Raw genomic sequence first — 144,179 nt, 5'->3', positions numbered from 1 at the left:
CTTGTATACTTGCCAGGCTCCACAATCATGTGAGTCAATTTCTTAGAACTGATCTATTGATCTATCTATCCAGCCTTTCTATTGTATTTGCTTCTCTGGAGAACTGTGACTGATGAAATGTTCCCTAATTTCACGTCACAGATTCCCAGCAACTTCTTCCTTCATTATTCTTACTCCAATTAGGGCTGATGATTAGGGATTCCCATACTTATTCTTCCAAGTCTTAAGAAAAAGAAAAACTCTAGAATTCATTTTTTTTCACATCACAACTGCTACTGACCTAGTTCATATCATCATCATCTCTCTCCTGAACTAATGCAAACTTCTTAACTAGTCTATCTTCCCCTTTCCTCCTTTCATCCAGTGCATTTTATACACTACTACAAAATTGACTTTATAAAATACAGATCTAATGTTGCCAGTCTCAGGCTCAAATATTTTGATGGTTTTCTGTGAATTTCAGGAAAATTTTTGGTGAAAAATGTATAGTTATATCCATTAAAGGCACAAAAGACTTCATGAAAAAAATAGAACCACACTTTGACTTAGGTAAAATTAAAATACACTTAAAATATTCTAATGAATTTTAGAAATTAAAATAGGAATATATCCACACACATTATTACTTTTCATATTCTTTAATCAAGATTGTCTAAGCTAAGATTATTTCACTCCTATTGAAAAGAAATTTTTTTCTTTAGTAGTAAGCTACTACAGATTACTTTTGTCCATAATTAAGATCAAGGTTTTTATGGCCAGAGGTAACAAATAGTTCTATCCTCTCTCAAACGCTTATTGTAGTTTTAGAAACATATTTATATAATCTTCCTGGAAAATAAAAGTACTTCCAAAGTCAAAACTATATTTGCTTGATAAATTTACATATGTATATGTGTGAATATATATATCCATTATTTTTCAGGACAGCTCTTAGAATCCTTAAAATATCATAAAGATTTCCTAAAGCTAACTTATGTGATTTGAAGCCAGCCTGCTTCTAAGCTCCTCACATAAAATCTATATAGATTTATGTTACCTTTTCCTGACAACACACAATATAGTATTTTTAAGTCATGAAGATTATCATCCTAATAATTTCAAATTTTAATTTATATATTTTTAATTTTTGGATAAAATATGACTTAATAAAGGCAGAAAAATACAATCAAATGATCAAGTTTTATTATCAGTTGACATTCAGTATGTCTAGAATCACTAGTTATATATATTGATATTTTATTCTATTCCATTCTAGTATATTTCATTTTATTATAATGCTGATGGCCATCATTTAAATGACAATAACTCACTAATCTGTTTTGATATTTAGTTTGAGTAGCTGTACTTTAAACTACTTTATCTTCCTATTGGCTTTTTGGAGTTATGGTAAGTTTTCTCACATATATAATTGGTTAAAGTTCAAGAACTAAAAAGAGAGAGATTTGAATTGAGAATATAGGTAAGTAAATATTTTCTTTCGCTTCTCAAGTTGAGATTTATAACAAGCACTATTATCATTTTAAGTGTTCAAGTATAAACAGTAATTTGCAAAATCAGTTTATTCATAGGTTTTACGTCTTCTGACTTGAAGCTCACTTTTATATGCAGAAGAATATGGCTATCTCTTCTCTATTAGTAATAATCCACAATTTCCCCAGATAACCCTGCGTTTTCTACCTGGCTTTCCAGAGGCATCCTGGAAATGAAGGTATAAAAGTTTATAAATAAATAAAATATAACAGTGAAGAGAGCTGGGGGTATAATTGGATAAGAGTAAAAAATTAAATATTTCGATGAATTTCTACATTATAGCAAGTAGCTCAGAACACACTGAAGAATGAAATGAGTTTAGAAAGCCTCAGATCAAAAATTTCAGGGGACTGCGGAGATCTGGGAATCAGTCAGCTGGTTAGCGCCTTAGTGAGGCCCTGGTCTCAGTAGAGGGAAAGGATCAACTAGATTTGACCAAGTGCCTTGATTATTAGGGACCTCTTCCCAACCTCCATCTGAAGAAAAAGATATTTTATCCTTTAATCCCAGGCCAAAAAGAAATAAATTAATGCTTCAAAACAAAAAGAAACAAGGTGAAAAAATTTGCAGTTACTCTTCTCTAAAGGTACTAAACAAATTGTTCTCACAATCTGTAGATTTTAAGTCTGGATAATGGTACCCCCAGATCCAAAGTCTTTTGATTCTGGATTTAATATTTATGTTGCAAGAAATAAGGAGACACTTTCAAGCTTAAGTGAAAGAATATTTACAGTTGGGACCTGAGCTAGTCTAGAACTAGAGGAGTGGTAGTTTGACTTTTCTCTCATGAACAACATAGCAGTTCTCTCTCTGGCTCCTCTGCTTCCATTTATGTGTTTACTCATTTCTCCTCTTTCATTTGGTTAGTTGATTTTGCTGGCTAAGTTTTTGCTCCCAACCCTTCATTTTTTTTTTTTTTTCATTCTCTTGTTCTAACTCTACCCATGTCAGTTCAGTCAGTCAGTTCAGTCGCTCAGTCGTGTCCAACTCTTTGCAACCCCATGGACTGCAGCACGCCAGGCCTCCGTGTCCATCACCAACTCCCGGAGTTCACTGAGATTCACATCCATCGAGTTAGTGATGCCATCCAGCCATCTCATCCTCTGTCGTCCCCTTCTCCTCCTGCCCCCAATGCCTCCCAGCATCAGAGTCTTTTCCAATGAATCACCTCTTCGCATGAGGTGGCCAAAGTATTGGAGCTTCAGCTTCAGCATCATTCCTTCCAAAGAACAACCAGGACTGATATCCTTTAGAATGGACTGGTTGGATCTCCTTGCAGTCCAAGGGACTCTCAAGAGTCTTCTCCAACACCACAGTTCAAAAGCATCAGTCCTTCACAGTCCAACTCTCACATCCATACATGACCACTGGAAAAACCATAGCCTTGACTAGACGGACTTTAGTCAGCAAAGTAATGTCTCTGCTTTTGAATATGTTATCTAGGTTGGTCATAACTTTTCTTCCAAGGAATAAGCGTCTTTTAATTTCATGGCTGCAGTCACTATCTGCAGTGTTTTTTTAACCTATTCATCCTTTCTATTTGCTTCCATGACACAGACTAAACAGATTTCTTCACAACAGAATTCCAGAGTGAGAGAGAAATCATCTTAGACCACATCACAGTTATAGCAGTTCTCCAATATGGTTGAGGGATCACAAGATATAAAACATGGTTGTGGTCCCTTGGTTTGATTCTGAGCTGAAGTTTTCCTTAAAAAGGGTAATGATGATGTAAAAATGAAATCCCAAGCACATTTCATTTTTGCCCAGTTAAAGAATTTTATCATTATTGTGCAAATTGATGTTCACTCACTTTAAATTCAATTATATTGATATACAAGTGTGAATAAACAATTTCCTTAACTTTGAATATCTCAATGACTCTCGTCTTATTCATCTTCACTGATATTTATTCCAGCTAGAGAAGAATTGTGCATTATTTCTTAGTCTTATGTTGGTGCTATTTCCCTTTCTTGATTGACCATATACTGGGGAATTTTCATTAAACTTATGCATTAAGTATTTTTTGAGGGATTTATCACTTTGCTAATTCTACCCTTTGGTAGAAAGTAGGCAATGGCACCCCACTCTAGTACTCTTGCCTGGAAAATCCCATGGACACAGGAGCCTGGTAGGCTGCAGCTCATGGGATCACGAAGAGTTGGATATGACTGAGCGACTTCACTTTCACTTTTCACTTTCACGCTTTGGAGAAGGACATGGGAACCCACTCCAGTGTTCTTGCCTGGAGAATCCCAGGGACGGAGGAGCCTGGTGGGCTGCCGTTTATGGGGTCAAACAGAGTAGGACACAACTGAAGTGACTCAGCAGCAGCAGCAGCAGCATATGCAAATTGTTCTCTCTACAAATGTCACTTTTTCTTTCTTCAAATACAAGTATAGCAGTAGTTCACAATTGTGATCTTTTTATATTTTTCATTAAACTTTTCTCCTCCACCTTTATTGAGATATACTTGATAAACAAAATTGCATATATCTAAAGAGTACAACCTAATAATCTGATGTAGATATGCTTTGTGAAATGAAGACTGCAGTCAAATCTGTCACCTCACATAGGTACATTTTGTATATATGTGAGATGAGAATGTTTGGGATTTATTCTCAGCAAATTTAAAGTACAATATAGTATTATTAACTATTGTCATCAAGAAGTACATGGATCTTCAGAACTAATTCATCTTATAACTGAAGCTTTGTACCTACTGATCATCATTTCCCTCACTTCCTCAATCATCCAGCTCCTGGCAATCACCAATCTACTCTCTGTTTCTATGAATTCAACTCTTTTTTTATGTTCTACATATAAATGAGACTATACAGTATTGCCTTTTCTGTTGTTGTTGTCTTATTTCACCTAGCATAATGTTCAAGTTCCTGTAAATGGCAGAATTTCATCTCATGGCTGAATAATGTTTATATATAGTGTATATTTATTATATGATATTGGTACAATAATCATAACACTATATATGCTATTATGATGAATATATATTAATGATATATATTATATAAATAGGTATTGTGGTTAATGCTGCAATAAGCATGGGAGTGCTGATATCTCTGTGAGATACTGATTTCATTTCCCTTTGATATGTACTCAGAAGTTGGCTTGCTGGATCATATGGTAGTTCTATTTTTAATTTTTGAGAACTGTCTATACTGTTTTCCATAATGTCCATACCAATTTATTTCCCTGTCACCCGTGTACGAGGGTTCATTCTTTCCATATCCTCACAGCACACAACTGTGATTCTTAAATGTGAGTGTGGATCAGAATTTCTTGGAGGACTTTCAAAAACACAGATTTCTGTTTTTTTTATTTAGTAAGTCTGAGTTGCTGCTGCTGCTGCTGAGTCGCGTCAGCCCTGTCCGACTCTGTGCGACCCCACAGACGGCAGCCTACTAGGCTCCTCTGTCTCTGGGATTCTCCAGGCAAGAATAATGGAGTGGGTTGCCATTTCCTTCTCCAATGCATGAAAGTGGAAAGCGAAAGTGAAGTCACTCAGTTGGGACCCAAGAATTGTGTTTCTAACAAGTTTTCAGGTAATGCTCATGTTGCGTGTTCAAGAATCACACTTTCAGATCCACTACCTAACACAATTGAGATTTCAATTTTTTTTTTTTTGAGTCATCAAGACCTGAATTCAAACTCGAGCATACTCCCTTTTAAATAAAATAACTGTGGTAAAATGACCTAAATTGTGAGTTTCTGTTTATTCTTCAGTAAAATAGGGATACAACAAGAGTATTACCAATCTTAAATAATAAAATAAATAGAGCCCAACACATGCTAAAAACAGTCAATACACATTACTACAATTTTTTAAAATATAAATTAATAATATTTTTATATCATCAGATATTTAAGTTATCCATGTCTGTTTTCCTAATAGTTTATGCCTGTAGGCAACAGTAGTAGACTAAAATATGAATAGGGGACTCAATTAAAAGTCTCTTACATTTACATTGTGACATTATCTGAGTCTTCCTTGATTTTGCTGACCGATCTGTGCATTAGGGTTAATGTTTTCACATGATGAAACCATTTGAGGAGAACAATAGTCCATAGCGCTTCTCACTTGGCATTTTATGTTTCCAGCATGCTCAGATGTAAATAATTGTTCTTGCCATAATATCCGTTGTGAATTGCTCTCTTGCTGTGGCTTGCCCCTTTTTCAATTTGATAGGGAATCATGGTTTGCTTTTCAGCTGGGGTTATCCACATAAAAGATATCTGAGGAAGTTCTTTAATTAAGAACATCATAACAAAGAGAAACTAATTAAAATTTATTAAATCACTATGTAATATGAATTTGATACATATATATGTATAGAATGATACCCACACATACACATTTGTGACGGATGTATTTATGTCATTTCCAGTTCATGCTTGTTAAGAAAGTGTTAGTAGTACAACTGCCTCTCTATTACGGTCTCATCAGGCTTGTATTCCTCTTCTCTAAGGTCCTAAGACCTCTTCCTTGAGCCACAGGTCTCTAAGCTGGCCAAATTATAAGATTTGAACTTGCAGGCAATGAAAACAGGATGACCAAGTTCTTTAACTGGTTAAAATAAAGCTTCCACTCAACAAGTTGCAAAATGAAAAGTGAATGTGGATGAGATTAACTGACTGAAGAAACAAAATTCTGCATTGAATTGAAAGCCAACTTCTCCAGCCCATTTCCAATCTTCACCTGTCTTTTGCCTATTTTCGCTACATTACTTTATTTACACAGAAGAGTGTTTATGGCCGAAAAGCTTCTATGACTCAGTTCAGTTTCGCAAAGTACTAGCAGTTCTTGAGAGGAAACCTGCTATATTGAGTAAGTGCAAAGTATGATTATTAATCTTAATATAATATTTTTAAACAGCTGACAGATGGTGAACACAATGAAATATTTTGATAACTCCTTGTTATATTTTCAGAGACTTGGAGGCTTATTGAAAATATGAGGTTCTAAATATTTGAACACGTGGATGCTTTTTCGGATGAGCGTGATAAAATCTTTTTTTTTTTGCAAATAACATGCTATAGTTTAAAAATTAAGGTGGCGCTAAAAGAAAAGGAGATAAAAATACATACAAATGAGAGATTCCTGCAAGAATTCTAGGGTAACATCAGGCATTGCACCTTCAGGGCAATCTATGCCTCTTTCAAACAAACTCCTTCAGATGAGCTTGTCTAGGATCTCTAAAAGAACGTGGGCCAAGTATGTCAGCATTAAAAATACTGAATTGGCTGGAAACACTGTTGTGTGTCAACCTTTATTTGTCCTTTAAACCAAGAGAAAAGAATAAAAGTATGCCTGTAGGCAAAATAAAGGTCTGCTCTTTCCTTCCTCTCATTCCATTCCTCATGCTCTCTTCAACTTATATGAGATTTGTAAAATGAATTGTAATAGAAAGTTCATATGACAAAAATTACAGTGGTGTGGCCAAGAAAACACCCAGGGGGCTTTTAGCTTCCGTTGTGCCAGGAATGAACTATCAGATCAGCCTTCTGGACTCAAATGCGACACTGTCAATAAGGATACATCATCTTTTTTGTGGTGTAGAAGAGCTGTCGGTTGTAATTCCCATTATTCCAAAGCCAGGATTTTCCATTAGTACAGCCACCTGCTGGGTTTCTCTACTCAGGTTTAATGGAGTCTGAATTTGAATTTATCACCATCTGTGGGGAGACAGGAAATGAGAGAGCATCACTAATTCCTTTCTTCATTTGCAAAGTGTATGTATAATCTTTATAAGGAAGCAGCAAAAGCAGCTGAGGTTGGGAAATGGATTGGAGAGTATTTTAGCTCACATTGACATCAGAGCTCCCGACCAAGTGGGACACATGCTGTTTGTTCTAAAGCCAATTCCAGCAACAAAAAGAATGTTTTAATTTCCTATGTAATGCAGTATCAAAATCATGCAGATTCAGGATGCTATTTATCTTCAACTTCCAAATAGATCTTAGAAGATTTAATCAGATCTCTAGTAAAGATGAAAGACTTGGATACATATCAAGTTCACAAAAATGAGTTCAGGATTACTAATTACAACATTAACTTATAAATAGAACATTATAGAATATAAGTGTCTATTTTATGTAGTTCTTTTCCCCTAAGATTAAAACAAAAACAAAAAGCTTTGTATAACTCAAGAAGAAAGACCAGAGAACATCAAAACCTTCAGGATGATCTATAGAAATAATGGAATGCCTTAAATTCATATAAACATGTCTCAGTGGTCCTGACTTATATGGAGTCATCAGTGATGTTTATCAACATATTTAATTAAAAAAAATAGGTTTACAGGAAAAGTAAGCAATTTACAATTAAATTCTGGCATTGTCTAGTGGATAAAAACTTTCAAATCTGATCTGCCTAATTTTTTACACTGCTCCATCAGGGCAGAGTGTTGCCTTCTGGAATCTGCTGTCCAGGCAAAGACACGAGGAAAAACTAAACCATTCTGACACACCAGTTGCAATAGGTATTACGGACCACTCCAGCTCAGAACAAGCAGAGGATAATAGCAGTTCAGAAGATGAGAGGAAATATCCTCTCAGGAAAGAGGAAGATTCAAAATCAAAACACACAAACACATATACACACAGACACACACACGCACAGAGCCTCTGAGAAAACACTGCATGCCATTGTCTTTCTTCAGGAACCATGAGTTCATCCCTTTCTCATGAATCTCCCTCCATGTTTATAATCTCGGATTAATGACTCTAAACAGTGAGTCTGTTCTAAAGTCATGGGGGTCAGCTCTGTGGACTTGAGGAGCTTGGATAATTGGAAGGAATGTTACTTATTATAGTGAAGCAACGATTCCAGGGGAGGAGAGGAAGAAGCACAACAAATAACTGCGCTGTTGTTCTTTAAGACTACCAAGAGAGTTCGCGCTCCTATCAGGGAGGTTGTGAAGACTGTATTGTGACAAAGCAAAATACCTCCTGGGTGCCTGCTTCTAGAGGAAAGCGTTTGATGTTTGATCTGTAATGAGATGGAAGAGGAAAATAGTCCCTTGGTTAACTAATATGTACTGGAGATGAACAGATTCAAAGATTTAAGTTTCAGTTCTGGGACAAGATCCCCCATGCCACTAATTTATTATTTAGGAAATTCTGTAAGTTCTTTTCTCTTTTTGTACTGAATGCATGATGGGTTTAACATACATTTGCTTTCAAATCTGGCTTGGATAATAACCCTAATAATTAATATGCTGTATTTCACTTTTGCTAGTTTAGTTCTTTCTCAGTGTGGCTGTGATGTGGCCTTATGTGATTTCCTTTTGGCACATGAGTGATTGGAACCTAGGGCTTTATGCTAGGCCTAAGCACTTTGTACTGGAAAGCAAAGAGGCAGTAACCTAGCGCAAGTGCAAAAGGTTGCATATAATATGGAATTCAGGATAAAGCTAGAATGAAAACAGGAAAGCAACAGCAATAAATAAATAAGCAGTTAATTTTACTCCACATGGCATGCTATGGATGATGTCACACATATGGTGATTCATACCAGGAGCAGCAACTTTAGAGACGAAGTCAAACCCTAGAAAATCTGTCAGTTTGGGTTAACAGAACATTGTTATTACCTCAAGTCAAGCAGATGGAGGGCAAACTTCTCTGCTGGATTCTGCTGCTCTTTAATTAATGTCCACATTTATTATGTCAATATAATGCATCACGTTTGGTCTAAAGGTTGTTTTAGTTTTTTTTTTTTTTTTTAAGGAATGATTATTTCATTAGTTTCAACATTTGAACAGTTGCACAGGATTTTAGAGGCATATGTAGATATCCCAATAATAATGTTTATATCAGTTTATAAAAGAAACAGAAGAGAAGGGACCAAGTTGGCTTTACATATTTCATTCTTGATGTAGAGATGGGTTTGATACTTCTTTTATGAACATTTTCAAATGAGGGCTTTTGAGTACATGCATGTGAACATATAAGAAGAACGGGAATCTCAAATGATAAAGCTATGCAGATCTTATTAATGTTAGTATTTCATAAAGAAATTAAGAGCTGCAGTTAATTTATTCCTGGAAGTAATGCAGTAAATGAAGAAAAGCAAGTAGGAAAATCTCATCTTATCTCAGAAACATCGATTTTCTTAGGTGTGTTCAGAAAGAACAAGGAATCTCTGGCATTGGATATTGTCCACATGAAACTGTGGTATTAAATCTTTAGGCGCAATTCAAAGAATAAGCCTATCATGTAAGAATGAAAGAGTGTGCCATAACTACAAATATACTTTCTTAAATAGATGGCAGGTTTGCATTGTTCATTTTGGGAAAATATTTTTTTTTTCAGTGTTGGCTCTAGCCTTTAATTATTTAAGTAAGTCAAATCCAAAATCGTTAAAATGTGCAAATATTACTTGGAATCACTCCAAGAGGAAACAGTAGGCAGTGATCTGGCCTCTTGGATTGAGCACTCAATTGCTGCTTAGTTTTCTTTCAGATTCTCAAAGAGATATGCTCTTAAACAAAGATCAGTACTCCCACCAATAACTGGTAAAATATTCTTGGTATTAGTACTACCATATAGGGCTTCTGAGTGGCTAGACCACACCACACCCAGTGTAGTCTCTGCTGATTTCTAGATGATGGTAAATGAAACCTTTGATAAACACAGTTTTTCAAGTCAAGAAATCGCTTTGTATACACACACACTTCAGGGTTTCAGCATCCTGGAAAGCAAAGGCTATAAAGATTTCTTTTTTTTTTCTTTCTGTACAACATCCCATTAGATTCCTGTACTTCTTCATAGCAGTAAGATTTTTTTATAAGCTAACAGATTCACTCTAGTGATGGAGAATTGACGAAAAGATTCTAATATTCTACTGTGAACTTCACTTAAAAAAATGATAATTTAGGCCACTGGTTCTCAAACAGAGGCAATTTTGTCCCCCACAGTGTAGACAAGTCTGGCGCTACTGAAATCTAGTGGGTAGAAGCCAGGAATGCTCCTAAATATCCCCAAATTGCACAAGATAGACCCCCAAACACAGACTCATCTGCCTCAAAATGTTAATAATGCTGATTTAGGAAACTCTTGCCTATGTCAATAAGACCACTTTTTCATCTCTAAACATATGAAAAGTCTTCATATGACTGGGGGGAAAGTGTGGTTTACAAAATTTCAGTGAATTTTTTCCATTGTAGGTACTATAAAGAATACAATACCAACTTTGATTGTGTTACTTATCAATGAACTGCATTATATGACAGGAATGTATACAGTAATGAAATAAAAAGTAAGTGAAAAGTTTCATCTTTTATAGGTTCTTTTCCATTCATTATTCTCTCTCTCCCTCTTAGTCTCTCTTATTTTTACATCATTTTCCCTAATTTGTCTTTACATTATTTGGAGGAAAAAAGTCCCCAAAACATATTGAATTGGCATGTTAGCATTTCTGTTTCTGGAATCCTTTTTCATTTTCAGTTCTTCAAAATCTGATGCAAAACACTGCTAGCAGGAAACTTTTTCCTGTTCGTTTTACTAATGGTTTAGAATTTAATTCATCAAGCTTTAACATTCAGATATTTGGTGTTCTTCCAAATATAAATTTCATCTCACAGTATACAGAAAAGCCTGTATTCAAAGAAATAATTTGTAAATGATGGGTTAAACAAAGTTAAATTTTGTTTATTTCATAACTTTTCAATATCTCAAATATGCTGACATTCATTGTAAACATCAAAAGAAAGATTTAGAAACTATTTTTTCTAAACAAATCTATTATATCACAGAACTTTTTTTTACATGAATTTTCTAGCACCATTTGATGGAATTTGTGGTCTGAAAAACATGCCATGGACCTAGCTCATGAGTTGTCTAGAATCTTCTATTTTTGTTGCTAGGAATCTATTATCCATAATTCCACATTCTCACTTTAATTATTCCAAAGTCACTAGGAACCTAAGGATCTGATATCTGCTAGAGAATGGCCACATCCATGGGTCAGAATATAATATAATTCCTTTCTTTTCTTTTTCCTTTGTTGCCCCCTTCTCCTCTAGCCCTCAATCTTTTCCAGCATCAGGGTCTTTTCCAATGAGTTGGCTCTTTGCATCAGATGGCCAAATTATTACTTTTTTATTTTTATTTTTGTTTTGTTTATTTTTTAATTTATTTAATTGGAGGCTAATTATTTTACAATATTGTGGTGGTTTTTGCCATACATTCACATGAATCAGCCATGGGTGTACATGTTTCCTCATCCTGACCCCCCCTCCCTCCTCCCTCTCCATCCCATCCTTCAGGGTCATCCCAGTGCACTAGCCCTGAGAACCCTGTCTCATACATTGAACCTGGACTGGCGATCTCTTTGACATATAGTAATATACATGTTTCAATGCTATGCTCTCAAATCATTCCACCCTTGCCTTCTCCCACAGGGCCCAAAAGTCTGTTCTTTACATCTGTGTCTCTTTTGCTATCTTGCATATAGGGTCATCGTTACCATCTTTCTAAATTCCATATATATGCGATAATATACTGTACTGGTGTTTTTCTTTCTGACTTACTTGCTCTGTATAATAGGCTCCAGTTTCATCCACCTCATTAGAATTGATTCAAATGCATTCTTTCTAATAGCTGAGTAATAATCCATTGTGTATATATACTGCAGCTTTCTTATCCATTCATCTGCTGATGGACATCTAGGTTGCTTCCATGTCCTGGCTATTGTAAACAGTGCTGGGATGAACACTGGGGTACGCGTGTCTCTTTCACTTCTGGCTTCCTTGGTGTGTATGCCCAGCAGTGGGATTGCTGGGTCATATGGCAGTTCTATTTCCAGTTTTTGAAGGAATCTCCACACTGTTCTCCATAGTGGCTGTACTAGTTTGCATTCCCACCAACAGTGTAAGAGGGTTTCTTTTTCTCTGCACCCTCTCCAGCATTTATTGTTTGTAGACTTTTTGGTAGCAGTCATTCTGACAGGTGTGAGATGGTACCTCATTGTGGTTTTGATTCGCATTTCTCTGATCATGAGTGATGTTGAACATCTTTTCATGTGTTTGTTAGCCATCTAATACAGTTCCTTTCTAATCTTGTATTGCTGATAGTCCACTTTTGGTCCAAAGGAAACACTAACATAATGCTTTAGCCAAACAAAATCTGAAAGTGCAGGTCAAGCTGGGTGTAGTTGTGTCTTATATATTTGCACGTTAGACATCAGTCAAACTGTCCCTGGCCACTTAGACTTCTCTGCCTAAGAAAAGCTTTGCTTGCCTCTATCCCTTATACTGCAGAAGATGCAGATTAAATTCTTTCAGGAATCTCATTGAAGATGTTTAGTAAAATTTAGTAAAAAGCAGGTAATCCACTCTAAGTGCTAGGGACTCACAGCACAGCCTCCTCTAATAAAGTCTTTTATGCAGTTTTCTAATTTCCACCCTAGAGTCTATCATAGCTTCAGTACAATTCTTCACTGAAGTATCATACTATCCTTTATTTATTAATTTATTTATTTTCTGTCTATTTTTTGCCAGTCCTATCAGCTAGCCAGTCTCCTAATTCGCCTTGCTTTCTCATATGCTGTAATATGTTGCTTCAGTTTAAAGTTCTAACAAACTGACAGATAGATCTATAAGTTGTACACACGAATCATGTACACTGTCCAGTACTTTATGGATAATTTAGAGAAATTTCAAAGATAATTTCATTTGTACTTGGTTTTCATCAAATATGCTAACATTTGAACCAGACTCCAATTATAACATTTGACTTCTCTCTATAGAAAAGACCAGATAACAGAGTTTGAAATGTTCTATACTTGTGACCAACTTTCTAAGTGAGCTGATTGATTCAGTCTACCTCTTTGATCTATTTCTCACCTGTCCAATATATTAGGTATCTTCATATTTTACTTTTCAATAAATTCAAGAAGTAAAACAACATATGATGACTAAAACATGGTCTCAAATGTAAGATATTCTTAATATACTCATGTTTGTATTAAAGTCAGTTAAACATGCCTCTGAATTCTGAAGTTTTGGTTCATGTTCTATTATATATATATATACACACACACATATATATTTATACATATATACATATTCATCTAGGTTGGTCATAACTTTCCTTCCAAGGAGCAAGTGTCTTTTAATTTCATGGCTGCAGTCACCATCTGCAGTGATTTTGGAGCCCCCAAAAATAAAGTCTGACACTGTTTCCACTGTTTGGCCATCTATTTCCCGTGAAGTGATGGGACCAGATGCCATGATCTTCATTTTCTGAATGTTGAGCTTTAAGCCAACTTTTTCACTCTCCTCTTTCACTTTCATCAAGAGGCTTTTTAGTTCCTCTTCACTTTCTGCCATAAGGGTGGTGTCATCTGCATATCTGAGGTTATTGATATTTCTCCTGGCAATCTTGATTCCAGCTTGTGCTTCATCCAGCCCGGCGTTTCTCATGATATACTCTGCCTACAAGTTAAATAAGCAGGGTGACAATAGTGATTGCAGCCATGAAATTAGAAGACGCTTACTCTTTAGAAGGAAAGTTATGACCAAGCTAGATAGCATATTCAAAAGCAGAGACATTACTTTGGCAACAAAATCCATCTAGTCAAGGCTATGGTTTTTCCAGTAGTCATGTATGGATGTGAGAGTTGGACTGTGAAGAAAGCTGAACACCGAAGAATTGATGCTTTTGAACTGTGGTGTTGGAGAAGACTCCTGAGAGTCCCTTGGACTGCAAGGAGATCCAACCAGTCCATTCTAAAAGAGATCAGTCCTGAGTGTTCTTTGGAAGGAATGATACTAAAGCTGAAACTCCAGTACTTTGGCCACCTCATGTGAAGAGTTGACTCGTTGGAAAAGACTCTGATGTTGGGAGGGGTTGGGGGCAGGAGGAGAAGGGGACGACAGAGAATGAGATGGCTGGATGGCATTACAGACTCGCTGGACATGATTTTGGGTAAACTCTGGGAGTTGGTGATGGGTAGGGAGGCCTGGCGTGCTGCAATTTGTGGGGTCTCAAAGAGTCGGACACGACTGAGTGACTGAACTGAACTGAACTGATAGTCATCATTACTTACTAACACTCTATTAAGCTTCTCAACTAAAAGGTACCCATAAAGCTTATGGATATCATATACTGTTTGTTTTCTAGAAAAGCCTAGATTTTAGTGATTGTGCTTCATGAAAAAATTATGTTATATATGTGTATATATATATATATATATATATATATATATATATATATATGAGAGAGAGAGAGAGATGTTAGGGGAACCACTGACCAAAAGGACCCACCCTGGCCAGGCAAGATAGTGACCTACTTGTATGGGTTATTTTACAACAAGAGATCCTGGTAAGGAATGCAGAACTAAAAAGCTACCACCACCTGGAAGAACTCAGGAAAGATCAAAAGGAGAGTGAAAATGCCAGTCCACATATCTTACCAACCTCACAGAATCCTTCTTGCTAGAATCCATCTTGGCTGAGTGATGTACATACCACCAGAAAGACCCGAGTCAGAATGATTGGCCAGCTATAACCTGGAAACTAACCCTATCACTATAAAACCCAAGACTGCAGTCCACATGGCAGAGTAATTGTCTTGGATTCCCTTACCTGTTGCTCTCCACCTGGGTGCCCCTTCCCCATAAAGTTTCTTGCTTTGTCAGCACATGTGTCTCCTTGGAAAATTTATTTCTGAGTGTGATAGAAGAGCCCACACTTGCAATATATATATTTAAACAATGGAACTTGGGACTAGGCTTTTATTTTCTATATTTTCAATTCTTACCTAACACTTGCCACCAGATAGGCTAATAAATAGGTTTTTTAATGTTTTAATTATTACTCAAAAGTAATAAATAATAAAATAAATAAAAGTTATAAATAAATGCCACCTAAATAAATCACTCAACTATATAACAGTTCTATTGGTTAGCAGCTTCATTTAAAGAAATGAATTAAGTTTCCTTTAGGATATAACCTCAGACCATTAATTCTTAGTTGCTCAAATCTTTTCTGTTTGGTTCTGTGATACTGTGATTATTCAGAATGGCTAAATAATCTTGGAAATTACTGAACCTGATGATAACTTTAATTTCAAGACTTTGAAGTACTCTCCTTGATGCCTCGCTACTTTTATGGTTGTCTTCAAAGTTCATACTGTCTCATTTACAAAAATCTCTATGTAGATCTATTGCAAATTGTATATAATGTTTCTTGTGCTCATCATACCCTCATCAACATATTTTGAGGTTATTAATAGCATGATAATTTTGAAGTGTTATGTAAAAGAAGAAGCCTTTTATGTAAAGGAGATCACATTAATCCAAACTGAAGTTTATGCAATATAAGCTTGAGGGAAAAGAAATTTGAATGCAAATCAAATTGGATTTTTCTGGAAACATCTCTTTAAGTCTGTGAGGAAACCACTGCAGCAATGATTAAAATTTGTTCTTATTCTCTTATATTTGATTTTTTTTAAAAAGTTCTTGTTCTTTTGGAAAAGTGTTTGTTAAAAGGAAACTTTATAACACTTTCCATCCTATTTCATTATCTGTTCAATAGGCATTGACTTTCATCATGGAAATGTGGGTAGAACTGGGAGTGGAACAAACTCATAGAAATTGGTTTCTATAGGACTGAATGAGAGGAGATTATAGAGACAACACGGCAAGACTACTTGCCCTTTTCAGAAGATTTCTTATACAGAAGAGAGGAGAATTGGCCGTATTAAAGGGATACCAAAATCATGGGCCTAAAAATCCCTGGCAGCTTTGGAGATGTCCTTAATGAAGCATGAAAGCAAGGGGAATCCTTTACCTTTTGATAAAAATAGCCTTGGGTTTTTACTTTATCTTTGTGAAAGAGCTCTTCTTTTATTGATATTTTCCTTTTGTTTGCCTTGTTTCTTCCTCAAGAAACGTAGTTTTTGGCATTTGGAAAATGAAGCAGGATAAGGGGATGAAATGATATGGGCAGGAGAGGGGAATGCTATTTTAGATGGTGCTCAGGGCAGAAAGGTTTCTGTGACAGGTGATATTTCAGCAGTGACCACAGTGAAATGAGGGAACAAGTCAAGTAGATGATTAGGTAAGAGATCTCCAGGCCAATGGGAAAACAAAGGTAAAGCTGTTAGGTAAATATGTTCATGGGAATTTTGAAAAACTGTAGAGAAGTTAGTGAGAAAGGGATTAGTAAGATCATGTATCAAGAACCAAGCTCAAGATGACAAGAAAATTTAAGGCTTGATAAGAACTTTGGATTTTATCTAAGTATAGTGGGAAATAGTCTGAGCACTTTGAGAGACACATAGTTATCATGATGTGTCGTGATAAGAACTATATGTTAAAAGGATCATTCTGACCACTGGCTGGTGAATAAACTCTAATATGGGTCATATTATGTAGGGTCTAATAGATCATTTGAAATTTAATACACATGTGATTCAGAACCATTGGAGTTATATAAACAAAGTGTGAAATAAGTTTATTTATGATTTAAAATGATCATTTTAGTTACTATATTGGTGATCATTTTTAGGAAAAGCAAGGAGAATAATTAGGGGGACATTTTTTTAGTGGCTGAAATATTAAAAGCAGCAGTGGTTTGAACTAGATGGAAAGGGGAGTAGTAAGAAGTGGTTGTTTTTGGATATTGTGAAGGCTGAGGTAAAGAAATTTGATGGCAGATTGAATATGTGATTTAAAAGAAAAGAGAAGAGTCAAAAATAACTCTAAGGTTTGGGGCCTGAGTAAACAGGTAAATGACGGTAAATCTTTTGCTGAAACAGGGAAGTTTGGAGGAGGAGTGCTTATAGGCCTACAAAATCAATCATTCTTCTCAGACATGTCAAATTTGAGATGCTCTTAAGCTTTCAATTTAGAATGTGGATTTAGCAGTCAGATACATGCATATTTATTTACACATGCATCCAATTACTGAACACTTACTGAATGTATTGAGCCATCAGGAAGAAAGAGATGCTTTTATAGTCTCCCAAAATATAGGATTTATTTGTTATTGTAGCATAGCCTAGCTCATCCTGAATAATAGAAATAGTTAAATCCATGGGATTTAATGAGATCATATATAGAATAAGTACAAAAAAAGAAAACAAAACAGGTCTAAGGATTGAGCCATAAGGCATTCCAGCATTTACTAATTGGAAAGAGAAAGAGGATAAGGATGAGGATCAAGCAGAGGAAAAGAAAAGCCTCGGGGTTATTTATTTATATTTTAGAAGGCCATTATTACTATTATTGCAGTTGTTTCAAAATTGTCAGAATTTTAATAAAAGCATTTCCCAGCCTGGGAATAGGGGTAAGGGTTGGGGTAGGGTGGGGAACACATCTTTAAACACCAAAAATAAACAACTATAGCACACTCTTGGCTGCATAATTATAAAACATTATTTCTCTGTCAGAATAATTGTGAGTCTAAGCCCTCTTTACCTTTAGTTTATACAAATTCTGAAATAAAATTAACTCTTGGGTCTGGCATAGTCATATGAAAACCCACTGCCCACAGTCTTTGCTTAACTTGATTTCTTCAGTATCTCTGGGATTGTGGTAAAACTTTATGATGTATTTTAGTATGTGGCATAGTCTAGTGTATCATATCCTGTAAAATTTAATAGCATATACCAGGGTTTTGACTATATTTTCTGTTTTGTTAGCTGCAGAGTTATTTTATTTTCCTTAGCTGAATAATATATCCCTGAATTTCAGCTTTATATGAATATTGGATCACTTGGAATGATAGCTATTTTGTGCGTGAGTCTTTGGAAAGATTTTAATAAGGGCCCCCACCCCCATCCACAGCACAAACACATATACACCACAAACCTAACTATCTGAACTCAATAATACTCACAGAGTAATGTGTAAACTTTTCTATCTTAATTTTATTACCTGATATATGATATGTAAAAATGCCAATTTCATGTGTCTTGATAACAAAATGAGACAAAGCTACATCAGTAGCCACCTTCCCTTCTTAGGTTTGAAAGCTTACAACAAATTTGCAAGTGCCCTGTTTCCATCAGTGACAGATACTAGCTTCATTCATAAATGTATGTTTTGAAACTCTGTTCTATTACTCTTATTTTGATAAAGTACATTTCAAGCCTGTCATAATTTAATATTTTGGAAGTCAATTTAAGCTTATGAATTCTGTTAAAAAAGTAACTGCTTGTGATTTACTAACGTAATAGCACTACCGAGGTGATTATTGGATGAACAGATATATTTCTAACATGGCTAAGCACACACAGAGAGATGCTGACAATTATGTCACAACATACTCCTCTTCCTGTCAAGGTGTAAGTTTTCTTTGCAAGTTAATTATAAAATGAGCCACAATTTCAGAAACATTGACACATTTTGAAGGGTTATAAATTTGTTTGAGTACTGCCCAATTATTTCTCTCTTTTCATTGCTAAAAGGATTTCAATTTCCTTTTCCTTGACCCCGTCCAAAATAGATAGTCCTGCTATTGCTAGTTTGATTTTGATTTTTTTTTTTAATGATGCTAAATTGCAAAGAGGGAGGGATACAAGAATAAAAGGGAAGGTGGAAGGACAAGTAGGCTAGGGACAGAAATTTCATGGTTGGAGAGGAACTGGTAACAGAAGGATAGACAGCAGGTGTGATTGAGAATTGGAAATGAGGGGAAAAAGGGTGAAACATTGCCAAATGTCAGAAATTGAATCTCCTTTATAGGTTTCTAGGGATGCAATTGAACAGTGGAGTTCATTTTGACGTATTTGAACTCTGTTCCTTTAAAGACAGCTTGTGGGTTGAAAAAGACTGTTCATTCATTCAATAATCCATTCTCTTAACCAATATTTATTGAGCTCCTACTACCGGCCAAACATTTTTTAAGGTATAGGCAACACAGCAGTAAATAAAGTAGCCCCAAATTCCAGTCTTCAAGAAACTTATGTATAGCAGAGTGTTAATTAAACAAGAAAACAAACCCATAATGATGGAGATTGAATCAGTATGAAAAATCTCTCAAGAAAATTTTAGAATCATGGTTTCATTGGTAAATTCTACCAAACTTTTAAAATTATAAAAATCATTCTTAAGCTCTTCCACAAAAATTGAACTGGAGGATACACTCTCAACAGCTTTTATAAGGCCAGCATTAACCTAATACCTAAGGACACTATGAAAAAACTATAGGCCAACATCCTTGATGAATGTAAATGCAAAAATCCCTAGCAAAATACTAGAAAAATATTTCCAACAGAACATTAAAAAGATTCTACTTCATGATCAAGTGGAGTCTGTTCCAGGCATGCAGAAATGGTTCCCATATGCAAATCAATAAACATGTATCATATTACTAGAATGAAGGATATAAATCAAATGATCATCTCAACAGATGCAGAAAAAGAATTAGATAAAATTCAACATCCTTTCATGAAAAAAACTTATGATAATTTGGGTATAGAGGAATGGATCTCAAAAGAATAAAGGCCACATATGACAAATTCAAAACTAGCATCACACTTAACAGTATGAAGAAAGGCTGAAAGCTTTTCCCCAAAGCCCAGGAACAACACAAGGGTGTCCAGTGTCAACATTTCTATTCAACAAAGTACTGGATGTACTACCAGAACAATCAAGAAAAAGAAATAAAAGGCACCAAATTGGAAAGGCAAAAGTAAAATTTACTTCTCCCAAATGATATGATCATATTTAGAGAAAAACCTATAAGTGCCACTAGAAAACTGTTAACACTCATGAACAAATTTTTAGAGGGGTTCATGTTTGGGAACGCATGTAAGAATTAAAGATTTTAAAATTAAAAAAATTTTTTAAAAAAAGAAAAAAATAAATAAATAAAATAAAATAAAATAAAATTTAACAAGAAATGAAAACCTCTTAAGTGACCTAAACGACCCACTTCACTATAGCAACATATAGTAAGATATTACTCAACTATACATTAGACGAAAATCTTGATATTTGTGACATGGATGCACTTAAGAACATTCATTTCAGTCACTGTCGTGTCCGACTCTTTGCAATCCCATGAATCGCAGCATGCCAGGCCTCCCTGTCCATCACCAACTCCCGGAGGTCACTCAAACTCAACGTCCATCGAGTCCGTGATGCCATTCAGCCATCTCATCCTCTGTCGTCCCCTTCTCCTCCTGGCCCCGATCTCTCCCAGCATCAGTCTTTTCCAATGAGTCAACTCTTCACATGAGGTGACTAAAGTATTGGAGCTTCAGCTTCAGCATCAGTCCCTCCAATGAACACCCAGGACTGATCTCCTATAGGATGGACTGGTTGGATCGCCTTGCAGTACAAGGGACTCTCAAGAGTCTTCTCTGACACGAAAGTTCAAAAGCATCAATTCTTCCGAGCTCTGCTTTCTTTATAATCCAACTTTCCCATCCATACATGACTACTGGAAAAACCATAGCCTTGACTAGACGGACCTTTGTTGGCAAAGTAATGTCTCTGCTTTTGAATATGCTATCTAGGTTGGTCATAACTTTCCTTCCAAGGAGTAAGCGTGTTTTAATTTCCTGGCTGCAATCACCATCTGCAGTGATTTTGGAGCCCAAAAAAATACAGTCTGACACTGTTTCCACTGTTTCCCTATCTGCCATGAAGTGATGGGACCAGATGGCATGATCTTAGTTTTCTGAATGTTGAGCTTTAAGCCAACTTTTTCACTCTCCTCTTTCACTTTCATCAAGAGGCTTTTAGTTCCTCTTCACTTTCTGCCATAATGGTGGTGTCATCTGAATATCTGAGGTTATTGATATTTCTCCCGGAAATTTAGATCCCAGCTTGTGCTTCTTCCAGCCCAGAGTTTCTCATGATGTACTCTGCATAGACCATTATGCTCAGTGAAATAAATGACAGAAAAGATCGATAATGTATGATCTCAATCACATGTGGAATCTAAAAAAAAAAAAAAAAAAACTTATAAAAGCAGAAACTCAGCTGGTGGTTGCCAGGGGCTGGAGGGTTGGTGGTGGAAACGAGCAGTTGTTTGTTAAAGAGCATAAACTTCCACTTAGAAGATGAATAACTCTGGGGTGTAAGGTGCACCACAGTGACTACAGTTAACAATAATGCATTGTGTACATAAAAGCTGGAAAATGTTCTCACTACAACTAGAAAAAGCAAAAAGAATGAAACTAGATCACTTTATAACACCGCACACAAAAATAAACTCAAAATGGATTAAAGATCTAAATGTAAGACCAGAAACTATAAAAGTCCTAGAGGAGAATATAGGCAAAACACTCTCAGACATAAATCACAGCAGGATCCTCTATGATCCACTTCCCAGAATACTGGAAATAAAAGCAAAAATAAACAAATGGGATCTAATTAAAATTAAAAGCTTCTGCACAACAAAGGAAAATATAAGCAAGGTGAAAAGACAGCCTTCTGAATGGGAGAAAATAATAGCAAATGAAGCAACTGACAAACAACTAATCTCAAAAATATACAAGCAACTTATGCAGCTCACCTCCAGAAAAATAAACGACCCAATCAAAAAATGGGCCAAAGAACTAAATAGACATTTCTCCAAAGAAGACATATGGATGGCTAACAAACACATGAAAAGATGCTCAACATCACTCATTATTAGAGAAATGCAAATCAAAACCACAATGAGGTACCACTTCACACCAGTCAGAATGGCTGCGATCCAAAAATCTGCAAGCAATAAATGCTGGAGAGGATGTGGAGAAAAGGGAACCTCCTACACTGTTGGTGGGAATGCAAACTAGTACAGCCACTTTGGAGAACAGTGTGGAGATTCCTTAAAAAATTGCAAATTGAACTACCTTATGACCCAGCAATCCCACTGCTGGGCATACACACTGAGGAAACCAGAATTGAAAGAGACACATGTACTCCAATGTTCATCGCAGCACTGTTTATAATAGCCAGGACATGGAAACAACCTAGATGTCCATCAGCAGATGAATGGATAAGAAAGCCGTGGTACATATACACAATGGAGTATTACTCAGCCGTTAAAAAGAATTCATTTGAATCAGTTCTGATGAGATGGATGAAACTGGAGCCGATTATACAGAGTGAAGTAAGCCAGAAAGAAAAACACCAATACAGTATACTAACACATATCTATGGAATTTAGAAAGATGGCAATGACGACCTTGTATGCAAGACAACAAAAAAGACACAGATGTGTATAACGGACTTTTGGACTCTGAGGGAGAGGGAGAGGGTGGGATGATTTGGGAGAGTGGCATTATAACATGTATACTATCATGTAAGAATCGAATCGCCAGTCTAAGTCCGACGCAGGATACAGCATGCTTGGGGCTGGTGCACAGTGATGACCCAGAGAGATGTTATGAGGAGGGAGGTGGGAGGGGGTTCATGTTTGGGAACGCATATACACCCGTGCTGGATTCATGTCAATGTAAGGCAAAACCAATGCAGTAAATATATATATATATATATATATATAAAATAAAAATAAATAAAATAAATGTTCTACTTTGAAAAAAAAAAAGGAAAAGAAAACTAAGTGAGATGATGTAGGTGTTAACTAATTTTATTGTTGTCATTTAACAATTCATGTATATACTAAATCTTCACATCAGTTCAGTTCAGTTGTCTCTCAGTCATGTCTGATTCCTTGTGACCCCATGAACCGCAGCATGCCAGGCCTCCCTGTCCATCACCAACTCCCGGAGTTTACCCAAATTCATGTCCATTAAATCGGTGATGCCATCTAACCATCTCATCCTCTGTTGTCTCCCTCTCTTCCTGCCCTCAATCTTTCTCAGCATCAGGGTCTTTTCAAGAGTCAGTTCTTCACATCAGGTGGCCAAAGTATCAGAGTTTCAGCTTCAACATCATTCCTTCCAATAAACACCCAGGACTGATCTCCTTTAGGATGGACTGGCTCAATCTCCTTGCAGTCCAAGAGACTCTCAAGAGTCTTCTCCAACATCACAGTTAAAAAGCATCAATTCTTCTCTGCTCAGCTTTCTTTATAGTCCAACTCTCACATTCATACATGACTACTGGAAAAACCATAGCCTTGACTAGGTGGACCTTTATTGACAAACTAATGTCTCTGCTTTTGAATATGCTATCTAGGTTGGTCATAACTTTTCTTCAAAGGAGCAAGTGTCTTTTAATTTCATGGCTGCAATCACCATCTGCAGTGATTTTCGAGTGCAAAAAAATAAAGTCAGCCACTGTTTCCATTGTTTACCCATCTATTTGCTATGAAGTGATGGGACCAGATGCCATGATCTTAGTTTTCTGAATGTTGAGCTTTGAGCCAACTTTTTCACTCTCCTCTTTCACTTTCATCAAGAGGCTCTTCAGTTCTTCACTTTCTGCCATAAGGGTGGTGTCATCTGCATATCTGAGGTTATTGATATTTCTCTGGCAATATTGATTCTAAGTTGTGCTTCTTCCAGCCCAGCTTTTCTCATGATGTACTCTGCATATAAGTTAAATAAGCATGGTGACAATATACAGCCTTGACGCACTCCTGTTCCTATTTGGAACCAGTCTGTGGTTCCATGTCCAGTTCTAACGGTTGCTTCTTGACTGGCATACAGGTTTCTCAAGAGGCAGGTCAGGTGGTCTGGTATTTCCATCTCTTTCAGAATTTTCCACAGTTTATTGTGAGCCACACAGTCAAAGGCTTTGGCATAGTCAATCAAGCAGAAATAGATGTTTTTCTGAAACTCTTCTGCTTTTTTGATGATCCATCAGATGTTGGCAATTTGATCTCTGTCCTCCGCCTTTTTAAAAACCAGCTTGAACATCTGGAAGTTCATGGTTCACGTATTGCTGAAGCCTGGCTTGGAGAATTTTGAGCATTACTTTGCTAGCACGTGAGATGAGTGCAATTGAGTGGTTGTTTGAACATTCTTTGACATTGCCTTTCTCTGGGATTGGAATGAAAGCTGACCTTTTCCAATCCTGTGGCCACTGCTGAGTTGTCAAATTTGCTGACATATTGAGTGTAGCACTTTCACAGCATCATCTTTCAGGATTTGAAAGAGCTCAACTGGAATTCCATAACCTTCACTAGCTTTGTTCATAGTGAAGCCTCCTAATGTCCGGTTGCCTTCACATTCCAGGGTGTCTGACTCTAGGTGAGTGATCACACCATTGTAGTTATCTGGGTCATGAAGATCTTTTTTGTACAGTTCTTCTGGGTACTCTTGCCAACTCTTAATATCTTCCGCTTCTGTTAAGTCTATACCATTTCTGTCTTTTATTGAGCCCATCTTTGCATGAAATGTTCCCTTGGTATCTCTAATTTTTTTGATGAGATCTCTAGTCTTTCCCATTCTAGGGGTTTCCTCTATTTCTTTGCACTGATCTCTGAGGAAGGCTTTCTTATCTCTCTTTGCTATTCTTTGAAACACTGCATTTAAATGGGTATATCTTTCCTTTTCTCCTTTGTTTTTGGCTTCTCTTCTTTTCACAGCTATTTGTAAGACCTCCTCAGATAGCCATTTTGCTCTTTTTCATTTTGTTTTCTTGGAGATTATCTTGCCCTCTGTCTCCTGTACAATGTCATGAACTTCTGTCCATAGTTCATCAGGCACTCTGTCAGATCTAGTCCCTTAAATCTATTTCCCACTTCCACTGTAGAATCATAAAGAATTTTATTTAGGTCATAACAGAATGATCTAGTAGTTTTCCCCACTTTCTTCAATTTACGTCTGAATTTGGCAATAAGGAATTCATGATCTGAGCCATAGTCAGCTTCCGATCTTGTTTTTGCTGTGTGTATAGAACTTCTTCATCTTTGGCCGCAAAGAATATAATCAGTCTGATTTCAGTGTTGGCCATGTGGTGATGTCCATGTGTAGAGTCTTCTCATGTGTTGTTGGAACAGGGTGTTTGCTATGACCAGTGCATTCTCTTGGCACAACTCTATTAGCCTTTGCCCTGCCTCATTCTGTACTCCAAGGACAAATTTTCCTGTTACTTCAGGTGTTTCTTGACTACCTACTTTTGCATTCCAGTCCCCTATAATGAAAAGAACATCTTTTGGGGTGTTAGTTTTAGAAGGTCTTGTAGGTCTTCATGGAACCGTTCAACTTTAGCTTCCTCAGCATTACAGGTCAGGGCATAGACTTGGATTACTGTGATATTGAATGGTTTGCCTTGGAAATGAACAGAGATCATTCTGTCGTTTTTGAGATTGCATCCAAGTACTGTATTTCAGACTCTTCTGTTAACTATGATGGCTACTCCATTACTTCTAAGGAATTCCTGCCCACAGTAGTAGATATAGTGGTCATCTGAGTTAAATTCACCCATTCCAGTCCATCTTAGTTCTCTGATTCCTAGAATGTCGATTTTCAATTTTGCCATCTCCTGTTTGACCACTTCCAATTTGCCTTGATTCATGGACCTAACATCCCAGGTTCCTATGCAATATTGCGCTTTACAGCATTGGACCTTACTTCTATCACCAGTCACATCCACAATTGGGTGTTGTGTTTGCTTTGGCTCCATCCCTTCATTCTTTCTGGAGTTATTTCTCCACTGATCTCCAGTAGCATATCGGACACCTAACGACCTGAGGAGTTCATCTTTCAGTTTCCTATGTTTTTGCCTTTTCATACTGTCCATGGGGTTCTCAAGGCAAGAATACTGAAGTGGTTTGCCATTCCCTTCTCTAGTGGACCACATTCTGTCAGACCTCTCTACCATGTCCCTTCCACCTTGGGTAGCCCTACATGGCATGGCTTAGTTTCATTGAATTAGAGCAGGCTGTGGTCCATGTGATCAGATTGGCTAGTTGTCTGTGATTGTGTTTTCACTCTGTCTGCCCTCTGATGCCCTCTCTCAGCATCTACTGTCTTACTGGGATTTCTCTTACCTTGGACATGGGGTGTCTCCTCACAGCTGCCTGTCCTGACCTTGGTTGTGGGGTATCTCCTCTCGGCCTCTCTGCTCCTACATCGTGCAGCCACTTTGTACATGCTAAATGTATACCTGCTGCTACTGCTAAGTCGCTTCAGTCATGTCCAACTCTGTGCAACCCCATAGATGGCAGCCCACCAGGCTCTGCCATCCCTGGGATTCTCCAGGCAAGAACACTGGAGTGGGTTGCCATTTCCTTCTCCAATGCATGAAAGTGAAAAGTGAAAGTGAAGTCTCTTAGTCATGTCTGACTCTTTGTGACCCCATGGACTGCAGCCCACCAGGCTCCTCTGTCCATGGGATTTCCCAGGCAAGAGTACTGGAGTGGGGTGACATTGCCTTCATGTCAATTATATCTCAGTAAACCTGGAGGAATAAGAGATGTGGGTTTGATCCCTGCGTGGGGAGGATCCCTGGGTGGGGAAGATCTCCTGGAGGAGGAAATGGCAACCCACTCCAGTACTCTTGCCTGGAGAATCCCATGGACAGAGGAACCTGGCAGGCAATAGTCCATGGGGTCACAAAGAGTCTGACATGACTGAAGCAAAACTGGGGAAAAGTCTGACATGACTTAACAAAACTGGGGAAAAGTCAAAGTAGCAAAATTTATGGCAGAGAATGGTAAATTGTCTAAAATGAAATACAAATCAGAAAAGACAGGTAAAAACTGTGGGATTAGGGGGGACACTGAGAGAGTCAATTCCTCAGCAGGTTGATAAAAAGCCCAGGGGTCCCAAAGGAGAGAGGGGTCTGGAACTCTAAAGGAGGAGGAAAGGACAAATGCTTTTTTTCCCTCTATATTCCTTAGTCTTAGTCACATAAAATATTTTTATCTTTAAGCCTGGAACTGATGATTACACAGCAAACAACTCAGTTTAAACTCTGTACTAAGGATTATATAACAACAGTGTATCCTGCTTGAGGACAGTTTCCCCTTCCTGAAAATGTTCTGGCTAATCCTGTTGTCTTAAAATGTAAATTATGGGAGTTGAGTCTTGTAAGCTCTTTACAATCTCCAGACATTCTTTTGATTCACTGTAACAAGTAATTAAAAAGTATATAACTCCATTGCTAACACTAGTGAAGGGGCACTCTCTTTCCCACTTCTGATGTCTGTGTCAGAAGGTTTCTCTATATCTTTTATACTTTTAAAAAAACTTTATTACACACAAAGGGCTTCCCTGGTGGCTCAGAGGGTAAAGCGTCGGCCTGCAATGCAGGAGACCTGGGTTCGATCCTTGGGTTGGGAAGATCCCCTGGAGAAGGAAATGGCAACCCACTCCAGTACTCTTGCCTGGAAAATCCCATGGACAGAGAAGCCTGGTAGACTACAGTCCATGGGATCACAAGCAGTCAGACACGACTGAGTGACCTCGCTTCTTCTTCACACAAAAGCTCTGAGCGATCAAGCCCCCTGGCCCATGATTGAATTCTTCTCCTCTGGAGGCCAAAAATCCAAGTGTCTTTGTTCAACATCATTGTTCAGCAACACCTTTCAATATTATAAATTGGAATGTCAAAAAAACTTCACTTAATAGGTGACATGTATGCAAATGTTCAGTATTATGGGATATCCAGGGAAACTGTTGGAAGAAGAAGCCTCCAGGGAGAAAGCACAGCAAAGGAAAGGCCTTGAGTTATGGAAATTCTTGTCTGTTCCAGAAAGAGCAGAGGACATTGTGGTTGGAGGTGGGGATGTGGGAAAGACTTAGGATGACAGGTGCGGGAGACAACAGAAGCAGCTCTTGGATGTTGTCTGGGGCCATTATGAGAGCAAGTTTTTACTCAAATGAGTTGAGCCTTTGAAAAGTTTGGGGGTTACACATGAAAGAATCAAAGAAAGTGGTTTTACTTACATCAAGGTATTATATATTGTTCTGTGTAGGGTCATCAAATTAAATGTTAGGGCTCAAAACAATTGTTTTTAATTTCAGGCATAAAATTCAAATGTGTTGGATAGAACTATTTATATTAAAAATATGGGTATGATGTTGCTGCTGTGAAATTACCTTCAGACACTATATAAAGTTTTATTTAAACATTTGTTATGTAAAGCTAAAAACTTTGTTGCAAAAGACCCTATCTTTATCAAGTACTAAATAAAAGGGGACTATTATCATTGCTTTCTCCCTCTTCTTGTGAGAACAATCCTGTGGGACTAACACATCAGTTACATAAAAAATAGGCTAAATAATGCTTTATGTGAGAAAATATCCTTTATAACACATTTTTTTCTTGGCTAGTTTTAAGGGAAGTATTTGTATTGTCATAATATTTCCCCTTCAACACAAATTGTTCTCCAGTTGACATGTTACGTAAGAGGAAAAAAGCAAGAGTTAAATGATAACGACTAAAAGTGATGTGTGAGGCAAACTGAAATTGATTTTATATTCCATTAAGCAGGGCTTGTGATGAGGGGTTAAAAGACTTACTCTGAATTTAATGTTAATTGTGTATAGAGAAAACAAAAGTCATACTCTAAAAAGCAAGGATGTGGAAAGTTCTAAATTTTAACAATTTAAAGGGCTATAGATGCAATTCACAAGTTGCTGATTTCTTTTTCTTTCTTTCTTTTTTTTTTTTTTTGCTTCAAACTTTGATTCAGACTTGTCCTCTCCCAGTGTCCACTACATGAAGTAACAGACAGAAACTCTACTCTGGGAAAACTAAGCCAAAACGCCAGTGTCCAGTGTGTCAAAATAGTTACAGATAATGGAAATTAAATGAAGAACTACTGAACAATATTCTCTGGAGGCAAACAATATTCTCTAGTCAATATAAAGCACCAGGACACTGAGCAGACGGCTATTTACAGTCTCTGTGGACGTGTAGAGAAGATTCTCCAAATATAGTACCGGATCTCTGCTTAGCGGGCATTTCAAGGCCACAAGGAAGGTTGTACCTATCATATCCAAATACTCTCCAATTCTTCCTGAAACCTAGACCAAGGTCGGGAGAAAGTTGTTGTAAGGCAGGAGACTCTCCGCAACACAGATGTGCATTACTGACTCCAGCGACATATAAGTAGTACAAAGATATTGAATTCAGGGTCTTAGATTTGAATTCCAGGGTAGTCACTTATAAGAAGTCTGGTCTTGAGCCACGTTTTTACCTTCTCTACTCCATTACTAAAAGGATATAACACTAACATTTTATGGTTAAATAAAATAACATGCAGTGCATGATACATAGCAGGTATGTAATGTAGCACAAATAATGCTATAGTCAGAAGAATATTAATATTATACTTTAGGATTGGCCACAGTCAATCTTAAAGGAAAATCAGTCCTGAATATTCATTGGGAAGACTGATGCTGAAGCTGAAGCCCCAATACTTTGGGCACCTGATGTGAAGAACTAACTCGTTGGAAAAGACCCTGTTTCTGGGAAAGATTGAAGGGAGGAGGAGACAGAGGATGAGATGGTTGCATGGCATCACCGACTCAATGGACATGAGTTTGAGAAAGCTCCTGGAGTTGGTGATGGACAGGGTGGCCTAGCATGCTGCAGTCCATAGAGTCTCAAAGAGTTGGACATGACTGAGCAACTGAACTGAACTGATAAATAATATTAGCTAGCTTCTGTGAGTTGGGATCAATGTATAATGGATATTTGGGACAACTTAATGTTTACAATTATTATCCTTTTATATTCAAATAATTGAAATATTGTGAAATGGTCAATAATAAATCAATCAATTTTACTTTCCTCACCCCACTGAATCAACAAAATCAAATCATCCTTTAAGTAACAACCTGCTTTGGTGACAAACATTATTTTCAATAACTCTCTACCTTTGGAGAAAAGTTAAAAAAAAGAAAATATAAAGAGCACTTACAAACATTATTATATCCCTTACTCTTTTACTTTCCTCCTTCATAATTATCATTTCTATACTTATATTATGCATCAAAAAAGAGAGCCAATTTAACTCTCTTTTTCTCTCTATCTCTTTTTTTTTCCTCTCAGCCTACAAGGTCATTAATTGCTATTGGGACCTTCATAAACCCTAGTCTGCCGGTGGGGTGAGAACTCTATTGTTAAATGTATTATGGCAAGACTGTCTTTGGAGATTGCCTGCTTGATTGCTTTGTAAAGGCCCAATGGCACATAGCAATTAAAATCCATAGACCTCTATAACCCTTCTGATGTTTTATGGGCCTTTTTGTGTCCTTCGGTAGAGTTTACCATTTGTGTATTTCCCACTGGGTCTCTCTTTCAAAACTCTAAGTGGGATTTTTTTTTTTTATCCACTGTGATAAAGCTAGTTATACATCATGTGAAAGGTTAATGAATATTTTCAACAGGAGCATATGTTTTAAGTCAGAGTGTGAATGTTGTAGTAAAGAATGGTTATATAAAAACTAATAGTATTTTCCCAATCTCATCAGAGTTAATTTCTATAAGCCTCATCAATACCTGTGATTTCTAAAGGAAAGCATAGCTTATAAGACTGAAGTGACCCCAAAATTTAAGGAAGTGACTTGAGTGTACATGAAAAGCTACTTTTGAGCTACTGCACAAAACTGCCCTATTCATTTATCAGATTTATACCATATGCAAAATAAATATATCTATTTATTTTCTGTTTCACTGGAATTAGATGTTTCACCTGAAGAGCAGGCTTTGCAAAGATTCCTAGTTTGTGTTCAGATATGAGAAATTTGATAACATAATAACTGGGGAGCAGCCTGAGAAAGACCACCAGAGCCGTGTTAAGGAAAGCAGAACAGCTAAATATGATCTAGTGCTATGAGAAGTCTCCATACCTGGTATCTTTCTACTTTCAGCACCACTATCAAAGCTCTCATAACCCCTCAGATGAAGTCATTAGGCAGTTCATAATGTTTTCAGTCATTTGGAACTGCAATTGCTTTCTTTCTCTCCCTTCTTACCACCCTCCCCCCTCCATATTTTCACTCTTTTTTACTTCTCTATGCTCCCACTCTCATATACTCAAAGAGCATTTAGAAATCTTCATTGGAAAAGTGATTTGTACACTCTGAAAGCAAATTGTTCAGAGCCTGGAGCTCTTTGAAGGAAAAGCATTCTTGGACTTCAAAAAGTGAATACCAAGCCTCAGACTGTACTTTGCGTGAATCTCACATAATTTACTGCTTCACAAACTATTATCTTAGATGTAAATGGTAGATATGAGAAAAGGACACCTCCTTACTTATGAATTTTCTAAACCATGTTCTGAAAAGCATTTTGTGTACTGTAGCTAGGAGGAAAATGCTGACCAAATCACATGTAGGTGGTATGGAAGGAAAGGAGGATGAATGTAATGATAATGCATTATTATTTAATGGAGACAGGACTAGTTCTTAATCCCCATTACCAGATGGTCACACATCAACAGGAATAATTCAGTAACACTTCATCTAGATCCATGAAGTTCTTATCTACTTAAAAACACATATTGCAATGTGCTTTTTAAATATTATATTTTTAAAATTTCTAAGTACTATTTCTTTTAAAATTATGTCAAGAGTCAACTGCTTGAACTCTAAACAATTCACTCTATTAATAACATTTTTTAGGGCTATATTTTCTAAAGTATAGCCCATGCTTTTTATGCATCTAGATGTCCTATTTTACTTGTTTAAGAGATTGATTTCTGGGCTACTCACTTGAATTAGTTTATCTAGGGATATTCACTGAAGGTAATTTTCTCACATGGTTCTTAAGCACACGAAACTGTGAAAAAACTTGTTCTAGAGTTTAAATGTTCAGTATCTTTTATGCAACAAGGAGTTGGTCTTGAAAATAAATGCACATTCTGGACACTATGTAGATGCTTTGCACATATTCATTCATTTAATATTCTTAGTATTCTTGCAAAGTAAGCCCCATTACCTCTAATTAATAGATTACACTTAGTGTTTTTCATTTATTCATTGAAACTACTTTTTGAATACTTAATGCCTTTTAGGCATTGGAAAAAATGATGAATTTGACAGTATCTATTCTAGAGTAGCTTTCAGTTTGTAAGTAATCTGAAGAGGAATAGGAGGAATTAGATCTTCTCTTAATCTCTCAGTTTGCCATTTTAAATGACTCCAAATTTCCAAATGAATATAATGTTAAATGAATTAACATTATATATGTACACATATGTGAATATATGTTTTCTTCTAGAAAATCTCATGCTAACAGAATGGTCTTTTTAGTTATAACAATCATCTCTAAGGACATCACCTGTAAAATAAATATGTGAATAAAATCTTTAACATTCTTTGAGTATTAGAATGTTAACAAAAAAAGCATGGGGACTTTTTCTCTAAAACAGTATGGGAGGAGTTACGTTATACTAGAATGACAAGCTATTCGAGTGGATTCAAATTATAATTGTGAAATCTAATATTCTTGTGACTTTCAGTTCAGTTCAGTTGAGTTGCTCAGTCAGGTCCGACTCTTTGTGACCCCATGAACTGCAGCACGCCAGGTGCCGCTGTCCATCACCAACACCTGTAGTTCACTCAGACTCACGTCCATCGAGTCCGTGATGCCATCCAGCCACCTCATGTTCTGTCGTCCCCTTTTCCTCAAGCCCCTAATCCCTCCCAACATCGGAGTCTTTTCCAATGAGTCAACTCTTCACATGAGGTGGCCAAAGAACTGGAGTTTCAGCTTTAGCATCATTCCTTCCAAAGAACACCCAGGACTGATCTCCTTTAGAAGGACTGGTTGGATCTCCTTGCAGTCCAAGGGACTCTCAAGAGCCTTCTCCAACACCACAGTTCAAAAGCATCAGTTCTTCAGCATTCAGCTTTCTTCACAGTCCAACTCTCATATCCATACATGACTACTGGAAAAACCATAACCTTGAGTAGATGGACCTTAGTCGGCAAAGTAATGTCTCTGCTTTTGAATATGCTGTCTAGGTTGGTCATAACTTTCCTTCCGAGGAGTAAGTGTCTTTTAATTTCATGGCTGCAATATGGAATTCCAGTTGAGCTGTTTCAAATCCTGGAAGATGATGCTGTGAAAGTGCTGCACTCAATATCCCAGCAAATTTGGAAAACTCAGCAGTGGCCACAGGACTGGAAAAGGTCAGTTTTCATCCCAGTTACAAAGAAAGGCAATGCAAAAGAATGCTCAAACTACCGCACAATTGCACTCATCTCACTTGCTAGTAAAGTAATGCTCAAAATTCTCCAAGCCAGGCTTCAGCAATATGTGAACCATGAGCTTCCTGATGTTCAAGCTGGTTTTAGAAAAGGCAGAGGAACCAGAGATCAAATTGCCAGCATCCGCTGGGTCATGGAAAAAGCGAGAGAGTTCCAGAAAAACATCTATTTCGGCTTGATTGACTATGCCAAAGCCTTTGACTGTGTGGATCACAATAAACTGTGGAAAATTCTGAAAGAGATGGAAATACCAGACCACCTGACCTGCCTCTTGAGAAACCTGTATGCAAGTCAGGAAGCAACAGTTAGAACTGGACATGGAACAACAGACTGGTGCCAAATAGGAAAAGAAGTACGTCAAGGCTGTATATTGTCACCCTGCTTATTTAACTTATATGCAGAGTACATAATGAGAAACGCTGGACTGGAAGAAACACAAGCTGAAATCAAGATTGCCGGGAGAAATATCAATAACCTCAGATATGCAGATGACACCACCCTTATGGCAGAAAGTGAAGAGGAACTAAAAAGTCTCTTGATGAAAGTGAAAGAGGAGAGTGAAAAAGTTGGCTTAAAGCTCAACATTCAGAAAACGAAGATCATGGCATCCAGTCCCATCACTTCATGGGAAATAGATGGGGAAACAGTAGAAACAGTGTCAGACTTTATTTTTGGGGGCTCCAAAATCACTGCAGATGGTGACTGCAGCCATGAAATTAAAAGACGTTTACTCCTTTGAAGACAAGTTATGACCAACCTAGATAGCATATCCAAAAGCAGAGACATTACTTTGCCAACTAAGGTCCGTCTAGTCAAGGCTATTGTGTTTCCTGTGGTCATGTATGGATGTGAGAGTTGGACAGTGAAGAAGGCTGAGCGCCGAAGAATTGATGCTTTTGAACTGTGGTGTTGAAGAAGACTCTTGAGAGTCCCTTGGACTTCAAGGAGATCCAAGCAGTACATTCTGAAGGAGATCAACCCTGGGATTTCTTTGGAAGGAATGATGCTAAAGCTGAAGCTTCAGTACTTTGGCCACCTCATGTGAAGAGTTGACTCATTGGAAAAGACTCTGATGCTGGGAGGAATTGGGGGCAGGAGGAGAAGGAGACGACAGAGGATGAGATGGCTGGATGGCATCACGGACTCGATGGACGTGAGTCTGAGTGAACTCTGGGAGATGGTGATGAACAGGGAGGCCTGGCTTGCTGCGATCCATGGGGTCGCAAAGAGTCGGACACGACTGAGCGACTGAACTGAACTGAATCACTATCTGCAGTGGTAAATATAACTCACCAGGTTGAGTTAAACAATTTACCTATTTTAGACATTTGGCAAATTAGTGAACATTTCTGAGCCTCAGTTTCCTTGTATGTAAAGTGGATATAACACTATTATTTTTGAAGAGTAACCTTAAAAAGTAAAAATTAAATATGTAAAAATATGTGGTTCCTAGTAGAAAGTTAAGGTAGTTTAGATAATTAGACTATTTAAGTTGAGTTAGTCATTGTAGCAGTAGCACTAATCACTAGATCCAAGAGCACTTTTACCAATTAAAGACTGTTAATGCATTTCTGTACTTCCTGCGGTGAAGTCAATTGGTTCCATCTTACTGCAGCATTCTTGCCCATGATGTATGGTACAGACTCACCCTTGTTAGATGGCCCTCAATTAATAGACATCTATAGTATAGTTATTGTAGAAAGATAAGACAAAAATATCTGTTTTAGATTAGGCTGCACTTGTATGTTAAGTGGCTAAAAATGAGTATAAGGACAGAAAATATGTGATATTTATACTGTCAATCCTTCTTTCTCATCCTAGGGTAACACTGATAATAAATCATTGTATTTACATGATGGGCTTAACTTACCCTCAAAATACTCATCAATACAGGCAGCCTTTATCAGTAAGTAATAATTGACAACCTGTGCTCATGTGCTTAGTCACTTCAGTCATGTCCAACTCTATGCAACCCCATGGACTGTGTAGCCCACCAGGCTCCTCTTTCCATGGGATTCTCTAGGCAAGAATACTGGGGTGTGTTGCCATTCTTCTTTCAGAGGATCTGACCCAGGGGTTGAACATGCATCTCTTTTGTCCCCTAATTGAAATTAAAAGTTTTTTTCAGCTCAATTAGCAATTCAGAGTTGATCTGTGTAACTATGACTCAAATCCACATCAGGTTTATTTTTTTAAACTGGAAGTTTAAGTGTAGATATTTATTAGCTTCAATTCTAATGGTGATCCTTCCCAGACTTTACGGTAGTGCTGTTTTTCCCTAGATTACAGAATCCACTTCTCTATGAATTATGTTGTTCACTGTCCACTAGTCTCATTCAAGATAAAATCTTTTGTAAACAGCTCAGATATTGTTTTAAATGAGGTTATCTCACTATTATAGATCATATAATCCATAGCTTACACAAATTGATAAAACTAGAAAAAGTAGAGAAAACTACTATCCTTGATTTATGAAGCTAGTATAGTATAATGCCAAAATAGGCATGAACGGTACAATGAAATAAAAATTATAAACCAATCTCATTACTGTATAAAATGGTTAACATCTAAATGAGATAAAAACAGATCTTCCTCCAGAGATTAAATATAATGCATGTATAATCCATGTAAGATGCATTATAATCAATGCATCAAAATTTTTTTAAAAAGCTTATCTCAAGAATACAATGTGATTTTAATACAAGTACACTTATTAATATACTTTACTCAAGCAACAATGTATATGAGAAAAATATAAACAGCACAGGTAGAAACAACATACAGTTCAACAACTATTTATGATTTTAAACAAAACTTAGCAAATTACAGATAGGATGAAACTTCCTTATAGGCAAAGTGTGTGTCTTATGTAAAAAACAAAAATATACTTAGAAGAAATGATAAGTATATAGTTGCTGAAATAGTCCCACTGAAATCCATGAAACACAAGACTTCCTGCTGTTACTGAACTACTGGAAGTCCTTGCCAATTCAGTAATGTCAAAAAGAAATAAAATATAATAGAGTGACGCAAAGTAAAATAAAATAAAACAAAATAAGGCATAAGATAGAAAACAGGCATAGAAGTTTGTAGGTGTGTTTTTGTGTATGTGTATAAGAGGACAAGAGTATACACATATAAAAAATGAAAAGAACTCAGCAAGATGGCTGGATACACACATGCGCATACACAACCTATATCTGCCTCTATGTCTATTTCTATGTCTATATCTGCATATATAAAGTAAAATTATTCAAAATAGAATATGTATAAGTTATCTCAGGTTAAATTTACAAAAGTAGCACAAGAAATTTAATAGACAAAAATATAAAACTTTTTGAAGGGCATGAAAAAATGCAAGAATAGGTGCACTTTGTTTATAAATAAAAATGATATAGTATATTATATACTATATACTATATTATATACTATATAAATGATACAGTATGTAATACTATATAATAAATAAAAATTATATAGTATTATTCAACTATTAGTTTTTCTCCGATCTATACATTCATTTCAATTTCAATGAACATCCCAAAGAACTTTTCATTCAATTTCTCTATGATATAACTCCTCTTAATAAGAAAAAATATAAGCAGAGAATATACATATATATTCTCTATATATACACACACATACATGTATATGTATATATAGGTAAAAAAGAAAGCCAAGAAGATTTCAGAGATCAAGGTGAAGGAATTTTTATAAAGATTTAAATATTTTTTTTCTATATCAGGTTGCAGAAATACACATGAATACTAGTTAGACTAAATTGTGGATGTGACTGGCAAAATTTTAAAGCATATAAAAGAAAAAATTTTTAAACATAGAAATATATCTTAATGGGTAATTTCAAAACAAATGTTGAGTGAAACAAGAAGTCACAGAATTATAAACAAGTATCACATAATTTATATAAAACATATAAAGCATAGAAAACAGTACTACATATTGAATATCAGTATACATATGCAATTTCAAAAATGAACTATGTTAACAGATTTCAATACTGGATATGGAGACAAAGAAGTTAAAGGGACCAGAAGGTTCAAAAGACGTCAGTTATATCTGCAGCATTTTATTTAAAAAAAATAATACTTGAAGCAAATGTAACCATTTGTTAATTCTTGGTGGTAGATGTATGGAAGATGTTATATATTTTCCATGTGTTTCTGTATGTTTGCTGTCAAGCTGCTGGTTAGTGAACCACACATTGACTAGCAAGGATCTCTATGATTTTCTGTTTTAAGCAAATGATAATTCTATTTATGTGCAACAAATCCTGCTAATCTCTTTACTGGGAAAATGAGTCAAGTAAAAGACTAGTAATTTATCCTGGCTGCCTATTATATGGTATTTGGTAATTTAACAAATTTTAATGAAAACAAAAAAACAAGATACTTAGTTTTGCTAACTGCATGTATTTGATAAAAGAGCACATTAATGGGAAAGGACATATGTAACTCAACCAGCCAATAAATTCACATCTATATCGATTTATCACCTATGTATCTATCTGGCATCACTTGAATCTCTAAGTTTATATATTATCATTTGTCAAGAGCCCATTGTGATCTAGATGTACTGATACAAGGAACAAAAGTTGATAAAACAGGATTTGGTTAAAAGAAAAAAAGAGCTACTGAATTTAAAGTGAGACAGATTTAGTTTTATTGGCTTTTTGTCATCAGCTTCTTGTTTTTAGAAAAACAGTTTAAAATTATTTTAAGTGGATTAAATTAATGTTTAGACATCAAATGACTCTTACAAAACAACAATTAATGATTCAAGTCTCAGTCATTACAAACATGTGGAATAAATACCAAAAAATAAAATATAACCCATGAAATTGAAACCCAGAACAAAAGTTGTTTTAAATTGTACTGTTTTTTACAAAATAAAATTAAATTTTAATCCAACCTGTAGAATAAGTGAATAGAATAAAGCATAATAATAAAAAACAAGTAACTTTTTCTTTTAGGGAAAATTAATTCAATGACCACACAGAATTCAGAAAACATACAACAACAAAAACAAAATGAAAATGTCTTTTTGAACAAAGTAAAGCTCATGCACGAATCAGATGGGGGTATTCATACCTCGTTCTGAAAATGAAAGCTCCTTTGGACAGTGATATCTGACAGTTCTTCAAGCAGGGTGAACAGAGGCCTGGTTCACAAAGGGCTAGAAGTGTGCCATGAGAAGAATAGAGATTCAGACAGAAATGAACAAGAAGGAAATGATAAATGGAATAGTTAGGTGAGTAAATACCAGAAGAAAAAAGGATGAAAATTTTAGTATTGATATTATTGACAAACAACTCTATGAACTTCTTTTAAACATGTCTCTGGGCCTCAGTTTACTCATGTCTAAAGGATTGGTAATCACTAATTTCTAAATGGTCACCTCATTCTAAATATTATTATTCTTTGTGAGATTATGGAATTCATTGTTACCACATGATAATAGCATAAGCAAAATAACATAGATTTAGGCTTACTATTAGTCCTGCTTGATAATTTCTGACACAAATTCTCTCAGTGTTATACTAAAGAAAAATAAATAGGAAATGTACCAAAATAAGGAGAAAGAAAATAATTTAATTTACTATTGGACATTTTGACCACAAGACAGTCAACTTATTGCACAAAACCTGGAGGGCTTTATCACTCTGACTTATGTGTACTTAAAACATAATCTAGCACAAAGAATAAACATTAAGGAAGAAAAATATTTAAAAGACAATATAACAGAAATTATGAATATCTGAAAGAAAAATTTCATATAGCCAAGAATTTTAAAATTAAAAGATTGCAATTCATGTAGAAAAGGAATTTATGAGTATTCTGAAGTTTAAAAAAGAAATGAGAAAACCTATCATCTATCATCTATCATGTATGGATGTGAGAGTTGGACTGTGAAGAAGGCTGAGTGCCGAAGAATTGATGCTTTTGAACTGTGGTGTTGGAGAAGACTCTTGAGAGTCCCTTGGACTGCAAGGAGATCCAACCAGTCCATTCTAAAGGAGATCAGTCCTGGATGTTCTTTGGAAGGAATGATGCTAAAGCTGAAGCTCCAGTTCTTTGGCCACCTCATGCAAAGAGTTGACTCATTGGAAAAGACTTTGATGCTTAAAAAGTTCAAAATGACAGTCATAAAATTGCTCACAGAGGTCAGAAGGAAAAAAATGCATGAAGAAAATGAGAATATCAACAGAGGCAAAATATGTAAGGAAGTACCAAACATAAATCACAGAGATGATAAATATAAGAAATGAACTGAAAAATTCAATCATGGGATTCAATAGTTGACTGGATGAAGTAGAATAAAGCATCTGTGAACTGTAGGACAGGACGGAGGAATTTGTCCAGTCAGAGGGATAGCAAGAAACTGAATCAATACAGCATAAGGAATATATAGGACATCATCAAGTGGACCAATATACACTTTCTGTGTGGTGTGGTTTAGTCACTAAGTCATGTCCAACTCTTTGTGATCCCATCCACTTTCTAGAGGAGCCTAGTAGAGGAGAGCGAAAAGATTAGAAACTTATTCTAAGAAATAATGGCTTAATATGGGGAAAATAACAAACATCCAGATTCAGGAAGCCCAGAGAATTCAAAATAAGATAAACCCAAAGGATCCATACCAAACCACATTATAATTAAAATGTCAAAATTTAAAGACAAAGACTGTGATGAAAAAAGAAGAGATAATAAGTGTTGATGAGAAAGAAAGGGGAATCTTCATGCACACATTGGTGAGAATGTAAATTGGTACAGCCACTTTGGGAAAGAGTATGGAGGTTCTTTGAGAAATTAAAACTAGAACTTTACCACGTGATCCAGCCATCCTAATTCTAGGTATATAATCAAAGAAAATATTTCAGAGAGATATCTGCATTCTATGTTCATTACAACATTATTTACAATAACTTAGATATAGAAATAATCTGTGTTCATTAATAGATAAATAGATAAAGAAGATTATATATATATATATATATATGTATACACTTCAGTCATGAGAAAGGAAAATTCTTCAGTCATGAAAAAGAAGGAAATTCTCCTGCTTGCCACAACATAGCTGGATCTTGAGGTAGTATACTAAGTGAAATAAGGCAAACAGAGAATATAAATACTGTATGGTATCACTTCTATGTGGAATATTAAAATAAATGTGAAATCCATAGAAACAGAATGTTTAAAAGTGGCTACCAGGAACTGGAGGTTGGGGAAATAGAGAGCAATTGATAAAAAGGTAGGAACTCTCAGGTACAAGATGAATAAGTGCCTAGTGTATTAATATGATGACTAAAGTTGATTAGTCTATGTTGTATAATCTAAATTTGCTAAGAAAATAGAATGTAAATGTTCTCACACATACAAGAAAAAAGATAAACAGGACCTCCCTAGTCATCCAGTGGTTAAGACTCTGCACTTACACTTCAGGGAACACGGGTCTGATCCCAGGTAAGGGAACTAAGATCTGGCATGTTGCAAAGTGATGCCAAAAAACAAAGAAATAAAAATTTTAAAAATAAAAATATCTGTTAAAAAAACAAGAAAAAGTATCCTTAAGAAAAAGATAAACATGTCAGGTGATATGTGCTAACTAGATGACAGGAATCCTTTTACAATGTATATCAAATCATGAAGTATACTTTATATCTTACAATTTTATATGCCAATTATACCTCAATAAAGCTAAAAGAAAGACAATAAATAAAAATGAAAAAATAATGTAATTATAATCATTAGAGAAGGCAATGGCACCCCACTCCAGTACTCTTGCCTGGAAAATCCCATGGATGGAGGAGCCTGGTGGGCTGCAGTCCATGGGGTCGCTAAGAGTCAGACATGAATGAGCGACTTCACTTTCACTTTTCACTTGCATGCACCGGAGAAGGAAACGGCAACCCACTCCAGTGTTCTTGCCTGGAGAATCCCAGGGACAGGGATCATGGTGGGCTGCCATCTATGGGGTCGCATAGACATGACTAAAGCGACTTAGCAGCAGCAGCAGAGTTATACCAATAGTTATTAAGGAGTAAATATATAGTATGTTTGCTGACAGTTGTTTGTGGTGAATATCACCAACTGGTACTGGTATAGTTTCTGGATTAGTTTGATAGGTTTCCTGTTAAAATCCTTCTTAAGAGAACACTAAGGAAAGCTGCTACTCTTCTATTACATTTATCATGTGATACACTGTTATCAAAACAATGGTTCATCAAGGGTTTAACTCTGTTTTAGGAGCACAGAATGAGATTATTTTTAGCAAAAGAAGATGGTAATCATATGAGAAAGCCATTTGCCATTTTACAGTTTCCACAACTCCAGAAGAGGTCATGGGCCAGATGGCATGGAAGATATTTGAGGAAAAGTAAAAACATTCCCAATACAAGGAGAATTCAAAAGACAGTCCACTACCAAACAGACTGCTCCTGGTATTAGGTTTTCAATATACAGTATTTTAATTCTGAATTTCTATTCAGAATTTTACTAAAGCACTGTCTACTGACTCACTTAACTCTTCATCCAGGATGAAAGATGGCTATATCAAAACTGGAATATAATTCAAATACAATGATTCTTTTTGGTGTGTGATACCCTTCTCCCATGCTTGCCCCTCAACTAGAAGTGCTTAATTAGTACTCACTAAATGGTTAGGAAGGGGAAAGATCCTAAAAGCCCAAAACATGACTTAGTAGCATTATCATTTAGTCTTTTTTAAATTAATTAACTAATTAATTGATTTTGATTGGTGGATAATTACTTTACAATATTGTGGTGGTTTTTGCCATATATCAACATGAATCGATCACAGATATAAATGTGTTCCCCTCATCATGAAACCCCCTCCCAACTCCATCCCTACCTCATCCCTCTCTGTTGTCCCAGAACACTGGCTTTGGGGGCCCTGCTTCATGCATCAAACTTGCACTGGTCATCTATTTTACATATGGTAATGTAAATGTTTCAATGCTATTCTCTCAAATCATCCCACCCTCACTTTCTCCCACTGAGTACAAAAGTCTGACTTTCAGTCTTTAATGTTTTGTATTAGATCAGGGATTTCCTGGTGGCTCAGTGGCAAAGCATCTGCCTGCAATGTAGGAGATGCTGGTTTGATTCCTGGGTCAGGAAGATCCTTTGGAGGAGGGCATGGCAACCCATTCCAATATTCTTGCCTGGAGAATCCCATGGACAGAGGAACCTGGAGGGCTACAGTCCATAAGGTCGTAAAGAACTGGACAAGACTAGAGTGACTGAGTACACGTGGATGCACTTATTTTGGATCAAAACATATGTGAATTTATAAAAAGAAATTAAGTAAAAATAACCGCTTGGCTCAGTGCCTCAAAGTAGAGGGAAAATTAATGATAATTCATTTGCTTTTATTATGCTTTAAAACTGATTAAACATGTTACTTAATTCCTCATTGAAAAATCAAAAAAAATAGGTTAGAAAAATAAATGGTCATTTACATTTATGATTCTGTCTTATTTGTTAAATATAATATCATATTAATATTCTTTTTATTATATTAGTTAATATTACCAACAGGAAAATATATTTTTAAATAGTTTTAAACAGAAAAAAAATCTGTACTCTAAAATTAACCCACATTTACTACATTGTTATTCTTGAATATGTAACTTAAGCCAATAAAATATTATAAAAATCATAATCATTAACAATAGACATTTGAATTTGGATGAACTATTACTGTTAAGTATTGAAAGCATTAGTCTCTCAGTCATGTCTGACTGTTTGCCACCCCATGGACTGTAGCCCACCAGGCCCCTCTGTCCATGGGATTCTCCAGGCAAGAATACTGGAGTGGGTAGCCATTCCCTTCTCCATGGGATCTTCCTGACTCAGGGATCAAACCTGGGTCTCCCTCATTGTGGGAAGATTCTTTACAGTCTGAGCCACCAGGGACATTTCTAATAAATATAGTATAAAATATGTGTGACTTTTTTTTATGTAGAAGCTTACTATTTTAATATTTTCCACTTAATTATATGAAACTTAGAAAAAATATAATCTGTTGAAAGAGGATGATTTTAATACATGTATTAATTTAAAACTTGGCATATTTATATATTGCATTTCAAATGACACTCTCCAAGTATAATATAGAATTGGATAGAGATAGGTCAGTGTCAATTTCTTCTTTGCTGATAAGTCCATTTGATCTTTCAGATGACCTATTTATTTTGACCATAGTCCCGTAGAAGGCAGTCAACAGTGTAAATGTCGACGACTACCAGTTTTGTTTTTTCTTTTTCAAGTTTTCAGAGCATTCTAATACTTTAACCATATCCATTCCCTTTGTCTGCTTTTTTTTTTTATGTTGATATAGTTGGTTATTTATTTTTTTAATTTTGAAATCTTTCATTCTTACAGGCGTTCCCAAACATGAACCCCCCCTCCCGCCTCCCTCCCCATAACATCTCTGTGGGTCATCCCCATGCACCAGCCCCAAGCATGCTGTATCCTGCGTCAGACATAGACTGACGATTCAATTCTTACATGATAGTATACATGTTAGAATGCCATTCTCCCAAATCGTCCCACTCTCTCCCTCTCCCTCTGAGTCCAAAAGTCCATTATACACATCTGTGTCTTTTCTCCTGTCTTGCATACAGGGTCGTCATTGCCATCTTTCTAAATTCCATAGATATGTGTTAGTATACTGTATTGGTGTTTTTCTTTCTGGCTTACTTCGCTCTGTATAATAGGCTCCAGTTTCATCCATCTCATCAGAACTGATTCAAATGAATTCTTTTTAACGGCTGAGTAATACTCCATTGTGTATATGTACCACGGCTTTCTTATCCATTCATCTGCTGATGGACATCTAGGTTGTTTCCATGTCCTGGCTATTATAAACAGTGCTGCGATGAACATTGGGGTACATGTGTCTCTTTCAATTCTGGTTTCCTTGGTGTGTATGCCCAGCAGGGGGATTGCTGGGTCATAAGGCACCTCTATTTGCAATTTTTTAAGGAATCTCCACACTGTTCTCCATAGTGGCTGTACTAGTTTGCATTCCCACCAACAGTGTAGGAGGGTTCCCTTTTCTCCACATCCTCTCCAGCATTTATTGCTTGCAGATTTTTGGATCGCAGCCATTCTGACTGGTGTGAAGTGGTACCTCATTGTGGTTTTGATTTGCATTTCTCTAATAATGAGTGATGTTGAGCATCTTTTCATGTGTTTGTTAGCCATCCATATGTCTTCTTTGGAGAAATGTCTATTTAGTTCTTTGGCCCATTTTTTGATTGGGTCGTTTATTTTTCTGGAGGTGAGCTGCATAAGTTGCTTGTATATTTTTGAGATGAGTTGTTTGTCAGTTGCTTCATTTGCTATTATTTTCTCCCATTCAGAAGGCTGTCTTTTCACCTTGCTTATATTTTCCTTTGTTGTGCAGAAGCTTTTAATTTTAATTAGATCCCATTTGTTTATTTTTGCTTTTATTTCCAGAATTCTGGGAGGTGGATCATAGAGGATCCTGCTGTGATCTATGTCTGAGAGTGTTTTGCCTATGTTCTCCTCTAGGAGTTTTATAGTTTCTGGTCTTACATTTAGATCTTTAATCCATTTTGAGTTTATTTTTGTGTATGGTGTTAGAAAGTGATCTAGTTTCATTCTTTTACAAGTGGTTGACCAGTTTTCCCAGCACCACTTGTTAAAGAGATTGTCTTTACTCCATTGTATATTCTAGCCTCCTTTGTCAAAGATAAGGTGTCCATATGTGTGTGGATTTATCTCTGGGCTTTCTATTTTGTTCCATTGATCTATATGTCTGTCTTTGTGCCAGTACCATACTGTTTTGATGACTGTGGCTTTGTAGTAGAGCCTGAAGTCAGGCAAGCTGATTCCTCCAGTTCTCCTTATTTCTCAAGATTGCTTTGGCTATTCGAGGTTTTTTGTATTTCCATACAAATCTTGAAATTATTTGTTCTAGTTCTGTGAAAAATATGGCTGGTAGCTTGATAGGGATTGCATTGAATTTGTAAATTGCTTTGGGTAGTATACTCATTTTCACTATATTGATTCTTCCAATCCATGAACATGGTATATTTCTCCATCTATTAGTGTCCTCTTTGATTTCTTTCTTCAGTGTTTTATAGTTTTCTATATATAGGTCTTTAGTTTCTTTAAGTAGATATATTCCTAAGTATTTTATTCTTTTCGTTGCAATGGTGAATGGAATTGTTTCCTTAATTTCTCTTTCTATTTTCTCATTATTAGTGTATAGGAATGCAAGGGATTTCTGTGTGTTGATTTTATATCCTGCAACTTTACTATATTCATTGACTAGCTCTAGTAATTTTCTGGTGGAGTCTTTAGGGTTTTCCATGTAGAGGATCATGTCATCTGCAAACAGTGAGAGTTTTACTTCTTCTTTTCCAATTTGGATTCTGTTTATTTCTTTTTCTGCTCTGATTGCTGTGGCCAAAACTTCCAGAACTATGTTGAATAGTAGTGGTGAAAGTGGACATCCTTGTCTTGTTTCTGACTTTAGGGGAAATGCTTTCAATTTTTCACCATTGAGGATAATGTTTGCTGTGGGTTTGTCATATATAGCTTTTATTATGTTGAGGTATGTTCCTTCTATTCCTGCTTTCTGGAGAGATTTATCATAAATGGATGTTGAATTTTGTCAAAGGCCTTCTCTGCATCTATTGAGATAATCATATGGCTTTTATTTTTCAATTTGTTAATGTGGTGAATTACATTGATTGATTTGCGGATATTGAAGAATCCTTGTATCCCTGGGATAAAGCCCACTTGGTCATGGTGTAAGATCTTTTTAATGTGTTGTTGGATTCTGATTGCTAGAATTTTGTTGAGGATTTTTGCATCTATGTTCATCAGTGATATTGGCCTGTAGTTTTTTTTGTGACATCTTTGTCAGGTTTTGGTATTAGGGTGATGGTGGCCTCATAGAATGAGTTTGGACGTTTACCTTCCTCTGCAATTTTCTGGAAGAGTTTGAGGAGGATAGGTGTTAGCTCTTCTTGAAATTTTTGGTAGAATTCAGCTGTGAAGCCGTCTGGACCTGGGCTTTTGTTTGCTGGAAGATTTCTGATTACAGTTTCAATTTCCGTGCTTGTGATGGGTCTGTTAAGATTTTCTATTTCTTCCTGGTTCAGTTTTGGAAAATTGTACTTTTCTAAGAATTTGTCCATTTCTTCCACGTTGTCCATTTTATTGGCATACAACTGCTGATAGTAGTCTCTGATGATCCTTTGTATTTCTGTGTTGTCTGTTGTGATCTCTCCATTTTCATTTCTAATTTTATTGATTTAATTTTTCTCTCTTTGCTTCTTGATGAGTCTGGCTAATGGTTTGTCAATTTTATTTATCCTTTCAAAGAACCAGCTTTTGGCTTTGTTGATTTTTGCTATGGTCTCTTTTGTTTCTTTTGCATTTATTTCTGCCCTAATTTTTAAGATTTCTTTCCTTCTACTAACTCTGGGGTTCTCCAACTCTTCCTTTTCTAGTTGCTTTAGTTGTAGAGTTAGGTTATTTATTTGACTTTTTTCTTTTTTCTTGAGGTATGCCTGTATTGCTATGAACTTTCCTCTTAGCACTGCTTTTATAGTGTCCCACAGGTTTTGGGTTGTTGTGTTTTCATTTTCATTAGTTTCTATGCATATTTTGATTTCTTTTTGATTTCTTCTGTGATTTGTTGGTTATTCAGAAGTGTGTTGTTCAACCTCCATATGTTGGAATTTTTAATAGTTTTTCTCCTGTAATTGAGATCTAATCTTAATGCATTATGGTCAGAAAAGATGCTTGGAATGATTTCTATTTTTTTGAATTTATCAGGTTTTGATTTATGGCCCAGGATGTGATCTATCCTGGAGAAGGTTCCATGAGCACTTGAAAAAAGGTGAAATTCATTGTTTTGGGGTGAAATGTCCTATAGATATCAATTAGGTCTAACTGATCTAATGTATCATTTAAAGTTTGCGTTTCTTTGCTAATTTTCTGTTTAGTTGATCTGTCCATAGGTGTGAGTGGGGTATTAAAGTCTCCCACTATTATTGTGTTATTATTGATTTCCCCTTTCATACTTGTTAGCATTTGTCTTACATATTGCGGTGCTCCTATATTGGGTGCATAAGTATTTATAATTGTTATATCTTCTTCTTGGATTGATCCTTTGATCATTATGTAGTGGCCTTCTTTGTCTCTTTTCACAGCCTTTGTTTTAAAGTCTATTTTATCGGATATGAGTATTGCCACTCCTGCTTTCTTTTGGTCTCTATTTGCGTGGTATATCTTTTCCAGCCCTTCACTTTCAGTCTGTATATGTCCTTTGTTTTGAGGTGGGTCTCTTGTAAGCAGCATATAGAGGGGTCTTGTTTTTGTATCCATTCGGCCAGTCTTTGTCTTTTGGTTGGGGCGTTCAACCCATTTACGTTTAAGGTAATTATTGATAAGTATGATCCCGTTGCCATTTACTTTATTGTTTTGGGTTCGGGTTTATACGCCCTTTTCGTGTTTCCTGTCTAGAGAATATCCTTTAGAATTTGTTGGAGAGCTGGTTTGGTGGTGCTGAATTCTCTTAGCTTTTGCTTGTCTGTAAAGCTTTTGATTTCTCCTTCGTATTTGAATGAGATCCTTGCTGGGTACAGTAATCTGGGCTGTAGGTTATTGTCTTTCATCACTTTAAGTATGTCTTGCCATTCCCTCCTGGCCTGAAGAGTTTCTATTGAAAGATCAGCTGTTATCCTTATGGGAATCCCCTTGTGTGTTATTTGTTGTTTTTCCCTTGCTGCTTTTAATATTTGTTCTTTGTGTTTGATCTTTGTTAATTTGATTAATATGTGTCTTGGGGTGTTTTGCCTTGGGTTTATCCTATTTGGAACTCTCTGTGTTTCTTGGACTTGGGTGATTATTTCCTTCCCTATTTTAGGGAAGTTTTCAACTATTATCTCCTTAAGGATTTTCTCATGATCTTTCTTTCTGTCTTCTTCTTCTGGGACTCCTATAATTCGAATGTTGGAGCGTTTCATATTGTCCTGGAGGTCTCTGAGATTGTCCTCGTTTCTTTTAATTCGTTTTTCTTGTTTCCTCTCTGATTCATTTATTTCTACCATTCTATCTTCTATTTCACTAATCCTATCTTCTGCCTCCGTTATTCTACTATTTGTTGCCTCCAGAGTGTTTCTGATCTCATTTATTGCATTATTCATTATATTTTGACTCTTTTTCATTTCTTCTAGGTCCTTGTTAAACCTTTCTTGCATCTTCTCAATCCTTGTCTCTAGGCTATTGATCTGTGATTCCATTTTGATTTCAAGATTTTGAATCATTTTCACTATCAATATTTGGAATTCCTTCTCAGGTAGATTCCCTACTTCTTCCTCTTTTGTTTGCTTTGGTGGGCAACTCTCCTGTTCCTTTACCTGCTGATTATTCCTCTGTCTCTTCATCTTGGTTATATTGCTGTCTTTGGGGTGGCCTTTTTATATTCTGGTAATTTGTGGAGTTCTCTTTATTATGGAGCTTCCTCACTGTGGGTGGGGTTGTATCAGTGGCTTGTCTAGGTTTCCTGGTTAGGGAGGCTTGTGTTCGAGTTCTGGTGGGTGGAGCTGGGTTTCTTCTCTCTGGAGTGCAGTGGAGTGACCAGTAATGGGTTATGAGACATCAAATGGTTTGGAATAATTTTGAGCTGCCTGTATATTGAAGCTCAGGGGAGTGTTCCTGTGTTGCTGGAAAATTTGAGTGGTATGTCTTGTTTTGGAACTTGTTGGCCCTTGGGTGGAGCTTGGTTTCAGTGTAGGTATGAAGGCATTTGATGAGCTCCTATTGCTTAATGTTCCCTGAATTCAAGAGTTCTCTAATGTTTTCAGGCTTTGGATTTAAGCCTCCTGCTTCTGGTTTTCAGTTCTATTTTTACAGTAGCCTCTAGACTTCTCCATCTATACAGCACCGATGATAAAACATCTAGGTTAAAGATGGAAAGTTTCTCCACATTGAGGGCCACTCAGAGAGGTTCACTGAGTTACAAGGAGAAGAGAAGATGGAGGGGGTAGTTAGAGGTAACTGGAATGAGATGCGGTGAGATCAAAAGAGGAGAGAGCAAGCTAGCCAGTAGTCACTTCCTTATGTGCGCTCCATAGTCTGGACTGCTCAGAGGTATTTATGGAGTTATATGGGGAAGAGGAGAGGGAGGAAGTAGACAGAGGTGGCCAGGAGGATAAGAGAGAGGAATGAGAATGAGAGAGACAAATCCTGCCAGTAACCAGTTCCTTGGGTGTTCTCCACCATCTGGAACACACAGAGATTCACAGAGTTGGATAGAAAAGAGATGGGGGAGAAAAGAGACAGAGGCCACCTGGTGGAGAAAAAGGAGAGCCCAAAGGAAGATAGAGTGGTCAAGCCAGAAATCTCGCTCTCAGGTAAACTTGGGTAGTGAAGTTTGGGTTTTTAAATGTACAAAATTGACAACAAAAACCTAAGAGCAAAGATTAAAAATCTAGAGTAGAGGTTGGATTTTCAAAGATACAATATTAAAGAAAAGCAGAAGGAAAAAGGAAGAAAGAAAAAAAAAAACAAGAATTATTAAAAAACAAACAAAAAAACCAAAACCAACCAAACAAACAAACAAAAAACCACCAACAACCATCCAAAGACTATATATGGTGTTTGTCTTAAAAAAAAAAGTCTTTTTTTTAAAAAAAAATAGTAATAGTAGGTTATAGAAATAAAAATTAGAGGAGAAATAGAAGACTTAACAATTAAAAAAAAGTTAGACAAAAAAAAAGAAAAACAAAAAACAAAACAACAAAAGAAAAGGAATGATTTTAAAAATAGTAAAAATATTTCTGGTGTTGTGGGCCGTGTGGGATCACTTCCAAGGTGGTTCCCTCTGTTTAACTTCTTCTGTTTGCTGGTTTTTTAGGCTCACTAGTTCAGTCGCGCTGTGGGGAGGGGGGATGCTGCAAACAAATAGCACTGTCGTGTGCACACAGTGTCTCAGCCCCGCTTGACCTGTCCCTTCTCGTGGAGCACAAACCGCTCCGGCTCTACGATGCTCAGCCGGGAACCGTCTGGGGCTGGCCCTAGGCTGCGTGCACTTCCCCAGTCCAAGCCGCTCAGGTTCGGCGCTCAGGCAGCCCTCAGAGGCACAGATTCGGTTGGGACTGCGCTTTGTGCCCTTCCCAGGTCCAAGTAGCTCAGGAGTTTGGCGAGCGCGATCGCCGAGGCTTGTCACCTTTTCTGCCGCTGCTGCTCAGCTTTCTGGGTGGACCGCTGGCAACCCCCGTGAGGCAGATGGTGACTGTCCAGCACCCCCAGAAGTCTTAGCAAAGAAGCCTGCCTGCAGTTAGGTAAGTAAAGTCTCTCCGGGTCTGCAATTGCCCCTTTCCAGTCCTTACGGCTCTGGCTGCCTGTCCCCGGCGGGGGATGGTCTGCAGCTGGCTTTTCCGTTCCGTCCTTTGTTCTGTGCTTGGTCCTGACGGTGTCTTATGTTCGAGCTTTTCGCGTGGTAGCTATCCCACAGTCTGGTTTGCTAGCCCAAGTTAGATCGTTCTGGTTGTGCGTGGGGCGTTCCTGCCCGATTCTTACAAAGCACTGCAGCCCGCGCCTCCCGCGCGTCCCTGCCCTACCCCCACTTCCCAATGGCGGATGCAGGCGTCTGTCTGCTTTTCTGCTGGGGGAGTTACTGTTGGGCTTGTAATCTCTTGGTTTTAATTATTTATTTATTTTTCCTTCCTGTTATGTTGCCCTCTGTGTTTCCAAGGCTCGCCACAGACTCGGCAGGGAGAGTGTTTCCTGGTGTTTGGAAACCTCTCTTCTTAAAATTCCCTTCCCGGGACGGGCTTCCCTTCCCGGGACAGAGCTCCCTCCCCACCTCCTTTGTCTCCTTTTTCGTCTTTTATATTTTTTCCTACCTGTTTTTTAAGACAATGGTCTGCTTTTCTGGTTGCCTGATGTCCTCTGCCAGCCTATAGAAGTTGTTTTGTGGAGTTTTCTCGGCGTTGAAATGTTCTTTTGAGGAATTTGTGAGGGAGAAAGTGGTCTTCCCATCCTATTCCTCCGCCATCTTTTGTTGATATCCCTTTGTCTGCTTTTTGTGGTTGTTTGGTCTGTAGCTGCTTGTTTCGAGGAAAGTTTCATTGATATATGACCATATAGTATCTGCGGTTGCATTCATACTGCAGAAGCAGAATGGTATAGCTGCAAATGAGACTGCATGGTTGGTGAAGACTAAAACTTTAACCATCTGGCCCTTTGATGGAAACAAATTGCCAATTCCTGTTATGGGCAATTTCCTAGGTTTGAATAGCAAACTACCACTTATTAACTATTTGCATATCGAACAAATTATATGACTACCTGGACCTCAGTTTTCTTACACATAAAAGAGGTCTTTTGTGAGGATTACAAAATACAACATATAAATAAGACATACAGTCCTATATATATACTTAGAACAATTCTGGGAACATATAAAACACTTATTACTTGTTTACTGTTTTCAAATAGCAATTTAAAAAGCTTTTACTGAATCTTCCTTGTCTAGAATTATCTGAGGAATTACCAGGAATCCACTACAGCAATAACCATTCCCTCCCCTTTCAGTCAGTAATAAAACATTATACCCTGCATTTATAAAATTGATGATGTAACTCAAAAGCCATTTCAAGGTTTCAGATATGCTGAGTATCATAAATGTGAAACAGTGTCTGAGACTTGGATCTACCATTGTTCCTGTCCAATAGAACCATTAGCAATGAAGACCTAACTGCTGCTTGCATAATTTCTATTAGAAAAATCTTTGTAGAGACACCACTTCATAGAGAAGCTTGACAATTGCTTGAACTTGTAGGAGATTCAGAAGAAATAAGTGATTCAAAGGAATATAATGCTAAATGTGTCCTGTGGTCAGGCAGTAAAGATGAAAGGATCTCTTTTGACCCTGTGACAATAGTTATTGATTATCTTGTGATGAAAATGAACAACTATAACTCCTAGATGCTTTAAATATATATGACCATGTCAGTTTTGGCTTTCACAGGTGTCTACATATATACCTCTCAATTTTAATAAATCCAATAGAACCATAGGAATTAATATCCTCTGATTTTTCATGTTTTATTGTGAACTGATAATTAATAAACTTATAAAACATTAGCAAACAGTGTTTTATTTTAGGGTCCTAGAAACATCTTTATTACAGTCGTGTTACAGACCTCACTGCACACACTGAAGAGTGGGTACCACTCCATTCACTAAGAGGACACTGTGTTTAATGCAGCTTATAAGGAGTTTGTAAAGCAACAGTATTTTTAAAATTGGCCGATCTTTCCCCTAGGTTATATTCAATACATTTAACATATTTCAATATATTCAATATCTATAAATTAGCTTTTAAAAAGACTGTTCTTTGGCTGTATTACAATTTTAATCAAGTAAATTGATGAGTCTCTCTATGCTCCTTTCTGCCTGTAGGATTATGTGATAATGTCTGACAGGTCTAATAGATTATATACCATTCTGTATGTACAACTGACCCACAAATCTTCTAGTTTTATGACCCTTTTACCTTGGTTTAATAGGAGGAGCTTGATGTTGGAACAGAGTGAACATATATCTGAGAAAAGTCCCTGTTTTGATGTCATAGTTTCAAACTATATGACAAGGCAGATGATACATCAGGAATTTTGATGAAATGTTTCTGGAGATCAATAATTCTTGAATTTCTGAACTTTAGTTTTCTATGTACAAAATATTATCCACAATCAGCAGGATAAAAAAAGTGGTAGACTTTCTAAAACTCAGAACAAGAGACATCACCAATATAATCCTGCTGCTTATAAACCATGTTCTATTTATATGAGCTGATGATGAGCCTATGTAGATTTTATGTGTAGAATTTAATTATGCATGTTACTATGATAATTAAATAGATCAACATAAACGTATTAAAAATCTTACACATGTATATACGTACATATGTATGAAAGTAAGTATCTGAATATATGGTTGCACATCCAGGTGCACACACAAACAGGCACACACACCCATTCACAAATACAACCTGACTGCTAAGGTTGTCCTACAAGAACACCAATTACATTGTTTAATATAGAGCTGTATAAAATGGCAGGCCTCTGCCAGATGCTTTACATATTGATAAATCAAACCAGCATGATATTAATGCTCAATAATCTATGTTTAGAGGGATAGGAAAGTTAACAAATAAGGAAATAAACATAAAATGGTTATGTACGATGTACCTTGAAGATAATAATATGAGAAAGAGTAGTCAAGGGAAAGCTTTATTAAGGCAGTAAGGCCTGAAATTTTGAGAAAGAACCAGTCAAACGAAGAGCCTGGAGACTGAGCACTAAAGGCAGAAGCAAATACGTATGTTCAGAGAACAATGAAGCAGAAAAGAATTTAACAATACTGAAATTATCAAAAACCAGCACAGCTGGAGAAGAGAAACTGGAAAAAAAAGACCTCAAATTGAGATTGGTGCTATGTGTAATGGCTGGATCATACAGGTCCTTGTAAAGTATATTTAATGGTTTGGATTTTATTCTTAATACAGTATGGAGCAACTGCCAACCTTTAAGTATAAGAGTGATAGCTAAAATAGTTGACATTATTGACATTATTTTGCCCACAAAGGTCTATCTAATCAAAGCTATGTTTTTTCCAGTAGCCATGTATGGATGTGAGAGTTGGACTATAAAGAAAACTGAGCGCCAAAGAACTGATACTTTTGAACTGTGGTGTTGGAGAAGACTCTTGAGAGTCCCTTGGACTGCAAGGAGATCCAATCAGTCCATCTTAAGGGAAATCAGTCTTGAGTGCTCATTGGAAGGACTGATGCTGAAGCGGACATTCCAATACTTTGATCACCTGATGTGAAGAACTGACTCATTGGAAAAGACCCTGATGCTGGGAAAGATTGGAGGCAGGAGGAAAAGGAGATGGCAGAGGATAAGATGGTTGGATGATATCACCGACTCAATGGACATAAGTTTAAGTAAACTCCGGGAGTCAGTGATGGACAAGGAGGCCTGGTGTGCTGCAGTCCACGGGGTCGCAAAGAGTTGGACACGACTGAGTGACTGAAATGAACTGAGCTGAGCTGAAAAACTACAGATATTGCATAATGAGACCCTGAAGCAAGGCAAGCAGAGAGTAAAAGTGGGAATAACAGTTAAGAAACTAAGTAATCCATTCAGATAAGGGATGATCGTGGCTTCACTGAGATAAAGGCAATGGAAACAGAAATAGATATGTTCATGTCATATCTGAGGACCAAAAAGTGTCAAGATGGATTTTGATAAATAATTACTTGACAAAACAATAATAAAGGATAGCTGAGTCTTCAAAAAACACTAGATATAAAGAAATTATGTTCAGATTTAAAAAATGAACCTCGTTAAAAACTAAAGAAAACACGTTTAGCTCAAGGGTGTAAAGCAGAGGTTTCCAGTCTGGGATAATAATGGGAACCCAACAGCTACAGCTGCTGCTGTTTCTGTTTAATCACTAAATTGTGACTGACTCTTTGAAACTTCATGGACTGTAGCGGGCCAAGTTCCTCTGTCCATGGGATTTCTGAAGTAAGAATACTGGAGTGGGTTGCCATTTACTTCTCCAGGGGATCTTCCTGACCTCGAGATTGAACCTGGGTCTTCTGCTTGGCAGGCAGATTATTTACAACTGAGTCATCTTTAGTATTTAAAATATACCTCAGGAATCATATTTTTTTTAATAAGGAAATTTATTATTTTTTTTCTGAGTAGATTTTTAGGTCTTGGTATGTGAGGACTTGTTTAGTTTTGATAATGGAATGTATCTATTATCCAAATGTGATTCATAATGATAAAAAGATAAGTTCCTTTAAAAATAATATTTAGTGTATGTGTACATGTGTACATATATATGGATTAGTAAAGTTAAGGCAGGCTTATTTTTTAAAGTGAAATACAAAGAAAGGAATGGAGATTAAAATAAAAATATTTAAATTTCTATCATCTATAGATATCTGTTATTAATATAATGGCATTTTACTTCAAAGTATCTTTTCATGCATACAAAAACACATATAGGAACATATTTGAATTAGAATGGCTGTGTGGAAAAAAAAATATGGGCTTTAGAGTGGGACAAAACTGAATATAAATACTAGTTTAACCACTTGCTAGCTGTGTGTCCTTTGGAATGTTACATAGATATTTTGATTTTCTATTTCCTCTTCACTAAAAGAAGTGAAATAATAACCAGAGCAATAATGTGGAATGAAGAACAGTACTGATACACGTGACATCATGAATAAATTTCAATAAATGATGTAAATGAAAAAAGCCAGACTCTAAACTGCATCCTATATAATTTCCTTTACCTAATATTTTACAAAGCAAAACTATAGAACTTAAAGAATAGATGAGTAGTCTCCAGAGTCTCAGGTTGGGGAATGACAGACTACAAATGGATATGAGGGCTGATGGTATGGCTGAAAAATAGAAGTTGACTATTTCAGATCTTTATGTAAAGGTTGTTAAATAACTTTCTGTATCTGACAATACTTACAAACATGAGAAATGTTGGGCTGGAAGAAGCACAAGCTGGAATCAAGACTGCTGGGAGAAATATCAATAACCTCAGATATGCAGATGACACCACCCTTATGGCAGAAAGTGAAGAGGAACTAAAAAGCCTTTTGATGAAAGTGAAAGAGGAGAGTGAAAAAGTTGGCTTAAAGCTCAACATTCAGAAAATGAAGATCATGGCATCTGGTCCCATCACTTCATGGGAAATAGATGGGGAAACAGTGGAAACAGTGGTTGACTTTAGTTTTCTGGGCTCCAAAATCACTGCAGATGGTGATTGCTTACTCCTTGGAAGGAAAGTTATGACCAACCTAGATAGTATATTCAAAAGCAGAGACATTACCTTGCCAACAAAGGTCCGTCTACTCAAGGCTAAGGTTTTTCCAGTAGTCATGTATGGATGTGAGAGTTGGACTGTGAGGAAAGCTGAGCACTGAAGAATTGATGCTTTTGAACTGCAGTGTTGGAGAAGACTCTTGAGAGTCCCTTGGACTGCAAGGAGATCCCACTAGTCCATTCTGAAGGAGATCAGTCCTGGGTGTTCTTTGGAAGGAATGATGCTAAAGCTGAAACTCCAGTACTTTGGCCACCTCATGAGATGAGTTGATTCATTGGAAAAGCCTCTGATGCTGGGAGGGACTGGAGGCACGAGGAGAAGGGGAGGACAGAGGATGAGATAGCTGGATGGCATCACTGACACGATGGACGTGAGTCTGAGTGAACTCTGGGAGTTGGTGATGGACAGGGAGGCCTGGCGTGCTGCAGTCCATGGGGTCACAAAGAGTTGGACACAACTGAGCGACTGAACTGAACAAAACTGTACATTAAATAGATAACTTTACTGCACACAGGTTTCACCCCCAAGAAACAAAGAAAAAATGCTCTGAGCAAACTAGGAAAAGAAGGGAACATCAATATCAAAATTAAGAGCATCTACAAAAAATTACAGCTTTGTCATTCTCAAATGAAAAACTCAATATTTCTTACCAAAAGATTAGGAAAAAAAGGTAAGGTTGTCTCGTCTTACTACTTCTATTTAACACTGTAGATGCTTGAAAGTAATATTAGTCAAGAATACAGAGTTTTACAGATTGGAAAGGAAGAAGTAAAACTTCCATTGCTAGCAGACACTGTGACAATGTATGTCCAAAACCGTTAAGGCATTTACCAAAAGCCTGCTAGATTAATAACTGAATTTATTAATAACTGAATTAGCAATATTTTAAGATAAAAAGTTATAATGTAAAAGTCAACTGTACTTCTATATATGAACAATGAACGTTTCCTATACAAAATTTTAAAAACTAGAATATTTCAATAGTGTAAAAATATTTAGGAACAAATATGAAAGAAATTTTCCAAGCTCTGTATGTTTAAAAATACAAAAGAATACTGACAGGCCGAGGTCTGGCTTGGAAGACTTGATATTTTAAAAATATGACAATTTTACACAAAGTATACATTCAATGAATTCATGATCAAAATACAAACAGGTGTTTTTGACAAAGCTGACAACTCAATATTAAAATTTTTATGGAAGGCCAAAAGTTTTAGAATAGGAAAAACTCTTTCAAAAATTAAAGAAAAATGCAGAATGTGAAATATCTAATGTCAAGACTTACTGTAAAGGTAAAAGTCATTGCCCTGCAGTATCAATGTAAGTGCGAGTAATTTCCAGGGTAATAGAATGGAGAGTCCAAGAGAGTCAGATTTGACTGAATCAATTCAATAAGAAACAGATAGGTTTTTCAACATATGGTGCCGGAACAACTGGATATGAGTATATAAGAAAAAATGAAGCTTGAACTTCACCTCACAGATATACACAAGTTAACTCAAAATGGACCATCAGTTCAGTTCAGTTCAGTCGCTCAGTCGTGTCTGACTTTTTGTGACCCACAGACTGCAGCATGCCAGTCTTCCCTATCTATCACCAGCTCCCGTAGTTTACTCAAATTCATGTCCATTGAGTCGGTGATGCCATCCAACCATCTCATCCTCTGTTGTCCCTTCTCCTCTCACCTTCAATCTTTCCCAGCATCAGGGTCTTTTCAAATGAGTCAGCTCTCTGCATCAAAGTATTGGAGTTTCAGCTTCAACATCAGTCCTCCCAATGAACATTCAGGAATGGTATCCTTTAGAATGGACTGGTTGGATCTCCTTGCAGTCCAAAGGACTCTCAAGAGTCGTCTCCAACACCACACTTCAAAAGCAACAATTCTGTGCTCAGCTTTCTTTATAGTCCAACACTCACATCTATACATGACTACTGGAAAAACCATAGCCTTGACTAGATGGACCTTTGTTGGCCAAGTAACGTCTTTGCTTTTTATTTATTTTATTTTATTTTATTTTATTTTATTTTATTTTTTTGTCTTTGCTTTTTAAAACGCTGTCTATATTAGTCATAACTTTTCTTCCAAGGAACAAGTGTCTTTTTATTTCATGGCTGCAGTCACAATCTGCAGTGATTTGGGACCCCCCCCCCCAAAATAAAGTCTGCTACGGTTTCCATTGTTTACCCATCTATTCGCCATGAAGTGATGGGACCAGATGCCATGATCTTTGTTTTCTGAATGTTGAGCTTTAAGCCAACTTTTTCACTCTCCTCTTTCACTTTCATCAAGAGGCTCTTTAGTTCTTCTTCACTTTCTGTCATAAGGGTGGTGTCATCTGCATATCTGAGGTGATTGATATTTCTCCTTGCAATCTTGATTCCAGCTTGTGCTTCATCCAGCCCAGCCCCAGTGTTTCTCATGATATACCCTGCATATAAATCAAATAAGCAAGGTAACAATACACAGCCTTGACATACTCCTTTTCCTATTTGGAACCAGTCTGTTCTATGTCCAGTTCTAACTGTTGCTTCCTGACCTGCATACAGATTTCTCAAGAGGCAGGTTAGGTGGTCTGGTATTCCCATCTCTTTCAGAATTTTCCACAGTTTGTTGTGACCAAACAGTCAAAGGCTTTGGCATAGTCAATAAAGCAGAAATAGACATTTTCTGGAACTCTCTTGCTTTTTCAATGATCAAGTGGATGTTGACAATTTGATCTCTGGTTCCTCTGCTTTTTCTAAATCCAGCTTGCACCTCTGGAAGTTCACAGTTCACGTATTGCTGAAGCCTGGCTTGGAGAATTTTGAGCATTAGTTTACTAGAGTGTGATATGAGTGCAATTGTGCAGTAGTTTGAGCATTCTTTGGCTTTGCCTTTCTTAGGGATTGGAATGAAAACTGACCTTTTCCAGTCCTGTGGCCACTGCTGAGTTTTCCAAAATGGACTATAGACCTAGGTATAAGGGATAAAATTATTAAACTTACAGGGGAGGCTTAGAAGAAATGTTTTTGATACTGAGTTAAGTAAACTATTTTGTCTAAGCATGGCGTAAAAGGGGAAAATGTAAAGAAAAAAATGATAAAATGAGGTTATCAAGAGTACAAACTTTGTTTTTCAAACGATGTAGTTTAAAAAGGCAAATTAGAGTGAGAAATCTATTCCAGTTATTCTACTCTACTTGCTTCTGATTTTAGGAAATCATCTATGACACAGATTTGGTTGTGCTATGTAATGAAAATAAATTAAACAAGTTATTAATCTCATTCAGTTCAGTTCAGTTCAGTTCCGTTGCTCGTCCTGTTTCTTTGTGACCTCATGAATTGCAGCACGCCAGGCCTCCCTGTCCATCACCAACTCCCAGAGTTTACCCAAAATCACATCCACCAAGTCGGTGATGCCATCCAGCCATCTCATCCTCTGTCGTTCCCTTCTCCTCCTTCCCCCAATCCCTCCCAGCATCAGAGTCTTTTCCAATGAGTCAACTCTTTTCATGAGGTGGCCAAAGTATTGGAGTTTCAGCTTCAGCATCAGTCCCTCCAATGAACTGGAGGACTGATCTCTTTTAGGATGGACTAGTTGGATCTCCTTGCAGTCCAAAGGACTCTCATATTCTTCTCCAACACTACACTTTAAAAGCACTTTTCAATTCTTCGGCACTCAGCTTTCTTCACAGTCCAACTCTCACATCCATACATGACCAGTGGAAAAACCATAGCCCTGACTAGACAGACCTTTGTAGACAAAGTAATGTCTCTCCTTTCAATATGCCATCTAGGTTGGTCATAACTTTCCTTCTAAGGAGTGTCTTTTAATTTCATTAAACACATGCAAATCATGGAGCCAAATACAAAAAAGCAGCCCAAATGCCAACTTATCTATGGAATTTTGCCATTTAATTTTTATAAAGTATGAGTTTGAAATTTACCAGGGATTAAGGCAATAACTGTAGTTTGATGCATTTGAAGAAAGGAAACATCAACACATACTTTCTTTGTTATCATAGATTTAATTAAGCAGAAATGTAAAAAGCCTTGAACTTTTTAAAGTAGAGATTTTTAAAGGAAAAATATATTTTCTATAGTAGTTTCTAATACCTAAATTATTAAATCCTAAGATAAAAATCTTTGTATACACAATTATTCTGGACAGTGTGGAATCTCTTTGGTGCTACCATCAATGTGCCATGATAGAGAACAATTTTGTAAATAAGTTCATTTGTACTATTTTTTAGCTTCTACAAGTAAGTAATATCATATGATATTTGTCTTGTCTGACCTCCTTCACTCAGTATGACAGTCTCAGAAATAGAGTCACAAATGGCCCTCAAGCAGAGTATAATCTGTAGTTCTGCTTCTAACCTCAGCACAGCTGAGGCAGAGGTCAGCACCTCTTGGGCTCTGTATTCTAGGCTCAATGGGCAAGTGTGCACTCAGGGTCTGTTCTGCAGATCTCCCTCTGCCTCAGGCAGGCCCCAAGGCCCAGGTTGGGAAAAATGGCAATAGATGAGTTAAAGATTTAGGAATAGTAAGAAAATCTCAACCATTCTCCAAACTGGCTTATACCACACAGCCAAAATGAAACTGATACTTTACTTTGATTTGCATGTGGCATCTGTGTCAGTGCTCCATCAGGTAATAATTTGGAGGGGAGAATGGAGACTAACTGAACTCAAGGCATGGCAAGCTTACATGACGTCATTATTACATGTCATCAATAGAACCATTAAGAATTAATTCACTACTATCTGAAATTTAAATCAAGTACTCATTGACCACCAGTAATATTCATCCATTTGATTTGATGAGCTTTATATATATTTTAACATAAATTTATTTTAATTGGAGGATAATTACTTTACAATAATGCATTGGTTTTGCTATACATCAACATAAATCCATCCCAAGTGTACACGTGTTCCCCATCGTGAAGACCCCCTCCCACCTCCCTCCCCATACCATCCCCCTGGGTGATCCCAGTGCACCAGCACCGAGCACCCTGTATCATGCATCAAGTCTGGTCTGGCAATTCGTTTCACATATGATATTCTATATGTTTCAATGCCATTCTCCCATTCATCCCACCCTTGGCCTCTCCCACAGAGTCCAAAATACTGTGCTATACATCTGTGTCTCTTTCGCTGTCTTGCATACAGGGTTATCATTATCATCTTTCTAAATTCCATATATATGTGTTAGTATACTGTATTGGTGTTTTTCTTTCTGGCTTACTTCACTCTGTATAATAGGCTCCAGTTTCATCCACCTCATTAGAATTGATCCAAATACATTCTTTTTAATGGCTGAGTAATACTCTATTGTGTATATGTACCACAGCTTTCTTATCCATTCTTCTGCTGATGGACATCTAGGTTGCTTCCATGTCTTGGCTATTATAAACAGTGCTGTGATGAACATTGGGGTACACATGTCTCTTTCAATTCTGGTTTCCTCAGTGTGTATGCCCAGCAGTGGGATTGATGGGTCATATGGCAGTTCTATCCCCAATTTTTGAAGGAATCTGCACACTGTTCTCCATAGTGGCTGTACTAGTTTGCATTCCCACCAACAGTGTCTTACACCCTCTTAGGGTTCCCTTTTCTCCACGCCCTCTCCAGCATTTATTGATTATAGACTTTTGGATAGCAGCCATTCTGACTAGTGTGAAATGGTACCTCATTGTGGTTTGATTTGCATTTCTCTGATAATGAGTGATGTTGAGCATATTTTCATGTGTTTTTTAGCCATCCGTATGTCTTCTTTGGAGAAATGTCTATTTAGTTCTTTGGCCCATTTTTTGATTGGGTCATTTATTTTTCTGGAATTGAGCTGCAGGAGTTGCTTGTATATTTTTGAGATTAGTTGTTTGTCAGTTGTTTCCTTTGCCATTATTTTCTCCCATTCAGAAGGCTGTCTTTTCACCTTGCTTATAGTTTCCTTTGTTATGCAGAAGCTTTTAATTTTAATTAGGTCCCACTTGTTTATTTTGCTTTTATTTCCGATATTCTGTGAGGTAGGTCATAGAGGATCCTGTTGTGATTTATATCAGACAGTGTTTTGCCTATGTTCTCCTCTAGGAGTTTTATAGTTTCTGGTCTTACGTTTAGATCTTTAATCCATTTTGAGTTTATTTTTGTGTATGGTGTTAGAAAGTGTTCTAGTTTCATTCTTTTACAAGTGGTTGACCAGTTTTCCCAGCACCACTTGTTAAAGAGATTGTCTTTACTCCATTGTATATTCTTGCCTCCTTTGTCAAAGATAAGGTCCATAGGTGCATGGATTTATCTCTGGGCTTTATATTTTGTTCCATTGGTCTATATTTCTGTCTTTGTGCTAGTACCATACTGTCTTGATGACTGTGGCTTTGTAGTAGAGCCTGAAGTCAGGCAGGTTGATTCCTCCAGTTCCATTCTTCTTTCTCAAGAGTGCTTTGGCTATTCAAGGTTTTTTGTATTTCCATACAAATTGTGAAATTATTTGTTCTAGCTCTGTGAAAAATACTGTAGATAGCTTGATAGGGATTGCATTGAATCTATAGATTGCTTTGAGCAGTCTACTCATATTCACTATCTTGATTCTTTCAATCCTTGAACACAGTATATTTCTCCATCTATTAGTGTCCTCTTTGATTTCTTTCATCAGTGTTTTATAGTTTCTATATATAGGTCTTTAGTTTCTTTAGGTAGATATATTCCTATTTTATTCTTTTTGTTGCAATAGTGAATGGAATTGTTTCCTTAATTTCTCTTTCTATTTTCTCATTATTAGTGTATAAGAATGCAAGGGATTTCTGAGTGTTTATTTTATATCCTGCAACTTTACTATATTCACTGATTAGCTCTAGTAATTTTCTGGTGGAGTCTTTAGGGGTTTTTATGTAGAGGATCATGTCATCTGCAAACAGTGAGAGTTTTACTTCTTCTTTTCCAATTTGGATTCCGTTTATTTCTTTTTCTGCTCTGATTGCTGCAGCCAAAATTTCCAAAACTATGTTGAATAGTAGTGGTGAATGTGGGCGCCCTTGTCTTGTTCCTAACTTTAGGAGAAATGCTCTCAATTTTTCATGGTTGAGGATAATGTTTGCTGTGGGTTTGTCATATATAGCTTTTATTATGTTGAAATATGTTCCTTCTATTCCTGCTTTCTGGAGAGTCTTTTATCATAAATGGATGTTGAATTTTGTCAAAGGCTTTCTCTGTATCTATTGAGATAATCATATGGCTTTTATTTTTCAATTAAAGATAATTGTGGATATAGAAGAATCCTTGTATCCCTGGGATAAAGCCCACTTGGTCATGGTGTATGATCTTTTTAATGTGTTGTTGGATTTTGATTTCTAGAATTCAGTTGAGGATTTTTGCTTCTGTGTTCATCAGTGATATTGGCCTGTAGTTTTCTTTTTTTGTGACATCTTTGTCAGGTTTTGGTATTAGGGTGATGATGGGCTCATAGAATGAGTTTGGAAGTTTACCTTCCTCTGCAATTTTCTGGAAGAGTTTGAGTAGGATAGTTGTTAGCTCTTCTCTGAATTTTTAGTAGAATTCAGCTGTGAAGCCGTCTGGACCTGGGCTTTTGTTTTCTGGAAGATTTCTAATTACAGTTTCATTTTCCATGCTTGTGATGGGTCTAAGATTTTCTGTTTCTTCCTGGTTCAGTTTTGGAAAGTTGTGCTTTTGTAAGAATTTGTCCATTTCTTACACGTTGTCCATTTTGTTGGCATATAATTGCTCATAGTAGTCTCTTATGATCCTTCGTATTTCTGTGTTGTCTGTTGTGATCTCTCTATTTCCATTTCTAATTTTATTAATTTGATTTTTCTCCCATTGTTTCTTGATGATCGAGCTAATGGTTTGTCAATTTTATTTATCCTCTCAAAGAACCAGCTTTTGCCTTAATTGATTTTTGCTATGTTTTTTTTTGTTTGTTTGTTTCTTTTGCATTTATTTCTGCCCTAATTTTTAATATTTCTTTCCTTCTACTACTTGTGGGGTTCTTCATTTCTTCCTTTTCTAGTTGCTCTAGGTGTAGAGTTAGGTTATTTATTTGGCTCTTTTCTTGTTTCTTGAGGTATGCCTGTATTGCTATGAACTTTCCCCTTAGCACTGCTTTTACAGTGTTCCACAGGTTTTAGGTTGTTGTGTTTTCATTTGTTTCTATGCATATTTGGATTTCTTTTTTTATTTCTTCTCTGATTTGTTGGTTATTCAGCAGTGTGTTGTTCAGCCTCCATATGTTGGAATTTTTAATTGTTTTTCTCCTGTAATTGAGATCTAATGTTATTGCATTGTGGTCAGAAAAGATGCTTGGAATGATTTCGATTTTTTTTTAATTTATTAAGTTTAGATTTATGGCCCAGGATGTGATCTATCCTGGAGAAAGTTCTGTGTGTGCTTGAGTAAAAGGTGAAATCCATTGTTTTGGGGTCAAATGTTCTATAGATATCAATTAGGTCTAACTGGTCTATTGTATAATTTAAAGTTTGTGTTTCCCTGTTAAATTTGTTTAGTTGATCTGTCCATAGGTGTGAGTGGGGTATTAAAGTCTCCCACTATTATTGTGTTATTGTTAATTTCCTCTTTCATACTTGTTAGCATTTGTCTTACATATTGCAGTGCTCCTATGTTGGGTGCATATATATTTATAATTGTTATATCTTTTTCTTGGATTGATCCTTTGGTCATTATGTAGTGTCCTTCTTTGTTCCTTTTCACAGCCTTTGTTTTAAAGTCTATTTTATCTGATATGAGTAATTGCTACTCCTGCTTTCTTTTGGTCTCAATTTGCGTGGAATATCTTTTTTCAGCCCTTCACTTTTAGTCTGTATGAGTCCCCTGTTTTGAGGTGGGTCTCTTGTAGACAACATATATAGGGGACTTGTTTTTTTTTATCCATTCAGCCAGTCTGTCCTTTGGTTGGGGCGTTCAACCCATTTAAGTTTAAGGTAATTATTGATAAATATGATCGTGTTGCCATTTACTTTATTGTTTTGGGGTTATTGTTTGGGGTTATTGTTTTTGTGTTTCCAGTCTAGAGAAGATCCTTTAGCATTTGTTGGAGAGCTGGTTTGGTGGTGCTGAATTCTCTCAGCTTTTGCTTGTCTGTAAAACTTTTGATTTCTCCTTCATATTTGAATGAGATCCTTGCTGGGTACAGTAATCTGGTCTGTAAGTTATTTCCTTTCATCACTTTAAGTATGTCCTGCCATTCCCTGCTAGCCTGAAGAATTTCTATTAAAAGATCAGCTGTTATCCTTATGGGAATCCCCTTGTGTATTATTTGTTGTTTTTCCCTTGCTGCTTTTAATATTTGTTCTTTGTGTTTGATCTTTGTTAATTTGATTAATATGTGTCTTGGGGTGTTTCACCTTGGGTTTATCCTGATTGGGATTCTCTGGGTTTCTTGGACTTAGGTGATTATTTCTTTCCCTATTTTAGGGAAGTTTTCAACTGTTATCTCCCCAAGTATTTTCTCACGATCTGTCTTTTTGTCTTCTTCTTCTGGGACTCCTATGATTCAAATGTTGGTGCATTTAACATTATCCCAGAGGCCTCTGAGATTGTCCTCATTTCTTTTAATTCACTTTTCTTTTTTTCCTCTCTGATTCATTTATTTCTACCTTTCTATCTTCTACTTCACTAATCCTATCTTCTGCCTCTGTTATTCTACTATTTGTTCCCTCCAGAGTGTTTTGATCTCATTTATTGCATTATTCATTATATACTGACTCTTTTGTATTTCTTCTAGGTCTTTGTTAAACCTTTCTACATCTTCTCAATCCTTGTCTGCAGGCTATTTATCTGTGATTCCATTTTGACTTCAAGATTTTGGATCATTTTTACTATCATTATTCAGAATTCTTCATCAGGTAGATTCCCTATCTCTTCCTCTTTTGTTTGGTTTGCTGGGCATTTATCCTGTTCCTTTACCTGCTGGGTATTCCTCTGTCTCTTCATCTTGTTTATATTGCTGTATTTGGAGTGGCTTTTCTGTATTCTGAAAGTTTGTGGGGTTCTCTTCATTGTGGAGTTTCCTCACTGTGGGTGGGGTTGTGCTGGTGGCTTGTCAAGGTTTCCTGGTTAGGGAAGCTTGTGTCAGTGTTCTGGTGGATGGTGCTGGATTTCTTCTCTCCAGAGTGCAATGAAGTGTCCAGTAATTAGTTATAAGATGTCAGTGGGTTTGGAGTGACTCTGGGCAGCCTGTATATTGAAGCTCAGGGCTGTGTTCTTGTGTTACTGGAGAATTTGCATGGTATGTCTTGCTCTGGAACTTGTTGGCCCTTGGGTGGTGCTTGGTTTCAGTGTAGGTATGGAGGCGTTTGATGAGCTCCTGTCAATTAATGTTCCTTGGAGTCAGGAATTCTCTGGTGTTCTCAGGATTTGGACTTAAGCCTACTGTCTCTGGTTTTCAGTCTTATTTTTACAGTAGCCTCAAGACTTCTCCATCTATACAGCACCATTTATAAAACATCTAGGTTAAAGATGAAAAGTTTCTCCACAGTGAGCGATACCCAGAGAGGTTCACAGAATTACATGGAGAAGAAAACAGGGAGGAAGGAGACAGAGGTGGCCAGGAGGATACAGGGGGGAATCAAAAGGAGAGGGACAGATCCAGCCAGTAATCAGTTCCCTAAGTGTTCTCCACCATTGGGAACACACAAAAAGATTCACAGAGTTGGGTAGAGAAGAGAAGGGAGAGGGAGGAGATAGAGGTGACAGGGTGGAGAAAAAGGAGATTCCAAAGGGGGAGAGAACAGTCAAGCCAGTAATCTCGCACCCAAGTAAAAATGGGTACTGAAGATTCCATCCTTAAAAGTACAAAATTGATAACAAATACCAAAAAGCAAAGATTAAAAATCTAGAGTAGAGGTTGGATTTTCAAAAATACAATATTAAAGAAAAAAGTCATAAAATTATAAATTATATATATATATATATATATGAAGTTTGCTTTAAAAAATAGGGTCTCTCTCTCTTTTTTTTTAACAAAGTAATAGGTTATAGAAATGAAAATTAAAGGAGTAATAGAGGACTTAAATTTTTTTAAAAAATTTAAAAAAATAATGATAGTAGAAATAGTCAAAATATATCTAGGACTTTCTCTGGTGTTGTGGGCAGTGTGGGATCAGTTCATTTTCAGATAGTTCCTTGATCTGATTATATTTCTCATATGTAGTCAGTACTAACTGCAGGGTTTTAATCTATTGCACTTGCCAGCTTCTTCTGTTTGCTGGTCTCTTCATTGTCTAATTTCCGCCCTGATGCAAGGGGGCAGTGGTGGACAATTTCTAAGGCTCACTTGTTCAGTCGTCCTGGTGGCAGGGGGGGTGGGGGGTGGGATGGGGCGTTGTGGGGGACGCTGCAAACAAATAACACTGGTGTGTGTTCCCAGTGTCTCAGCCACACTGGGTTAGCCCCCACTCATGGAGTGTGTGCTTTCACTGTCTAAACTGCTTAGGCTCTAGGTTGCTCTGCTGGGAACTGTCTGAGGCCGGCCCTGGGTTTTATGCACGTCCCAGGTCTAAGCTGCTCAGGTTCAGGTACTCAGGTAGTCCTCAGAGGCACAGACTTGGTTGGGCCTGCATTTCGTGCCCTTCCTAGGTCCAAGCAGATCAGTTGACCAGGTGTTTGGCAAGTGTGGTCACTGCGACTTATCGCCTCTGCCGTCCCTGTCGCTCAGTTTTCTGGGCACCTTCTCAGGCGGATGTTGACCATCCAGAATCCCAAGAAGTCTTAGTTAGCAATGAATCCTGCTTGCAGTTTGGTAGATAATGCCTCTCTGGGGCCGTGATTGCCCCCTTATGGCTCTGGCTGTCTGTCACCGGAGGGGGATGGTCTGCAGCCAGCTATCTCTGCTCAGTCCTTTGTTCTGTGAGCGGGCCTGGCGGTGTCTTAGGTTAAGGCTTTTTGTGTGGTAGCTATCCCATAGCCTAGTTTGCTAGCCCAAGTTAGTTCCCTCAGATTGCCCTTGAGGCATTGTGGCCCAGTCCCTACTCTAAGCAATACAGCCCGTGCCTCCCTGCCCAGCCCCTGCTTGCTACTGGTGGGTGTAGGCATCTGCACTGCTTCTCTGCTGGGAGAGTTATGGATGGGCACATAATCTGTGGGTTTTAATTATTTATTTATTTATCCTCCCATTCCTGTCACCCTCTGTGGTTCCAAGGCTCACCACAGACTCAGCAGTGAGAGTGTTTCCTGGTGTTTGGAAAATTCTCTCTTTTTTAAGACTCTCTTCCAGACAGAGCTCCATCCCTAACTCTTTTGTCTCTCTTTTTGTCTTTTATATTTTTTCCTACCTCCTTTCAAAGACAATGGGCTGCTTTTCTGGGTACCTGATGTTCTCTGCTGGTGTTCAGAAGTTGTTTTGTGGATTTTACTCAGCATTGAAATGTTCTTTTGATGAATTTGTGGGGGAGAAAGTGGTCTCCCCATCCTATTCCTTAGCCATCTTAGGACTGCCTTGATGAGCTTTATAAAGAAATAATAGATTAAAAATTGAGTGAGAGAGCAGATCTTATTTTACGTCTTTTACTACAGAAGAAAAATCAATATAAAAATAATCTAAACATGGCTGGGGGGAAACTTTTGAAGGTGATAAATAAATTTATACCCTGGGTGTGGTGATGATTTCACAGGCATATTCAGTTCAGTTCAGTCACTCAGTTGTGTCCGACTCTTTGCGACCCCATGAATCACAGCACGCCAGGCCTCCCTGTCTATCACCAACTCCCGGAGTTTACTCTAACTCATGTCCATTGAGTCGGTGATGCCGTCAGCCATCTCATCCTCTGTCACCCCCTTCTCCTGCCCCAATCCCTCCCAGCATCAGAGTCTTTTCCAATGAGTCAACTCTTCCTATGAGGTGGCCAAAGTATTGGAGTTTCAGCTTCAGCATCATTCCTTCCAATAAACACCAAGGACTGATCTTCTTTAGAATGGACTGGTTGGATCTCCTTGCAGTCCAGGGACTCTCAAGAGACTTCTCCAACACCATAGTTCAAAAGTATCAATTCTTCGGTGCTCAGGTTTCTTCACAGTCCAACTCTCACATCTATACATGACCATAGGAAAAACCATAGCCTTGATAAGATGAACCTTTATTGGCAAAGTAATGTCTTTGCTTTTGAATATGCTGTCTAGGTTGGTCATAACTTTCCTTCCAAGGAGCAAGTGTCTTTTAATTTCATGGCTGCAATCACCATCTGCAGTGATTTTGGAGCCCCCTCAAAATAAAGTCTGACACTGCTTCCACTGTTTCCTCATTTACTTCCCATGAAGTGATGGGACCAGATTCCATGATCTTAGTTTTCTGAATGTTGAGCTTTAAGCCATCTTGTTCACTCTCCTCTTTCACTTTCATCAAGAGGCTCTTTAGTTCCTCTTCACTTTCTGGCATAAGGGTAGTTTCATCTGCATATCTGAGGTTATTGATATTTCTCCTGGCAATCTTGATTCCAGCTTGTGCTTCTTCCAGCCCAGCGTTTCTCATGATGTACTCTGCATATAAGTTAAATAAGCAGGGTGACAATATACAGCCTTGACGTACTCCTTTTCCTATTTGGAACCAATCTGTTGTTCCATGTCCAGTTCTACCTTTTGCTTCCTGACCTGCATACAGATTTCTCAAGAGGCAGGTCAAGTGGTCTGGTATTCCCATCTCTTGAAGAAATTTCCACAGTTTATTGTGATCCACACAGTCAAAGGCTTTGGCATAGTCAATATAGCAGAAATATATGTTTTTCTGGAACTCTCTTGCTTTTTATACTTGTCTCCAAACTTCTCAAGTTGTATGTATTAAATATCTATAGCTTTCTGTATGTCAATTATAACCCCAATAAAGAGATTTTTAAGAAGAAGAAAAAAAGAATACAATTTTTATTTATATTTACACATCTGAAATTCCAAACTGTGCATTCCTTGTGACAGTATTAGACTCAACTGGTAAACCAGGAGGATTTATAAAAGAACCAAAACATCTATTCTGTATTTGCCATCTAATAATCTCTAAGAACTCCTGAAAAGATAGATCCACTTCAGTTGCAGAGAAGGGAATCCTCTGCTGAATAAACAAGTCATCCTTAATGTTTTTGAGGAATAAAAACAGCCACTTCTTGGCAAAGAGCTACTTTAGAATAAAAGGAAAATGGAAAGCATTTCAAATGCTACAGATGGTAGTAGATCACTAACTATGACAAGAAAGTGACTGAATTTTCAGTGCCTTATGAGATAATATTCTTCTTGAAGATCATGTTTTAAAGGTAGAAAAGCAAACTTACACTTGGAATACCACATCTTAAAAAATAATCTCAGGGAACTTGTAGCTCTAAATTATTGGCAACAAGAATTCAATTCACAACATCTTTCAAATGCCTATAATTTACTCTTATGTAATGAACATTGACCCCCTAGTATTGACTATTTTATGTGATTTAAGTAAAAGCTGGTCACTTTTGTGCCTAGGCCTTTAAAGACTTCAAAATACACACATTGTTTTCAAATAATCTCTGAATATTGTGTGAGATGTCAACATTAGATACTTATTACTGCAAAAATATTTATTCATTTAGAGAATCATTTTTGGTGCATATTTTTCCACTAAGTGGATATAGATAATTTTACCAGACTGAAGAAGTCAGTGTAGCCCTTGGCCTGTGGAAGAAGGAAAAACAGTACAGAAAGAAATGAAGATAAAAACCACTGAAGGAAAAATGAAATCTTGAAAATGTCAATTATGCTTGGCTCAGTGCAATATAAAATACAGTCACAAATACACTGGATACACATATATATATAAAATCCATGTAATGGGCAGCATTACTGTATTATTCTGGGTTCTCCAGAGAAACAGAACCAATACGATGCAGGTATGCATATGTATGTGTGTGTATATATATATATATATATATATATATATATAAACTTATTTATCCATCTGTCTCCATTGTCAACTGAAAAGTACCACAAGGAGGCAAAATGGCAGTTTATTTGAGGTCTTTAAATTTTAATTCAGGGATCATAAATTCCAGAGAAATCTAGAATAGTGTATTTTTCCTTTTGGGGAAAAGGAAATATTAGTTTATAATTTTCTTTTTCAGGATATCTTGGCCCCAAAGGTGTATGGGAGCAGAAGAAACAGTAAGAAACTGGTGGATTCCCTGACAACAGCCTATCTCAAATGGCAAGGGAGTGATTTGCTTACTTTCATAACATCTATTTCTGCCTCACTGACTATACTAAAGCCTTTTGGGGCAGACTGTGTGTATCACAAACAACTGTGGAAAAATTCTTAAAGTGACAGGAATACCAGACCACCTTATCAGCCTCGTAAGAAACCTGTACACAGCTCAAGAAGCAACCATTAGAACCCGACATGGAACAATGAAAGTGAAAGTGTTAGTCACTTGGTCATGTCCCACTCTTTGCAACCAGATGGACTATAGCCAGGCTCCTCTGTCCATGAGATTCTCCAGGAAAGATACTGGAGTGGGTTACCATTTACTTCTCAAAGGGATCTTCCCGACCTAGGGATAGAACCTGGGTCTCCTGCATTGCAGGCAAATTCTCTACCATCTGAGTCATGAGGAAACCAAATAGAACTGCCATATGATCCATCAATCTCAGTTCTGAGTTTATGTGTGTGTGTTTCTACCAGGCTCATCTGTCCATGGGATTCTACAGGCAAGAATACTGGAGCAGTTTGCCATTTCCTCCTCCAGGGGCTCTCCACAACCAAGGGATCGAATCTACAGCTCCTGCATCTCCTGCATTGCAGGCAGATTCTTTATTCCCTGAGCCATCAGGGAAGCCATGGGCTGGTTCAAAATTGGGAAAGGAGTACATCAAGGCCGTGTATTGTCACCCTGCTTATTTAACTTATATGCAGAATACACTGGAGTTTCACAGGTGGCGCTAGTGGTAAAGAGCCCACCTGAAAATGCAGGAGATCCAAGAGACAGGGTAGAAAGTGAAGAGGAACCAAAAAGCCTCTTGATGAAGGTGAAAGAAGAGAGAGAAAAAGCTGATTTAAAATTTAATATTCAAAAAACTAAAATCCCGGCATCCAGTCCCATCACTTCATGGCAAATAGATGGGGAAACAATGGAAACAGTGACAGACTTTATTTTTGTGGGGTCCAAAAACACTGCCGATGGTGACTGCAGCCATGAAATTTAAAGATCTTATTCCTTGGAAGAAAAGCTGTCACAAACCTAGACGGGGTATTAAAAAGCAGAGACGTCACTTTGCCCACAAAGGTCCAGATAGCCAAAGCTATTTTTTTTTCCAGTAGTCATGTATGCATGTGAGAGCTGGATCATAAAGGCTGAGCGCAAATGAACTGATGCTTGAAAACTGGTGCTGGAGAATGCTATCAGGAAGCAAATCGCCTGGTTTCCAAATATCTGATAATTCATTCAGTTCTAGTGTCTCTCACATAACAGCAAACACAGCCACAATAATAATATTAATGACTATTATGTACTAAGACACCACAGTATTAAATGCCATTCATGTATTACCTTTCATTGCAATCCTTTGATACAGAGACCCAAAATAGCTTCATTTTACATGTAAAATATCTGAGACAGACTCTAAAAAACCTAACTTTACAGAATTTAATATTAAATGTTTTAAAATGATAGAAAAGTAAATCATGCCATTGAGAAGAAAGAAGAAATTTTCATATGTGGGAATACCTAGCACACAAAAATATTCTGTGTTTTAATATCAAAGATTAGATAAGAAAAGTATAATTTGCACAATGCTATTATTAATAGTTAATATTACTATTGGAAGTATCTACCCATCTCTCTCTTTATATTTACATCTATATATAATTAAATTTGTGTATGAAAACACACATGCAGTATAATAACCAAGTTAATGACAAATACCATTTGAGACTAAATAAATGTCTCACATTTTCATTTATTTTGTACTGAAATTGATTGGATTTAAGTTCAAATATAATTTTATTTTCCATTTATCCCCAGTTGAAAGGAACAGAGAAACACTTGGCAGCTATATACTTTTTCTCTTTTAATGCTTATAGAAAAGAAAGAAAAAGACTAGTGTTGTTTTTTTTTTATTTGCTTGTCATTATCACCAAAAAATGCTCCATGCTGATACCTTAATAGTGGTGATTTATGTTTGTAGAACTAATTACAGAGAAGGAATTTGTACTTAAGATTTGATTTCTGTAAAAACAATGCATCAATTAAAATCCTCAAGTTACTTATTTCTTCCTTTCAGCTATTACTGTTTTAAAAGAATGAGTTTCTTACACTTGAAACCAGTTGGTGAGGATACTAGGTTAGCTCTTTTCAACATCTTAATTCTTCAAAGCCAAATTTTTCACAATGTGAGAAGCACTCACTGACTATAGGACCAATAAGACAAATTATAATATCCATTTGGAAGCAGTAATGTTGAAATTAGGGTGTCAGAGCTCAATATTTCTCTGACATTTCATAGACACAAACATGATAAGTGAGGTGAGGGAATCTTACCATTGCTGTAGGTGATGAAATCATATCAACGCAGGGCCAGGGAATTCACCTGGTTATACACCAAGAACAAAACAAGCCCTAGTCCTCCCAAAGGAAAACATTAATTCTTTATATCAAATTCTTCTCCATGGTGATTTAGTTTGTGACTTTGCATATGGGAGCCTTACTTATAAGTAAATGGTAAACTCTGTAATATGGTGTAGTCTCCAGTCTACCATGACTTATGAGCCACATTTTATAACATCTGCTTTTGGAGCATGTTTCAAGCTGTGTAAATAATATGTACCTCATCAAAAGTTAAAGAAAAGCAGCATTACATGCAATGACAGCATGGTAGAACATTGACCTTTTCACATTTATCATGTGCCTCTGATGCCTCTCTAATGGATATCTTGACATTTTCATTTGAAACGATTGCTGTGTTCTCTGACATTTTTGTCTCTGTCATTGAAATCATAGGGGTTAGCAGCAATTGTTTACAATTACTGGGCATACAAATCATTAGAGGTATAAGAAGCATATTTTTTAACACAAAATATTCCAGGATATATTGGAGAACAACCAGATTTTGCGTTTGTCTTTGTATGGGACCAATGTGATAAGTTTGCAGCTGTAAATAAAAATCCATACAGCATATCCCATCTCTTGAGAATCTACATACATTTTCAAATAAAAATTGACTTGAATGCTCATATTTCTAATGAACTTTTTTAATGAAGATGTGTTTTAGCAAACTGATTTTACACTTTCTATTTTGAGTTTCAATATAGCAAAGAATGCAAATATGAATTTCAGTTACCTGTATGAATGAATTTGTTTATAGCTTATTTTTATCTAAGGTTTGAAGTTGTTACCAAAATAGATTTAAATGAAGAAGAGAACATATATTAACAAAATTGGGATTAAACGTATCTGAGAACATTAACAAAGGCAAGATTATAAGCTAGAAAGGCATATTATGTGACCATATATAGTTTATAAATGTGGATACCAAATCTGATTGTGAAGATTGTGTTTTGATCAAACACAAATGAAAAGTGAAGTTATGATAATCATAGCATCCAATAAATGAATTGTTTAAGGGAAACACGTTGTTGGAAGGAGTGATGCTAAAGCTGAAACTCCAGTACTTTGGCCACCTCATGCGAAGAGTTGGCTCATTGGAAAAGACTCTGATGCTGAGAGGGATTGGGGGCAGGAGGAGAAGGAGACAACAGAAGATGAGATGGCTGGATGGCATCACCAACTCGATGGACGTGAGTCTGAGTGAACTCCAGGAGTTCGTGATGGACAGGGAGGCCTGGCGTGCTGAGATTCATGGGGTTGCAAAGAGTTGGATACGACTGAGCAACTGAACTGAACTGAAACTGAACTTTTCCTCAATGAGACCTTTGTCAATTTCTCTCATGGGTTTTTGTAAATAGAGTGATGTTTTTGATGTCCATTTTTTTCCCCCATAACACATGCTCTGCATGGTTAAGAAAGGATGAAATCGTGTTGTTTAGGATTGAATCCTGATTTTAGAACAGATGAGATACTTATGACCAACTAAGAGCTCGTTATTTCATCTGTAAAGTGGCATATATTTTACAAGGTTCATGGGAAGAAAAAATGAGTTTAGTTTAGTGCAGTACTTAGTTCAGCGCCTGACACAATTTTAGTGAAAAATATTAACGTTTAGTGATTCCAACATCCTTTTGAGTAGGTTATAAGGATACTAATGTGTAATTGAGTAAACGTATTTGATGACTTTCAAATCAATGGGGTCCAGGAATGTCATTCTGGTTTTGTCTAAAAGAATAATTTATAACACCTCAAACTCTTTCTGAAGTTTCATCTACAGAACACTAATATTATAACATGGTTCACACAAATTGGCTTATGAAACTTAGAATTTTATACCACTTTTTTATGCTGCAGAGTCCAAATTATCATATTTGGGTATCTGAAATACCCTTATTTGAGCAACCTATTTAACTGTGTTTAATGTAACATTTTATTAGTTTTTTGTTTGCTTGTTTCACTATTGCCTGGGATCCCAGGTATGGGATTTAATTAATGACCAGTAGTGAAAATTAATGAACGTGAATAAGGCATATGACTGAAGAGATAATCATCACTGTCCTAAATGTATATGTACCAAGAAAGAACCAATTAGCTGAGCCAAAATCTTACTTAAGATACCAATTCTTGCCCATCTCAGCATGGTCATGCAACTGAAGTACATGAAAACCAGCCTATAAAGTTCAGTGTTAAACATTTTCAAACCAGTTATCTACCAGAAACTTAGATCACACAGTTGAATATTTGATGATGAATTAGTTTTCAATTTCACTGTTAATACTTAGAGAACTGAATGATTTTATCTCTTCTTGAAACACATGTGATATGTTTCCCTCTATGAAATTTTAACACCTGCCCCCTATATATATATATATGTATATATATATATATATATATATTTGTAGTAATCATTTGTAAGCCATCTTTTCCTGGAAATAGTTAAATGGAAGAACTACTGATTTGCTGAGATTGCTTTTAGTACTTGGTAACAAAAGCTTTCTATCACAGAAACTTACATTTGACTTCATAATTATATATGGCTTATTCAAAAATAGTAGAAAATCACTGTAACAAATTAAATAAAAGGAGAAGAGGGCAAAACATATCCTTTCCTGTACTACTAGAAGTTGTTATTTTTCTGCTTGGAAACTTCTACAAACTTTCTAGTATTAGTATTAAATACTAAATAATGATCTTTCCTCTGAATAAAGAAGACTTGACAGACTTGCTTTATATAGCCACTGTGTAGCAACATGCCAGGCTCACGGTAGACACAAAAATATTTGGGTGAAATAAGGGATATGTGAATACTAGCTGAATTCATGAGTACTAACTTCAGAAGCAGAATAATTACAGGGCTATAATCACTGTTTATGGAGAGACACAAATGAAATATCTTCATTCTCACACAATACTTCCAGAATTAATATATATACTTCCAAGTTATCTCTTCATATTTCTAACCAAAATTGAAAACTGAGTTATAGATAAGTTTCACAGTATCTTAATGAAGAATGAAAATAGCTCAACTAGAATTAAATTATCCTTAGAGGCAAATATAAATAAACTGAAAGAGATCAACAACTAAGTGAACATTAAATAAGTGAAGATTTGAGAAGGGTCTATCAATTGAGTATCATTTTTAGGATGTTTGTAGTTTGGGCATGAGATCTGTTTAAATAATTCTAACACTAATTCATTTAAGAATAATATAATTTCCTAATTACAGGAATTATAAAATGGTTCCATTTTAATAAATCAAGAATGTTTAATTACATAACAAATTTGTTCATAGTAGTGTGTGGTCATGAGAGACAATTTGCAAAATATATGCTTTCTCTGTTCTCCTTAAGTTCACAAATGATTTCAACAAGTTATATTTTAACAGTTATAGAGGTTTGAGAAGACTTCCCTCATTGGCTTATGCAGCTTCAGACTTATTTTTTCAATGGTTTGGGAAGTATAAAGGCAATATTTGACATATGTAAGAAATATATTCTTGGAAGAAAAAAGTTAAAAATAAAAAGAAAACAAGGAGCTAAAAGATTCATATCAACTGAGGGTAAATCATCAAAGTTTTTTAGTTGTTTTTCCCCACATCTTTGTTTAAAGTAAATAAAAGATATCGCTTTTTACTATGTATTGATTTTTCCAGTAAATCTTACTATGATTGCTAAAAAAGAACTTATGGGATACGACTTAGCAACTAACACTTTAAGGGATTTCCAGGTGGCCAAAGATAAGAAAAAATCTGCTTGCCAATGCAGGAGATGCAAGAGATGCAGATTCAATCCCTGTGCTGGCAAGATCCCCTGGAGCAAGAAATGTCAATAAACTCCAGTATTCTTGCCTGGAAAATTTCATGGACAGAGGAGCCTAGTGCTGGGCAACAGTTTATGGGCTTGCAAAGAGTAGGACATATCCAAGGTTTAGAGCTGTATAGCTGTATAAGTAAACTTTATGATATAAGCATTCCAGGTGAGATGATGCCAGTTGCTTGAGTAAAGCAAAATGTTTCATGTCAATAATCCACATAAGTCAACTTTGTTGACACATGTTCTCATCCACATGTGTCTTGCTATGGCAGCCTACAGAGGAGCTATTTTAGAGTAATTTTACAAATAATTAAGAAGTAATGTACTGGTTTAGCCCAAAAGAAGTTTTTAAAATGCTTCTTGGTTTTGGCCTCATTATTTCAATCAGCAATCCTTTCAGCTCAAGTACTCTCTAGTTTTTCTCTCTCTTGCTTGTACACATAAATGGTTCACATTGAGTAAATGGAAAATGTGCACATTTGATCCATCATATGTAATAATCAAGTTATTTCCCAAATCCTAGCTGTATATTCTGCTGCTTCAGGCAATCCTTTATTCTTATTTATCATATACTGGATAGAGAACAGTTTAATTTGCCCCTTAAGTCCCAGGGTACACACGAAGCCCAAGCCCTTCTCACAAAAGGAAAACCACCCACATGATCATCTTTCAAGGAAAAAAATGAGACTACCAGAGTATAAGCTGATTAATTCTGAAATTGCTCTCTTGAATTTACTGCCTTCCCACTGGCCTTTCCAACTTCTCTTGGTAATTTATAGATTGGATAATCAACTAATGGTTGGATGTATTCTTGGTTCTGAAAACTTATTTTCAAAGGTGACTCATGTGGCCTCATCACCTCAATATGCAATGTGAAGTATTTGTCATTTACTATATTAACTCAGTTGGAGAACTAACTTTATCAAAACTTTGGAGAACAGTCAAAGGTTTATAAAAAGCAAGTAAATAGTTAGTTAAGAAAATGCCAACTTCAAAATGATAGAAAAGCTTTGTGGATATCTTTTTTTTTTTCTTTTCCTTGCCCTCCTCCTTCTTTGGCTCAGTAGGAGCTTAAAGACAGGAGCCATATTCTTAGTGTGAGAACTTGGTCCCTGGTTCTGGTGGGGCAGAGATGGACTTATTCATAAAGTATTATGTATATCTGCTCTAAACAGAGGTCAACCTGAAGGACTGACCCAAGGCACTTACCTCTGTTTCATTTAATGACAACCCAATTCAGAATGAAAAAGTGACAGGCATCACAAAAAATATTATAAAGCTAACAACCTGTAGCCACCCAGGCCAAAAGATTACTATTGAGGCATAAACAGACTATCTAAAGCCTCAGAGGAAAAGATAGGGAGAGAATTTTGGTAAATTAGGGTAATCAAAATCTCCCATGTATATTGTATGCTTAGTTGCTCAGTTATGTCTGACTCTATGCAACCCCATGGATTGTAGCCCACCAGACTCCACTGTCCATGGGGATTTTCCAAGAAAGAATAGTTGAGTGGGTTGCCTTGCCCTCTTCCAGGGGATCTTCCCAAACCAGGGATTGAACCCAGGTCTCCCACATTGCAGGGGGATTCTTTCTTGTCTGAGCCACCAGGAAAGCACCCCTTACGTACTAGGGAGCTTGTAAAGCCACATGCATAATCAGAGAAGATGTGTGTTCAGAAAGGACTCAAGAGATCCTAAGCCTAAGATCCTCCCACTTTTCTAAAGACTTAGTGCAAGGCTGACTAAGAGTTGTTTCAAACGGAACCAGTTTGCAAATAATAGAAGACTTTTTTTCCTTTGTTTTCTGTTTCTTTGTTCTCGGAATTTGAGGAAGTTACTATAAAAATATTTCAGTTTAGTTCAGTTGCTCAGTCATGTTCAACTCTTTGCGACCCCATGGGCTGCAGCACTCCAGGCTTACCTGTCCATCACCAACTCATGGAGCTTGCTCAAACTCATGTGCATCGCATTGGTGATGGCATCCTACAATTTCATCCTCTGTCATCCCCTTCTCCTGCCTTCAATCATTCCCAGCATCAAGGTCTTTTCCAACTAGCAGTTCTTCACATCAGGTGGCAAAAGTACTGGGGTTTCAGCTTCAGCATCAATCTTTCCAAGGAATATTCAGGACTGATCTCCTTTAGGATGGACTGGTTGAATCTCCTTGCAGTCCAACGGACTCTAAAGAGTCTTCTCCAACACCATGGTTCAAAAGCATCAGTTATTCAGTGCTTAGCTTTCTTTATTGTCCAACTCTCACATCCATACATGACTAATGGAAAAACTATAGCTTTGACTAGACGGACCTTTGTTGGCAAAGTAATGGCTCTGCTTTTTAATATGCTGTCTATGTTGGTCATAGCTTTTCTTCCAAGGAGCTAGCATCTTTTAATTTCATGGCTGCAGTCACCATCTGCAGTGATTTTAGAGCCCCCCAAAATAAAATCTCTCACTGTTTCCGTTGTTTCCCCATCTATTTGAAATGAAGTGATGGGACAGTATGCTATGATGTTAGTTTTCTGAATGTTGAGATTTAGGCCAGCTCTTTCACTCTCCTCATCAAAAGGCTCTTTAGTTCCTCTTCACTTTCTGCCATAAGTGTAGTGTCATCTACATATCTGAGGTTATTGATATTTCTCCCTGCAATCTTGATTCCAGCTTGTGCTTCATCCAGGCCAGCATTTCTCATGATGTACTTTGCATAGAAGTTAAATAAGCAGAGTGACAATATACAGCCTTGACATACTCCATTCCCAATTTGAAACCATTCTGTTGTTCCATGTCCAATTCTAACTGTTGCTTCTTGACCTGTATATAGATTTCTCAGGAGGCAGATAAAGTGGTCTGGTATTCCATCTCTGTAAGAATTTTCCATAGTTTGCTGTGATCTACATAGTCAAATGTTTGGCATAAAATATTAGATGAATGTGAGCTAAAGGAAGAGACAGTGACAATATACAATATGAAATACAGTCCTTTTTGCATGTGTAAATTAACTAGTGGGGGGATTTCTTTCACAATAAAGAATGTGTATCACATCAACGTAATTAACTTTAAATATCTTATAATATTATACACTACTTATACCTCAATAAAGCTGGAATTATTTTTAAAAATACTAATATTCATTTTCAAACCCAGTGTGGAAAAGTCACCAGAGAAATGAACAACTAAATCTTTTAGAAATCAAAAAATAGTAAACCATGGGAGAATCTCATTTCTAGAGTTACAAGATCATCATAATTAAATTTCCAGTTTTTTTTTAAATCTTTGTTTCAATGTGTTTAATTATGAATTTCTATAATTTAATTTTTAATAATGGCTTTCAAAATTAGCTGCTCTTGAACTCTGATGGATAGGTATCGATCTGTGCCTCCTGTATTCATGTTAGAATGTAGAAATAACTTTTAAAAAAAGGGTTTTATGTTTTAGAAAGAGTAGTTTTAGATTCACAGCAAAATTGGGGGAAAGTCCACAGATTTTCCATGTATTTATTGCCCCACACATGCATAATCTCCTCCGTTATCAACATTATTCACCATGAAGAACACTCGTCACAACTGATAAACATACACTGACACATTACAATCACTCAAATTCCACAGTTTACTTCAGGGTCCACACTCTGTGTTATAAATTCTGTGAGTCTGGAGAACTGTAAAAAAGTCACGTACTTTGACCCTTATTTCTCTAATAATTAGTGATGTTGAGCATCTTTTCATGTGCCTCTTGATTATCTGTCTGTCTTCTTTGGAGAAATGTCTATTTATGTCAGCTAACTATTCTTTTATTAGGTTACTTGGTTTTTTATATATTGAGTTTCATAAGATGTTTATTTATTTTGGAGATTAATCCCACATCAGTTGCCTTGTTTGCAAATATTTTCTTCCATTGTAAGAGTGTCTTTTTGTTATGTTTATGGTTTCCTTTTTGTGCAAAAACTTTTAAGCTGAATTATGTCCCATTTGCTTATTTTCATTACTCTAGGAGGTGGCTCAAAAAAGATCTTGCTGTAATTTATGTCCAAGAGTGTTCTTCCTATGTTTCCCTCTAAGAGTTTTATAGTGTCTGATCTGATATTTAAGGTAATCACCTCACATCAATAAGAATGTCCATCATCAAAAAAATCTGTAAACAATAGATGTTGGAGAGGGTGTGTAGAAAAGGGAACCCTCTTGTACTGTTGGGTGGAATGTTAATTAATACAGCAAACTAGGAAGAACAATATTGTGGTTCCTCAAAAACTAAAAATAAAACTTACATGAGGTAGCAATCCACTACTGGACATATACTCTGAGAAAACTGTAATGGGAAAAGACACATGCATCCCAGTGTTCACTGCAGCACTGTTTACAACAGGACGTGGAAGCAACCTAAATATCCACTGATGGGTGAATGGATAAAGGTGTGGTACATATATATAATAGAATATTACTCAGCCATAAAAAGGAACAATATTGGCTCAATTGTAGAGACAGGGATGAACCTAGGGTCTGTCATACAGAGTGAGGTTAAGTCAGAAAGAGAAAAGCGAATATTGTGTATTATATGTATGTGAGTAGAAGGCTGAGCATGGAAGAATTGATGCTTTCGATTTGTTGTGCTGGAGAAGACTCTTGAGTGTCCCTCGGAGAGCAAGCAGATCTAACCAGTCAATCCTAAAGGAAATCTACCCTGAATATTCATTGGAAGTACTGGATGCTGAAGCTGAAGCTCCAATACTTTGGCCACCTGATGCAAAGAGCCAGCTCACTGGAAAAGACCCTGATGCTGGGAAAGACTGAGAGCAGGAGACGGGGACGACTGAGGATGAGATGGTTAGGTGGCATCACTGACTCAATAGATATGAGTTTGAGCAAACTCTAGGAGACAGTGAAGGACAGAGAAGCCCTGTGTGCTGTAAGTTCATGGGGTTACAAAGAGTTGGACATGAATCAGCAACTGAATGACAACAACGTTTTCAGTTCCTTTCTCTAAATACCAAGAAGAATGATTGCTGATTGTATCATAACATTTCTGATTTTGTAAGAAATTACCGAATGGTCTTCCATATAATTGTACTATTTTTCATTCCTACTTGCAATGAATGAGAGATCCTGCTGTTCCACAACCACATTAGTGTTTGGTGTTGTCAGTGTTCTAGATTTAGTCCATTCTAACACGGTGCTCAGTTCAGTTCAGTTCAGTCACTCAGTCGTGTCTGACTCTTTGCGACCCCATGGACTGTAACACGCCAGGCTTCCCCTTCATCACCAACTCCCGGACTTTACTCAAACTTATGTCCATTGAGTTGGTGAGGCCATCCAACCACCTCATCCTTTGTCGTCCCCTTCTCCTCCCACCTTCAGTCTGTCCCAGCACCAGGGACTTTTCCAGTGAGTCAGTTCTTTGCATCAGGTGGCCAAAGTATTGGAGTTTCAGCTTCAACATCAGTCCTTCGAATGAATATTCAGGACTGTTTTCCTTTAGGATTGACTGATTTGATCTCTTTAAAGTCCAAGGGACTCTCAAGAGTCTTCTCCAGCATCACAGTTGAAAACCATCAATTCTTTGGCACTCAGCTTTCTTTATAGTCCAACTCTCACATCCATACATGACTACTAGAAAAACCATAGCTTTGATTGGATGGACCTTTGTTGGTAAAGAAATGTCTCTGTTTTTTAATATGCTGTCTAGGTTGGTCATAACTTTTCTTGCAAGGAACAAGTGTCTTTTAATTTCATGGCTGCAGTCACCATCTTCAGTGTTTTTGGAGCCCCCCAAAATAAAATCTCTCACTGTTTCTACTGTTTCCCCATCTGTTTCCCATGAAGTGATGGGACCAGATGCCATAATCTTAATCTTCTGAGTGTTGAGTTTTAAGCCAAATTTTTCACTCTCCTCTTTCACTTTCATCAAGAGGCTTTTAGTTCCTCTTCACTTTCTGCCATAAGAGTGGTGTCATCTGCATATCTGAGGTTATTGATATTATTCCTGGCAATCTTGATTCCAGCTTGTGCTTCATAAAGCCTGGTAATTCACATGATGTTCTCTGCATATAACTTAAATAAACTGGGTGACAATATACAGCCTTGACATACTCCTTTCCCAATTTGGAACCAGGCTGTAGTTCCATGTTTGATTCTAACTGTTGCTTCCTGACCTGCATACAGATTTCTCAGGAGGTGGGTCAGATGTTCTGCTATTTCCATCTCTTTAAGAATTTTCCACAGTTTGTTGTGATCTACACAGTCAAAGGCTTTGGCATAGTCAACAAAACAGAAGTACATATTTTCTGGAACTCTCTTGCTTTTTCAATGATCCAATAGATGTTGGCAATTTGATCTCTCGTTCCTCTGCCTTTTCTAAATGCAGCTTGAACATCTGGAAGTACATAGTTCACATACTGTTGAAGCCTGGCTTGGAGAATTTTGAGCATTACTTTACTAGCCTGTGAGATACGTGCAATTCTGTGGTAGTTTGAAAATTCTTTGGCATTGCTTTTCTTTGGGATTGGAATGAAAATTGACCTTTTCCAGTCCTGTGGCCACTGCTGAGTTTTCCACATTTGCTGGCATATTGAGTATAGTGCTTTCATAGCATCATCTTACAGGATTTGAAGTAGCTCAACTGGAATTCCATCACCTCCACTAGCTTTGTTCATAGCGATGCTTCCTAAGGTCCACTTGACTTTGCATTCCAGGATGTCTGGTTCTAGGTAAGTGATCACACCATCATAATTATCTGTGTTATGAAAATCTTTCCTGTATAGTTCTTCTGTGTATTCTTGCCGCTTCTTCTTAATATCTTCTGCTTCTGTTAGGTTGATACCATTTTTGTCCTTTATTGCATGAAATGTTCCCTTCAGTTCAGTTCAGTCACTCAGTCGTGTCCGACTCTTTGCGACCCCATGAATCGCAGCACGCCAGACCTCCCTGTCCATCACCAACTCCCAGAGTTCACTCAGACTCATGTCCATCGAGTCAGTGATGCCATCCAGCCATCTCATCATTCGTCATCCTGTTCTCCTCCTGCCCCCTATCCCTCCCAGCATCAGAGTCTTTTCCAATGAGTCAACTCTTCACAAGAGTTGACCAAAGTACTGGAGTTTTGGTATTTCTAAATTTCTTGAAGAAATCTCTAGTCTTTCCCATTCTGTTGTTTTCCTCCTTTTTTTTTTTTTTTTTTGCATTTCCACACCATTTGTTGCCTTTGTTCATTTTTTTTTCTTTTGATTTTACTTTATTTTACTTTACAATACTGTATTGGTTTTGCCATACATTGACATGAATCTGCCACAGGTGTACATGAGTTCCCAATCCTGAACCCCCCTCCCACCACCCTCCCCATATCATCTCTCTGGGTCATCCCAGTGCACCAGCCCCAATCATCCTGTATCCTGTATCGAACCTAGACTGGCAATTCATTTCTTACATGATAGTATACATGTTTCAATGCCATTCTCCCAAATCATCCCACCCTCTCCCTCTCCCACAGAGTCCAAGAGTCTGTTCTATACATTTGTGTCTCTTTTGCTGTCTTGCATACAGGATTATCATTAACATCTTTCTAAATTCCATATATATGTATTCCTTTTATTCAGACTTTTTCCCTTCCAAAAAGTATGCTATGTTCATATTTTGAAGAATACTTTAAAGATTTCCTTTAAAAGATTTTGTGATAAACTGACTCTTTTTCAAGGTCAATACATCAAAACTGTAGAAGTGAAGGTTTACTTCCACGAAGTTGACTCAGGAAGCCAGAAGAGAAGAAATTACTGAATCCAAGTACAGAGGTCATTCTTCTACACACTAAAAAGTCCGGACGCAAATGAAATAGGAGGAAAAAGAAGCAAAAAACTTGGCTATATTTTGTGTTCAAATAACTTCATATCTTTGTCAAAAGTCAAGTCACAAGTGAGAGATATCTCACAATATGAAAAAATATATGTATGCTTTAATGGGAAACTGGAAATACGCAGAACAATGAAAGTTGATACTTATTTTTATCTAACTAATCACAGTGCAGAGTGTTACAAATTTAAAATGTTAGCTATAAGGTTAAATTTAGTATTGACTCAAAAATTACTCAGATACAGTGCGTTCACAATTATATTCAAAAATAATTTTAATATCACATATTTTGAATTTTGAAAAATGGAACAGTATTGGAACTTTCTGTCCCACTTTCATACACTTAGAGACATTCTTTAGAGTTCCTCTTTAAAAGTATCTTCCCCAAATAATATACAAATGCTTTTGATCTTTATATTCTTATATATTTATTTATATATATAATACATAGCCTTAGCTCAGCAAGATACAGATAACAGAGAGGTTGATAAAAGTTCAAAATATTAAACTATTGAGTAAGTTTTCTTTCAAAAGCCAGACTTATTTGGAAATGTTATTACAGTTTTAAAAGATTTCAATGCATTTGTTCATGTTTTAAAATTGGGCCCCAAATTATTTTCTAGTACATCTCAATGACTCTCTAATTATTTTCAAGTATAAAGTGAAAGTGAAGTCACTCAGTCGTGTCCAACTCTTTGCGACCCCATGGACTGTAGCCAACCAGGTTCCTCTGTCCATGGGATTTTCCAGGCAAGAATACTGGAGTGGGTCACCATTTCCTTCTCCAGGGGATCTCCCAACCCAGAGATCGAACCCAGGTCTCCTGAATTGTAGGCAGATGCTTTACCATCTGAGCCACCAGGGAAGTCAAGTATGAATGCATATAAGGTGTTTTAAATATATATGAATATATTTACATATTTTAAGATTGTGAGAATATGAGCAATATATGATTCTATAGACATGTCTAATAATTTACATTAGAATTCCACATTGGTTCAAATAGTGATACAAATTCAGTGTTTCTATGGTGACTTTTTCCAAAATTATTTAACTTCTAAGGACTTCCATTCCCTTACTCATACATTGTCAGAGTTGATGATTTTTTAAGTCCTTTCCTGATATTTAGTGATGCAATGGATGTAATTTTTAAAATGTGTAGTAATTATCATTGTATTCAATTCAGCAGTCAGAAATATTCTGAAATATTATTCCTGAAAGCAGTTTCAATTCAACAGTAAAAATACAAAATGTGATGAACAGTTTTTTTTGCTTTTGTTCTGTTTTCTCATCTCACCGCTTGAGGATATTTGATAGCAGTTTTCATTGCAATCTAAAAAGCAAGGTCCATGGATACTTACTTTGTCTTCAGGGACTATATGGATGTAGTTTGAGAAAAATCCATCAAAATGGAACTAGTATTTGGTAATAATTTATTATTTCCTTCAAATAAATGCAGACCAGAACAAAAAGCAGAATTTTATTTAAAAAATATATTTTGTAAAAGATATAACCATTATATTATACAATTATTCCCAGGACAGACAAAGAAATGTTATTCAGAGCAAATATTGAAAAAAGATCAAGAGCTTCCATGGCTAACTCTGAGGTTATAACTTAGAGGAGAAGTAGATCCATGATAAGAATAAACATAAAACTTCTAAAACTTTGTTTTTAATTTTTACTGGTGTATCGTTGATTTACAATGTTGTGTTAGTTTCTGTTGTACAGTAAATAAATTAGTTACACACACACACACACATATACATATACATACATATATCTCCACTATTTTTTAAATTCTTTCCCCAATACAGGTGATTACAGAGAATTGAGTAGGGTTCATTGTGCTATACAGTAGGTTCTTAATTAGGTAAAAATTTCTAAAAAAAATAAAAATAAAAATCAGTTTGGCTCATTAAAAAAGAACCAACATTGAAAGGACTTGAGAGGCACATATACTTGAGTCACTGGAAAAGCAATCAGGAAATTCTGATATTTCACCATATTTTACCTCAAGGGATTTACTAATTGCCAAGTTGATCTAGAGTGTGAAAAACTGAAGCAAAGTAGAGCTTTTGTGGGCTTTACAGTGTTGAGGAGGTGGTAAGATATAATTCAAAAATGGTCAAAGAGAAGAGGCTATGATAAACATCCTAGATTTTCACTTAGAAGCCCTGAAGAGCTATAATGTAGGAGTAAGACAGAAGCCAGAATAACTCATTTCTTACAAAGACTGAAAAACAGCTTTGAATTCACTCAGGGTTTTTTTGTTTTGTTTTGTTTTGTTTTTTTTTAATGCAAGTAGTTTGTCTATACCCTAATTGCATGTCTAAAGCAAAACCAAGTTTTCAATTAAAACATATTTATTAAACATCACAAGAGACAGGGTTAAGACAGCATCAGATTGTCCTATAAATATGAGAATTTCAGGTTTCTGGAAAATAGATGTGAGTTTTAAGCGTATCATCAAGAGTTTAACCAGTCTCATGGTATTGCTGCTTAAGCATCCTTTTTTTTTTTTTTTCTGACTGAGCATCCCATGGAACACCTTAGATGACATTACACTCTTCATGTGACTGCTTGCTGTAGACAACATTCTGCAGAGACATGAATAGATGTAAGTTCCTGATACATCTTTTCCAATAGCCTTTGTTATTGACAGCCTCCCTTGCCTTCCAGTGTCTTTTTCTTGTGCATCACTCAGGTAAGACCTTAACCATGCTTACCAAAATTCAGTTAAAATTTTTGGTCTGAATTGACCAATCAGTCTTAGCCTAGGAACACAAAACACCAACCGCCATAACTCTAATAAAAGCATATGTCCCTGGTCCCATCTCTGTCTCTGTCTATACCCTGCCTTGACCTTCCTATGTGAAATCTTGAGGCTTACTTCCTCTAGGAATGTAAGTAAGAAACTCCCTGTATCACTCCCTGCGGCCTTTTGTTGAACGAAAGTTCTCTATCCAGTGCCCTGTGACTCTTCTTAAAAAATATTAATCTAACAAATTCATAACACTATGATTAATATATGCAAAAAATCAAGAGAAAGAGTGGGTAATTTCAATGGAGAAGAAAATCTTTAATAAATGAATTTAGAATTCAAGAACTGAAAAATATATTAACTAATATGAATCAAATTGATGAATTTAACAGCAAATCAGATACTTTTAGAAGAGAATCAGTAAGTAGAAATATAAATCAATGTAAAATACTCAGGTAAAATCATACAGAGAAAACAAAAGAGGAAAACGTGAAGAAAATAATGAGAGACAATCGTACATGATGAGAAGATCTAGTAAGCATGCAATTGCAATTCCGAAAGGCAGAGGAGATGAAAATATTTTCAGGCAAACAAACAGAAAAATCAACCCTAAAAACCTCAGATAAAAGTTCTCAAGGCACTAGAATACCAAGCCTAGAAATGTGCATGAAAATGCAAAGGAATGAAGCAAAATGAAATTGTAAATATACATGCATACTGAAAAAGTATAAAAGATCATTTCAAATGCCTGGTGGTGTAAAATATATGTAGAAATAAAATGCATGGAAACATTAACAAAGAGTGAGAATGGGAAAAAGCAATTAAAGATAAATGAAGCTAATGGAGGTAACTGCATTTTTCAGGAAGTGCTGAAAATATTCATTCAGATCCCAAGTACTTTCTCCTCTTGAGTGAGAGAACTTCCAAGAGCCACATCTCTCAAGATTTCTGGTTCTTTGTTCCAGGTAGGTTGCTCTATAGTGAGCAATTCATTTTTCTGTGAATTAATTGTTTTCAAACAAATTCCTAAGTAGATAGTTCACACCTGAGAGATTTATCAAGATGCCAAAATCTGTTTCCCCGCTTGTTTTCTGTGTATCATTGTCTCGAAAGAGTTCATTCTGTAGCGAAAGCAAATTTTCTTCTGATCATTATGTTACATGTTCATCTTGGTATCAAAAAATATCCAAAAAAAACCCCCCTTAGTCCACTCATTGGAAAGGAACTAGAAGGTGTCTCATCTTTTTATTATGTTACTGTTTATATACATTTTACTTTACATATTTCTACTTACTGATTTTCTTCTAAAATTCTCAGAGTTACATTTATTAATCTAGCTTATACAACAGAGAGCTCTGTGAGGGAATCTTCCCCTTTCTGAAACTAAATTGTCATTGATATCTGTATTTTCAACTCAGTTTTACTTACAACATAACATATTACACTGCTTCTCAAAAAGGTCAAGAATACTGTTTCTTCCATACCCTCTTGCTCAATTTTCCAAATCACTTAGAGAAAATAGTTTTAAGGAATCCTTGAGAGCTATAATCATAATAATTTTTGATTTTATCTGCCAAATTCTTCATATACTTTGATGAAAGTTTTCTTAAGGACATGTGACTAGTATGCACAGATGCTCACTCAGTTGTGTCCAACTCTTTGTGACCCTGTGGACTGTAGCCCACTAGGCTCCTCTGCCCATGGGATTTCCCAGACAAGAATACTAGAGTGGGGAGCCTTTTCCTTCTCCAGGGGATCCTCCCAAACCAGGGATCAAACCCATAGAAAGAAAGTGAAGTCGCCCAGTCGTGTCCGACTCTTTGCGACCCCATGGACTAGTAGCCTACTAGGCTCCTCCCTCCATGGGATTCTCCAGGCAAGAGTACTGGAGTGGGTTGCCATTTCCTTCTCCAGGGGATCTTCCCAACCCAGGGATTGAACCCAGGTCTCCCACATTCCAGGCAGACGCTTTAACCTCTGAGACACCGGGGAAGCCATGTCTCTTACATTTCCTGCATTGGCAGATGGATTCTTCACAACTAGTGACTATTAACTGCTTCTAACATGTAAGCAATCTTTATGCTCAAGATCCCAATCATCCTATTGCCTTTTGTTGTTATTTTTCTGCAATAATTTGAAGAACATTACAATGAGAATTTCAAACATACTTCTTTTTTGTGAGATAAAACCTACATAATTTTACATTTTGATGGATACTAGTTTATAAAAGAATGCTTCCAAATAAAATTCAATGGCATTTTCAATTTTCTCTTTTCAAAAACTTATCCAGACAGCTTGTTTCACCTGATTATGCTTAACTTACAATGCATGTATTAGTGTCAAGTTTATTAGTTTACTCTATACAGTATGTTAAATAAATTCACACACATTGTTTTATTTGGCTTTAGAGCTTTGTGAAAAGCTCAGGCAGTTGTTCTGTTTCTTCATTTATACCCATGGTGTTTTGAAAGTTAAAGATCATTTATTAGAAAACTGAAAGTTAAATGAATTGCTCAATGTAAAAACTTACTAAGAAGTGGCAAAAACCAGGTTTTCTTATGCAGTATTTCTTGACTGTTCTTACATGAAACACACTATAGGATGAGTTAAAACTAATCCTTAAATAATTCAAAGTACTTCACAGAGTTCCAAAGAATAGCAAGGAGAGATAAGAAAGCCTTTCTCAGCAATCAATGCAAAGAAATAGAGGAAAACAATAGAATAGGAAAGACTAAAGATCTCTCCAAGAAAATTAGAGATACCAAGGGAATATTTCATGCAAAGATGGGCACAATAAAGGACAGAGATGGTATCAACCTAAAAGAAGCAGAAGATATTAAGAAGAGGTGGCAAGAATACACAGAAGTACTATACAGAAAAAATCTTCATGACCCAGATAACAACAATGGTGTGATCACACACCTAGAGCCAGACATCCTAGAATGCAAAGTCAAGTGGGCCTTAGGAAGCATCACTATGAACAAAGCTAGTGGAGGTGATGGAATTCTAGTTGAGCTATTTCAAATCCTGAAAGATGATGTTGTGAAAGTGCTGCACTCAATATGCCAGTAAATTTGGAAAAGTCAGTGGTGGCCGCAGGACTGGAAGAAGTCAGTTTTCATTCCAATTCCTAAGAAAGGCAATGCCAAAGAATTTTCAAACTACCACAGAATTGTACTCATATCACACGCTAGCAAAGTAATGTTCAAAATTCTCCAGGCCAGGCTTCAACAGTATATGAGCCAGGAATGTTAAGATGTTCAAACTGGATTTGAAAGAAGAAGAGGAACCAGAGATCAAATTGCCAACATTTGTTGGATCATTGAAAAATCAAGAGAGTTCCAGAAAAACATGTACTTCTGCTTTATTGACTATGCCAAAGCCTTTGACTCTGTGGATCACAACAAACTGTGGAAAATTCTTAAAGAGATGGAAATACCAGACCACTTGATCTGCCTCTGGAGAATTCTGTATACAGGTCAAGAAACAACAGTTAGAACTGGACATGGAACAACAGCCTGGTTCCAAATCAGGAAAGGAGTATGTCAAGGCTGTATATTTCCACCCTGCTTATTTAACTTATATGTAGAAATGCAAAATGCCAGGCTGGATGAAACATAAGCTAGAATCTAGATTGCTGGAAGACATATCAATAACCCCAGGTATGCAGATGACACCACCCTTATGGCAGAAAGTGTAGAACTAAAGAGCCTCTTGAAGAAAGTGAAAGAAGAGAGTAAAAAAGTTGGCTTAAAGCTCAACCTTCAGAAAACAAAGATCATGGCAGAGGGTCCCATCACTTCATGGCAAATAGATGGGGAAACAATGGAAACAGTGAGAGATTTTATTTTGGGGGCCTCCAAAATCACTGCAGGTGGTGACTGCAGCCATGAAAATTAAAAGATGCTTGCTCCTTGGAAGAAAAGTTATGACCAATCTAGACAGCTTATTAAAATGCAGAGACATTACTTTACCAACAAAGGTCATCTAGTCAGGGTATGATTTTTCCAGTAGTCATGTATGGGTGTGAGAGTTGGACTATAAAGAAAGCTGAAGAATTGATGTTTTTGATCTGTGGTGTTGGAGAAGACTCTTGAGAGTCCCCTGGACTGCAAGGAGATAAAGCCAGTCCATCCTCAAGGAAATCAGAGGATGAGATGGTTGGATGGCATCACCGATGTCATGGAAACAAGTTTGAAATGGCTCCTGGTGTTGGTGATGGACAAGGGAACCTGGCGAGCTGCAGTCCATTGGGTTGCAAAGAGTCAGATACGACTGAGCGAACTGAACCGACTGACTGACTTAATTGAAGCTTCTTCCCTATATGCCAGCCTTAGTCAGTGTTTAAAGAAGTCCAATGCACAGCCCACTACCAGATAAATCCACACGACATTTCCCCATTTCTCTATCTTTATAACTTGTATTTTACTTCAATTCAATTAATTTCATGTGCTGCCCATCTAGAATATCAAGGGCCATTTGGGGTAATATTTTTGAAACTTTCCACAATAATTCAGCCTTATACTTTCCTTTTAATGTAAAAATGTCCTCATCACTGATGCTGCTGCTGCTGCTGCTAAGTTGCTTCAATCGTGTCCGACCTTGTGCAACCCCAGAGACAGCAGCCCACCAGTCTCCCCTGTCCCTGGGATTCTCCAGGCAAGAACACTGGAGTAGGTTGCCATTTCCTTCTCCAATGCATGAAAGTGAAAAGTGAAAGTGAAGTCACTCAGTCATGTCTGACTCTTAGCGACCCATGGACTGCAGCCTACCAGGCTCCTCCATCCATGGGATTTTCCAGGCAAGAGTATTTCACTGGGCTGCCATTGCCTTCTCTGGTCCTTGTCACTATACAGCTTGTAAACAAATGTTGTCTTTTATTGCTTTCTTATATTCTTATGTTTTTTATTTTGTTATATCTATAATTGACTTTTTTGGTATTGTTATTGTTTTGCTTTTGGGAATTTCATCCTTTTTCTCCAAAATAGTATGAAAACTTAGTGGGTTTTCTTTTTCCTTTATACTTATAGACAGGAAAATATAAATCGTTTTGTTTATATACTTTAAGGAAATTCTGGGCATGACTAACTTTCTTTTCTAAATGGAAACAGGAATGGAGAGTACAAATATGCAGTTAGAGGTATAGACTCAGGAGGAATAGCTGCTGCTTCTATGGAGATGAGCATAAGATTTGTCTGGAGAGTACCCAGGTATTTGCACTGATTATAAATTTTTTTCAGGTTAAATTTATCTATATAATCATTCCTTGAATTTTGCTATGAGAGATCTGATGACTTTGAAAGAAGTTTCATTCCTCAAAACTCCACTCAAAATCATAAAATTAAAGAAAAAAAAAGGGGGGGGGATCATGTCCATTTGTTTCTTATGTGTGGTATTGGTGTGGGCTTATTTTCATCTCTTGTCTTCCCAACACTATTAGTCACCACAAAGGTGATTGACTTGACAATTTCAGGTTTAATGAAAAAAGTTTTAAAACAGCAAACAGGAGAAAGTCACAGACAGAATCATCCATGTCTAAGTTTATGAAAAGTCTCAGAAAATGGTTCCTCTAAATCAATAACTCCCTTCTTTTCCTAAAGACCTCTTCTGTGAAACCTTCAGGAATCCTGCCGAAGAGTCAGGATCCAACTGTGTCCTCACTTTAGCCCTAGCGTTCCTACCTTATGTATGAGGGGCTTTGGGGGCAGTGATGCCTGGATGGCCCCGCCCCCAGGCAAGGTCTAGAGAGATGGACATTTTCTCTGCTTAGACTACACACATAGCATCGCACATCCAACCACTTGCCTCTTGATCATCACGAAGTTTCAGGCCTCTTTCCAGTCTCAGGAGACGTCAAACATTTCCTCTTTCTTTTAGGATCTCTGGTAGGTGGGCCAGGAAGCCTGGGTCCATGGTGTCCAACTGACATCCATCCTGGAACCTGATTAGCAAATGGGGCATGGTAAACAAGAAAGCAGCTTCTGGGGATGCAGATCTAATGAAAAACACTAACTGTGGTATTGGGTGCCAGGGTGTGCCCAGTGAGCACATGGTCTGCATTGTTTGCACTTAGTTTCTCTCTATACCTAGAATAGCCAACAAGGAGTGATCCACTGTGCCCTGCATAGGGCCTTCAGGTACTTCTAGATAGAACTCAATAACCACTCAGGGACATAATATTATAGTGTCATGTATTGGGGCCACATCTGCACAGACCAGGGGAAGTGAAGAGTTAGACACAAATTATGTTCAAATGAAATGTGTACATCAGTTCAGTTCAGACTCTCAGTCATGTCCGACTCTTTCCGACCCCACGGACTGCAGCACGCCAGGCTTCCCTGTCCATCACCAACTCCCAGAGCTTACTCAAACTCATGCCCATTGAGTCAGTGATGCCATTCAACCATCTCATCCTTTGTCATCCCCTTCTCCTCCTGCCTTCAATCTTTGCCAGCATTTTCCAATGAGTCAGTTCTTCGCATCAGGTGGCCAAAGTATTGGATTTTCAGTTTCAGCATCAGTCCTTCAAGGGACTCTCAAGCGTCTTCTCCAACACCACAGTTCAAAAGTATCAATTCTTCTGTACTCAGCTTTTTTTATAATCCAACTCTCACATCCATACATAGCTACTGGAAAAACCATAGTTTTGACTAGATTGACATTTGTTGGCAAAGTAATGTCTCTGCTTTTTAATATGTTGTATAGGTTGGTTATAACTTTTCTTTCAAAGAGCTGCTGCTGCTGTTGCTAAGTCGCTTCAGTCGTGTCCGACTCTGTGCGACCCCATAGACAGCAGGCCACCAGGCTCCCCCATCCCTGGGATTCTCCAGGCAAGAATACTGGAGTGGGTTGCCATTTCCTTCTCCAATGCATGAAAGTGAAAAGTGAAAGTGAAGTCGCTCAGTTGTGTCCGATTCTTAGCAACCCCATGGACTGGAGCCCACCATGCTCCTCCATCCATGGGATTTTCCAGGCAAGAGTACTGGAGTGGGGTGTCATTGCCTTCTCCGAACAAGCATCTTTTAATTTCATGGCTGCAGTCACCATCTGCAGTGATTTTCGAACCCCTGAAAATAAAGTCTCTCACTGTTTCCATTGTGTACACTGGCATAATGTGTACATGCCAATAAATTAATACTTTTCATTACTGGCTCAGATGATAAAGAATTTGTCTGCAATGCAAGAGACCTGGGCTCAGTCCCTGGGTTGGGAAGATCCCCTGGAGAAGGGAATGGCTACCCACTAGAGTATTCTTGTCTGGAGAATTCCATGGACAGAGGAGACTGGTGGGCTACAATCCATGGAGTCGCAAAGAGTCGGACACAACTGAGTGACTAATACTTTCACATTTGTTACATTAACTATACTGATATTAACTATGTGCTAAATGGCTAAATGTGCTCAGTCACTCAGTTGTGTCCAACTCTTTGTGGCCCCATAGACTGTAGCCTGCTAGGCTCCTTTGACCATAGAATTCCCCAAGCAAGAATACTGGAATGGGCTGCCATTTTCTCCTCCAGGAGATTTTCTGACCCAGGGATCAAGCCCATGCCCCTGGTGTCTCCTGCAAGCATAGTGCACACTCTCACACCCACACCCACACACACGAACACATACCATTAAGCCTTTAAATTTTTCTTGAGGTATATATTTCATTATATTTGTTCATGATATTATCATTGTTTAGATAGTGAGGCATATAGAGGTTAAGTAATCATGCTCAGATCACACAACTAATAAGTATTGTAGCCAGGGCATTTTGTACCCACAGTTTGGGGACACATCCCTCAGTCCCCTAGTAAAGTTAATAAAAGAGTACTTGGAGACCAAACACACATTCTATTGTTTTTAAATACATCAAGATGCTTTACTAATTAATAACATATAAAATAATTTTACTGTTTCTGATATTTTGAAAGCTTTTAGACTTGGATTTTTCCAATTCAAAATTATCAAAAATACATTTTTTTATTATGTGTGAATACACATAAAATTAAAAGGGGTCCTCTTATTGCCCAAAGCTGGAAACAACTGTCTTAGACGATAAACATGAAAAACCAATTAGATCAATTTTTCATGAACAGCCTCTCAGAACTCAGCTTCTGAAGCCCCTTCCAGCCTGTTCATTACACTGAGGACTCGTGTTATGTCTGTGGATGACTGAAGTTCTGACTGATGTTACTGAGTACTAATTAATACCTCATTCTGTGAGGTAGAAATCTGGTGGAATCACTCTGAAACTAATTTTCAGATATGCTTGTCCCACCTCAACAGATGCTGTACCACTCCCAATATGAAGGGTTATGTTGTATAATGCAAAGGGTTAGTCTAGACATGTCAGTCTCTGTACAAGTCAATTAGCAATCTCTACTACAGAAGATTTGCATTCACTATAGCATATAGAAAGTATTTGTAATTATGGATTTATTTAAGTGTTGCTTGTTTATTCACACATTAGTTTTTATATAGTTGTCAACTCCATGAGGGAAAGGACTCTGACTGTCCCCCATTGCCAGTGTGTTACAAACAACAGGCATGAGAGCAGGCCAATAATATATACTGAGTGGATGAATGAATGACTGAAGGAGAGAGATCTAAAATTCAAGTATGTCAAATTATCTGTCTGATGTTGGCCAAGCTATTCAACTTCTCTGAATCTCAATTCTTTAAACTTGTGAAATATTAACCTCACTATTTTAAGGATGACATGAGATGATATATATAAAATGTATAGCAAGCGCTTGATAAGTGATGGCTATTACGGATGTCTTTCAAAAAGTTTATGTCTAAAAGGAGCACTAAAGAATCGAAAGGAGGTAGTGACAGACAATGAAGATACTTAGAGTCTCACAAAGGATACTCAGTGTCTCATCAAGAAATGAAACAGAGGAAGAGGGCTAAGAATGTCCTGCTAAGAGTAATGTAATGCATATATGCTAAGTTAAAGCACAATAATTCAAAATGAAATGTCTCACTGAGAATGCCTTGTAACCTGAGTGTGTGTGTAAAATGATGGGCCGATATTTATGAAGCCAATAGTCGCACATAGAGACTAAAGCAAGATGGCATTTTAAAACCCAAGAGTATCATAGAACCAAAGCAAGTTACTTGATATGAACAAAAAACTTTAATACAAATATGTACAAAGTAGAGGAAGGAGTTTTATTCTCTCTACTTATGTAGTATGCATTCAGTTCAAGTTTCCACTGCACACTGGGTTTGATCCCTGGGTTGGGAAGATCCCCTGGAGAAGGGAAACGCTACCCACTCCAGTGTTCTGGCCTGGAAGATTCCATGGACTGTATAGTCCATGAGGTCACAAAGAGTCGGACATGACTGAGCTACTTTCACTTTCATTTTTCATGACCCTGGAGTCACTCACTAACTTTTGCTTCTGACTGAGCTCACTACAATGTCCCTTTCCATTAAATTCTATCTTGATTTGTATGGTAATTAGTTCCATGCTTTTTAAAATAGGTTTATCACCTCAAAATACTTCTCTAAACGTTTGCCTATTTTGAACTTTGTACAGTAGAATTATATGATATCTATATGTTTTGTGTTTTACTAAAAGTGGGAAAATTAGACCACATTATATTAATGAAGGGCATCATTAAAAGGATAAAAGTGTAAGTCAAGCAGTGGAAAAAGAGAGAGGAAGAAAGAGAATAAAAGCAATGGGGCTACTGATTCACTTTGTTGTACAGAAGAAACTAATACAATTTTGCAAATCCACTATACTCCAAAAAGCATTAATTATAAAAAAAAAAAAAGCAATGGGGGCTGATCCCACCATCCTTAGAATACAGATCCAGCAACGGGAGCTGAAGATGCTTCTCTTTTAGAGTTTGGGCTCCTCAGGGTTTCTGTTGTGCTGCTGCCAATGCTGCTGTGGAATGGCCTGAGACACAGTAGTGGAAGGAAAATATAAGAAAAGGAGAGGAGGTGCCTCACTCTCTCAGAGCAGGATGTGTGTTCTTTTACTCTCTGAGCCAGAACTGGAAGGTTTCTCCTGGAGCCCTTTCTGTTACCCAGCGCTCACTTCCTCACTGGCCAGAAATATTGGAGGCAAACAATAGCAATCTTATTATCAGGTGAATGATGCTTTGCATTGTGGTCTTCTTCTTCAGTCTGTGTGTGTGTGTGTGTGTGTGTGTGTGTGTGTGTGTGTCTGTGTGTGTTGGTCTCTCAGTCGTGTCTGACTCTTTGTGATTCGATGGGCTGTAGTCCACTAGGCTCTTCTATCCATAGTATTCTTCAGGCAAGAATTCTCTTTCCAAGGGATCTTCCCAACCCAGGGATCGAAGTCACTTAAAGAAATAGTACATGGAATGAAAAAGTTGCTACTCACAATAATATGGCTAAATCTCACAAAATAATATTGAACAAAAGAATATTAAAACAAAAGTGTACATGTGCTATAAATCCATTTTTAGAAGCAGCAAAATAAATTATAATGGTTGAAGTCAGAATGATAGTTATCTTTAGGGTATATTGACTGAGAAAGCCATACTGGGGCTACCTGAGGTGCTGGTAATATTTTAATATTTATCCATCTGATGAGTTGGTTTTACAGGCATTTTCATTTTAGAAATGAAATTATCATATTTTTGCAATTATTAACTTTAACATTTGAACTTTAAAATTAGATAAAAGAATAGAGTTATAACTCTATATATTTACATAGAAGTATTTCCAAGACACACTGTAAAGTCAAAAAAACAAATTGTAAAACATGTATAGTCTCTGAACCCATTTCTATGACCATCTATCTCAACAAAATAAGAAACAAAACTGCATATTTATATATCTGTTTGTAATATTCAATTCTGTGATTTAAAGCAAATATATCTCACTCACAGAGTAATTTCAAGAATGCTGAACCATATTCAGGCCAGATAATTTTTATTAGGCTAGTTTTTTGTTATGTTAGTTTTAGGATGACAAAATTAAATCAAGGTAATTTCTATGTCAAATTTACTCCAACAGAAATGAGCTGACCAAAGAAATTTGATTTCCTAAATTAAACTTAGTTTCATAAATCATTAATTATATATATTTTTTCATAGTGAAAATCTTGCCTCTCTTTACTTTTGACTTGAAAGCCCAGAGGACTGTCATAACTACTAAATTATATTTCTATGTCTAATCAGTGCTAACATTAAAATCAATTCAAGGACCACTGATCAGTCTTTTCTAGAGTTACAAAGTCTGAGTTTCAGTGAAAAAAAATGTGAAAATTATCAGTCTTAAATCCTGTAACAATAAATCACCAAGTATTTATTCATCACTAATCTTGTGCTTAATCCTTTCCTAGGCAGCCTGAAGAGTAATGAGAAAATATCAGACATGGTTCCTGCTATAAAGGAGATAATAATTCAATTTAAAAGAGATACTTTTGGTATAGATCTTTTGTAATTTAAACTACCTACAGAAGGGTCATCTGTCAAAATGATGGATTAAATTTTAATCCAGAATAGGAAGCAAATGACAAATATATACTTATCATTTAGGATACTTATGGAATGATTATGCTGATAAATCTATATTGGGACTAACTAAAACACAAAATGACATAAACTTGATTATATTACACTTTGAGGTCTCTGAAGAAGATATTTTGAATAATTATGAGTAATGAATATGACAACTTGATTTTGTTCAAAATTAAAAATGAAGTTTTCAATCCTTGCCTATAACAAGTGCAAAATATTTATTTTTTAAAATACCAAATCCTTATTCATAATAATAAGTTTTGCACTGAGTAGGAGATACAAGTTATGGTACTGATGATAAAGATGAAAAAAGATGCTAAAAACAATAATTTCCATATTTTGAGATATGTCACTTGACCAAGTTCAGATGAGAAGAAAATAAGACAGCCAAAATTTGAATGTAGTCTTATCTGAAGCCAAATTCATATAATTTCTCTCACCCCAGAGTTTCTTCTATCAGTTCTGTAAAAGTATAAAAAATTGCTTCTGCGTTTCATATAAACTGATGTGAATATATTGCCTATTATGTCACTCAAAGTCCCATGTAATTGACAACACTGAACATTTTACATCAAATAAAAGTGTATCTCCACTGTCAAAAGTACATCTCTTTTATAATATCTGAGCTATGATTTCTCTTAAATTTTTCTTTCTGCCTACTCTCTGTGGATAAACATAGCCAGATTTTAAGCTCATCATAGAATATGTTAATATTATCAATGTCATTCCATTTCCCTTTTCCTCCTTTTTTGTTTATATCAATTTATTTGAAGTTGCCTGAAATTCCTGTTCAGAAGAATTGAGTTGAGGTTAAATTAAAGTTAAATGTGACAGGCACTGAATAACTTCTATTAGTAAATATAGAAGAAGCTTCAACAAACATGAAGCAGCTAGAAGTCTATTTTTCATTAGCCTATAGGATCTATTTCTGGTTCTTACTAACAGTGATGAAGGAAAAAATATATACTTGGCTCGCAATCCAAAGAAAGATAGAGCTGAGAGGTCTCTCCAAAAATGAAGGGTTTCTTTCCACATCCACAGTCTTCATTTAGTGTACTCCAGACAGATAGACATCAAGCTTTCTCTCAATATCTTCATGGAAAAATAGACTTGGCCATCATTTGCTTTCAACACTTCTCTGTTTCCTCAGTGGTTTTCCCATGAAGTTGTCTGATTTCTTCATTCTTGCCAATTTTCTCTCCTAGACTTCTGTCTAAGCAGACTGCATTTTCCAAGATCAGTACTGATTCAGCCTGTTATTTCTGCTTTATGCTTCTGAGCACCAAGGGCTATGATATTAGCACATGTTGTATTACTCTCCTAAACAGCGTTGAGAAGAGAGCAAGGCCCCAAAGGGTGAAGGCATAAATGAAAACAATGAGCACTTTAGTAAGAAGCTCAGGGCATTCAAATCCAGTGTCCCTGAATGAAAAATAACTTTGCTAATTCCAGCAAGCATTTAAGGATCTCTTTTATGTTGTAAATACAGGTACCGTTTCCATTTATGCAAAATTATTTAGAGAACAAAATAAGGAAATGTTTTCTACTAATTTAAATGGTAAAAAGAAGAAGGCAAAGGACTAGAATTCTTTCCATGCTCAGCCCTAAAACAGAAGATCCTCTGTTTGGGCAACAGTGCTGTGGATATAGCCAAGAGACTGCTTTGGCACCAGAAAGAATATATCAGCATTACCACTGCCAGTTACATTCCATTGCCTGTAGTTTCCTGGCTGAGTTTATCTGTGTGTTTGGGGGAGGGGAAAAGGCAAGAGGGAGGCAGAATCTGGCAGCTATTTCTCAACTCTGCAATGTCCTTTTTAGTATCTAAGTAAGAATATGCTTCTATTTCATTATCATTTTGCAGTTCTAACTGTTGGGAATATCAACATCGTGATAGTTACCACAATATGGCTGAACACAGCTATGGAAAGTCAAAGAAAGAAAAAAAAATCTGATTGAATGAAACTTTGATCACAGTGATTTTTAATTTTTAGTTTAAGTTCTAGCCTTCTATTGTTGTGCAAAAATAATTTTAAAAATCAGAGCATAATTATATAGCAATAATGTATCATCCCACATGACTCTGAGTGAAAGCAGCACAAAACTAAGGGGTTCTTTCCTTGGGCCTATCATGAAGGTGAAAGAAGATGTAGACTGGTCTTGCAGTCATCTTAAGGCTTGACAGAATTAGAAGTTCAAAATATCTCCCTTACATGACTTACAGGTTTTGCTGGCCTTTTGGCTAGGCTCTTATTTGGGGTTGATCACTGAAGCACCAATATGTAGTCTTTCCATGCGGCAGGGCTTCTTCCAGCATGGCAGCTGTGTTCTGACAGACAGTATCCTAAACATGAGCATTCCAAGAGAGAAAAGAAGCTGCCAGTCTCTGAGGGCCTGGACCCATTACTGGCACAGCATCATTTCTGCTGAATCTAATTGTTCAGAACAGTAACAGAGAAATTTCAGAATCAAAACAGGGAGAGGGGCAGAGAACACACCTCTGGATGGTGGAGCATCAAAGAATCTCTAGTCATCTTTAATCTGCCACACTTTAGTTATTACTATATGTGAGGAGACTCATTTAAATTAAATGGCTAAAATTGTCTGTGCATATCATTAAGTTCAGTTGAGTCACTCAGTCATGTCAGACTCTTTTCGATCCCATGGAATACAGCATGCCAGGCTGCCCTGTCCATCACCAACTCCCAGAGCTTGTTCAAACTCATGTCCATCAGGTCGGTGATGCCATACAACCATCTCATTCTGTCATCCCCTTTTCCTCCCATCTTCAACCTTTCACAGCATCAGTGTCTTTTCCAAAAAGTCTGTTCTTTCACTTCAGGTGGCCAAAGTACTGGAGTTTCAGCTTTAGCGTCAGTCCTGCAATGAATATTCAGGACTGATTTCCTTTAAGATTGTCTAGATGGATCTCCTGTGGTCAAAGGGAGTTTCAAGAGTCTTCTCCAGCACCGCAGTTCAAAAGCAGCATTTCTCCAGTCTCAGCTTTCTTGATACTCCAATTCTCACATGAATAGATTACTACTGAAAAGACCACAGCTTTGACTACTTGGACCTTTGTCGGCAAAGTAATGTCTCTGTTTTTTAATATACTGTCTCGGTTAGTCATAGCTTTTCTTACAAGTAGCAAGCATCTTTTGTTTTTAAGGCTGCAGTCACCACCTGCAGTGATTTTGGAGCCCAAGAAAATAAAGTCTCTTACTATTTCCATTGTTTCCCCATCTATTTGCCATGAAATGATGGAGCTGGATATCATGATCTTAGCTCTCTGAATGTTGTTTCTTGAGCCAAACTTTTCACTCACCTCTTTCATTTTCATTAGTTCTTCGCTTTCTGCCATAAGTGTGGTGTCATCTTCCTATCTGAGGTTATTGATATTTCTCCTGGCACTCTTGATTCCAACTTGTGATTCATCCAGACCAGCATTACTCATGATGTACTCTGCATATAAGTTAAATCAGTATGGCGACAATATACTGCCTTGGCGTACTCTTTTCCCGATTTAAAACCAGGCTCTTCTATGTCTAGTTCTAACTGTTGCTGCTTGACCTGCATACAGTATTCTCAGGAGGCAGGTAAGGTGTTCTGCTATTCCCATCTCTTTAAGAATTTTCCACAGATTGTTGTGATCCACACAGCCAAAAGCTTCGGCATAGTCAATAAAGGAGAAGTAAATGTTTTTCTGGAACTCTCTTGCTTTTTCAATGATCCAACAGATGTAGGTAATTTGATCTCCAGTTCCTCTGCCTCTTCCAAATCCAGCTTGACCATCTGAAAGTTCCCAGTTCACATACTGTTGAAGCCTGGCTTGGAGAATTTTGAGGATTACTTTGCTAGTGAGTGAGATGAATACAATTGTGCAGTATTTTGAAAATTCTTTGGCATTGCCTTTCTTTGGGATTGAAATGAAAACTGACCTTTTCCAGTCCTGTGGCCACTGTTGAGTCCCAAATCTGCTGGCATATTGAGTACAGCACTTTCTAGCATCATCTTTTAGGATTCAAAATAACTCACCTAGAATTCCATGACCTCCACTAGCTTTGTTCATAGTGATGCTTCCTAAGGCCCACTTGACTTTGCATTCCAGGATGTCTGGCTCTAGGTGAGTGATCGTGGTTATCTGGATCATGAAGACATTCCTTGTATAGTTCTTCTGTGTGTTCTTGCCACCTCTTCTTAACATCTTCTGCTTCTGTTAGGTTGATACGATTTCTGTCCTTTATTGTACCCATCTTTGCATGAAATGTTCCCTTGGTGTCTCTAAGTTTCTTGAAGAGATCTCTAGACTTTCCCATTCTACTGTTTTCATCTATTTTTTGCACTGATCACTGAGGAAGGCTTTCTTATCTCTCCTTGCTATTCTTTGCAACTCTGCATTCAGATGGATATATCTTTCCTTTTTTTTTTTTTTTTTGCCTTTATCTTCTCTTCATTTCTCAGCTATTTGTAAGGCCTCCTCAGACAACCATTTTGCCTTTTTGCATTTCTTACTCTTGGGAATAGTCTTGATCACTGCCTCCTGCACAATGTCATGAACCTCCATCCATAGTTCTTCAGGCACTCTGCCTATCAGATCTAATCCCTTGAATCTATATGTCACTTCCACTGTATAAGGGATTTGATTTAGGTCATACCTGAATGGTCTAGTGGTTTTCCCTACTTTCTTCAATTTAAGTCTGAATTTGGCAATAAGGAGCTCATGAACCACAGACAGCTGCCAGTCAGCTCTTGTATAGAGCTTCTCCATCTTTGGCTGCAGAGAATATAACCAATCTGATTTTGGTAATGACCATCTGGTATTGTCCATGTGTAGAGTCCTCTCTTGTGTTGTTGAAAGAGGGTGTTTGCTATGACCAGTGCATTCTCTTGGCAAAACTCTATTAGCCTTTGCCCTGCTTCATTTTGTACTTTAAGTCCAAATTTGCCTGTTACTCCATGTATCTCCTGACTCCCTAAATTTGCACTCCAATCCCCTATAATGCAAGGGACATCTTTCTGGGTGTTAGTTCTAGAAGGTCTTGTAGATCTTCATAGAACCGTTCAACCTCAGCTTCTTTGGCATTACTGGTTGGGGCACAGGCTTGGATTACTGTGATGTTGCATGGTTTGCCTTGGAATCAAACAGAAATCATTCTGTCATTTTCTTGAGTGAGACTGCACCCAACAACTGCATTTGGACTCTTTTGTTGACTATGATGTCTACTCCATTTCTTCTAAGGGATTCTTGCCCACATATCTATTCTTGCCCCATATCTATTCTTGCCCCATATCTATTCTTGTAGATATAAAGGACATCTGAGCTAAATTTGCCCATTCCAGTCAATTTTTGTTCACTGATTCCTAAAATGTCAGTGTTCACTCTTGACATCTCCTGTTTGACCACTTCAAATTTACCTTGATTCATGAACCTAACATTTTGGTTCCTATGCAATGTTGTTCATTATAGGATTGGACTTTAATTCCATCACCAGTCACATCCACAACTAGGTGTTGTTTTTGCTTTGGTTCTCTCTCTTCATTCTTTCTGGAGTTATTTCTCTATTCTTCTCCAGTAGCATACTGAGCACCTACTGACCTGGGGAGTTCATCTTTCAGTGTCATATCTTTTTGCCTTATCATACTGTTCGTGGGGTTCTTAAGGCAAGAATACTGAAGTGGTTTGCCATTCCCTTCTCCAGTGTGCATATTAAGGTGTTAAAAAAAAAATCCACAGTTTAAAGTTTGCATAATGGTAATCAATAAAGCATAGTATATTTGTATCTTTCTGGTAAGTAAAGAATATTAACAAATATTAGTATTATTTGATTCATACTCCAATCCTTTTCACTCCTGGATGTAACTTTTAGAAGATTGACAGATATTTCAGCATAAGATATTCTCTCTTGGCCTAGAATGAGCAAAGATTTTAGTGTTTTATGTAGAGGAATAGAGGATCTATTAAAGATATACAGGTGTTAGATCTCTGAATATCATTTTCTTTTTATGGCATTGACAGGAGACATAAATTGTGTTTCAGCTTAACTTTGATTGCAATAGATACTTTTTTTTTCATTCTATATTCCCTGTGGTTATAATTTTTTTTTGCATGGCTATTACCCCTGTTTCTCCCTACTCTTAAAATGACTCATATCACACAGAGATTACCAATGTGCCTCCTGTGAAATTCAGATGACTTCTAGTCTGTTTCCTAATCTTTTGCCTTCAAAGTGAATATTTCTTGACCTGTCCCTCAATTTCCATGGGCTAGAGAAGTCCAAAACATTTCTTACAATCAGGTCAAGCTCTGAGAAATATTTTCAAGGTCAGTCATTCTATAAGCACTGTATCTGTTTCAACCTGTTTTATTTAGCACCATCTGGATTCAGGTAGCTCATATATCTTTACTAGAGGAGCAAGAACACACATGTATATCTAATATGCTCAGGAATTAAAATACACTAATACTTAGTCAGAGTACACTGAAGGTCTTAGTGTACTGGAGCCTTAGAGCAAATAATGGAATATCCACAACCAAGTGATGGACAGACAGGTATACAATCTGTTTCATGATATCTGCTTATAGAAATGTACATTGTAGGCTGAGTATAACTTGTGTTCCTTAAGCCTCTCTGTTCACAGGAAATAACTTTGGGCATGTTTGTCCCACTTTAAATATATCCCCACTTAGAAATATATCCTGATTATATGATTTCCTCCTACATATTTAAATTTATTTTCAGTCTTTTGAACATTTGATCTCTAATTTCTGAATTGTGAACAAGAATAATGACAACAAAACAGAAAGCAAACAAACAAAAAATATCCAAACAAAACACTACAACAAAATCATTTAAAACTTTAGCAACAACAAACCTGGGGCTTTCCAAGAGGCACAGTGCAGGAGACTCTAGAGACAAGCGTTGGAAGATCCCCTGGAGATGGAAATGGCAACTCACTCAAGTATTATTGCTTGGAAAATTCCATCGACAGAGAAGCCAGGCAGGCTATAGTCCATGGGGTTGCAAAGAGTCTGACACAACTTAGCGACTGAGCACACAACAACAAATCTGAGGTTAAGAATAATGTAACTATATCCAAGGCAGTTAAGTATTTCACAGAGTAGTTAACAAGATTATCAGAAACCTGGTCAATCTTTTGAAAGTTAAAAATCAGGCAAAATTTACATCTCAAGGTTTGTATTATATTCCTTTCAGAGTTATATCAGTTTAATATTGCTTCTAGGATGAGATATTGCTGCACTGTGCCTATTTTCTTCTTTCCAACAGGATAATACTGTTCATACACCCAATAATGACAAATAGATTTCATCTCATGTGACAACTCTAATCAGCTGATATTGGATGCCTGGGGCATTGTTTTGTGAACAGTTTTGAGGCTATGTCTAGACTCGACAATCCAAAAAGTTCTTTATATCACCCAAGGTTATGATGCAAGGAGTTGAGTTACTCAGTGAAAGATATCAGTCATCCATGCATTACCCACTAAGAACTATGGGTAGGGATTTATCCTTAGTGTTTCTTTTTCTTTTTTTTCTTTTTTTAACTTTGTTTTACTTTACAATACTGTATTGGTTTTGCCATACATTGACAAGAATCCAACACGAGTGTATACAAGCTCCCAATCCTGAATCCCCTCCCACCTCCCACCCCATATCATCTCTCTGGATCATCCCCATGCACGAGCCCCAAGCATCCTGTATCCTGTATCGAACATAGACTGGCACTTCATTTCTTACATAATAGTATACATGTTTCAATGCCATTCTCTCAAATCATCCCACCCTCTCCCTCTCCCTCTGAGTCCAAAAGTCCTTTCTATACATCTGTGTCTCTTTTGCTGTCTCGCATACAGGGTCATCATTACCATCTTGCTAAATTCCGTATATATGTGTCAGTATACTGTATTGGTGTTTTTCTTTCTGGCTTACTTCACTCTGTATAATCGGCTCCAGTTTCATCCATCTCATTAGAACTGATTCAAATGTATTCTTTTTAATGGCTGAGTAATACTCCATTGTGTATATGTACCACAGCTTTCTTATCCATTCATCTGCTGATGGATATCTAGGTTGATACCATGTCCTGGCTATTATAAACAGTGCTGCAATGAACATTGGGGTACATGTGTCTCTTTCAATTCTGGTTTCCTTGGTATGTATGCCCAGCAGGGGGATTGCTGGATCATAAGACACCTCTATTTGCAATTTTTTAAGGAATCTCCACACTGTTCTCCATAGTGGCTGTACTAGCTTGCATTCCCACCAACAGTGTAAGAGGGTTCCCTTTTCTCCACATCCTCTCCATCATTTATTGCTTGTAGACTTTTGGATCACAGCCATTCTGACTGGTGTGAAATGGTACCTCATTGTGGTCTTGATTTGCATTTCTCTGATAATGAGTGATATTGAGCATCTTTTCATGTGCTTGTTAGCCATCCGTATGTCTTCTTTGGAGAAATGCCTATTCAGTTCTTTGGCCCATTTTTTGATTAGGTCATTTATTTTTCTGGAGGTGAGCTGCATAAGTTGCTTGTATATTTTTGAGATTAGTTGTTTGCCAGTTGCTTCATTTGCTATTGTTTTCTCCCATACTGAACGCTGTCTTTTCACCTTACTTATAGTTTCCTTTGTTGTGCAGAAGCTTTTAATTTTAATTAGATCCCATTTGTTTATTTTTGCTTTTATTTCCAGTATTCTGGGAGGCGGATCATAGAGGATCCTGCTGTGATTTATGTCGGAGAGTGTTTTGCCTATGTTCTCCTCTAGGAGTTTTATAGTTTCTGGTTTTACATTTAGATCTTTAATCCATTTTGAGTTTATTTTTGTGTATGGTGTTGGAAAGTGATCTAGTTTCATTCTTTTACGAGTGGTTGAACAATTTTCCCAGCACCACTTGTTAAACAGATTGTCTTTACTCCATTGAATATTCTTGCCTCCTTTGTCGAAGATAAGGTGTCCATAGGTGTGTGGATTTATCTCTGGGCTTTCTATTTTGTTCCATTGATCTATATGTCTGTCTTTGTGCCAGTACCATACTGTCTTGATGACTGTGGCTTTGTAGTAGAGCCTGAAGTCAGGCAAGTTGATTCCTCCAACTCCATTCTTCTTTCTCAAGATTGCTTTGGCTATTCGAGGTATTTTGTATTTCCATACAAATTGTGAAATTATTTGTTCTAGTTCTGTGAAAAATACTGCTGGTAGCTTGATAGGGATTGCATTGAATCTGTAGATTGCTTTGGGTAGAATACTCATTTTCACTATATTGATTCTTCCAATCCATGAACATGGTATATTTCTCCATCTATTAGTGTCCTCTTTGATTTCTTTCATCAGTGTTTTATAGTTTTCGAAATATAGGTCTTTAGTTTCTTTAGGTAGGTATATTCCTAAGTATTTTATTCTTTTCGTTGCAATGGTGAATGGAATTTCCTTAATTTCTCTTTCTACTTTCTCATTATTAGTGTATAGGAATGCAAGGGATTTCTGCGTGTTGATTTTATATCCTGCAACTTTACTATATTCATTGATTAGCTCTAGTAATTTTCTGGTGGAGTCTTTAGGGTTTTCCATGTAGAGGATCATGTCATCTGCAAACAGCGAGAGTTTTACTTCTTCTTTTCCAATTTGGATTCCGTTTATTTCTTTTTCTGCTCTGATTGCTGTGGCCAAAACGTCCAGAACTATGTTGAATAGTAGTGGTGAAAGTGGGCACCCTTATCTTGTTCCTGACTTTAGGGGAAATGCTTTCAATTTTTCACCATTGAGGATAATGTTTGCTGTGGGTTTGTCATATATAGCTTTTATTATGTTGAGGTATGTTCCTTCTATTCCTGCTTTCTGGAGAGTTTTTGTCATAAATGGATGTTGAATTTTGTCAAAGGCCTGCTCTGCATCTATAGAGATAATCATATAGCTTTTATTTTTCAATTTGTTAATGTGGTGAATTACATTGATTGATTTGTGGATACTGAAGAATCCTTGCATCCCTGGGATAAAGCCCACTTGGTCATGGTGTATGATCTTTTTAATGTGTTGTTGGATTCTGATTGCTAGAATTTTGTTGAGGATTTTTGCATCTATGTTCATCAGTGATATTGGCCTGTAGTTTTCTTTTTGTGTGGCGTCTTTGTCAGGTTTTGGTATTAGGGTGATGGTGGCCTCATAGAATGAGTTTGGAAGTTTACCTTCCTCTGCAATTTTCTGGAAGAGTTTGAGTAGGATAGGTGTTAGCTCTTCTCTGAATTTTTGGTAGAATTCAGCTGTGAAGCCGTCTGGACCTGGGCTTTTGTTTGCTGGAAGATTTCTGATTACAGTTTCAATTTCCATGCTTGTGATGGGTTTGTTAAGATTTTCTATTTCTTCCTGGTTCAGTTTTGGAAAGTTGTACTTTTCTAAGAATTTGTCCATTTCTTACACGTTGTCAATTTTATTGGCATATAATTGCTGATAGTATTCTCTTATGATCCTTTGTATTTCTGTGTTGTCTGTTGTGATCTCTCCATTTTCATTTCTAATTTTATTGATTTGATTTTTCTCTCTTTGTTTCTTGATGAGTCTAGCTAATGGTTTGTCAATTTTATTTATCCTTTCAAAGAACCAGCTTTTGGCTTTGTTGATTTTTACTATGGTCTCTTTTGTTTCTTTTGCATTTATTTCTGCCCTAATTTTAAAGATTTCTTTCCTTCTACTAACTCTGGGGTTCTCAGTTTCTTCCTTTTCTAGTTGCTTTAGGTATAGAGTTAGGTTATTTGTTTGACTTTTTTCTTTTTTCTTGAGGTATGCCTGTATTGCTATGAACTTTCCTCTAAGCACTGCTTTTATAGTGTCCCACAGGTTTTGGGTTGTTGTGTTTTCATTTTCATTCATTTCTATGCATAATTTGATTTCTTTTTTTATTTCTTCTGTGATTTATTGGTTATTCAGAAGCGTGTGGTTCAGCCTCTATATGTTGGGATTTTTAATAGTTTTTCTCCTGTAATTGAGATCTAATCTTAATGCATTATGGTCAGAAAAGATGCTTGGAATGATTTCGATTCTTTTGAATTTATCAAAGTTAGATTTATGGCCCAGGGTGTGATCTATCCTGGAAAAGGTTCTGTGAGCACTTGAGAAAACGGTGAAATTCATTGTTTTGGGGTGAAATGTCCTATAGATATCAATTAGGTCTAACTTGTCTATTGTATAATTTAAAGTTTGTGTTTCCTTGTTAAATTTGTTTAGTTGATCTGTCCATAGGTGTGAGTGGGGTATTAAAGTCTCCCACTATTCTTGTGTTATTGTTAATTTCCCCTTTCATGCTTGTTAGCATTTGTCTTACATATTGTGGTGCTCCTATGTTGGGTGCATATATATTTATAATTGTTATATCTTCTTCTTGGATTGATCCTTTGATCATTATGTAGTGTCCTTCTTTGTTCCTTTTCACAGCCTTTGTTTTAAAGTCTATTTTATCTGATATGAGTATTGCCGCTCCTGCTTTCTTTTGGTCTCTATTTGCGTGGAATATCTTTTCCAGCCCTTCACTTTCAGTCTGTATGTGTCCGTTGTTTTGAGGTGGGTCTCTTGTAGGCAGCATATATAGGAATCTTGTTTTTGTATCCATTCAGCCAGTCTTTGCCTTTTGGTTGGGGCATTCAACCCATTTATGTTTAAGGTAATTATTGATAAGTGTGATCCCATTGCCATGTACTTTATTGTTTTGGGTTCGGGTTTATACACCCTTTTTGTGCTTCCTGTCAAGAGAATATCCTTTAGTATTTGTTGGAGAGCTGGTTTGGTGGTGCTGAATTCTCTCAACTTTTGCTTGTCTGTAAAGCTTTTGATTTCTCCTTCATATTTGAATGAGATCCTTGCTGGGTACAGTAATCTGGGCTGTAGGTTATTGTCTTTCATCACTTTAAGTATTTCTTGCCATTCCCTCCTGGCTTGAAGAGTTTCTCTTGAAAGATCTGCAGTTATCCTTATGGGAATCCCCTTGTGTGTTATTTGTTGTTTTTCCCTCGCTGCTTTTAATGTTTGTTCTTTGTGTTTGATCTTTGTTAATTTGATTAATATATGTCTTGGGGTGTTTCGCCTTGGATTTATCCTGTTTGGGACTCTCTGGGTTTCTTGGACTTGGGTGATTATTTCCTTCCCCATTTTAGGGAAGTTTTCAACTATTATCTCCTCAAGAATTTTCTCATGGTCTTTCTTTTGTCTTCTTCTTCTGGGACTCTTATAATTTGAATGTTGGAGCATTTCATATTGTCCTGGAGGTCTCTGAGGTTGTCCTCATTTCTTTTAATTCGTTTTTCTTTTTTCCTCTCTGATTCATTTATTTCTACCATTCTATCTTCTATTTCACTAATCCTATCTTCTGCCTCCGTTATTCTACTATTTGTTGCCTCCAGAGTGTTTCTGACCTCATTTGTTGCATTATTCATTATATATTGACTCTTTTTTATTTCTTCTAGGTCCTTGTTAAACCTTTCTTGCATCTTCTCAATCCCTGTCTCCAGGCTATTTATCTGTGATTCCATTTTGATTTCAAGATTTTGGATCATTTTCACTATCAATATTCGGAATTCTTTCTCAGGTAAATTCCCTATCTCCTCCTCTTTGGTTTGGTTTGGTAGGCATTTCTCCTGTTCCTTTACCTGCTGGGTACTACTTTGTCTCTTCATCTTGGTTATATTGCTGCGTTTGGGGTGGTCTTTCTATATTCTGGGAATTTGTAGAGTTCTCTTTATTGTGGAGTTTCCTCACTGTGGGTGTGGTTGTATCAGTGGCTTGTCAAGGTTTCTTGGTTAGGGAGGCTTGCATTGGAGTTCTGGTGGGTGGAGCTGGATTTCTTCTTTCTGGAGTGCTATGAATTGCCCAGTAATGGGTTGTGAGACATCAATGGTTTTGGAGTAGTTTTGAGCTGCCTGTATATTGAAGCTCAGGGGTGTGTTCTTGTGTTGCTGGTGAATTTGCATGGTATGTCTTGCTCTGGAACTTGTTGGCCCTTAGGTGGTGCTTGGTTTCAGTGTAGGTATGGAGGTGTTTGATGAGCTTCTATTGATTAATGTTCCCTGGATTCAGGATTTCTCTAATGTTCTTAGGATTTGGACTTAAGCCTCCTGTTTCTGGTTTTCAGTTTTGTTTTTACCCTAGCCTCAGGACTTCCCCATCTATGCAGCACTGATGATAAAGCATCTAGGTTAAAGATGAAAGGTTTCTCCACATTGAGGGTCACCCATAGAGGTTCATTGAGTTACACGGAGAAGAGAAGAGGGAGGGGGTGGTTAGAGGTGACTGGAATGAGATGAGGTGGGATCAAAAGAGGAGAGAGCAAGCTAGCCAATAATTACGTCCTTATGTACACCCCACAGTCTGGACCACTCAGAGGTGTTTACGGAGTTTTACAGGGAAGAGGAGAGGGAGGAAGTAGACAGAGGTGGCCAGGAGGATAAAAGAGGGAAATGAAAGGGAGAGAGAGAGATCCAGCCAGTAACCAGTTCCCTGAGTGTTCTCCACTGTCTGGAACACACAAAGATTCACAGGGTTGGGTAGAGAAGAGAAGGGGGAGGGAGGAGACAGAGAACACCTGGTGGAGAAAAAGGAGAGTGGAGGGGAGAGTGGTCAAGCCAATAATCTCGCTCTCAGGTAAAATTGGGTACTGAAGATTGGGTTTTTACATGTACAAAATTGACAACAAATACCAAAAAGCAAAGATTAAAAATCTGGAGTAGAGATTGGATTTTCAAAAATATAATATTAAAGAAATGAAGAAGAAGAAGAGGAAAAAAAAGAAAGAAAAAACAAGCAAACAAAACAAACAAAAAGAACAAAAACAAACAAACAAAAAAAACAAAGCCACAAGAATTATTAAAAATAATAATTAGAGAAATAGAGCACATAAAAATTTAAGAAAGTTAAAAAGAAAGAGGAAAAACAAACAAAAAGAAGAAAAAACAATCACGCAACCCCATCAACTAAAAAAAAAAAAATTGTAAAAGTAGCAAAGGCATATCTGGCCCTTTCTCTGGTGTTGTGGGCTGTGTGGGGTCACTTCCAAGGCGGTTCCCTCTGTTTAACGTCCTCTGTTTGCTGGTCTCTTCAGTGTCTGATTTCCATCTTGACACAGGGAGGGCGGTGGTGGACACACTAGGTTCACTATTCAGTCGCCCTGTGGGGAGGAAAGGATACTGCAAACAAATATTACTGGCGTGTGCTTGCAGTGTTTCATCCACTCTGGGCTTGCCCCTACTCACGGTGCACACCACTCAGGCTCTAAATAGCTCCATTGGGGAACCGTCTGAGGCCGGCCCTAGCCTTCATGCACCTCCCCGGTCTAAGCCACTCAGGCTCGGTGCTCAGGAAGCCCTCAGAGGTGCAGATTTGGTTGGGCCTGCGTTTTGTGCCCTTCCCAGGTCCGAGTAGCTCAGGAATTCCGCGAGTGCAATCGCTGCAACTATGGCCTTTCCCTGTTGCTCCATTTTCTAGGTGTACCGCTGGCGTTCCTTCTCAGGCGGATGATGACTGTCCAGAACCCCCAGAAGTCTTAGTTAACAAAGAAGCCTGCTTGCGTTTTGGTAGGTAATGTCTCTCTTGGGCTGCGATTGCCCCCTTCCAGCCCTTAAGGCTCTGGCTGCCTGTCACCTGAGGGGGATGGTCTTCAGCCGGCTATTTCCGATCCATCCTTTGTTCTGTGCGCGGTCCTGGCAGTGTCTTGTGTTTGAACGTTTCACGTGGTAGCTACCCCACAGTCTGGTTTGCTAGCCCAAGTTAATTCACTCTGTCCACGCATGGGGCGTTCCGGCCTGATTCTCTAAAAAGCACTGCAGCCCATGCCTCCCGCAGCCCAATTCTTAAAAAGCACTGCCGGCTGTGCCTCCCGCTCCTCCCTGCCCAGTCCCCACTTGCTAGTGGCAGATGCAGGCAACTGCACTGCTTTTCTGCTGGGGGAGTTACTGTTGGGCTCATAATCTGTTGGTTTTAATTATTTATTTATTTTTCCTTCCTGTTATGTTGCCCTCTGTGCTTCCAAAGCTCGCCATAGACTCGGCTGCTAGAATGTTTCCTGGTGCTTGGAAACCTCTCTTTTTAAGAGTCTCTTCCCAGGATGGGATTCCCTTCCCGGGACGGAGCTCCCTCCCTACCTCCTTTGTCTCTTTTTTCATCTTATTATATTTTTTCCTACCTGTTTTTGAAGCCAATGATCTGCTTTGCTGGGTGCCTGATGTCCTCTGCCAGCATTCAGAAGTTGTTTTGTGGAATTTACTCAGCGTTGAAATGTTCTTTTGATGAATTTTTGAGGGAGAAAGTGGTCTCCCTGTCCTATTCCTCCGCCATCTTAGGACTGCCCCCCTTAGTGTTTCAAAAGCACATATGTGTGTTGAGTCATTGCTATATCCTTTTACCTGGCTTAAAACAGATATTCAACAAAATGAATGAATTAATAAAATGTACTAGATTTTTTTTTTAATGTGTCTGTAATGGGCATACACTGGGATACAAATGGAATGGACAGATAAGGAAAGAGAGTTCTAGTAGCCTACATTAATAAATGTGTCTTTCATATACTTCAGAAAACATTAAGAATATAGCAAAATGGTTGAATACATACTATGAATAGCTTGCATAATATATCTCCTCTTTTCCAAAATATCTGTGGTGCTAAGTATAAATAATATTAAGTAGACCTTTTCTAGTTAGAAAACCAAGATATTCGAATTTTAGAAGTCGATGAGATTGTAAAATTTAAATAAGACTGAATTTTCAATATTTGAGTACATGACTATCCCCCAGATCCAAATCTTCACCCTCTATCTACTAGGCTAAGACTCTAGGGTAGCACATGTGTTATATACAATTTCCTTTCCTATACATGGCCATAAATACTTCTCTATAAACATTTACTTTGAGAATAATCACTTGATATTATCATATGGTTATGAGATCCTATATTTACAAACAATTCTAGTTGAAGTTTCTTGGTTACCTCAGAAATTACATGAAACAATGTGTTTGAAATTATTTCAATGTTCAGAATATTTTATATATACATCAAGAATCATATTATTGTTAATAATAATGATATAAATAAAAGCACCAAAAATTTATCTAATTTTTAACATAGTATACCATACTATACTTAGATATACTATAGTTAAATATACAGATATTACTCAATATGTATATGGGATTGGTTTGAGGACCCCACTATTGCATACCAAAAACTGTAGATGCTCAAGTCCCATATATAAAAAGGCATAGTGCAGTTGTGAAAGTGCTGTATTCAATATGCCAGCAAATTTGGGAAACTCAGCAGTGGCCACAGGACTGCAAAAGGTCAGTTTTCATTCCAATCCCAAAGAAAGGCAATACCAAAGAATGCTCAAACTACTGCACAATTGCACTCATCTCACATGCTAGCAAAGTAATGTTCAAAATTCTCCAAGCCAGGCTTCAACATTACATGAACTGTGAACTTCCTGATGTTCAAGCTGGGTTTAGAAACGGCAGAGGAACCAGTGATCAAATTGCCAACATCTGTTGGATTGTTGAAAAAGCAAGAAAGTTCCAGAAAAACATCTACTTCTGCTTTATTGACTATGCCAAAGCTTTTGACTGTGTGGACCAAAACAAACTGGAAAATCCTTCAAGAGATGGGAATACCAGACCACTTGACCTGCCTCCTGAGAAATCTGTATGCAGGTCAAGAAACAAGAGTTATAACTGGACATGAAACAACAGACTGGTTCCAAATAGGAAAAAGAGTAGGTCAAGGCTGTATATTGTCACCTTCTTGATTTAACTTATATGCAGAGTACACAATGAGAAACGCTGGGCTGGAGAAAGCACAAGCTGGAATCAAGATTGCTGGCAGAAACCTCAATAAACTCAGATATGCAGATGACACCACAATTATGGCAGAAAGCAAAGAACTTTATGATTCTACTAATCAACTATGTCGTAAACGTCATTCATTTTTACTTTCTTCAGTCACCTCAAATATTTTCCTGGCACTTTTGTCAATGGATCTCTTTAAAATCTGGGACTAATTATGTCTGTCCCCTTAAAGTCTTCCCATAACATCCTGCAGACTCTAGGATGAAAGTCATGATTCTTAGCATGGCACAAAATCTTTTATTGTCTATTTCCCCCCTTATCTCTCCAGTGATTTCTTATCTTACATTCCTGCATGTTACCATGGCATGTACCCCTTCGAAACAATTCACTGTTTCTGGAATAACTGTCTCTCCACCATACCTTCTGGCTTCTCTTTTTTGAATTTCTCTTCAATCTTTAGACTACTTATTGGTTTGCTTTCTCATTCATGGCTTTAATACTCTACTTTCCTGTTCCCTCATGCCAAATTTTGCCACTTTGATTATTATCATTATCATCAATATCATATAATAATACTAGCATCAATTGTAGTACTAGTACTAATAGTAATAGTAATCATAAACTGTGCACTTAAAATTCGCATTCAAAGATGAAAAAATAGAAGCAAAGAGTCATCAAGCAATTTATCCCTAAATCTTAATGCTTCAATTTGGGTCAGGAGTTAAAAACTAAGCAACCTGACTCCAGAGTTCCACTTTTTAACAAAGCTATTCTGCAGCCATGAAATTAAGACACTTACTCCTTGGAAGTAAAACTATGGCAGACCTAGACAGTGTATTAAAAAACAAAGATATCACTTTGCCGACAAAGGTCCATATAGTCAAATCTATTTTTCCAGTAGTCATGTATGGATGTGAGAGTTGCACCATGAAGAAGGTCGAGCACCAAAGAATTGATGCTTTCGAACCATGGTGCTGAAGAAGACTCTTGGGAGTCCCTTGGACTGCAAGATCAAACCAGTCAATCCTAAAGGAAACTAATCCTGAATATTCAGTGGAAAGACTGATGCTGCAGCTGAAGCGCCAATACTTTGGCCACCTGATACGAAGAGCCAACTCACTGGAGAAGAACCTGATGCTGGGAAAGATTGAGGGTAGGAGGAGAAGGGGGTGACAAAGGATTACATGGTTAGATGGCATCACTGAATCAATGGACATGAGTTTGAGCAAACTCTGGGAGATAGTGAAGGACAGGGAAGCCTGGCATGATGCAGTCCATGGGGCCGCAAAGAGTTAGAAGTGACCTAGCAACTGGACAGAACTGATTCTGCTTTCCTATCCTAGAAGCCTAGTCTCTAAGTTCTAATGTTCTGTTCACTTGTTTGTCTACATTGGTGGTCTCTGAATTCCTTAAAGTCAGTGTCACAATCTTGACTTTCAGATTCTCAACACATGGGTTTGATCTCTTCATTCTTAGGTTGTTCAAGTAGGTATAAGAGAAAAAGAATTTGCCAAATGTAGGTATTCTGATTAAAGTTTAACACTAGCATTCAAAAATATTGAGGGGTAGGGAAGAAAGAAAGGATAGGTAGTGTAAGTTTAAAATGTAATGAAGAATGAATTCATTCAGTAGTTACAAAGCAGCTACTAAAGCTACACATTGTGTTAGCTGATCTACAATATGAAGTGTCTTAGTGAAATAAGACACTTCTTATCCATTTTGAACAGTTGTTGATGTGGCCTCTGCTACAATACGTTCTTGGTAAATATCATAGCTATATATTTGCCATTAAGGCTGCAAAATTTCTGTGAATTGGGTATGATTATTCCTGTTTACAGCTTTTGAATCTGCTGCTGCTGCTGCTGCTGCTGCTGCTGCTGCTGCTGCGTCACTTCAGTCGTGTCCGACTCTGTGAGACCCCATAGACGGCAGCCCACCAGGCTCCCCCGTCCCCGGGATTCTCCAGGCAAGAACACTGGAGTGGGTTGCCATCTCCTTCTTCAATGCATGAAAGTGAAAAGTGAAAGGGAATTCGCTCAGTCGTGTCCGACTCAGTGATCCCATGGACTGCAGCCTACCAGGCTCCTCCGTCCATGGGATTTTCCAGGCAAGAGTACTGGAGTGGGGTGCCATTGCCTTCTCCATTTGAATCTAGAGACTCTGAGGATTTTAGTGACTTATCCAAGTTCACATTTTTACTACAATACAGTTCACTTCCACAGATGTGTAATGAAAGAGGAGAGGGGAAAAGAAAAAGAAGGAAGAGGGGAGTAAGAAAGGAAGGAGGCAGGAAGCAGGGAAAGGAGAGAAAGAAGGAAGGAAGGAGGGGAAGAAGGGAAGGACAGAGGAAGGGATGAAGAGATTGCATACATTTGTATGTATGTGTGTGTGACTGAGTATGAGTGAGCAACTGTGTACATCCACCAGGTGCCAATCGAGTCCTCCTATACTCTCTCTCCAGGATGGGCCAAGGTTAAGGGTTCGTTGTGTGGCTGCTCAGCCTAAGTATGGAGTGTTGGAGGAGAGTAGAGAGGGCAGACTATTCCCTGCCTTCCTTCCAAAGAGATTGACTCAGCTTGGCTCATTCTTTCAAGCAAGGTTCACTGTTTTCCTCAAAGCTGCTGACTCTGTTCAGGTCTATCTTCTCCACAGGCCTGGGGATGGAAGGTTCAGGTCACTGCACACTGAACAGACCTTGTAGTTTCCCAATACTTGCTCTCTGCAGTTAATCTCTTTATAAATCAAATTTTCTATATTAATAGTGCCATGTGTTTACTGTGGGAAGCAGATGGATGCATCAGTTGTTTGTGTGTATGTCAGCGTATATCTATTGTCTAATTATTTCCCTATATTCTAAAGCATCATGATATTATAAACTTTACAGTGAAATTACTTGGCTGTAGTGGAATTCACAAAATAATGACCAAAAGCAAAGTTTTCTGTTAAGGTACATGAATTAATCTGTAATGTTTTTTGTTGGTTATAGCCAATTGCTTACATATAATTGAAATCCTGTCTGTTAACCTTAACATTAAGCAGATTTCTAGAGGAAAATGTCTCAGTATTTCCAGCAAGGTTTCCTTTGGCCTTCAAAAGGCCAAAGCTTTTATTCTAAAAGAAAGCTAGGGGAATAACAACTGTTGCATTTTCAATTCCCATATCAGCAGTGATGATAAACTAGCATTATTTACATCCACTTGCAGATAGATTTTGTTAGCACTGTCAAGATCAAGGCTGAGCAAAACTCTCCCTTCTCATCACTTCATTATCCTTACCCTTACGTGCATAAAAATGAAAATTCTTCTCTGTTATGGAGTAATAATCTTGCTATATTTATAAATGTAAAGTAGATTTATCAAAATAATTGGAAACAGGATTCTCCATCATGGTTAATGATTGCAGAGATAGGTTGACATGAAGAAACTAAACTTTATTCTTTTCCCTCCTTTCCTCACCATTTCTTCAATTTATACACAAAGAACTTCATGGTGTATATACTAACAAAATTATATCTATAATATATTATATTATAAAATTATATTATATTGCGTATACTATAAACACATATGCCCTAATAGTGACTATATGATTTATTTTTTATCTCTGTAAGGCTTTGAATAGAGTGGATGAAGTGTGGGAGAATAGGAATTAATGAATCAGTCCATGACCTGCTCTTTTTTCATATGATGATGTATTTTATAGCTGAAGTGATTGCATCATACCAAATTTATGATATACTATTCAAGAACTTGATAAGAATATAATTTCAGCTCATTGTAGTGTAATAATAAGCTTTCTTGTAGTTTCACTGCATTGTTTTTATTAAAGTTATAAAGAAAGCAAACTATATCTTTTTTTCCCCCCTGTTGCCAAAGTTAGATTTAAAAACTTTTCATTTTCCTGGGACATTTTCACTTATTAGATAACCAAATTCCTTTGGATCTTTCTTATTTTTCTAATAGAAATTTAAATCCATTCTTCCTTTTGATTTGTTAGTTATCCATATTATTTTCCTGCCCACAATTCATATTCCATTAAAGAGTTGTGATTCTACAAGACACATTATACTGATACTCTGAACTAAAAACAGTGCTCCCTTGGAATATTTTCACCTGAAAATGTAAGGATATATTGCATACAGTTCAAATAGCTTCTAGTTAAAGGTAATAATTTCACCCAAGAGTTGAAAAAATTCATAAGAACATAAAAGATTTATCAGTAATTTACTGATAAATTTACTGATAAATTTACTGATAAAATCTGTATGACCTGAATAAACTGTGTTTTCTCCAAATCATGCAGTTTTTCTCCAAACTGATGCTTGCCCATATTGTAGCTATGAAGAGAGACTCTGCTACACACCAGTCTTGCTTTCCCTCTGCCCCTCAACATTCCAAGCTCTCTATTTTCAGGTTGTGTCACAGGATTGCCTTCCTCACTACTCCCTATAAATGAGGAGTTGGGAGTGGGAAGGTGTCCTTCTTCTGGTTGAGTATTCATCAGCCTCTGTGAGACATTCCAGAGAACTCTTTTCTTCATTTGTTACCATGACTAGCTGTATTCAAGACACTCCCTTATATCCTTGATTCTTAAAAGAGTATAGTGAGCATATCCTCTGTTCCCCTACATTGGACATATAACTTAATGGGAAAAATATACCTTTGTAGTTTTAAGTCACTAAAATGTGGGACTGCTTGTCACAGCACAGTAATTTACTAATCTTAAGTAACACAGAGGCAAAACACAGAAAAAAATAGTGAAAAACATTCTCTGCAAGAACAGATCACAATAAGCCAGGGAAAGGGGAGTGCTATAAGCAGGATTTAGGAAAGATATTGTCAGGACTCACAAAACAGAGAAGTTATAACTACATTGGTTTTACCTGAATTGGTTAGGGAAAAGTTTAGTTGATGGCTACAACTCATCCATTGTCCAGATAGATTTTGACAGAGATTGCAGAAGAAAGTTTAATATGTCTGTGAGTTCTCTTACAGGCATAGCTAAGACATTGTAAACCTCAATATGAAAGGGCCATTTTCTTTAAGAAGACCAAATATCTGATCTGATTAAGTCCAACAAGTGGAGGACAATTATCAAAATGTTAAGCAGATTTTTAAAAATATATTAACTGAAATGAATTTATACTTTACATAATTGAAATGCTTTATCCACATGATTCTAGATTAACTCAACAAACTAAACTTACACTTTAAAATTCACCCTATTAATTTCTGAAACTTTTATTATCTTACCATTTCATGACATCTATATCTATGGACTTTTATATGTATATACTTTCATTTTTTCTAGGTTTTCTTTTCACATCTTATATAAACTTAAGACTGTAGGCAATTTCCTCTGATAATAACTAAATTATTTTTATGCATGATTGGTATTATAAGAAGTCATTAATTTTATGTCTTTAAGCTTGGAAAACAAAGTATTTTGGGGGTAAATATTTTTAAATTTTGTATTAGACAACTGTGAGTCAGTGTATACTATAAAATATTTAGCACTTGATCATGAATTTTTATGTTTTAATTATTTTACAAAACTGAACTAATCAGCAGAATAATTTACTACTATCACATAGAAGGAATAAAAACTAATATCAAAATATAAACCTTTATTAATAAGCACATTTCAAACTTGATTCATAAAAATATTAATAAATTAGCTAATAAAATGTTGGTTTATATTATTTCCCAAAAAATGAAGATAGGCTCTATAGGTCACATCCAACCTTTTTCTTCTTAATCACATTTTAATTTGCATGTAAAGAGACCTTTAGAAAAGTACTAGTCAGAGCCCAGTAAGGAAATGGAATGTCTTTTCATCCTTTATGTCATTTGTCATTGGCTGAAAGGAAACCTATAGTTTGAGCAAACTGACCTGCATATGGGTGCTGTGATAAGTAAAGTCCCGTTAGGCTTACCAAACATCCTACTTCCAGTCCTACTTAGCATGAAATATTCTGTATCATATAGGAACCCTAAATAAAACACCAATACATTTATTTAGCATGAATCTTCTGTTTTTTTCCTTATCATACACATATCACTTGTAATTTGTTGAATGTAAGAAGGTAGCTAAGGGGATTTCCCTGGTGGTCCAGTGGTCCCAATGCATGAAAGCTGGGTTTAATCCTTGATCAGGGAACTAGATCCCACATGCTGCAACTAAGAACTCTCATGCCACAATTAAAGATCTAGCACGCTACACCTAAAAATTTTGAATGCCCCAACAATGACCTGGCATAGCCAAATAAATAATGAATGAATAAATATTTTTTAAAAGAAGGTAGATATGGGCATGATATTTAAAAGTATGAGACTCTTTTTTTCATATTACATTATAATGATATTAATATAAATTCAAAATTTGAAAAAATACATGTATACATAATCCAACAACTTAAGTCTATGATTCTATTATTTTTTAGCCTAGATGTCATTTTTGTTGGATTTCATATGTTAGGGTATGAGATGAAAGGGAAAGTATACAAGGTCTTTTTTAATACCTCCTATATGCTGTCAATGAAAAAAGTAAGACAAAATCTACATGAGGTGGAGAGTTTTGCACATTTACATATAGCAAGGTAAAATAATAATGTGAAAGTTTCTAAGAAAATAAGAATATACTTTTAAAAACAATGCATGAAGGACCAACTTTGGGAATGGTGTATGGAGGACCTTAGTCATAGTTCTCCTATAAAAAAAACAATGAAAATACTGGCAAAAACCCTAAAATCACTTCAGAACTCTGGAAAATACCCAATGCTGAAACAGAACAAATTGGATATAGTCTATTAAAAAGAAATTGTTGACCTTAGTTAGCACAGCAATATCTATGATGCTTTAACTTCCTCTTTCTCTAGCATAGTGACACAACAATAACAAAAAATAAAAATAAAAAATTTCTTTCAGCCAACAGAAAGGACTGAATCATTCTGTAATTCTTTAAATGCACCATCCCCAGAAGCATAGTCAATATTGTGCCCAAATTTGAAACTCTCTGGAAAATATCCCTTCTGGAATGTTATGGCTATTTTATTTAACTCAGAGTTCAGAAAAGAAAGAGGGAAAGGAAATATCCTATCTCAAGGATATTACCAACACAATACATTTTACTGGCAATATCACTGGTGTCTAAGATTGTGATTTCAGGCAAACAAACAAAATCTTTGCCAGGAATTTAAAACTAAGCACTGCTGAATAAGATGACCACAAGGAACTTTGAAAAATTTCCACATATTCCTAGGAATTTAAAGCAGTGTACATTCATAAGTCTATGTGCATGCCCAGAAAACACTTGGAAAAATAGAAAGCCCCATATATCTGTAACATATGTTGAGGTGTTGAGGCCCTGTGTAAGCAGGAAGTGAAAGTTAAAGTGTATTGTAAACTTCCTGAAGCTTAAAGCATACTTTCCCACACAGCTTTTTTTTTTTTTTTTTTTTTTTACAGAAAGTGAAAGAAATAAAGGTAAGGTATTTTAGAAAACCTTCTGATCAATCACTGATTCTGAGAATCTGATTTGGAATACATTTTGACCAGCCACTGACTAAATTGTACTGACCTTGTGTTGATTCTAAGAAGTTAGCTTAAAATTAAAACAACTACTTAAAAAATCCTATTAATAATAGAACTCGGTGACTGCACAAGATTTGAAGAACTAATGGCCAAAAACTTCTCAAATTTGATAAGAAATGTGAATCTACATTTAAATTTCATGAACTCTAAGAAGAATAAACCTAAAGAGCTTAATACCTAGATGCATCATAGTCAAACTGACAAAATTCAAAGGCAAACAAAAACTTAGGAAAGCAGCAAGAATATATCATATTATATACAAGAAAAGACATGGATGCCAGAAGATAACAGGATGACACCTCAAAGTATAGAAATTAGAAGACTGTCAACCAAGAATTCTATATCCAGCAAAACTATCCTTCAAAAAACGAAGGAATAAAGACATTTCTAGCACAGCAAAAACTTAAGAGAATTTGTTGCTAATAGGTTGAAATGTATGGAAACTACATAGTAAATAAAATTCACAGAAAGAAATAATGAGCATTCATAAAAGGTACTATCTAGGTAAATATAAAAAAGTACAAACTGTAACGTGTTTGTAATTTTTGCATTTCAGCTCATTAAAAAGTGACTACATAAAACAATAATTATAACATTGTATTCATGGATTTATAATATACAAGATATAATTTTCATGACAATAATAATACTAAGAAGGGGAGAGGGAAGAGAATTCTATTGGGTCAAAGTTTTGTATACAATTGAAATTAAGTTGGACTGGACTATTGCAAACTCAGATACTAATTATAACATACATATCAGCCACTGAAGAAATAAATTTAAAAATAATATCACACACACATGGAAATTTAAATGATAAATGAAGAAGTATCTATTTAATACCAAATTCATAATAATCAAGGAATAGATGAGCAAAAACCATATAGAAAACATAGAAAACAAATAGCATGATGCCTGACATAAGTGTTATCATTTCAGTAATTACACTGAGGGTAAATGAATTAAACACTGCAAACAAAAGACAGAGATTGACAAAATGAGGGGAAAAAAAGTCAAAACATGATCCAACTACACAAGAGATTCACTGGATGAAAAGACACATTGCTTGAAAGTGAAAAAAGAAATGAAAGAATATATACTATTCAAGTAGTAACTGCTGTGGTCTAAATGTTTGTATCCCATCAACCTAAATTCCCTGGTGGCTCAGATGGTAAAGCATCTGCCTACAATGCGGGAAACCTGGATGCGATCCCTGCGTTGGGAAGATACTCTGGAGAAGGAAATAGCAACCCACTCCAACACTCTTTCCTGGAAAACCCCGTGGATGGAGGAGCGTGGTAGGCTACAGTCCATGGGGTAACAAACAGTCAGACACTAAACCACTTCACTTTCACCTAAAATTATATTTTAAAATCTTAACTTCAAAGGTGATGGTATTAGTAGGTGAGGCATCTGAGAGGTGTTTTAAGTCATGAAAGTGGAACCTTCACGAATGGGGTCAACACCTTAAACAAGAGGCTCCAAAGAGATCCTTGGCCCCTTCTTTCATGTGAGGATGCAAAAAGAAGTCTGCAACCTGGAAGAGAGCCCTCACCTGACTGCTGAAACCCTGATCTCAGACTTCTAGCCTCCAAATTGTGAGAAATAAATTTTCTGTTGCTTATAAGCAGCTCAGTCTGTTATAGCAGTATGAATAAGATAATAACCAAAAGATAGCTAGGGTGGCTAGATTATTTGAGGCAAAACACATTTTAAAACGAAAAAGATTTTTGCAGATAGAAACTCTTCTAAGGGCAAAAGAAATATAACAACTGTGTGTCTACCTAGAAACAACTCTCCAAATTACATTAAGCTAAAACAGACAGAATTGAGGGAGAAATAGACAATAATAATTGGAGATATCAAAACTACACTTTCCATACAAAAATAAAATTAGCAAATGATCAGCAAGTATAAAAGGCTTAAAAAGCATGATAACTAGACCTAACAGACATTTATAGAAATTCTTATCCAACAATAGGAGAATATACATTCTTTATAAGTGTGCATGGGATATTATCCAGCATAAAGATTGTATGCTCTGCCACAAAAAAAAACTCAATACATTTAATGATTTGAAATCATAAAAATCTATTTTTAGTTTTTAAAGATATTTTAATGATCATATGGAAGTTAAATAGAAATCAACAATTATAAAATTTGCATGAAATTATGCAAATTCACAAATATGTGTATATGAAACCATACAGTATCAAATAAGCAATCAGTCATGAAAGAAATATCAAGGAAAATAGAAAATATTTTTAGAAGAATGAGAACAAAAACACAAATTTACCAAAACTGATGAAACACAATTAGAGGAGTGATTTAGATGGAAATTTATAGCTTTTACCACTTACAATTTTTTTAAAGAAAGGCTTCATATCAAACCCTCTGATTTAAGAAGCTAGAACAATAAGAGCAAATTGACTGAAAAAACAAACAGAAAGTAGTAAATAATAAAGATTGGAGCAGAAATCACTTAAATGGAGAATAGAAAACAATAGAGAAAATCAACAAATCTAAAAATTGCTTATTCAAAAAATAAAACTGACAAAACCTTCAGCTAGACTGCTCAAGAACAGAAGGAAGCAGATGCAAATTATTCAAATAAAAAAAGAATGGGGGCATCATGAAAGACTTACAGAAATTAAAAAAAAAAACAATTGTAAGAAGTACTATGAATAAATGTAAGCAATGAGTTATCTAACTCAGATAAAAAAATTTTCTAGAAAGACACCTGACAGACCTATAATAAATAAAGAGATTGAATTAATAATTCAAATATTTTCTAAAAGAAAATTTCAGGACCAATAGCTTTACCAATGAGTTCTAGCAAACATTTAAAGGAAAACTAAACTCTTTAAAATTTCTCAAATCATTATATGAGGTCCATATGACCTGACATCCAAACCAGACAAAGACATCACACTAAAAAAAAAAAAAGAAAAAGAAAAAGAAAGAAAGAAGGAAAATCATATATCAATAACAAGGTGAGCAATTTTTTAGGACAGTAGCCCAACATACAAAAATCAATGTATTTTTCTATCCTAGCAATAGACAATCCAAAAACAAAATTAAGAACAGAATTCCATGTAAAATAGCATTAACAAAAAAATGTTTCATCAAAGAAGTACAAGACTAACACACTGAAAATTACAAACCATTGTTGAAAGAATTATTTTTAACAATTAAAATAAATGAAAGCTATCCTATGCTCATGGGTCAGAAAACATATTGCTTAAGGTGATAATACTCCAATGGATTATCAGATTCAATTAAAAACCTTTTAACATCCCAGCTGGTTTATTTTTGGTGGAAATAGACAACTTGATCCAAAAATTCATATGGGAATTGAAGGGACCAATTGAAGATTGAAGCCAAAAACAATCTTCAAAAAGAGTAAAATTGGAGAACTCAGACTTCTTTATTCTAAATTTAATACAAAATTTCAGCAATCAAGATAGCATGGTACTGATGTAAGGACAGACATAGACCAATGGAATAAAATTGAAAGTCCAGAAATAATCATAAATTGATTTTCAACAAGGTGTCAAGACTATCCAATAGGGAAAGAAGAGATTTTTCAAAAACTTGTGGGTCAATTATATATCTTCAAGAAAAAGAATGAATTTGATACTTACCTCATATAGCATAAAGAAAATTAACAGATAATTTATCACTAAAATTATAAAATTCTTGGAAGAAAACATACATGTAAATCATTATGAACTTGGGATAGGTAATGGTATCTTAGGACACAAACACAAAAATGACAGGAAAAAAAAATAGATGAGTTGGGCTTCTCCAAAATTAAAAACTTTCATGTTTTAAATGACAACATAAAGAAAGCAAAAATACAAACAATAGAACGGGGAAAAAATCTAACAAGGGACTTGCATCCAAAATGTATAATTATTATAAATTACAAGTCAATAATAAAATCAAAACTACCTTAATTTTACAATGGGCTAAAGCTTCAATAGGCATTTCACCAAATAATATAGTCAGATGGCCTATAAGCACATGAAAAGTTGTTTAACATCTTTAGTTAGCAGGGAAGTGGAAATCAAAATCACGGTGAAATACTACTTCACATTGCCTAAATGGTTATAGTAAAAAAAAAAAAAAAAAAAAAAAAAACAGAAAGTAACAAATATTATGAAGAAATTAGAACTACCACAGCACTGCCAGTGGGAATGTAAAATGATGTGATGCCTTGAAAAAACATTTCTTCAAAATGTTAAATATAGAGGTACCATGTGACCCTAGTTCTAGTCCTAAGTATGAGTGTGTGCTAACTCACTTCAGAGGTGTCCGAATCTTTGCAACCCTATGGACTGTAGCCCACCAGGCTCCTCTGTCCATTGAATTCTCCAGGCAAGAATACTGGATTGGACTGAGGTGCCTTCCTCCAGGGGATCTTCCTGACCCAGGGATTGAACCTGAGTCTCTTGTGTCTCCTGCATTGGCAGTTGGGTTCTTTACCACTAGGACCACCTGGGAAGCCTCAGGCCTAAGTATATGACCAACCAAAATAAAAACATTATTCCACACAAAACTTGCACGTGATAGTTCATTGAATTATTTATGATAGCTAAGAAGTAACAGAAACAAAGCAAATGCACATCAACTGACAAATGTCTAAACATTAAATGATACATCCACCGGGTGGAATATTTCACACAACTGATATGTACTACAACAAAGGTGAATCTTGAGAGCACTGTGCTAAGTGAAACAAACCAACAATAAAATGCTGCATATTTATGATTCCATTTAAATGAAATATCAAGAATAGGCAAATCTGTAAAGACAGAAAGTAAACTAGTAGTTGACCAGCACTAGGGTATTGGGAGGAAGTGGATTCAGTTCAGTTCAGTTCAGTTCAGTTCAGTCACTCAGTCGTGTCCGACTCTTTGCAACCCCATGAATTGCAGCACGCCAGGCCTCCCTGTCCATCACCAACTCCCAGAGTTCACTCAGGCTCATGTCCATTGAGTCATCTCATCCTCTGTCGTCCCCTTTGCCTCCTGCCCCCAATCCCTCCCAGCATCAGAGTCTTTTCCAATGAGTCAACCCTTCACATGAGGTTGCAAAAGTACTGGAGCTTCAGCTTTAGCATCATTCCTTCCAAAGAAATCCCAGGGCTGATCTCCTTCACAATGGACTGGTTGGATCTCCTTGCAGTCCAAGGGACTTTCAAGAGTCTTCTCCAACACCACAGTTTAAAAGTATCAATCCTTCGGCGCTCAGCCTTCTTCACAGTCCAACTCACATCCATACATGACTACTGGAAAAACCATAGCCTTGACTAGATGGACCTTAGTTGGCAAAGTAATGTCTCTGCTTTTGAATATGCTATCTAGGTTGGTCATAACTTTTCTTCCAAGGAGTAAGTATCTGTTAATTTCATGGCTGCAGTCACCATCTGCAGTGATTTTGGAGTCCCCAAAAATAAAGTCTGACACTGTTTCCACTGTTTCCCCATCTATTTCCCATGAAGTGATGGGACCGGATGCCATGGTCTTCGTTTTCTGAATGTTGAGCTTTAGGCCAACTTTTTCACTCTCCTCTTTTACTTTCATCAAGAGGCTTTTTATTTCCTCTTCACTTTCTGCCATAAGGGTGGTGTCATCTGCATATCTGAGGTTATTGATATTTCTCCCGGCATCTTGATTCCAGCTTGTGTTTCTTCCAGTCCAGCGTTTCTCATGATGTATTCTGCATAGAAGTTAAATAAGCAGGGTGACAATGTGGGTGGTGACAATGTGAGTAGTGTCTGCTAAAAGACACAAGGTTTCTTTCTGGAATAATGAAGATGTTCAAAACTTAGATGTAGTGATTTTTGTCTAAAACTATGACAATGCTAAACCTATGAAACAATATCCTTTGAATGGTGCATTTTGTGATACATGAATTGCATTTCAATGAAGGGATAAAAAATTCATGGACAGATATTTAATCCTCCATATTGTGTTTGAAAGCAGTGTACTTAATCTTGACTAAATATAATAAAAATATAATAACAATAACAATAAAAAAATAGCTGCCCTTTACTGACTGCTTGTTACAATGACTATGTGACTATCAGACAGTGATTTTGGTATATTAAGTCTGATTTTTAAGACAGCCTTGCAGAATGGATAATATTAATCAACATATTAGAGATGAGCAAATAGAATGTCATATAGATTAAGTCAGGAGGTCACAGTTAATTACTTGATAAAATGGTAGAGCGAAGATATAAAATCATTATAAGACCCAACCATCTGGCCTTGACAAATATCTAGAGCAACATTTCATAAAATGCATTTGCAGTATTGTTGTTCAGTCTCTAAGTTGTATCCGACTTTTTGTAACCTCATCAACTGCAGCACAGAGAGCCAAAAAACATTCAAGATTTTGTATTTTAAAAGGATTCATGGTTAAGACTGAAAAGCACATAAAAGCAAATGTAGCATTTTGTATTGAGAGTCTATAATAAAGAGATTAAGCTAATTCATTCTCTATAGATGAGCAAATGAGCCGATATTAAGATAAACAATTTTCTTAGCATTCTTAATCTATGGAAGCACAAAAACTGCTTTCAAATAGATGGTTTATTCCATTGTATCAGATTTATACCAAAGACAAGGGCTTAGTTAGATTTGTAGACCTTTACGTTTATGGACAATTAGCAACTTGATCACCACTCTCTGCAAAATGAGTTATTTCACCTCTTACCACATATTAATACATTATCATATGCTGGCTTAACCAATGTCAAGCAGATGAGATAAACTTTTTCCTGAATACCTTGTCAGGCATACAAGAATATAGGCAATCTCTAGGATTCTAATTTCATCAATTAAGGAGAAATTTTCATAACAAAGGCTGGAAAAGGCCTGGAATTGAGATCTTTTCTTGTTTACATAAGAGAAGGCAATGGCACCCCACTCCAGTACTCTTGCCTGGAAAATCCCATGGACGGAGGAGCCTGAAAGGCTGCAGTCCATGGGGTCACTGAGGGTCAGACACGACTGAGCGACTTCACTTCACTTTTAACTTTCATGCATTGGAGAAGGAAATGGCAACCCACTCCAGGGTTCTTGCCTGGAGAATCCCAGGGACAGGGGAGCCTGGTGGGCTGCAGTCTGTGGGGTCGCTCAGAGTCAGACCCGACTGAAATGACTTAGCAGCAGCTTGTTTACATAAAAATTGAGGCTGTATATTTCACATGCACTCATATGCCCCGTGAAATGTGCTAAGCATTGTCACTTTTCTTTTTCAAAATAAATGAATAAAACATTTAAAACTTTAACTGTAAATCCAACAAAATACCTACCATTCCTTATTCTACTATTCCTTACTCATGACAGCTATATTTATCTTTGAAGCCCAGTCTGGCCAGTAATCACCTACTTAATATCCATGCATAGTTTTCCTATAGTCTGCAAAACAAAATCCAAATCAAATCCCGTAGCCTGTCATTTATGATTTTTCCCAACAGATGGCCTCAGGCTTATTCACTATTCACACATAATTTCCAGAAAGCATCACAACTTGCTATTCTTCCAAATAAGATCCATACTTCGTAATTGCTGGGTCTTTGCTCATTTTCTTCCTGTGTTCAAAGTTCTTTCTTTTCCCCACTGCTTAGCAAAAGTCTATTCATTTTTCATCTCAAAGGCAACTTCCATGACAAATTTTTTCTCAGTTCCCAAATCAGAAATAAGTTGCACTTTTTCTGAATTCTTTGGAATAAATTTTATAAAACTTATCTGATGTATTTACAAACATCATTTTATTTATACTTCGCTAAAATCCAAGAGGAAGTAATTTACATCCAGGCCTTCAGTATGCTGCTACTGAAGAAACTGATGGTTATGAAATAGACTCAGGTTAAGCATATACTAAAGACCAGAAATTGGGTTCAAAATAATTTAGCTATATCCAAAGTGTGAGCTTTGTGTTAATGATAGTAGGTGACTTTTTTTTTTCTGTCATGCCAACTGTATTTTAGGAACTGTACTCTTTACTTTAAAAACAGTTCTTTCTTTCTTGAAGCTCTTTACTTTCCGGCTCTGGGACCTAATTTTCCTCCCATATCATGTGTATTCTTTTTCAGTTTCTTTTTCAAATATATATATATATATATATATATAATTTTATTTTTTTAACTTCATCTCAATCCCTAATTCTTGTAATGTCTCAACCTTGGACTCTTTTATCTTCTTTATTTATACTCATTGTGATAGTTTTAAATACTATCTATGTACTTGTGACTCCAAGATTTACATATCTAACTCCAATCTCTCTGCTGAGCTATGGACTAAAATATTCGACCACCTGCTCAGAACCTCCATTTGGATGTCTAATTTAAAATTAAAATATTCAAAGGAGATCCTCTCTTTGCCTCTCTTATCAAAGTACATTCCTATACCTTCTTTCTTCCCATATCACTAAATAGCATACAATTTACCCAGTAGTTCAGATGGAAAACTTTGACTCCTCTTTCACATTTACCATCAGTAAGTTCTGTTTGTGACCATCACACTGTGTCGCCATTTCTTACCATTTGTTTCCTTACTGTTTTTATCGAAGCCACAAAAATATCTTACCTAGAACTCATCAAGATTTTGTAATGAGGTCGTCTTCTTTCAATCCTGTGTCAGTACTGAAAAGCTTCCATCACCACCATTCTCTAACTCTCTAACTTGATCTGCACAGACTGACTCATCAGGCTCCTTGTACTCTCGGTTGCATTTGGTTTTGGCCAGTGGTGAATGGGTGAGTGAGGCATCAGCGAGAGTGAGAAACAAGATGCAGATTGCCCTCAGGTTTACTTGAATTCAAGGCCTCAGTTTGTATCAGACACGCCTCTTCACACATCTCTTACTTTCCCCATTTCACTAACTCTCCATTCTTCTGTGCTTTTGGGCCCAGTAGTGGTAAAACCTCCCAAATATTGGACTTTTTTTATTGCACTGCTGCTGCTGCTGCTAAGTCGCTTCAGTCGTGTCTGACTCTGTGAGACCTCATAGATGGCAGCCCACCAGGCTTCCCCATCCCTGGGATTCTCCAGGCAAGAACACTGGAGTGGGTTGCCATTTCCTTCTCCAATGCATGAAAGTGAAAAGTGAAAGGGAAGTCGCTCAGTCATGTCCAACTCTTCGTGACCCTGTGGACTGCAGCCCACCAGACTCCTCCTTCCATGGGATTTTCCAGGCAAGAGTACTGCAGTGGGGTGCCATCGCCTTCTCAAATAGTTTGCTAATCTGTTGCTTTTTAATAAACAGTCTTTTTATTAAGCTCTCCATACAGTAGTCAAATTGAGGGTGACATTTTGCTCTCCTTTGAATTCCAGGTGACACACACTACCTATAGCTTGCACTACATATATCAGCTATAATTAACTTAAAGTGAAATCATGAAATTGTTTATTCTTAAAGCTCTCCTGTGATTTTTTTAGTACATTTAGAGTAAGATCCAAATCCCTAATCATGACTCTCATGCAAGAATAAGCTGGCTCTGGTCATGACTCCAGGTTCATCTCTCACTCTCCCTGCTTTCATTCATTTCATTCTGGCTGTCTTGACTCGCCATTTTGTTCCTCAAGCAAGAATATACCGCACTAAACCTGTTTCTATCTCAGTCATTGCATCTTATTAGTTCTTCCTGAAATATTCCTCATACACATGTGACCATTGCTTTGTTTCTTCATTTTATTTAGGTATCATTTAGACAGGTCTCCTTAATTTCTCTTTCAAAAACAGTCCCCCATTTGTATTTAATATCTAGTTGTTTGTCTGATTTTAGTTTTCTCTTAGAATTTATCTCCACCCAAAACTGTATTTTACAGTTATTTGTTTATTTAAGAATTTTCCATTTCATTTGCTAAAAGTTTCACAATGTCAAGAACTTTATGTTTCGTGAAAGTGAAAGTGATAATCATTCAGTCATGTCTAACTCTTTGAGACACATAGACTGTAGATGCAAGCTTCTCAGTCCATAGAATTCTCTGGGCAAGAATAATGGAGTGGGTCAATCAGTCAGTTCAGTCACTGAGTTGTGTCCGACTCTTTGCGACTCCATGGACTGCAGCACACAAGGCTTCCCTGTCCATCACCAACACCCAAAGCCTACTCAAACTCATGTCCATCTCGTCAATAATGCCATCTAACCATCTCATTCTCTGTCATCCCCGTCTCCTCCTGCCTTCAATCTGTCCCGGCATCAGGGTATTTTCCAATGAGTCAGTTCTTCACATCAGGTGGCCAAAGTATTGGAGTTTCAGCTTCAACATCAGTTCCTTCCAAAGAATATTCAGGACTGATTTACTTTAGGATGGACTGGTTGGATCTATTTGCAGTCCAAGGGACTCTCAAGAGTCTTCTCCAACACCATAGTTCAAAAGCATCAATTCTTTGGTTCTCAGCTTTCTTTATAGTCCAACTCTCACATCCATACATGACTACTGGAAAAAACATAGCTTTGACTAGATGGACCTTTGTTGGCAAAGTAATGTCTCTGCTTTTTAATATGCTGTCTAGTTTGGTCATAGCTTTTCTTCCAAGGAGCAAGCATCGTTTAATTTAATTGTTGCAGTCACCATCTGCTATGATTTTGGAGCCCCCCCAAATAAAAGTCTCTCATTGTTTTCATTGTTTTCCCATCTATTTGCCATGAAATGATGGAGTGGGTAGCCATTCCCTTTTCCAAGGGAATTTTCTGACCCAGGGATCAAACCTGGGACTACTGCACTGCAGGCAGATTCTTTAGCTTCTGAGCCACCCAAGAACTATATACTAACACACCTTTTTTATTTCCTTTAAACCCTGCTTGAGCATGGCTATCTCTCAATTGATTTATGGTCATTGATAATGGAAGGTTTTTTCAGCAATGTGGAAGCAGTATGCAGACTGGCTTTTGGGAAGACAGCCGTTAATAGTTGGAAATTTATCTTAGTACCAGGTATGTATTTCCACATAGTCTCAGACAACATAAATTGATAATTTAAAAGATATTTTAATAAAGGGTTGGAATTATTACAGTCAAGTGCTATGGATTTACATACATTTACTTACAACTATTTATCTAGTTTGCAGATTATCCAGGTTTTGCCTGCTACTTGTCTTTTGGAAGATCTGCTTTTTGGCTCATTAATAAATTTACCAGAGTTTGTGTAGGAAAGGAAAGTATCATAAATTCACTGCAATCACTTTAAAATTTTCATTAGTAGCTCTGATACTAGCAAGTAACAGCATTTTAGAAATAAAAGTGATATGTAATTTATGTAATATTATGATTACTCTTGAATTCAGCCTCACAACTATTTTTCAAATCTATACTGAATATATGTTTATAATTTGAGAATTTTTTTTTAAATGTGGCTATCAAACCCACTCTGTATTATTTGGCTAAGTAGTGAGGAAGCACACATGAAGCAAGTGGATATCGAGTTCAAGATAAGATGCTATGCAAGCACACAGGATATAGTGGATCAGATTTGCTCAGGAACTCCAAAAACACCTCATATGTTTTTCAAGAATAACTTTAATTTGGCTTAACCGACTATTTACAGCCATAGCATGTGGCATTTATAGCTAGAGCAATTGATATTTTGTTATGCTTTGCATAATTTTGAATTTGGTGATTTCAATACTAGTCTAGTTTCTAGGTACATTTTGTTTTCCTGAAAAAAAAAAATAGGTGCTAGTCTTCTTGTCACAATAATGTGAAACTACTTAGAACATGGTAGGTCCATGGAATGAAGATACTATCTAATCACAAAAACTTTAGGATAAAAAATATCATTAGAAAATTAAGGAATTTAGGAACAGTTCTTTCAGGTTAAGAACAGACTAGGACTCCCAAAACTAACTTTCAACATAAAAAAAAAAAATTATTTCTTAAGGGTACATAAGGCTTTCATATAGCTATTTCATGTAATTATACATACTTAATGTTCATCTTAATATAAAAGATTTTCTAAAACAATTTAAACCCTTATTGTTTTCAGTTGGAAAATTGCTATTAACAATTCTACCAAGGGGCAGAGTTTCTCTTTTGTACAATGTCTATTATGTTTGAGGTTGTTAGTCGCTAAGTCACGTCCGACTCTTTGCGACTCCATGGACTGCAGCATGCCAGACTTCTCTGTCCATTATCTCCAGGAATTTGCTCAAACTCATGTTCATTGAGTTGGGGATGCCATCCAAGCATCTCATTCTTGTTGCCCCCTTCTCCTCTTGCCCTCAGTCTTTCCCAGCATGATGGTATTTTCCAATCAGTCAGCTCTTCACATCAAGTGGCCAAAGTATTGGAGCTTCAGCTTTAGCATCAGTCTTTCCAGTGAATGCTTAGGGTTAATTTCCTTTAGGACTGACTGGTTTGATCTCCTTGCTGGACAAGGGACTTTAAAAAATATCATTGTTGTGAAATATTGAGTGGACATTAAACTTAAAGAAATTCTGTAAGACTTAAGTCAAATAAACAAAGAATAAAGACAAGTTTAAATTCAATATCATCAATATCAATAAGCACAAATTAGGAAATTTTAGTTGATACAGGTTAGAATCTACACTGAAAATATTTATACAGCGACTAGAAGAGTGTTTAAAAAAAACACAGGAAATAAAATCAGAAACAATTTTTAAATATTTATTTTTTGTTTTAGGAAAGCTTAGAAGTTGCATAAATATTAGCCTCCCTGTATACCTCACACTTCTCTATCATTGAAATTACCATTATATTTATCACAGCTAATGAACCATTATTATTAACTACAGTTGATATTTCATTCAAATTGCTTTAGTTTTTGCCTCCTGTGCTTTCTCTGTTCCATGGCTGCATCCAGGACATCACATTGTATTTAGTTTCCTCAGGCTTCTCTAGATTATGAGTTTCTTAGACTTTCCTTTTTTATTTGATTTTTTGGACAGTTTTGAGGAGTAGTCATCAAGCATGCCATAGAATGTCCTTCAATTTGGGCTTGTTTTATGTTTTTCTCGTGGTTCCATTGTTTATGGATTTGATAAAGAAGACAACAGATGTAAACTGCCATTTTCATCACGTCATATCAAGGGTACATGTTATTAGCATGACTTTATCCCCGATGATTTTAATCTTTTTCTCCTGGCAGATGTAGTATGTGTTAGTGTTTTGTTTTGTTTCTTTCAAAACTTTTGAAAGTTTTCTTCTTTCTTTCCATAATATATTCATTAGTAGAAGTTACTAAAGCTAACTCTTGAATAACATGGGGATAAGAGCTGCTGGTCCTTAGTATAGTCAGAAATCTGTCTATAACTTACAGTTGGCCCTCTGTATTTGTGGTTCTTCCATATTAGTAGTTCCTCATTATCTGAGGTTCTGCATCCAAGAATTCAACCAACTTCAGATCATGTAGTATCACAGTATTTATTATTGAAAAAAATCCACATATAATTGGAACTGTGCAGTTCACACCCGTATTGATCTGGCTCACATAAGGAGTGAGACTTTATCCTTCACCTCCTTGAGGGGACATTAACTACCTAATTTATTTGTAATTCTTCTGCATGGGGGATTGGTCTGCTCTCATTGTATCTTTTTATGTACTCATTTATTTATATCAGTCTGGCACATGGGTATTTATTTTACGCTTTGAGCTAAAATCCAAAGCTACCATATTTATTTTATTGCTCAAATTGTTCCAGTTGAAAACCATTGAGAGTTTTTTTCAGTTGGTTCCTGTGACCCTTTGACACATTCCCACTATTATTTATTTATTTTCTGAGTACTGTTTTATATTTTGGCATGAAAAAACACCAAATAACTCATCTTGCATCTTCCATGACTCCATATTCCCTTTGTTCAACTGGGAAAAGTTTTCAGAATTATCTCCTTGTGAATCCTTTCCCCCTAGAGATTAGGAATTCATTAAGATGCTGAATGGGTTTCAGGATGACTGTTATCCCTATTGCCCAACTAGCACCATGAAGAATCATTCTCATAATCTCATTAGCAGAAATTGGTGGGTTCCTGGAGTGAAAGTATGAATAACTGTGGGGGCCCTCTTTTGACTGTAAATCCCCAAGAGTTCTTCACTTTCAAGCTAAACTGCACTAGCCTCCAGCAGTTCCTCAAGACTACCATTTAGATGTCTCCACTAGATTAAGGATTCTTGTATGTTCTTTTACAGGTAAGCGCATCTCTGGAGCTCAGTCTTTCTGGATGTGACTGTTTCTCTACATTTGGGGGTTTCAGCTTGCCTTGTGACCTTTGTTCAGTGATGGGTCAAAAAGTGATTGATTTTTAATTCGAGGTTTTTTTTTTTATTATAAGAATGGAGTTAAGAATTCCAATCTAGTGAAGCTGAAACTCAAAGTCTTTAGAAATAGATACTTATAACTCATACCATGAGAGATTAAACTGACAAAATGTAAAATTCCATAAATAATGAAATTAGTAATGTTATACTAATAGTCATGCTTTGAAATATATTTTCTGAAAATTTAGGAAAATTTTATTTTCAAATATTTATCAAATATTTACAAAACTGATCATTTGCAAATATGAGACAAGTAAAACTTTAAACTTCAAAGCTAAAAAAGATATATGTTATATTTATAGTTATATAAAATAAACTAAATAAATATAAATAAATAAATTAAATTAAATACATAGAAAAGTATTGTCCAATATTTTGGCTACCTAATGTGAAGCACTGACTCATTGGAAAAGACCTGATGCTGGGTAAGATTGAGGGCAAGTGGAAAAGACAGCATCAGAGGATGAGATGGTTGGATGGCATCACTGACTCAATGGACATGTGCTTGAGCAGTCTCTGGGAGACTCTGGGAGTGAAGTACAGGGAAGCCTGGTGTGCTTGCAATTCATGCGGTCACAAAAAGTCACCATCGACTTAGCAACTCAACCACAACAATATTGTCGGGAGCCAGCACGGGAGATCCCACCCATGACAAGGTCATGCGGAGAGGCCTGATGGGCAAGGTGAGTCAGGCTTCAGGGGTTCCCCCTGGGTTTTCCTGAACATCTACCCCCCAAAACCAGAGTCTGCCTGCCTTATTGTACTGTGCTTTCCACTCTTCTGCCTCTAAAAGGAATTAACTTAGGGCTCCAGCTAACAGTCTCCTGCATATAAAAAGAATGTCTCAGCTTAAACCACTTTGATGGCTTTCTAACTTATCTGATCAGTCTGCCCAACTTTACAATTTGTGGATTGTTTACAGCCCCCAACCGTGAGAGGCATGAAGCTTAAAACATCTTAAAGATATAGAGCCTTTTGGAGCTAAGAATTAGTTTAGTGAAGAGTTTGTTGAGTTAATGTTTGCCACCAGGCCTCCATATCCTTTATCTTTTAGGCACCTGGGAGGATATTAATCAATGTAAGTGGGATGCAGAAATAGGAATATAGTAGTTTTGATGTTAGCAACACTAGACTTTTGAGTTAATTACTTTTCTCTTTGTTATAAATCACTGTACTTCTTTCATTGTTATAAATTGTTGTATCCTTGCTATGTAAGAATGTAACTTTACTTAGTGCTTTCTGAGAGTGGCACCAGACTTTGGGAAGAACAACACTTTTAAGATAATTAAGTCTTCTGGTTGACAAACCCCTAACAGAAAAGGGCCATAAAATGTTAATTGGCCTTCTGGCCAGAAGATGATGTAAATCACCTAAGACTTGTGTATACAACTAGGTTTGCAGAGAGAAAGCCTGGTCTCGATAAGAGTCAGGGCTGCTGACGCTGCATAATTTTGTATTATCCATTTATCTCTATGTAAAATCTAGAGTATATAAGGCCTCTCCGGACAATAGAGGAGGGGCCAGTCACTGGAAAGACTGGTTTCCCCCGTGTCTTTTCTCACTCTATTTTCTAGCTGAATTCCCATCTGGAGTGGGGAGGCCCACCACATGTACTTGCTTGCCCTGGCTTCTAAGATCCATGAGAGAGGGAGCCCAAGGCAGGGCACTCTCCACTATTCAAATGGACACCGGTGGCCTAATGTAGATGGTGCAAATCTCTTGTCCTGAGATTTTATTAATTCTCCACGTAAACCAAGTTATTCAGCCTCTTTTCCCCACTAAATTTTCCTACTACACTATTCTTTCCTAATCTTTCTTTTATATTTCTAAATAAAGAAGTTTTTCCTCACCACACCATCCCCACTTCAAATTACCCTGGATCCACTGGGGCTGGACTCCAGCACAAAATGTATAGTAATATTATTTAACTAGATTTTAATAGTAAAAGGAGAAAATGATAAATTAGTGCAGTATATTTAAAAATAAACATTTTCATAAAACTTGAAACTATTTGTTAACTTCATGATACCTAGCACTAATTTGATTTATTTTATAACAATAATTTTCCACAAAATGTTAATATTTGTAGAGTAATATATAGTTAGAAAAATTATTCTAACAAAAGAGTGTATCTGTTACTTTAATTTTAAAAATAAACATGATTTAAACTTTCCAATTAAAAATAATTTGTAAGTTTTGACACAATCAAAACTTCTCATTTACAAATTTGGAATTCAAGCCAAGTAGTTACCAATCACTGGATCCTGAAATATTTGCACCCAACATTAAAGCCAGAGCATAGTAACACTTGCACAGTAGTACAACTGTGTGTGTGTGCATGCTAAATCACTTCAGTTGGGTCCAACTCTTTGCGGCCCTATGGACTAAAGCCCGCCAGGCTCCTCTGTCCATGGGATTCTCCAGGCAAAAATACTGGAGTGGGTTGCCATGCCCTGTTCCAAGGGATCAAATCTGTGTCTCTTAAGACTCCTGCATTGGCAAGCAGTTTCTTTACCAGTAGCACTGCTAGGGAAGCCCTAATACAACTATAATTTTCCCTAGCTATCTAGCAGTGTTTTAAAATGGAAACAGCTTATAATTCCTTTAAGATCACGGTCATTCCTTGCAACTCTGAAGTGAGAAAATTCAAATTCCCTGTAGGAAGACTTCAATTGTTACAGAAACCATCAGGATGGGCAGCAAGGTTTCTATCCATTTTTGTATTTCACCATTTTCCTTTCTGTTTTGTGGGAGATATATGCTTTAAAAGAGTAAGTAGTTGAATTTCATTCTGAAAAATTAATTCTTTAAAACAGATTATTTTTACTCCTTTGTTTTTTTCACTTTCTGTGCTTTTCCAGGGGAAATGGATATGTATAAATATTTTCAACCAGGGTGTTTTGGTTTTACCCAGTTTGGGGATTTTATAATTGATATTTTAATGCTGAGTTTATGCTCTGAGGCAATTTCATAAAGAGTACAATTTCTGAAAATAAACTGAATCAATAGGTCATAAGTTGTAATTTTTAATTTTTTGTGGTAAATGTTCCTTGCAGTTTCAGTCCTCGCATCTTGAAAGATTTCATATTAGAATATGAAGCAACAGAGTAAAGGTGAAATGAGAATTAGAAAGATTCAAAACCTATCAGTTTATAAATGAGTGAAATATGAGTTAAGAATAATACACTGCTTGTGTTGAATGAGTATCTAAACATCAGCATTTGTGGCCTCAAAAATAAATCAATTACTTTAAATAAAGCCTTTCTTTTCAAAAGGAGCTGAAGGGAATAAAAAGAATCTTTCACTCATTGAGAAGGAAATGAGTCCATTGGGGAACTTTGCATGGGGGCTTGATGGAGTATAAGAGACAATCAGAGCCCAAAGTGGCTGGCTTCTTAAACTTATTTAAAATATTTCCTTTTGCATTTTTTTTTTATTTTAAAGCTTTCAAGTTTTAATCATTACCATATGGGATTTAGAACAAAATTGTTAAGAAATTTTTGTTCACAATAATCATATGTAGTCTGATTTAAATTAGAGCAGAGAATGAGAGATGATGGGGTGTTCATGAATTTGCTTTTAAAGACAAATGCTTAATAGAAGGACACATTTAATATTGTATGTGAAATCAATTGTTACTGACAAGAAATGCTAGACATTTCAAGTTCAAATGGACAATGTTAGCATTTGGATTCAGTTATCTCCATGGATTTACCTTTTTTTAATGTTATTAGACAATTAACAACATATCAGGGAAGATATTTCCTTAAGTGTACCATCTTTGTCCATATAGTTAAATGTTCATCTAGTCAAAGCTATGGTTTTTCCAGTAGTCACATTTGGATGTGAGAGTTGGCTCATAGAGAAAGATGAACGCAGAAGAACTGATGCTTTTGAACTGTGGTGTTGGAGAAGCCTCTTGAAGGTCCCTTGGACTGCAAGGAGATCAAACCAGTTAATCCTAAAAGGAATCAGTCCTGAATATTTATTGGAAGGACTGATGCTGAAGCTTCAATACTTTGGCCAACTGATGCAAAAAACTGACTCATTGGAAAAGACACTGATACTGGGAAAGATTGAACGCAGGAGGAGAATGGGATAACAGAGGATGAGATGGTTGGATGGCATCACCAATTCGAAAGACATGAATTTGAGCAAGCCCTGGGAGTTGGTGATGAACAGGGAAGCCTGGCGTGCTGTAGTACATGGTATCGCAAAGAGTCAGACATTACTGAGTGATAGAACTGAACCATCTTTGTAAGGGAACTTCTAAAAAGCTTTGTGTAAATAATGTGATATTGTTCTCACATAATACTTAATATATATATTTTTTTAAAGGAAAGGTAAAGGGTCTCGGGCTTTCCCAGGTAGTACCTTTGGTGAAGACTCCACCTGTCCAGTGCAAGAGATGTAAGAGACTGGGGTCCAATTCCTGGGTCGGGAAGATCCCCTGGAGAAGGAAATGGCAACCCATTTAAGTATTATTGCTTGGAAAATCTCATGGACAGAGGAGCCTGGGGGCCAACAGTCTAAGGTACTGCAAAGAGCCAGACATGATGGAGCATCCAGGCACCCATGCTAAAGGACCTTAACAAGCAAACACCACACACACATTTTCTTGCCCTGTACATTGAAAATACACAGAAATTGTGAGATTTCAGAAGCAAAGACCCATTTAACTCTCAATACAAAAGCCATTTCTCTCTATATAGAGGTCAGATGTCATGGGGAAAATGGAGGATTTCATAGGTAAGACAAGGAAAGTTCAGAGTGAATGTGGAACACTTTCATGGAAAAAAAAAAAAAGTCTCTTTTAAGTAAGAATGCCAGGTAGCAAAAACAAAGAGAATAGTGAGAACTACCTCCCTGGCTAATGATGCAGAATTTACCAACAGTGAGTGTGAAAGCCATTGGGTGAATGGTTATCAAAGAAGGATTGAATCAGAAAATATGTTTTTAAAATAGGGAGGTCTGACTGTCCGTATCTTAGTCAAGTGGTTAAAGTTGGCACTGCCATGGAGAGATGGCCTCACTTGATAGCCCCCTCCCAAGAGCACATCATAATCTTTGTGGGGTGGAATGGCTTTCATTAAATTTCACCTGAGTTTTATCCTAAAAAAGTGGTCAGAAGAATTTGGACTACAGGATGATCTGCAGGACAGTTTGACTAGACCATTCAAATAAGTGTGGAGCTTTCCTGATGGCTCAGTTGTTAAGAATCCACCTGCCAGTGGAGGAGCTGCTGGAGACTCGGGTTCAAACCTTGGGTCAGGAAGATCTGCTGAAGAAGGAAATGGCAACCCACTCCAGAATTCTTGCCTGGAGAATCCCATGGACAGAGAAGCCTGGTGAGTTATAGTCCATGGGGTCACAAAGTGTCAGCCAAAACTAAGCACGTAAATACAATGAAGAGATGAAGGAGGTGATAAGACAGATAGCAGCCAAAAGTACTATATAAACCTT

This window comes from Ovis aries, chromosome 2, assembly GCF_016772045.2.
Source record: "Ovis aries strain OAR_USU_Benz2616 breed Rambouillet chromosome 2, ARS-UI_Ramb_v3.0, whole genome shotgun sequence".
NCBI lineage: Eukaryota > Metazoa > Chordata > Mammalia > Artiodactyla > Bovidae > Ovis > Ovis aries.
The sequence above is the reverse complement of the archived record's forward strand: the minus strand, read 5'-3'. Positions refer to the sequence as shown.